General features: G+C 41.9%; 1 protein-coding gene across 1 annotated transcript; it reads left to right on the forward strand.

The window, feature by feature from the left end:
• Positions 1–10022: 10022 nt before the first annotated feature.
• Positions 10023–101440, forward strand: LOC112259145 (BTB/POZ domain-containing protein KCTD16-like). Its single transcript, XM_024433893.1, has 2 exons — positions 10023–10854; positions 100989–101440. Exons 1-2 carry the CDS (start codon positions 10023–10025, stop codon positions 101438–101440), a joined length of 1284 nt encoding a protein of 427 aa, XP_024289661.1.
• Positions 101441–144179: the final 42739 nt, after the last annotated feature.

Raw genomic sequence — 144179 nt, forward strand, 5'->3', positions numbered from 1 at the left:
GTAAACTTCCGACTTCAACTGTATATATATATATATATATATGAAATAGAACATTGCCATTCTTTGATCCATTATCTCCACATAGTTTTGCAAAAAGGCGTGCACACAGTTGATTTGGTTTGATGTAGTTTACAAAAACAATGTTGAGACCACACTAGTCGCACTTGATATTGCACACCCAGCAGAGAATCAGTGATTAGGGGCATCATCGGGCACACATCGAGATACTATAATAAGCAACTAATTCTCAAACCCTGAGCTATATGACATTTAATCGATTACAAATTACATGACCCTCCCCTGGACTAAATTTAAAAAATACTAAACCCTACTAAAAGCAATGACCATCCCCCATTTTCCTCTGGGTAATAATTGTGTAAATGTTGACCTCTCCCTTGCTCTCCTTAGTCAGCCACTCTCCAAAACATTTTTGAGTGTTAGTTAGTTTATGCATTTTACTAGTTATAAGGTCATAATTAAGGTTATAAGGTTATAATGGACCCTCTATTTTACAATGTGCCCCTGCAAATCAGAGAGGCCTCTGAAGATAACAAGTATTATTGACTCATCCAGTAGCCAGATGTAATGAATTGCATCTACAGTGCCTTCAGAAAGTATTCAGACTCCTTGAGTTTTTCCACATTTGGTTGTGTTACAAATTGGGGATGAGGGATGATTTAAATGTTTTTTTTTTTTTTTTTTTTTTTTTTTTTTTTGTCAACGATATACATAAAATACTCTAATGTCAAAGTGGAAGAAAAATTTTAACTTTTGTAAAAAAATAAATCATTATATACTGTATCTTCATTAGATGAGTATTCAACCCCCTGAGTCACCTGGAATCACTTCTGCCAGTGATTACAGCTGTGAGTTTTTCTGAGTAAGTTTTTAAAGCTTTCCACAACTGGATTGTGCAAAATTTGCCCATTACTATCTTCAAAATTCTTCAAGCTCTGTCAAATTGGTTGTTGACAATTGCTAGAGAACCATTTCCAAGCAGATTTCAAGCAGAGCAGATGCTCAGGGACAGTCACTGTCTTCTTGGTAAGCAACTACAGTGTAGATTTGGCCTTGTGTTTTAGGTTATTGTCCTGCTGAAAGGTGAATGAATCTCCCAGTGTCTGGTGGAAAGTAAACTGAACCAAGTATTCCTCGAGGATTTTACCTGTGCTTAGCTCCACTGTTTGTTTTTTATCCTGAAAAACTCCCATCCTTAACGATTACAAGAATACCCATAATAAGATGCAATTAACATAAATACGACATCCCCACCAACATCTGTCTGTTTATGCTCGAGATATCTTTTTTTTGTATGGGCTGTGTCTGTCTCAATCAACCGCATCCACTTATGTCAACCTTCTGCATCTGTGGTGAATTTGGCAGAGCTAGAGCACTGTTTGTCAGACCAGGAGACCCCCCCACACACACACACAACCGCTTAGACTTTTAGGGTTTAAATGAGTGTATTTACAGATGCACATATGAACCACTCTAATGATATATATTTAAGAAGATTACTTTTTATGACGTTTGAATCTAATGGTTGCCTGCTAATTGTTAACTGCTAGCTAGCTTTGTGCTAGGGGAGAGCTAGCCTTCTATTTTGTCCTATTTTTTGCTTCTGTTATTGTTAGCTGTCTATTGGTTTTTGTTACATTTAGTACACAGACCCAAAAGGCATCTTATATTATGAAAATGTGTGAATGTGTTTTCTTTTGTAATGAATGTAAACAGATAATTCTCTACTAAGAGATGATTTTGAAATAGGGCTGTCAGAGTTTAATCAGTTAACTCAAGTTCACTTTTTGTCATTTTATTTTATGTTAAAAATGTTCACGTGATTAATCACATTGTCTGAAAGCATTCCAAATACACTGAAAACATCCAAAATACATAATACAGTATATCACAAAAGTGAGTACACCCCTCACATTTTTGTAAATATTTGAGTATATCTTTTCATGTGACAACACTGAAGAAATGACATTTTGCTACAATGTAAAGTAGGGAGTGTACAGCTTGAATAACAGTGTCAATTTGCTGTCCCCTCAAAATAACTCAACACACATTAATGTCTAAACTGCCGGCAACAAAAGTGTGTACACCCCTAATTGAAAATGTCCAAATTGGGCCCAAAGTGTCAATATTTTCTGTGGCCACCATCATTTTCCAGCACTGCCTTAACCCTCTTGGGCATGGAGTTCACCAGAGCTTCACAGGTTGCTACTGGAGTCCTCTTCCACTCTTCCATGACGACATCACGGAGCTGGTGGATGTTAGAGACCTTGCACTCCTCCACCTTCCGTTTGAGGATGCCCCACAAATGCTCAATAAGGGTTTAGGTCTGGAGACATGCTTGGCCAGTCCATCACCTTTACCCTCAGCTTATTTAGCAAGGCAGTGGTCGTCTTGAAGGTGTGTTTGGGGCCATTATCATGTTGGAATACTGCCCTGCGGCCCAGTCTCCGAAGGGAGGGGATCATGCTCTGCTTCAGTATGTCACACAGTACATGTTGGTTCCCTCAATGAACTGTAGCTCCCCAGTGCCGGCAGGACTCATGCAGCCCCAGACCATGACACTCCCACCACCATGCTTGACTGTAGGCAAGACACACTTGTCTTTGTACTCCTCACCTGGTTGCCACCACACACGCTTGACACCATCTGAACCAAATACATTTATCTTGGACTCATCAGACCACAGGACATGGTTCCAGTAATCCATGTCCTTAGTCTGCTTGTCTTCAGCAAACTGTTTGCGGGCTATCTTGTGCATCATCTTTAGAAGAGGCTTCCTTCTGGGACGACAGCCATGCATACCAATTTGATGCAGTGTGCGGCGTATGGTCTGAGCACTGACAGGCTGACCCCCCACCCCTTCAACCTCTGCAGCAATGCTGGCAGCACTCATACGTCAATTTCCCAAAGACAACCTCTGGATATGACGCTGAGCATGTGCACTCAACTTCTTTGGTCGACCATGGCGAGGCCTGTTCTGAGTGGAACCTGTCCAGTTAAACCGCTGTATGGTCTTGGCCACCGTGCTGCAGCTCAGTTTCAGGGTCTTGGCAGTCTTCTTATAGCTCAGGCCATCTTTATGTAGAGCAACAATTCTTTTTTTCAGATCCTCAGAGAGTTCTTTGCCATGAAGTGCCATGTTGAACTTCCAGTGACCAGTCAGTATGAGGGAGTGTGAGAGCGATGACATCAAATGTAACACACCTGCTCCCCATTCACACCTGAGACCTTGTAACACTAACGAGTCACATGACACAGGGGAGGGAAAATGGCAAATTGGGCCCAATTTGGACATTTTCACTTAGGGGTGTACTCACTTTTGTTGCCAGCGGTTTAGACATTAATGGCTGTGTGTTGAGTTATTTTGAGGGGACAGAAAATGTACACTGTTATACAAGCTGTACACTCACTACTTTACATTGTAGCAAAGTGTCATTTCTTCAGTGTTGTCACATGAAAAGATATACTCAAATATTTACAAAAATGTGAGGGGTGTACACACTTTTGTGATATACTGTATATACAGCTAAGAAAACTATGCAATGTCAAAACATGTTGACATTGAGGTTAAAGAAAGTGTGCTTTATCAATTTACTTGATTTTGCTTACCGTTATTTTGGACAAAATCAAGACTTCAATATTCTTGGAAGCTTTTTATGTAAAAATCTTAAATAACAGCTCAATTTGATCAAATTCTTAATTTGTGATTAATTGTTATTAACCACAGCAAATCCTGGGATTCTCTTGATTACATTTTTAAATGTTTGACAGCCCTATTTTGTATTGAACAGTAAATATTCAGAGATTAAGAGAAATGTATAATAAATCAAATCAAAATCAAATCAAATCAAATTTATTTATATAGCCCTTCGTACATCAGCTGATATCTCAAAGTGCTGTACAGAAACCCAGCCTAAAACCCCAAACAGCAAGCAATGCAGGTGTAGAAGCACGGTGGCTAGGAAAAACTCCCTAGAAAGGCCAAAACCTAGGAAGAAACCTAGAGAGGAACCAGGCTATTTGGGGTGGCCAGTCCTCTTCTGGCTGTGCCGGGTGGAGATTATAACAGAACATGGCCAAGATGTTCAAATGTTCATAAATGACCAGCATGGTCGAATAATAATAATGCAGAACAGTTGAAACTGGAGCAGCAGCACAGTCAGGTGGAAGTTGAAACTGGAGCAGCAGCATGGCCAGGTGGACTGGGGACAGCAAGGAGTCATCATGTCAGGTAGTCCTGGGGCATGGTCCTAGGGCTCAGGTCAGTTGAAACTGGAACAGCAGCATGGCCAGGTGGACTGGGGACAGCAAGGAGTCATCATGTCAGGTAGTCCTGGGGCATGGTCCTAGGGCTCAGGTCCTCCGAGAGAGAGAAAGAAAGAGAGAAGGAGAGAATTAGAGAACGCACACTTAGATTCACACAGGACACCGAATAGGACAGGAGAAGTACTCCAGATATAACAAACTGACCCCAGCCCCCCGACACATAAACTACTGCAGCATAAATACTGGAGGCTGAGACAGGAGGGGTCAGGAGACACTGTGGCCCCATCCGAGGACACCCCCGGACAGGGCCAAACAGGAAGGATATAACCCCACCCACTTTGCCAAAGCACAGCCCCCACACCACTAGAGGGATATCTTCAACCACCAACTTACCATCCTACAAAATATTACAGGTAACTGCCAAAATAAAGCAAACACCAACATAAAGTGTCTTAACCTAGAGCTGCAATCCCGTTAATGGGATTGATATGACAACAGCCAGTGAAAGTGCAGAGCGCCAAATTCAAACAACAGAAATCTCATAAGTAAAATTCCTCAAACATACATGTATCCTATACCATTTTAAAGGTAATCTTGTTGTTAATCCCACCAAAGTGTCCAATTTCAAATAGGCTTTACAGCGAAAGCACCACAAACATTTATGTTAGGTCTGTACCTAGTCACAGAAAAACAGAGTCATTTTTCCAGCCAAAGAGAGGAGTCACAAAAAGCACAAATAGAGATAAAATGAATCACTAACCTTTTATGATCTTCATCAGATGACACTCATAGGACTTCATGTTACACAATACATGTATGTTTTGTTCGATAAAGTGCATATTTATATTAAAAAAACGTAGTATACATTGTCGTGTTATTTTCACTAGTTCCAAAAACATCCGGTGATATTGCAGAGAGCCATATCATTTTACAGAAATACTCATTATAAATGTCGATGAAAATACAATTGTTAAACATGGACATATAGATACACTTCTCCTTAATGCAACCGCTGTGTCATATTTCAAAAAAGTTTTACGGAAAAATCAAACCATGCAATAATCTGAGTACAGCTTTCAGACAACAAAGCAGCCAAAAAGATATCCGCCATATTGGGTAGTCAACATTAGTCATAAATAGCATTATAAAAATTAACTTATCTTCATCAGAATGCACTCACAGGAATCCCAGTTCCACATTAAATGTTTGATTTGTTCAATAATGTCTATCATTTTTGTCCAAAGAGCTACTTTTGTTAGCACGTTTGGTAAACAAGTCCAAAGTCATGAAGCGTGTTCCCTAGTTGCAGGCAAAATGTCAAAATGTTCCGTTACTGTCCGTAGAAACATGTCAAACGATATATGGAATCAATCTTTAGGATGTTTTTAACATAAAACTTCAACAATATTCCAATCTGAGAATTCCTTTGTCTTCAGGAAAAGCAAAGGAACGCAGCTACCTCTCATGTGAAATGCGGGTGACCAGCGCGTGACTGCTTGCAGACCTCTGACTCATTCCTCTCTCATTCGGTCCCACTTCACAGTAGAATCCTCAAACAAGTTTCTAAAGACGGTTGACATCTATTGGAAGCCTTAGGAAGTGCAACAACCAATATCCCACTGTGTATTCAATAGGGGCTGAATTGAAAATTGACCAACCTCAGATTTCCCGGTTCCTGTTTTGATTTCTTCTCAGGTTTTGGACTGCCATATGAGTTATGTTATACTCACAAACATCATTCAAACAGTTTTAGAAACTTCAGAGTGTTTTCTATCCCATACTACTAATAATATGCATATATTAGCAACTGGGACTGAGGAGCAGGCAGTTTACTCTGGGCACCTCTGGGCACCTCTTGGCACCTTTCATTCAAGCTACTCAATACTGCCCCTGCAGCCATAAGAAGTTAGTAGGGCGTTGGGCCACCACGAGCCAGAACAGCTTCAATGCACATTGGCATAGATTCTACAAGTGTCTGGAACTCTGTTGTAGGAATGCAACACCATTCTTACCAAAGCACAAATGTGAAACTTGGAATATCACATGTAAAATGTTGGGCACATGTGTCTGAGTCATGTGAGAAATCCATGTAAAACCTCACACATACAGTATGTCCGAAAACCATGTATCTGACTCATGAAAATAAAAAAAATGTTTTTCTTCACATTGGGATTTCTTCATATTTTTTTTTCTGAGGGTAATACCAACCTGACAACCAGCAGACTTATTGCACAGACACAATCCCCCCAATAACTCTTATCAGGTTCACTGATAACTGCTGAAAAAAGGGACATGCTGCCATCTATCTGCTTCTCAGCTCTATAGTCCGTTTTTCCTCCCAGGCGCCGGTTCATCTTCAATCTCCCTTATAAAAACCCATAAAATTAGCAGTTTCACATGTAAGAAAACTCTAACTGTGGAAATCTCACTTTCATATGTGGAATTTCAGATTCACATTTGGGATTGAAATAATGTTATGGTAGCAATGTTTCTACCGGTGGAATTAGGGTGACTACATTCAAAACGCCCAAATGCAGGAAATAAATGCGTTAAAAAAATGTCACATATGGGGAACATTTTTTTCAGGAGGGGAAATCACATGTGAAAAATGTACATGTGAAACTTCACTTGTCTGAATACTACGTGTCTGACCAAAAAACAAGAAAGTGATTTGTTCACAAATGTCCGAAAACCATGTTTTTTTCATGTGATTTATTTTATACTTTTTTGTAAGAGCTCTCCCACATGGTTCTGAGGTGCCCCAATCCCCTGCTTCAAGTGACTGAAGCAGTGCAAGGAAATGCAGAGCGGGATTCATCTGGGCATAAAGCACCCAAGTACACTCCCCAAAATCATGCTGAAGTGAATGAGTAAGTCATCGTACATCATAGGCTCTGTCTGTAGAGATGTGAGTGAGTAGGGGGCCTCTCTGATATACTTCCATTAAGCCCCCCCTATAGAGGGGTTGTGGTTTGAGAGGAAGCCAATGGTAAAGTAGATCTAGACCTGCTCCTCGGTGTCTGATGATGATAGATTATTCTGCTAAGTAAACTTACCTAAGTTCTTATTGAACAAACCCTTTCAGTTCTGCATGGAGAGACAAGACATGGAAATAAAAGAGCATAATGTTGATTTCCAATGTATCTCATTTGAAACTGCCATAGCCCTACTGCACCAACAGTATAACACCTTACAGATGGTCATATCACTTTAAATAGAAGCACATGACATTGTATTTATGATTACAGCCATGGCCTACTTCTGACGGAGTGCACAGAGGTCTCAGGAAGGCCCACTCTCTGAGGAGCAGCAGGTCTTCAGAAATACCACAGGACAACATTAAGTAGAAAAACAAACACTTAGAGTGGACTTTTTTTTTTAAAGAGGGCAATTGTATCATCTCTTCCATTTACTGTATAGGCCTTTTGAGGTAGCCGAGTATCATCCAGCGTAAACCACTGGAGCGTTTTTTAATCACTTGATGAAAGTTACAAAGTGGAGGAATCCATCAAATATTAAAATTGGTGGTAGGTTCTTCTGAAATGAAAGTGCTCAGAATGAGAGTATCTCTCCACTCAGGTTTAGTAGGCCTTTCCTGCGGTCAAATGACCTACTGGCCTCATGGGTGGATGTTATTAATATTTTTCATAATTTCATAAATAATCAATATTAGAAACACCACATTTTCTGTTTTTTTTTAAATTCTTTATATGTCAAACGGTTTTGTTATATTTCAGTCTTCTGTGATGTATATAAAGTGTAATATTGGGATGCAAGCACAACATTTTATACATTTCACTTCCTTATCTGACATGGTACAGGTGTCTTCTTTTTAAAGCCCATAACCATGTGTGTGAGGTGTATGCTTTTGTTTCAAAGTAGATTTGTTTTAAGACTACTAAGAAACACTCTGTGTGACCCTGATTTAGCCCACTGCAGTAAAATGTTCTTGTGGGATATTGGGCAATATGAACACCCATTAACAATGACTGCTGGGATGGCCAACCATGTCCAACCAAGTCCAAATCCAAAGAGTGAACTTATATCTAATAAAGTAGTAGCAGTATTACCTTTTGTTATGAAATGGATGCCTAGATAAAGGTATCTTGAACATATTGTGGAGTTATACCCAACATGAAGTGGTTGGGTACTTTGTGCAATCTTGGCTTATAAAACCAATAGCATTTAGCCCTGTCTGTGAAAAAGTAGGCCTAATTATTTGTTGTATCAATAATTGCCTTGTTCCCCTCAAACACTTATATCCAAGATAACTATTTCCACTATCGTATCAACAAATGTAGAGACATTAAGACAGTCTACAACACGTTGAGTTTCAACAAACAGAATGCTGAAATGTGCACGTGCCGCAAACTGGAGTTGCATGCAAGGTGCCTGTGAGCTGGTGAAGCTGTCCGTGGTCCTGAAATTATTTTTTATTTAAGAGCGTCGAACATAACTGCAAGAGGCGCTGTTGCATAATCAGAATGTTAACAGTTGAGGCAGTAGCTATTTGCCACACCAGACCAGTCAAGTACAATGCAAATTGATGGGCTACTGTTAAGTATTTATTTCTATCATAATGGCCTACTATGGTTGACAACACAATGGTCCATTCTTTTCGAGCCTGAAATCGCTTCCGTTTTAAATACTCACAAAAACCTATTATGGACTAAGATAACGGAGAAATGATTGCACTCGGATTGGGTGTTGGCTGTTGAAACGTAATCTTGTTGGATAATTTTCAGTTGGCACAAGTTTAACCTATACTGTAATTTTATCAGAGGTCGACATAAAAAAAAGGTGAAAGGTAGCTTTCAATATACGATATATATATATTTCAGTATATTCCTTTAAGATGATGTAATTATGTATTACCTATTATGGTTTATCCCTGCACCATTGAGGCAACATCAGCTGAGACGTTTTTTTTTTACGCTGCACCACCTTGCTTGGAGGGGACGGGGAGAATCGTTTCAGCTCCTCCGACAGCTCCCGCTATGCAGCCTCAGCGCGCCCACAACCATGACACAATTTGTTCCTCCGACCGCTAACAGCACAATCTGAGCACTACACACTACAGGACTCATCAGGGCGGAGTGGATGCAACCTCTGTGAAGTTACTCGTGTTCAAAGGAAGTTAGAGATAAAACGCCGGTGATAACGATATCTTTCCCTTTGGACTTTAGAAGTTGTTGTGAGGAGTTTTTCTATTGAATATGTTGTAGATATATTTGTGCATTTATGTAGAGTATTGGGCCATCTATAAGCTATTCATTTTGCTCTAGCAAACAGAAGCAAGGCAGCTCATGTTCCGTTTGACAGCGTTTCTATGTGATCTGGCCGCGGGGGTTCTCATGAACCTCAGTCATTTCCCTCGGCAATGTTTTTCTCCCATGGGCAATGGAGGCAGAGCAACTGATGCACGCTGTTGTGGTACACACCTTTGATGCGTCTGTATATATTTTTGTAGTCTCAAAACACTGTTTTTCTGTTATCTTTTGAGGTGGGTTTCGTGGACATCCACCATTATGCTATTTTTCTAAGACTGCAGCGACTGGTAGGTGAATGACTGACTTAATAAGAAACATTTGTCATAATTTATGTTCAGTGTGTTTAATTTTACATTTTAAACACAAATATACCTTGTTTTAGTACCAGTAAAATAGCAACTTTTGGACATCAATCTACCGTTTCCATCTAAAATTCGGTGGAGTTTTTAGTCAATCATGACGGAAACAATGGCATTGAGTGGAAACTGTAGGACTAACCCTACGTCCAAAGACCAAGGATCTGTTCAGAATAGTTTCCCAGATGTTGTAGAATTAAACGTTGGGGGACAGGTGTATTACACACGTCATGCAACGTTAGTAAGCACCCCGAATTCCTTGCTGGGAAAAATATTCTCACCCAAGAAAGATGCCACTAACGACTTGGCGCGGGACCCTAAGGGACGCTATTTTATCGACAGAGATGGATTTTTATTTCGATATGTTCTGGACTTCCTCAGAGACAAACAAGTTGTACTGCCCGACCATTTTCCAGAGAAGGGGAGGCTTAGGAAAGAGGCGGAGTACTTTCAGTTGTCAGACATGGTCAAACTATTGACCCCCGAAGATTTAAAACACAGTCCAGACGAATACTTCCACAGTGATTTTGAAGATGGTTCTCATGGCAGCGACCACAAGATGTGTCCGCCGTCATCACTGGTCCCGGCGGACAGAAAAAGTGGGTTCATTACAGTTGGTTACAGGGGCTCTTGCACAGTGGGCAGAGAGAGTCAAACTGACGCCAAATTCAGAAGGGTCCCGCGGATTTTGATTTGTGGGAGGGTCGCGTTAGCCAAGGAAGTTTTTGGCGAGACCTTGAATGAGAGTCGAGACCCAGACAGGACACCGGATCGATATACTTCCAGGTTTTACCTGAAGTTCAAACACCTTGAGAGATCATTTGACATCCTGTCAGAGTGTGGTTTCCAGATGGTTGCCTGTAACTCTTCAGTCACAGCGTCCTCCGTGAATCGACACACAGAGGACAAGATCTGGTCAAGTTACACTGAATACATCTTCTATCGTAAGTTGCTTTCGTTTTTACTTTCGTTTCTACCAGGTACCAATGTAACTCTACACACATCCCATGTGAAATAGTCCCAAGCCCTCCCAAGTCACCACTAGAAGGCACACTTGCTTTACAAGTTTTCCCCAAGCATCCTGCTTTTGAAGTAGCACTGAGAGTGGACACACACACACACACACACACACACACACACACACACACACATATATCATGCATGCACAGAGATAGTCACTCAGTCCCTGTCTGTGTATGAGAGTGTGAGTGCCAGTGATCAATGCTTGCCAAACGGTGTATCTTTTGTGGAAATGGTATGTTCCAATCCACTCCATGAAAAACACAACTGAAAATAGCCTACTACAAATTGAGCAACAGAATGTGTAGTTTGAATGCCGGGAAGCGTTGAGGACATGTCTGTCTGCCCACTCAAGAACTAATCTAGTTTGAGTTCACTCCTTTTAATTGCACTCTTACTGCTCTGTTGTATTCCCCCATGGGTCTAAACCCACTTGTTCCCAGACACTCCTACCTGGGAAGTGCTATTCATCTTCCATACTGAGTGCGCTGCGGCCTCTCTTCATTTCTCTCCAAGCCTTCATTTTGAGGCATTGTAAGATGTAAGATGATGGGTTTTATAAGGGCTCTCAAAATATTTTATGGTGCAACAAAATACCACATATACTCAGAGGTGACAGTATATGAGGTGTTCCTTGGCTGCATAGGCCCTGCCAAAAGGTAGAACGCAAAGCAAGCTCATACTGGGACTGCATTCCACTCTGAGCTCATAAAACATATTGAGCCAAGATTTTCTCAAGTACATGGGGTGGCAGGGTAGCCTAGTGGTTAGAGTGTTGGACTAGTAACCGGAAGGTTGCAAGTTCAAATCCCTGAACTGACAAGGTACAAATCTGTCGTTCTGCCCCTGAACAGGCAGTTAACCCACTATTCCTAGGCTGTCATTGAAAAATAAGAATTTGTTCTTAACTGACTTGCCTAGTACGTGTCATTTCCTTGAATAATTTGCAACCAATAAGCACTGTATGTTGGGAGCATATTAAGTTCCCTGATTAACAGGTGCAACAATTTAGAGATTATTCCTTCAGAAAAGGAGTAGATACAATTCCACGAAAGCTAAACCTGTGTCACGACTTATGCAGTACAGATGAGTAGCATGCACTTGACACTGTCTGGTCTCTGTACTACACAAACGCACATTCTAGCGATACCATGTATATTTGTAAGCTCCAAAGACCTCTCCTTGTTTACAGTGAAATAACATTGCTTTGTGGATCCCGTCAACCAATATTTAGCTGTGAGTGCACACAGGAAGTTTGTAAAGGTTGAAGGCACGCAGTGAAATCAATGAAGTCAGTGACAGCCTCTTGTTTGTCTGCTCACCCTCTCTGCCTCCCTAGCACTCTCCTGCTCCCCCGTCGCCCCTGGCAGAGCGCACCAGTTGCCTTTTATAGGCATCGCTGCTCCGTCTCGGTGTCTGCGTCGCCTGCTATCCACGGCAGTCACATTTATTTACCAATTTGTCGCATGGTTAGAGTGATTGATAATCAATCATTTTCAGTGACAGTCGGAGGACTCACTGCTGGGACCTGCATGCCCGAAGACATAGTAAATCATGCAATCATTTTTGGGGGCAAAATAATAATTTCTAAACCGTTTGTCTTGGTCCTTCCTCTTGACGTAAATAAATACAAAAAATTATTACGTTACAGAAAATGTGGTAATTGCGAATGCCGTTTCATATGGTGATGGTAAGTCATGTGTGACAAAGAACACTATTAGCTTAGTATACACAAATTAACAATTCTCCTGTAATGTGTAGCGGTAGGTGGGAAGACACATTCAAGGCCTTTGCACCTTTCCAGAGTGGCACCACACAAACACACCTGTACCGGTTTCAGCTTGAACAACTGCAAAAGTAATACATCAAGCGTTTCGCAGTAAAACTTTGGTGTGACATTTTGGGAAGGAGCACAATGCTGTTTGCCTGTTTAAACCGATTTGCTTAGCTGGAGATGGGGCGTGACAGCTCAAAGGCTGCGCTTCATAGGTGCAGCTGCTTCCCAGTCCAGTCTGTCTGGGGAGCTGCCACTGATCCCAAAGTCTGCATTATTCAGACAGAACCAGGGAGGGAGGGTTGAGGAGAGAGGAAGGATATCGGGGAAAGATGGACTGGATTATCTGGCTGATCCTTGACCTGCTCTCCAAACTGTTTAATGACTGCAATCCCAGGCCCCAAGGGGGTCCTAGGAACTCTGGAGCTGCTGTGCATTTGACTAAGAAAGACCTGTTGAGGGAGAGATTACATAGTCCATTTTCTGGATTGAAACGGCAGATGCTTCGGCTATTGTGAGTAAGTAAGTGCTCTGTGGTGCCGCAGATAATAGCACAAAGAGCTGCTGGAGTGACTCTTCACAAGCACACTGATGCTGCAATGCATAGCATAACACCGGGAATTAGGCTTGGGCAGGGTATGGAAAATAACGTAAGCATTTGTTTTAAAAAAAAGTCTAAATCATCTCAATGACAATTTCTGGGAAATTTGCATATATACAATTTTGGGGAGATTATGTTTGGCCTATTGCATTATTGAATGTCTGTTGAGGTTGGAGTAGGTTGCTAATCCGTAAAGAAAATGATGAAGTCGATAAATCTTATTTAGCAAGAAATGTCATCTTAAACCACGGTAGAACATGTCACCAACCTCTAGCCAGAGGCTACCCATAAGAATAACAAAGGGAACTTTTGAATGTGGATATATCCATGATGATGAGACTTTTCCTTATAATACTGACTGACCCCCATACCCATCACATTTAAAGCTGCAATATGTAACCTTTTGGGTGACCAAAAAATATTCACATGGAAATATGCATCTTTCGGTTTTGTACACCAGCTTCAAACGGTTGAAAAGGCAATATTTTTGTTATTTGGAAAATATATTTCACAGCGGTTTAGATGGAACAATGATTCTCTACACTATACTACTTGCTTGTTTTGTCACATAAACTGAAATTAGGCGAACTATTAGAATTTTAGCAACCAGGATATGGTGGAGCGATTTCTGCATAGTGAGGAGTTACTCTCGTTACTCTCGTCATAAATCTAGAGAAAAGAAGTGCAATGGGCCCACCAACGAAAAATGAGCCTCATTCAGAAAGAGATTATGCTCCACGCTCACTTAAACACATTTACTTAGATATGCAATTTTCTTTGCTTTGGTATGTTGAATAATTTCTGCCTACTATGCAACTGTGAGGGAGGTTCCTGAGATAGAAAAAATGTAACACTTGTGGGACCAATATACATGTTCTGAAACGCTGTATATGCTGTAGATACAGTGTCTTATTGTTCAATGGCTGGGGCAGGATAATATTGTTTATTTTTTAATATTTATTCAATAGAATCTCAATCTCGACACCTCGGTTGTTCTTCATTTGTGGCATAGCTTCACATCCATGTCTTACGTATATAACAAATGCAAATCATTCACTCTATACTACAGCTTGATGACCTGTGGGAATGTTGACATGGATTTTAGAAGTTGTAGTTCTTAAAATGGATCAAGATTCTAGTAAGAATACAGCCCTTAATCCTGAAACCTGAACTCCATATGTATCTGTGACCAGAGGCATCATGGCTGTATAGCACATGCTGAAATACATTTATTTCTTCTTTACTTCTTCAATTTTTATAATCCCATGGATGACAGATATTGTGGTTTGTAGTCTCACTGTGTGTGTTGGTCATAGTGAGCCACTGGTGACAGGTGACAGTTTTGATACTCATCTCTGCATCCTGGATCAAAAGGTTGGCTGGACTTCGCTATAGGTCCATATATCTCTACATGATTCCCTTTTTGTTTACAAGGCCCTACTTCATAAACTCCCATCTTATCTAGCATTGCTGTTGACATATAGACAGCTGAGTTGCCTAATTTGTTCACAGGATTGGCTAACTCTTGAGGTTCCTAAGGGTCTCCACCGAGCTACACTGTAGGTAAAGCTGCTTTGATTTTTAAAGTACCGTGTTGCCGGAACAAAAATCCGAATACATTTCACCGTAATGTTCTGCTGCCGCTAGGCCAGTTTAGAGTATTGATTGTGGACTTATTTGTGGAGGAATGTAACAGTTTATCGAGGTGATTTGTGATGTTTTACTTGTGCTTCACAGGACTGTAGTTTTGTGTTTTAATGTGTATTCTTTGTATATTTTGTGTATAATGTGTATATTTGTGTTGTATCGTGCAGGGCACATTTGGAAAAAGAGACCTAGGTCTCAATATGTTTTCCCTTTTAAAATAAAGGTAAACAAAATAATAATACAGTTTTTCTCAATTGCTAAAACACAATTTCTGAAACCTTGCTCCATTTCCTGAAAACATTAAACACAAAACCTCATCTTCAAGCACTATTTACATAACCTCTTACTCCTCTTGCAAAATGAAACATCAAACACTGCTCTCAAATCGTAAACAAAGTGATCAAAATTATATACACTCTTAAGCAGTCAGTAAACAATACACTGGAAAATAGAAAACACATTGTTCAAAACATACAATTCTCAGGGAGAAGTACATTTTTAATCTAAAACCATATTCATATTTTTCCGTCATTGTCTTTTGATGAACGAAAACATGTTCTATCATAGTAGCTCAAAATTGATCAGAAATTACTACTCTGCTTTGCTCTTTGCAATTTTGTTTTTTGTTCTTCCTCCTCTTTGTACCCCTATTTTTACAGTACTGTACCCTGCATCTCACAAACTTGTCTCTGTGATACTGTAATTCTTGTTCTTTGTTGATATGAACCTCCAACCAGTCAATCTATTGAGCAGTCAGTACTGTTAATAAATGGAAAGCACAATGTTCAGGGCCATACAATTTGTCCATTGTACAGTATACAGCCTACAATACACTGTACTACAGTATCCATTCTCAGACTTTCTCCTTCCCACCTTCAACAACCTGTTTGCTCTCTGAACTGGCTTATTTTGGTTGTCGCATCATTTGAAACAGGTTAAATCAATTTTGAGTGGTTGTGTTCAATCAATGACATATGTTCTCTATTTGTATTTGATTGTTGCCACTTGTGTTTACCAGTATGGATGACATGGGGCGGCAGGGTAGCCTAGTGGTTAGAGCGTTGGACTAGTAACCGGAAGGTTGTGAGTTCAAACCCCCGAGCTGACAAGGTACAAATCTGTTGTTCTACCCTTGAACAGGCAGTTAACCCACTGTTCCCAGGCCGTCATTGAAAATTAGAATGTGTTCTTAACTGACTTGCCTGGTTAAATAATGGTAACATTTTAAAAAATTAGAGTGTAGAATGTGTTATGAGATTGTGTTTAGAGTTTTGCTGAAAAGTCCAAGTGAGATCTGCAAATTGTGTTTTACCATGTGAAATGGTTTAAGGTATTGACAACAGACTGCATAGTTAGCTAAATGAGTCCAGGCAACTGAGAACTTTGTTCAGCCAATGGGTTTTAGTGTTTTAGCAATTGAGAAAAACTGTAATACATATGTGCCCGCCTTGAAGGTCCCCTTACATGCTTCAAAGAGCTAGATACTTGAGCCTTTAGATACAAATCCTATGTACTCTGGATTTCTCATCCCTTGTGTTACACTTAACAAACATATGGAATATTTCATGTGTTTGCATCAGGACTCAGGAGGCAATGATGTACTGGCTTTAGAACCTGTTATTTCAATACTATGAGACGTCAGCAGGGCCATGGTAAATTGTCTCACTGGGTAAATGTGAAGATGCCCCAGAGGTATGCCACTAATTGTGAGATCAGCATGTTCAGCTCTGTGTGTGTGTGAGAGAGTGAGAGAGTGAGAGAGAGGGAGAGAGAGAGAGAGAGAGAGAGAGAGAGAGAGAGAGAGAGAGAAACAGGCAAACAGAGCAGACAATTATCAAAATCCATCACCCCTGAATCTCATGTTAGGGAATTAGTGATGTTACAGGCTGACATTTCAGTGCAGAGCTACACTTTATTAATCATTACCCGTCTCGTGTAATAAACCTTGCATACGTACAACAGTTTTCAAGCAGAAGTTGGCACTTATAAAATGTGAACTTGAGAATGTGCTCACCTCCTGCAAACTTTAGACTATATGCATATGCTCATCTGCTAGTGGTGGAAATATTCTATTTCAAGCTGGCAAGTACAGTAAGTATTTTTGTTTTAATGGGAGATATGATGAAAAGCTTATTCATAAAAAAATAAAAACAGGAAAAACATATTAACAAGAATGCAACCATTTGGCATTAGTGAGAAGAGCGAAACATTTATGTGTTTTATGTTTCAAATCTTAAATAATTAGACATAGGAATCTTAGAATTAGACATATGAAACGTTTTTCCTATTTTATTTTCTCACCTTTTCTGTCTTTGATGGGTTCATATTCCCGAAGGGGCCATACTACAAATTACCATGCACATCTCTCATGTAATTGCATCTCATAAGTAGATAGGCTATATGTAGTTCAAGTTTTGCAATATCATAGTCAGAGCGGTTTATAATGACGGTATACATTCACATTTACATTGGAGTAGGCCTATGTATCAAGTTTCAAGTTTTTATTGTCATGTGCACAAGTAGCCTAGAGTGAAATGCCTTTCTTGCTTGCTCTTTCCCAACAATGCAGTAATCAATATCAGTAGTACAATAATATTTTTTAAATAAAAAGTCAAGTTGAACAAAAACACACTAGAAATGTAACTGTAACTACTGTGAGTACTGTAATGGACTTTTTTTTTGTAGCCTGCCCTACAATTTTTCAGAATTTGTGGGCAGTCCATCGTATTTAGGTTGGGGGAAAAGTCGATATAAACCATCGTTGAATTCAAATGGTCTGCTGACAGGTTCATAACAATTTGCCGTTGTTTTCTCATTCAGAAACGGAAAGTAGTTTATGTACAATATTTGTCACTATGAGTCGGCTACAGTATTGTTGTGTGATAAGAGCACGGCATCATTGCCTATTTAATCTCAGAGCCTTTACCAAGGCGGGACATTTAAACCCAATAATCTATTGATAAAATAAATATTGAACAACAATTTGTCTTTTTACATGCCGTGGCCTAATGCTAATATTTCCAAATTATACAGCAAATAAAGGCTGTCATTGTCACCATAAAAGGAGGCATTTTGTTTTTTAACCTTTATTTAACTAGGAAAGTAAGTTAAGAACAAATTCTTATTTTCAATGACAGCATAGGAACAGTGGGTTAACTGCCTGTTCAGGGGCAGAATGACAGATTTGTACCTTGTCAGCTCGGGGATTTGATCTTGCAACCTTCCGGTTACCAATCCAACGCTCTAACCACTAGGCTACCCTGCCGCACCTGCATAGTTTTACGACAGGTCTGATTTATAATGGGAATCATGCGGCAAGTTTATAAATCTCATGCCTGATTTTTCAGAAACTGCGCACGCAGATATTTTGTGTGAAATTTACGCAAAGGTTATAAATGAGGCCCCTGGACCCTCAGGAAATAGCCTGCAATACAGAAATGGTCAACACTGTTTAAGCTTTTAAAACGGTAAAACAGTGAGATAAGAACAGATACTTTTGTTTATTTATGTATGTGGACACCCCTTCAAAGGTTTCAGCCATTGTGAAGTGGAAACATCTAGGAGCAACAACGGCACAACCCGCGAAGTGGTAGGCAAACACGAGCACTAAGTGCTGAAGTGCGTACAGTGTCAAAATTGACTGTCCTGGGTTGCAACACTCACTACAGAGTTCCAAACTCTGTAGCAACGTCATCACCAGAACTGTTCGCCGGGAGCTTCGTGAAATGGGTTTCCATGGCCTGACCCCAGCCTAAGGTCACCATACGCAATGCCAAGCGTTGGTTGGAGTGGTGCAAATCTCTCCGCCATTGGACTCTGGAGCAGTGGAAACTTCTCTGGAGTGATGAATCACGCTTCACCATCTGGCTGTCCGACGGACTAATTTGGGTTTGGCGAATGTCAGAAGAACACTACCTGTCCGAATGCATAGTGCCAACTCAAAAGTTTGGTGGAGGAGGAATAAGGGTCTGGGGCTGGTTTTCATGGTCCGGGCTAGGTCCCTTAGTTTCCTTGAAGGGAAATTAAAACGCTACAGCATACAATGACATTCTAGACTATCCTGTGCTTCCAACTTTGTGGCACCAGTTTGGGGAAGGCCCTTTCCTGTTTCAGCATGACAATTCCCCTGTGCACAAAGTGAGGTCCATATAGAAATGGTTTGTTGAGATCGGTGTGGAAGAACTTGACTGGCCTGCACAGAGCCCTGACCTCAACCCCATCGAACACCTTTGGGATGAATTGGAATGCCGACTGCGCTCCAGGCCTAATCGCCCAACATCAGTGCCTGACCTCACTAACGCTCTTGTGGCTGAGAACCCGCAGAAATGTTCCAACATCTACTGGAAAGCCTTCTCAGAAGAGTGGAGGCTGTTATAGCAACAAAGGTGGGACCAACCCCATTTTAATATCCATGGTTTTGGAATGAGATGTTTGACTAGCCGGTGCCCACATACTTTTAGTCATGTAGTGTACGTGCTAAACCCATATAGTATAATGATCTGTCCTAATCTGTAGCATTGTCCTGATTTATATTGCACCAAGGCCAATTTAAGGAAACCTTTATCATTATGTTTCCAGCTTTCCCTTCTGTCTAAAACACAATATTGAGTAGCATTTTGTGCTCAGCTCCTCCCGATATCCTCCTCTCATGTCTGGTTTCCCTTGAACTCCTACAGAGGGTGAACTATTCCCTCGTGCTTGCAGAGACAGACATAATGCTAACAGCCACACAGCCTGCTGCATTAGTAGTTCCAGAATAGGTTTGTCTCATTTCCAGGCAGCATCATTCACTGTCTAACTAGACTAGGACCTACAAAAGAGATGCACTCTGCAATCAAGGGAGTTTAATGTCCACTCTATTTTTGGAGCGTTTGTGCTCTTTTTGCAGCATTTAGAGCATGAAAACACTGTGCAGATAGATAGCTCGGCCGAGTGCCCTCTCCAGTATTGGAGTATGCTGCATTTCCATAGATTTTTTACTTCACCTGAAGCATACAGAGCCAGGGTGCTGTTCTTTTACTCTCCTCTCAGTGCAATGCTTCATTACCTCGTTATTTTCCCCTTAGCAGTTACGGGTGCTGTTCTACTTCACACAGATACTCTTATGACTCTGCCATATTGCTAATGCTGCTCTATAATGCAAGCTTACCAAATAAATGTATGTAGTGAACCGTACATTTGCATATTGTTCAAGTTAATGAACACCAAAGACCAATGTTTCGAACCTTGCTTGCGCTAATGAATTTCTTTACTGTATCTTGGTTCCTTGTAATATGATGTTGGGTTTCATGAAGTCACTTCTGCAATGGGAAGGGGAAAAGGATCACAGTGTCCTCTGACCCAACTCGTTGTGTGCTGATGATTTGGGTCATGACAGAGCCAGGCAGGCAGAGGGATTGCCTGGTGTGTTTACTCAGAAGATATGCTGCCCTCCCTAGCCCTGACGCTAAAGGTCAACAACCAGATCAGAAAGAAAAACAGACATGTCCGCAGAATGAGAAAGGAGTGAGACATAATATTGTCATGGCTTTATAATATTATGTACAGTACCAGTCAAAAGTTTGGACACACCTACTCATTCAAGGGTTTTTCTCTGTTTTTATCAATTTCTACATTGTAGAATAATAGCAAATACATCAAAACTATGAAATAACACATATTGTATCATGTAGTAACCAAAAAATAGTATTTTTATATGTATATATTTTGTATTTTAGATTCTTCAAAGTAGCCACCCTTTGCCTTGATGGCAGCTTTGCAGACTCTTGGCATTCTCTCAACCAGCTTCACCTGGAATGCTTTTTCAACAGTCTTGAAGGAGTTCCCACATATGCTGAAGACTTGTTGGCTGCTTTTCCAGCACTCTGTGGTGCAACTCATCCCAAACCATCTCAATTGGGTTGAGGTCGGGTGATTGTGGAGGCCAGGTCATCTGATGCAGCACTCCATCACTCTCCTTCTTGGTCAAATAGTCCTTACACAGCCTGGAGGTGTGTTGTGTCATTTTCCTGTTGAAAAACAAATGATAGTCCCATTAAGGGCAAACCAGTTGGGATGGTGTGTTGCTGCAGAATACTGTGGTAGGCATGCTAGTTAAGTGTGCCTTGAATTCTAAATAAACCACTGACAATGTCACCAGAAAAGCACCCTCACACCATCAAACCTCCTCCATGCTTCACGGTGGGAACCATACATTCAGAGATCATCTGTTCACCTAGTCTGTGTCACAAAGACACGGCGGTTGGAACCAAAAATATAAAATTTGGACTCATCAGACCAAAGGACAGATTTCCACTGGTCTAATGTCCATTGCTCATGTTTCTTGGCCCAAGAAAGTCTCGTCTTATTATTGGTATCCTTTAGTAGGGGTTTCTCTGTAGCAATTCAACCATGAAGGCCTGATTCACACAGTCTCCTCTGAACCATTGATGTTTAGATGTGTCTGTTACTTGAACTCTGTGAAGCATTTATTTGGGCTGCAATTTCTGAGGCTGGTAACTCTAATGAACTTATTCTAGGCAGCAGAGGTAACTCTGGGTCTTCCTTTCCTGTGGCGGTCCTCATAAGAGGCAGTTTTATCATTGCGCTTGATGGTTTTTGTGACTGCACTTGAAGAAACTTTCAAAGTTCTTGACATTTTCCATATTGGCTGACTTTCATGTCTTAAAGTAATGATGGACTGTCTTTATCCTTGCTTATTTGAGCTGTTCTTGCCATAATATGGACTTTGTCTTTTACCAAATAGGGCTATCTTCTGTATACCCCCCTACCTTGTCACAACACAACTGATTGGCTCAAATGCCTTAAGAAGAAAATAAATTCCACAAATTAACAAGGCACACCTGTTAATTGAATTGCATTCCAGGTGACTACCTCATGCAGCTGGTTGAGAGAATGCCAAGAGTCTGAAAAGCTGTCATCAATGCAAAAGGTGACTACTTTGAAGAATCTCAAATATAAAATATATTTTGATTTGTTTAACACTTTTTTGGTTACTACATGATTCCATACGTGTTATTTCATAGTTTTGATATCTTCACGATTATTCTACAATGTAGAAAATAGTAAAAATAAAGAAAAACCCTTGAATAGGTAGGCATGTCCAGAGTTTTCACACGGTATTGTATATATATACTGTATATAGTTTCTGATCAAAAATATATACGCAACATGTAAAGTGTTTTATGAGCTGAAATAAAAGATCCCAGAAATTTTCCAGATGCACAAAAAGCTTATTTCTTGCAAATGATGTGCACAAATTTGTTTACATATCAAGAAGCTGATTAAACAGCATGATCATTCCACAGGTGTACCTTGTGCTGGGGACAATAAAAGGCCACTCTAAAAGGTGCAGTTTTGTCACACAACACAATGCAACAGTTGTGCATTTGGCATGCTGACTCCAGGAATGTCCACCAGAGTTGTTGCCAGAGAATTGAATGTTAATTTCTCTACCATAAGCCACCTCCAATGTCTCTTTAGAGAATTTTGCAGAATGTGCAACCGGCCTCACAACCCCAGACCACGTGTTATCACAGCAGCCCAGGACCTCCACATCCGGCTTCTTCACCTGTGTGATCGTCTGAGACGAGCCACCCGGACAGCTGATGAAACTGTGGGTTTGCACAACTGAAGAATTTCTGCACAAACTGTCAGAAACCTTCTCAGGGAAGCTCGTCTGCGTGCTCATTGTTCTCACCAGGGTCTTGAACTGACTACAGTTCAGCGTCGTAAACGACTTCAGTGGGCAAAGGCTCACCTTCGATGGTCACTGGCACGCTGGAGAAGTGTGCTCTTCACAGATTAATCCCGGTTTCAACTGTACCGGGCAGATGGCAGACACCGTGTATGACGTTGTGTGGGCGAGCGGTTTGCTAATGTCAACATTGTGAACAAAGTGCCCCATGGTGGTTATTGTATGGGCAGGCATAAGCTACGCACCACGAACACAATTGCATTTTATCAATGGCAATTTGAATGCACAGAAATACCGTGACGTGATCCTGAGGCCCATTGTTGTGCCATTCATACACCCTCATCACCTCATGTTTCAGCATGATAATGCACAGCCCCATGTCGCAAGATCTGTACACATTTCTGTACACATTTCCTGGAAGCTGAAAATGTCCCAGTTTTTCCATGGCCTGCATACTGACCAGACATGTCACCCATTGAGCAGTGGGACAACATTCCACAGGCCACAATCAACAGCCTGATCAGCCCTATGCGAAGGACATGTGTCGCGCTGCATACTATAAGATCGGAATATTTCTAAACATGAACTTATTCACTATGAATCTTCCCTTGTACACAAGCATTAGGTCGATCATAATGGTCACACGGTTTGGAAGAAGCAAGAAATCTCATCTAGCGTTATCAACTCATACTTCCTTTCAGTTCACTCGCTTTTGTGGTATCTTTAGAGTCCAATTGATCATCCGATAGTGGGCCCTCTGACAGGTTGGAAGACTGCTTGGCAAATTGCCTGAGCCTCCCATCCCTCTGGGGGACCTGATACAAGAAAACCAATTTGAAAGAAATTCAGTAAACAGTGAATACCACAGGGGGCAGATACATTCCTTCACGATCCTCCCTTAGCCTCTCCTTTGTCTTATGTTTATTTTCCCGTCTGCTCTCAGGACAAATCATGTATCGATCTGTTTTTAAGTTTATAGTCCTTAAAACACCATGTGAAACCTTCTAGTCATAACGGACTGACTGGCAGAATGGGTGCCAGCCTGCTAGGGAAATTACCTTTACAAAAAGGGTTGTGGCCACACCTAAACAGTGCTATAGAACGAGAGAGAGAGAACATCTAAGTGTGTTTTCACTTCAGTGATGTGGTTACAATAATAGCCTTGGTCTCAAGGAAATACTTCACTCAGGAGCCTTTGAGAAATATGACCTTGAGGTGTGATGGAGAATGACATCCAGTCTCCGTTAATCTCTGTTAACCCAGAAGTAAAATCTTGGGTAATCTGGTCAGCTGAGTGATTAACTTCTGTATTCATACATGTTAGAAATTGAGAGTTCTGGCAAAAACAGTATCCACCATCGCAAAAGGAATTCTCGGGGCCTAGCCCAAACCATAAAAAACAGCCCAAGACCGTTATTCCTCCTCTACCAAACATTACAGTCGGCACTATGCATTCCGGCAGGTAGCATTCTCCTGGCGTCTGCCAAACCCAGACTTGTCCATCGGACTGCCAGATGGTGAAGCGTGAATCATCACTCCAGAGAACACATTTCCACTGCTCCAGAGTCCAATGGCGGCGAGCTTTACACCACTCCAGCCGACACTTGGCATTGTGCATGGTGATCTTAGGCTTCTGTGTGTTTTCCCGGCCATGGAAAGCCATTTCATGAAGCTACAAACGAACAGTTCTTGTGATGACGTTGCTTCAGGAGCCAATTTGGAACTTGATAGTGACTGTTGCAACCGAGGACAGACAATTTTTACACGCTTCAGCATTCGGCTGTCCCGTTCTGTGAGCTTGTATGGCCTACTTTGCGGCTGAGCCGTTGCTACTAGACGTTTCCACTTCACAATAACAGCACTTACAGTTGACCGGGGCAGCTCTAGCAGGGCATACAATTTGATGAACTGACTTGTTGGAAAGGTGGCATCCTATGACGGTGCCACGTTGGAAGTCCCTAAGGTCTTCAGTAAGGCCATTCTACTGCCAATGTTTGTCTATGGAGATTGCTTTGCTGTGTGCTCGATTTTATACACCTGTCAGCAACGGGTGTGGCTGAAATAGCTGAATCCACTCATTTGAAGGGGTGTCCACATACTTTTGTATATATAGTGTAGGTTTGGTTTAAAACACATTATGACATTCTAAATTGTGATATCTCCGCTGATGGCTACACAAAATGTCTGCTCTTTTGTAGAATTATTGTGTTTGAGGTAAAATTACATTTTGTTGGTATGCAGTGGGAAAGATTTTTGGGCAGCATATTGAGCAGATGTGTTTTTTATTATAATTGTGTCGTGCTCAGCTTGCTGTTATGACCCACTTTGAAGTCTACTACAGTGTGAAGACTGGCTGTGATGCCCCTGTTCTCCTACACATCCCAAATGTCATCGTTTTCTATATAGTGCACTTCTTTTGACCAGGGCCCATAGGGCTCTGGCCAAAAGTAGTGCACTATGTAGGGAATCGGGTGCTATTTGGGACGTACCCCTAGCCCGTCGAGGAGCTATCATAAGGAATCGTTCTTCTCTCCCAGTGACGAGGCATGACAAACACGCTGGCACAGAACATGAAACTGCGGCTAGGAAACGGTAATTTAACAAACCGCAATTAAGAGCACTTGCATTAAATATGTCCAGGGCTTTTAATTCAGTTTGGCAATTTAATTAATTTCAGGAAATGACGCACTGCTCGTTTGAAACTTATCGACAGAGACCCTTGAGAGAGAGCTGCTCTGGTAGTTAGGGCTGGTATGTTTTGGTAAAGCATGTTTCCCTTTGGACTGTTCCTATTCTTCCATCGCACGGCAACTAGGCCATGATTGACATTCAGTTGTCTTTTGTAGGGCCTGTCACTCAGGCTTATATACCTCACTGTGACAAAGCCATAACCACCGTGTTGATTTGGAGTTAGGCGTTTTCCACGCACCATCAATAAATAAAAGTAGCCCATTCATTATATGACAAAAAAACACACGCAGCAAGGACAGGCATGCTTACCTATGCGACTCTCTCTTTGATGTTATGCAATGATAAATAAGTATTCAATCGCCCCTAGAAGCCTAAGAAGATATCTCACTGTACTGCTGTCACCATCAAAGTGCATTTTCTCACAGATCCTGGCTGCGAAATAGATAAACTTAAAGATAATGAAATCCTTTTCTTAATACAGTCTCATCAGTTGAAGACCTGAAATACACTATATATCCAAAAGTTTATGGACACCCCATTAAATTATTGGTTTCGGCTATTTCAGCCACACCCTTTGCTGATAGGTGAAATTGAGCACACCGCCATGCAATCTCCATAGACAAACATTGGCAGTAGAATGGCCTTACTGAAATGCTCAATGACTTTCAATGTGGCACCGTCATATGATGCCACCTTTCCAACAAGTCAGTTTGTCAAATGCCAGGAGAATGTTTGACGAGCCGGTGTCCACATACTTTTGGTCACTGTAGTGTATGTTTTCCATGCATGCACATTTAACAAGTTTTAACAAGTTAATTCATCAAGTTTCTGTTAAATTAAAACAGAAAGCCACATTTTCCTATAGACAGAACAAATATTATTATCGTGAAAGACTAGAAATATTTAATGTAATGTCTATGTGGCTGATGCTCAATCACGTTGGAGGCAATAGAACAAAATGTATAATTGCTTAAAAAACTTTTCAATCGAGACAATAGTGTAATCTTAGTGGAAGCAATTTTCCACTCTGACAGTATAAATGAATTAGAAACCTGTAAACATGAAAAAAGAACAATTTCCATTCTTTCTTCTAAGAAAAATGTCACTGAGTACCCTTGAGGTTTGCTGCGTCTTTTGTGCCACACAGAATATGGGTCTCTATTATTCCTCCAAAGTTTCCATTAACATCCATTCTACAAATGGGAGGTACAATAACTGTCATGATTAACGTTGGTTGAATATAATCATGTGTGTTTATTCCCTTGAAAATGGTTATGGACATTTCCATGTAGAAAGCCCCATGAGCACGGACATGTGACGTTCAGAGGAGCACATCACATTTGGTGTCAAATGAAAGCTAAGAGTCTATATCTTTTTTTTAAATGAAGGTGTGTGTACATCTTTCAACCATTTTCATCCTAAAAATGAGGAATAAGCAAAAAGGCTTTGATTTCTGGACAAACAGATGGAAAAGGGGTCTTCGAAAGCATAGAGCATAAAAAGTCTTAAAAGGTATTAGAAATACATCAAAACACAAGAACATTGAAGTAAAGACCTCTAACAACTAATATCAACGTTTATATTTAGTTTTGCAGAAATTATTTGCCTTCTTTAAGTTTAAGAAATATTGTCGGAAGAAACAGACCTAGACCTACTGGTTGACCTACCAATTAGTGATTAGAAAGTGTAATTCTGCAACCAAATTGGTAACAGAATGACCAGAAAATTGGTAACAGAATGACTGCAACTGAATTGACTACAATGGAAATTCATAATAGTCACAAACCACAATTGGGTCACTTTCTACTGTCCTCCCCTCCACTGGCATACTGTTATGTTCAGCTCATAACTGTTTTCATCCTCTTTCTGTCATGTGGTGGTCAAAGCAAGAGTGTAAAAACAGTCTGGACATCCTCTCTCTCTCTCTCTTTCTCTCCCCAGTTAATGTCACCTCTCTCTGCTCTTACTGACACCTACCCATGAGCCCCCTTTCCATTTACTGTAACCAGCCCTCTCACCCGCTGAGCACAGACCCGACACCAGATGTCCATGGATGTTGCAAAGTAGTTGAAATTTGGTCAGTCCAAATCAGAACCAATCATTGACGTTGATTGATTGCTTGATAAGTTTGGACAGCATAGTGCAGTACAGTAAAGAAAAGTAGAGTATAGGTATGTAGAATACAGTACAGTAGAGTTTAGTACAGTGCAGTGCAGTGCAGTACAGTAGTGCACACTAGACTAGAGTACAGTGTCATTTACTGTATTGTACTGTACTGTACTGAACTATACGCTACAGTACTGTACTGAACTATACCCTATGGTACTATACTGTACTGAACTCTACTCTACTCTGGTTTGCTGTACTGTGATGTCCAAACTTGTCAGACTTGGTCCAGTCCGGACCAACCAAATTTGATCTTGTTTGGGGGGCGGAGCTCATTTGAATAATACTCGGTGTGTAGAATAATACTGTAAAATGCATATGTTGTGGCCTTTTGAAGTGCCTTTTGTGGCCTCTTCCCAGTGCTAATCTAGCATACTATTTCTGTAATGCTAATATGTTAGAATACAGTAAGCTCTAGACTTGTGGAGATATCTGTCATTAGTGCAATGAAGATTTGTATTAGCATTCTGTTCGAAAACGTATCTGCTTACTGTTCTCTTTTATGCAAGTGTACATTGGAAGACAAATGTTTGCAAGATCATAGTCTTGGCTAATGAGCACACAATTCCCTCCACTGCATGAGAATGCCTGAGTCAACAATCGCCTGGACTCAACAACGCTCCTAACAATGAGCAGTGGTGTAGTAGCCTGGCTGATGTGACCCACATGGTACACAGCCAGGAAGAGCTGTGACTCACTGGTCTGGGCAGGAGGCTGTTTTAAATGCAATATTTGCTCAGAAATTGAGAGGACACATTGATTGGTTCTCTTAAATGTATTTTTCTCTGGGCGGTTTAAACCTCTTGTTGTTTGGATTTGAAAATCTAACAGTTGTATTGGAAAGGAGTGGTGCTCAGGGGCTGTGTGTGGCTGTACCTGTGGGTGTTTGAGTGAGAAAGACATGGAGGAGAACCAACCAGTAAAAGCACCTCCCCTCCCTTCATTATCAACGCATCGTGCAGACAACATCAAAACAGCCTTTCCAGACATTCTTATTGAATGTTAGTCAGGAGGACTTTGAGTTTGTTATCAGCCAGATTAGTGGAATAGTGCTTGCTAAGGACAATTATACACTCTCTGTCTCACTGAGTGCCATCCGTTTTGTTACTAAAGCACCTTATACTACCCACCACTGCGACCTGTATGCTCTAGTCGGCTGGCCCTCGCTACATATTCGTCACCAGACCCACTGGCTCCAGGTCATCTACAAGTCCATGCTAGGTAAAGCTCCGCCTTATCTCAGTTCACTGGTCACGATGGCAACACCCACCCATAGCACGCGCTCCAGCAGGTGTATCTCACTGATCATCCCTAAAGCCAACACCTCATTTGGCCGCCTTTCGTTCCAGTTCTCTGCTGCCTGTGACTGGAACGAATTGCAAAAATCGCTGAAGTTGGAGACTTATCTCCCTCACCAACTTCAAACATCTGCTATCTGAGCAGCTAACCGATCGCTGCAGCTGTACATAGTCTATCGGTAAATAGCCCACCCAATTTTACCTACCTCTTCACCATACTGTTTATATTTATTTACTTTTCTGCTCTTTTGCACACCAATATCTCTACCTGTACATGACCATCTGATCATTTATCACTCCAGTGTTAATCTGCAAAATTGTAATTATTCGCCTATCTCCTCATGCCTTTTGCACACAATGTATATAGACTCTTTTTTCTACTGTGTTATTGACTTGTTAATTGTTTACTCCATGTGTAACTCTGTGTTGTCTGTTCACACTGCTATGCTTTATCTTGGCCAGGTCGCAGTTGCAAATGAGAACTTGTTCTCAACTAGCCTACCTGGTTAAATAAAGGTGGAAAAAAAAAACGGAGAATCTAAGCTGTTGTGCTGGGCTGTGATGAAAATGTGTACAAGTGGACACGTGAAGAAGGCTGATCTGGGAATGTGGCCTATGGCCTTTATAGGCCTGGGTGGGATTGAAAATCAGTATCTACTGAATGAAGATGTCCGATCCAATGCTTCTAGTGTAAACAGTTCTAGAAGAGCTGGTAGGCCCAGAGGACTAGGTTTGAGTGGCAGGGATGTCAATTGTAAAGACCATTCCTCTATCATCTCTGCCTTCCTTACACAAGGAGCTGGAGCTAAGGAGGGAGGGGGCAGGAGCACTCATTTGAGGGAAAGATACAGCGGCTTCATTGGTTCACTGTACAAGCTGTATGAAGTACATTACAATAAGAAGTCAATTGGGTACTTTTGGAATCACAGTTTGGAATCACAGTTTTAGGGTTAACAACCATTGATATTGAACAGCCAGCGAACATCGAGATCTGAATGCTTTTATTAGGCAACTCGTGAGATCATTTCAGTATCTCTTCCTTTCCTCCACCCACACACACCATTAGGGAAGTTTGCATTCACTCTTCAAACGGATTCCAGCATGTCTTCCAGACATCAAAGCCCACTCAGGTTTCAGAGAGAGAGATAGAGACAGAGAGACAGAGAGAGAGAGAGAGAGAGAGAGAGAGAGAGATAGAGACAGAGAAAGAGAGAGAGAGAGAGAGACAGAGATAGATAGAGACAGAGAAAGAGAGAGAGAGAGACAGAGATAGATAGAGACAGAGAGATAGAGACAGAGAGAGAGAGATAGAGAGAGAGATAGATAGAGACAGAGATAGATAGAGACAGAGAGATAGAGACAGAGAGAGAGAGATAGAGACAGAGACAGAGACAGAGAGAGAGCGATAGAGACAGAGAGAGAGAGAATTAAAAACACATCAGCAGGACCTTATTCTGTGTTCACATGCACTCAGGCACGGACAGAGGAAATGCACTGCCCCTGTGCACCCTTCATAATGCAGCACTCACACATGGTAACTGAATTAGCTCTGCAGCAAATCTCCCACATCAGCAGCAGCAGTGGAGGGAGAAAGATGATCTCTCCGGTTCTTTGACTGCGTGCGCTTTAAGGAATGGTGGCTCTGAGAGCAAACGGCGCAAGTCGCCACCAATGACTCAAGGCCAACACAAGTTAATCCTCTCTGAGAAAAATAACCTTTTGTAGTCTGATGTGTCGTTCTTTTGCTTTATTTTTCTCTCTGTCAGACTCTCTCTTTATCTCTCAGTCCCTCATGATGCTCAAGTTCGCCTCATTGCAGCAACTACTGACGTCAAATAACTTTGACTGCACCACAGCCAGTATAATACTGGAACTACTGGAAGACAGATAGGATATGATTGCATGTGTTAGTGTTAAAGGGAAAATTCACAGCTAGAAATGATTTGGGATGTTTTTCAGTCTCCATACATAATTATGATTGATGAGAGATGTTTCAGACATAGCAGTATAGCGGTATTTAAACATGTTTGTTCCGGGAGAGTTCCAATGACATCATTGGTTGATTGAGCCTGCTGTCTGATCTTAAAATTAATGGAGTCATGTTTTGTAGCAATTATTGTAGTCATGCTAGCAGCGAGTAGATACAGTATGGCTGTCCTTGTCCAATAGAGCCATCCCAGCTATCACATTTGGTTCCTTGGAAATTGTGCGAACGTATGTTTTTGTTTTTTTGCAACCTAAAACTTTATGTTCCCAAAACGCGCAACTTCTTCACTTCCGTTCTCTGAATTTTTTTAAAAAGTTCTGTTTTACCGGTTTTGGTTTGACAATAAGGCTTTGTTCCCCGAACCAATGAGCTAGCACATAACATTCTGAAAACCCTGTTTCTTAAAGTTTGGTGAGAGCTTGGATGTCCTATGGTTATTTTGCATACAACATTTCCAAAACTTTCTAGGGATGGTTGGCTTCAGAACATTCTCAGCACATTTTAAAGAGCTAAACAAAAAAACATTCATTACTTTAACGCAGGGGTTTCAAACTCATTCCATGGAGGGCCTAGTGTCTGCTGGGTTTTGTTTTTCAATTAAGACCTAGACAACAAGGTGAGGGGAGATCCTTACTAATGAATTACTTTAATTCATCAATCAAGTGGGAGGAGCGAAAACCTGAAGACACTCGGCCCTCTGTGGAATGAGTTTTGAAACCGCTGCATGATTTAACAGAGAGTTTCCTAAAAGTTCAAATATGGATACTTTTAATTTTGGTAATGTTCTAGGAATGTTCTCCAACTATGTTCTCAAATAGTTCAGAGAATTTCAGTACTTCAGTCTAACATTTCCTGCAGGTTTCCTCATGGTTAAAGTCATACTCTCCAATTGTTTCAGAGAAAGAAACAATGTTTTTCTGTGGGAATTTCAGTACTTCAGTCTAACATTTCCTGCAGGTTTCCTCATGGTTAAAGTCATACTCTCCAATTGTTTCAGAGAAAGAAACAATGTTTTTCTGTGGGAATTTCAGTACTTCAGCATCATGTTTTCTGCAGGTTTCCTCGTGGTTCTATTTAAATTAATGTTCTCAAATTGTTCGGAGAATGTTAAGAAAACTTTCCTTTAAAAACCACAAGAAAACTTTAGTAATGTTCAAAGAACGTTCTAAGAATGTTATTTAAAAACAGTACATTCCGTTCTCAAAACGTGAAGAAAACTATTCATAAAAAAACACAAGAAAACTTGTTTAATGTTCAGAGAACATGCTAAGAACATTATTCAAAAAGATATACATTCCATTTTCAACATCAACAAAACTCTCTCTATCCTCTATCTTGCTAAGTGTGATCAGATCTGTTGGCCGCACCACTAATTGGCCACACCTGATCTTAATGAGTGCCTGTTTCCTTTGAAATGGTGTCTGTTTGAATAGACTAAAATGAACAGCTTTGTATGAGTTAGAAAACACGGTATGCTAGCTCCCTCCTTGAGGTGCAGTAGACTAATTCCATGGATAGAAAACAGAAGATCATAGGTTTGAATGTCACTGACGCCGTGCCACAATAAAAAATACATGTTTCCATGCTTAGTGACTAAGCACATGAATGTCCATGTGTCTTATCTGCGCTTGCAGTTCAAACAGTTAAGCTAGCTAGCAGTGTTAATAAAAGTCTTATTGAATGTTATGTTCTCAGAACGTTATTTCATTACCTTCAAATAACCTATAATTCCCATTCTCAGAACGTTAATAAAACCTCCCAGGAAAACTTTCAGGGACAGGGAACAAAAGTAAAATGTTCTCAGAACCTCCCTGCAACCTAAAAATGAAAGTTCCCAGATCAGACAAAATTTTCACATATGTTCTCAAAATACTGTTTGTATGTGGCTGCTATGAAAACATTTAAAAAATGTTCTGTTTACCTGGGTAGCTAATGTGTCTCTGTGAGATCAGTGGCGGACAGTGTCATTTAAGATGAGGGAGGATGATACTTTTTTTACGAGCATGGCCTTATTTCTATTTCAGCATATCCATTCACCCAGCTCAATGTAACATTGATAGGTTTATGTTACTACATGACACTCAAATGTTCCCTATACCCAATATGAGGTTGCTACAGCCTAGCCTATAAATGAAAGTTTACAACGTAGGTGTACAGGTTGAGAGGAACAAATTTGTAATCAAGGTGACAGACACATTCAATACCGCCTTGCACACTCTTGCCTGCTTCTAGCTGATCTAGGGTGTAATCATTATTGCAACAGTTGCAAACAACAGTTTCAATTGTACAAATTCAGGTATGTTTATACCCGTTTCGTTTAAGAAACGTTTTCAACAGAATCTGTGGAATGAATACACTTTTGATCACACGCAAACACAGGTCACTTTCATAGCAGCCACATACAAACAGCATGATCACTTTGCTCACTGTATTTTCCTTCACGCATCTAAGCACTCTACTCCTCTCACCTTTTCCCTTCGCTTGTGGACTTCCCTTTGCTTGTAGACTAGCGTGCTAGACAACTACACTCTTAGAAAAAAATGTGCTATCTAGAACCTAAAAGGGTTATTCGGCTGTCCCCATAGGATAACCTTTTTAAGAACCCTTTTTGGATTCTATGCAGAACCCTTTCCACAGAGGGTTCTACATGGAACCCAAAATTGTTCTACCTGGAACCAAAAAGGGTTCTAATATGGGGACAGCTGAAAACTTTTGGAACCATTTTCTAAGAGTGTAGGCTACTAGCTGCTAAAGCCATCCATAGCTAAATGTTTGATCATTCATATCTAGTGTCATCGGTAATCAGGGAATAGGTAGTGTATTTGGCACTATACAGAGAGTGTAGTACTTTATTAATCCCAAATTGGGAAATTGTTTCATCACTTAGCATCACCATAAAAATTACAAAAAGACAAGACCCGTGAAAACACATGACAAAAACCCCATAGTAACACAAATAAGATCGTTAAATAGCAATAAAAAGATAAGAGACCTGTAGCCCGGACTGTTAATGTGTGCATCCCCAGAAAGCTGTGCCCCAACACCATTTTCCTCCTGATCCAGGAACAATCTTGCCAAAATAGCGATCCTTCGTTCCCCATTCTCTGCATTTATGACTGGAAACAGGTAGGTATTCTGAATGTCATAGAAGTTGATCCTGCCAAACATATTCAGGTTCATTGTCTGAGCCTAGTCCTGCAGCTCTGTGTAAGTGCCTCCAGAAAACTGCACAGACGCAGACTTGCCATTTCCCGAATGTCAGGACTGGAGGCCCATGTCCCTGGAGGCCCATTCCCACTTCACTTTCATCATGGCCCAACATACAGATCCCTTGAGTTTTTCCACATTTTGTTATGTCACAGCCTTATTCTAAAATAGATTTTTTGTTTAACCCCTCAATCTACACACAATACCCCATAATGACAAACAAAAACAGGTTTTTATACATTTTTAAAAAGAAATAAAAATAGTGACATTTAATATTTACATAAGTATACAGACCCTTTACTCAGTACTTTGTTGAAACACCTTTGGCAGCTATTACAACATTGATTCTTCTTGGGTATGACTACAAGCTTGGCACACCTGTATTTGGGGAGTTTTTCTTCTCTGCATATCCTCTCAAGCGCTGTCAGGTTGGATGGGGAGCGTTGCTGCACAGCTATTTTCAGGTATCTCCAGAGATGTTCGATCGGGTTCAAGTCCGGGCTCTGGCTGGGCCACTTAAGGACATTCATAGACTTGTCCCGAAGCCACTCCTGCGTTGTTTTGCCTGTGTGCTTAGGGTCATTGTCCTATTGGAAGGTGAACCTTCATCTGAGGTCCTGAGTGCTCTGGAGCAGGTTTTCATCAAGGATCTCTCTATAATTTCCCCGTTCTATAATTTGCTCTGTGCTACCACTACCATGCTTCACTGTAGGGATGGTGCCAGGTTTCCTCCAGACGTGACGCTTGGCATTCAGGCCAAAGAGTTCAATCTTGTTTCATCAGACCAGATAATCTTGTTTCTCATGGTCTGAGTGTCCTTTAGGTGCCTTTTGACAAACTCCAAGTGGGCTGTCATGTGCCTTTTCCTGGGGAATGTCTTCCATCTGGCCACACTACCACAAAGCCCTGATAGGTGGAGTGCTGAAGAGATGGTCATCCTTCTGGAAGGTTCTCCCATCTCCACAGAGGAATCTCCCTGACCAAGGACCTTCTCCCCCGATTGCTCAGTTTGGCCAGGTGGCCAGCTCTAGGAAGAGTCTTGGTGTTCCAAACTTCTTCCTTTTAAGAATGATGGAGGCCACTGTGTTCTTGGGGATCTTCAATGCTGCTGAAATGTTTTGCTACCTTTCGCCAGATCTGTGCCTCGACATAATCCTGTCTCGGAGCTCTACGGACTCCAATCAAGTTATAGAAATAGCTCAAGGATGATCAATGGAAACAGGATGCATCTGAGCTCAATTTCGAGTCTCATGGCAAGGGTCTGAATACTTACTGGCTGAAAGCTTTCATTTAATGGTTCTACAGGATCTGTAGTAAAGCTGGTGTCAAGGTCATTGTATTTGTCAAGTACAGCACAGCAATACATGTCAAGATGATATACAGTAGCAAACCATGTATTTTTGCTAAAGGTTCTCCCACTTATTTTTCACCCATGCATTTGACAACTGCCCATCCAGCTCACACTCCTTCACGTAGATCCTGAAAAGATATAAGATGAAGTACAACATTAACCAAAACATGAGCAAAGTCGAGTTGTGTCAACTTACTGTAGCTAGACTGCCATATCCTTTATCAAATTGGAGTGCCAAGGTTAAACAGTAACTAGTGCAGCTTACCATAACAGGTAATGTGCCATGAAACTAGCTAAATAAATAACTAAGCTAACATTAAATATGAAGCTGATTTTCAACAGCAACTAGCTAAACTTACTGTTCAAAAAATTCTAACTTCTAGTCCTACTAAAGCACGTGGCTAGCTAAAGGCACGGCAGGCAGCAGGCTGAAAATCTGTTTTCAAAGATGTACGATTAAATAGTTGTGATCATTTTAAAGGAGAACAAAAACTTCTTATGTGAATGTTTAACCTTTATTTTGACAGGGAAGTCATACTGAGTCTGTTGCGTGTAGAATATCCATATCTCAGGAAATCGTTCGTGAGCTATTGATGTTTGATGGCCCGAATGTCTGGCGAATACTGAAATTCAAGCCAATGTTACCACTGTTTTTCAACAAGTTTTCACTTCAGACATTTTTATCTGCTCTACTACGCACCTGTCGGGCAAAGTTGAACGGCTCCTCTCCTACTAAGCCTCCGGGAAAAAGCTTCTCCCAGCGGGTGGGACACCTACTCCCGTAGCCTTCTGCACTGCTGCTTGGATCCCACCTGGCAATCTATTCCTCGTCTGCCGTGGCCTGTCTCCCCCTGTCTGGTACAGGTACCCCCGTCACACTCCCCCCTCTCTCCCGAGCTTTCACTCGCCTCCAGCACACACACACCACAGACTTCGGGACTGATCCGAATTTTATGTTGGCTAATTAACTTGTGAAGCTTATTATGTGAGCTTACTCAGAAACACTAACTAGTATAGGCCTACTATTTATTTATTTATTTTATCTCAGACTTTTATAGCCTACTGGAATCATAGAGAGCTTCTCTCTCAAGTTATCTTGTTGGGGTGAGTGACTCTTTGAACTTACAATGGCTAGCCCCAATTTAAACATTTTTTATATTGTTCTTTATACTATTTGCCACATGACTCCTGCATGCTTTGTTGACTATGAATTAGCTTATTTACCCGACCGTGGGACAGACTATGTTTGCTCTCATACTCGCAACTCTGACTCTATTAGTTACATGCTCTCTTGGCCTCCCATCCTGTTCTAACCACCTCTCACCCGCTTAATATTCATGTTACCTGATGAAATTAATGTACAATATGATTTTGTTACCATCTGATGTACATTCAAATGTCATAAAAATAATCAACATTGCAGAACTCTCCCTGTCCTCTGCCGTGCCCTGGTTGTATTACTGCTGATGATGTGCATGTACACCCTGGCCCATCTACTGTTGCTAGCCCCAATCCTGACTTGTGCTCTGATTTCTGCTACACTGATATCTGCTATCGTAAATGCCTGGGTTTTCTGCACGTTAATACTAGAAGCTTATTACCTTTTATTGATTAATTGAAAGTCTAGGTTCACAGCTCCAATCCAGATGTGTTGGTCATTACTGAGATGTGGTTAAGAAAGAGTGTTTTGAACAGTGATGTTAACCTTTCTGGTTATAGCGTTTTTCGGCAAAACAGGTCTTCCAAGGTGGTGGAGTTGCAATCTTTACCAAGGAACACCTTTGGTGCTTTATTGTCTCTACCAAGTCTGTCCCCAAACAATTTGATTTGCTGGTTTTAAGCATTAAGCTTTCAAATAGCTCTTTGTTCAGTGTTGTTTGGTGTTATCGTCCACCATCAGCACCGGCCTGTACCTTACCCGCCATAAGCTCTCTCCTGGCCCCTTACACTAAGTCTGAATTTGTCCTGCTAGGTGACCTAAACTGGGAAATGCTTAAACTACCTGACCAAGTCCTAAAGCAATGGGTCTCCCTAAATATTTATCAGATTATTACCAATTCCAAAATGTATGACTCCAAACACGCAGAAAAGGCTACCTCTCCTTGATGTTATAATAATCCTGATAGGTATCAGTCTGGTATTTTCTGTAATGACCTTAGTGATCACTGTTTTACAGCCTGTGTTTGTAATGGCTGCTCAGTTAAATTACCTGTTCTGATTTGTTATAGACGCTTGCTAAAAAATTTTTAATGAGCAAGCCTTCCTTCATGACCTGGCCTCAGTAAATTGATATCGAATCAGCTTGATCCCCTCTGTTGAAGACGCATGGACCTTCTTTTTTATATTTTCAGTGGTATGTTAACAAAACACACCCCATAAACAAAATGAGAATTAAAAACAGGTTCAGCCCCTGGTGTGACCATGATATGATAGTCAACAGACTGGCTTTCTTGATATCTATAATATTCTCCCTGGTATCCAATCTGGTTTCCGCTAGGGTTATGGATGTGTCACTGCAACCTTGAGGGTCCTGAATAAAATCCGAACAACTGCTGTGGATTACAGGAAAAGGAGGGCCGAACAGGCCCCCATTTATATCGAATGGGCTGAAGTAGAGCTGGTCGAGAGTTTCAAGTTCCTTGGTGTCCACATTACTAACAAACTATCATGGTCCAAACACACCAAGACAGCCGTGAAGAGGGCACGACAACACCTTTCCCCCCTCAGGAGACAGAAACAATTCTGCATGGGTTCCCAGATCCTCAAAAGGTTCTACAGCTGCACCATCGAGGGCATCCTGACTGGTTGCATCACTGTCTGGTATGGCAACTGCTTGGTATCTGACCGTAAGGTGCTACAGAGGGTAGTGTGTATGGCCCAATACATCACTGGGGCCAAGAAAAAAGTGTGCATTTTGTTTTGTTTGCATTTAGCATTAACCTTAGATCCAATAGTGATCTCTGCATTGCTTGAAAATCAGACTTCAAATGTGAAAAGGCTTGACAAACTGATGGAGCAATGGAATACAACACTGTATCATGTGCATACAATTTAATATATATTTTTTTACAGCATTACCAATGTTATTTATATAGATTGTAAACAGTAGTGGGCTGAGTATCAAACCTCAGGGCACCGCTTTTATGTAACTCAAGGAACTCAGATTTGACCCTGTCTACCTTGATGGCCTGAGTTCTGTAATCAAGATAATTATGAAACCATCGGCAAGCATCAGTACCCATCTCTATCGAGGACAGCTTATTCAACAAGATGACATGGTCTACAGTATCAAAAGCTTTTGACAAGTCTACAAACATGACAGCACAGTTCTATCTATCATCTAAGGCATTTGCAATATCATTTACAACAGGCATGTAGTGGTGCTATATTTAGGTCTGAACCGATATTGATTAACATGAACAATAACATTTACAGATAGAAAATAACAAATGTTTGTCACAAGTATTATTTATTTAACTAGGCAAGTCAGTTAAGAACAAATTCTTATTTTCAATGATGGCCTAGGAACAGTGGGTTAACTGCCTGTTCAGAGGCAGAATGCCAGATTTGTACCTGGTCAGCTCAGGATTTGTAACGCTCTAACCACTAGGCTACCCTGCTGCCCCTATAAGGGAGCCTTATAATGGGTCGATAATGATCAAGATCAATACTATCCCTGCCCTTATGGAGTGGTAGCACAAAAACTACTTTCCACATTTTTTGGAGTATTTCTTTATATGAAAGTTGAATAAAAGATGTATTTTACTGAGCCAGTAATGACGGGCACTGCATACTTAAGCAAAGACGGGTTCAAATTGTCAGCCCCTTAATGACTTCTTGGGTGTCAATAGCTAATAAGGCAACATGAACTTCTGTTTCTGTGAGTTGCCAAAAAGAAAGCCACTGACTACCGTTTCCCACGTCACGTGAGCTTGACTGATCATCCATTGAGGCAACTGGAGGCTGTATGTGGGAAGAATAGTCAACTGACTGGACAAGACCAGTATGACCACCATTTCTTTCAAATAGGAAACCAGCTCATATACTGTAAAATGCTGATTAAAAGCATCACAAATCTGAACTTTTTCAGTGATGATGCAGGAGTCTAAAACTACTTGCTTTAGGCAGGGAAGTTGAGGAATTACCCTGCTTCAGTGAATTTACGTTTTTCCAGAATTTAGAGGGATCACTAACAGAGTCTGTCATAGAGCTAAGGAAGTAGTTTGCTTTGGCCTGTTTAACCGAGGCAGTGCACCTACTGTATTGTAGTTCTCTATACTGTACTTCTCTATTGTCTAAATAGCTGCCAATCAGATAATGAGACAGTTTGTCTAGCCTTGGCTTGATTTCTTATCAAGAAGAGGTCTGAAAGTATAGGAGAGGACCATGGGTTAGTTTGGGTTTTGACTCTCAGTCACTTGAAAGGAGCTTGTTTATCAGACAGAGAGGTAAAAATGGATGCCAAAAATTCAAATCCCAACACAGGGTATGGTATGCAGGTAGTAGAAAAATATGTCTCTTCACAATTATACGAGGGTCAGCGTTTTTCAAATAGTATCTCTCATGCAAGCAATAGGGCAGTGGTTGCTGATATCTTTTGCAAAAACACCCTGAGCTAAATACTAATGGGGACGGTTAGACAGGATAATGTCAATCAATGAGGAGCTTGCTAGGTTTTTTACATTAACCCGAGTGGGTTTCATTTTCAGCTGAGCCAATTTGAACTCAATACGGACATTCTTAAACTGATCTGAGGCATGTGTAAGCCAATTAAGATTTAGATCTCCTAACACAACCTGTTCAGATACCAGAAAGAGTTTTAAATAATCAGAAATAATACCAACAGCCCCAGCAATAAATATATGCACATTTTGGCTTATGGACACTTTTATAACTAACATCTCATCTATTTTGGGAACAAATCAAATCCAAATTTTATTTGTCACATTCGCCGAATACAACAAGTGTAGACCTTACCGTGAAATGCTTACTCACAAGCCCTTAACCAACAATGCAGTTCTAAGAAAATAAGAGTTAAGAAAATATTTACTAAATAAACTAAAGTTAAAAAAAACAAAAACAATAACGAGGCTATATACAGGGGTTACCGGCGCCGAGTCATTGTGCAGGGGTACAGGTTAGTCGAGGTAACTGAGGTCATATGTACATGTAGGTAGGGGTAAAACGTACGTAGATAATAAACAGCGTGTAGCAACAGCGTAAAAAAAGGGCCATTTGATTAATTGTTCAGCAGTTTTATGGCTTGGGTAGAAGCTGTTATGTAGCCTTTTGGAACAAGACTTGGCACTCCAGTACCACTTGCCGTGCGGTAGCAGAGAGAACAATCTATGACTTGCTGTTGTGTTGTCGGCAAACTTAATGATGGTGTTGGAGTCGGGCTTGGCCATGCAGTTGTGGGTGAACAGGGAGTAAAGGAGGGGACTAAGCAGGCACCCCTGAGGGGCCCCCGTGTTGATTATCAGTGTAGCAGATGTGTTGTTGCCTACCCTGACCACCTGCGGGCAACCCATCAGGAAGTCCAAGATCCAGTTTCAGAGGTGTTTAGTCCCAGGGTCCTTAGCTTAGTGATGAGCTTTGAGGGCACTATGGTGTTGAACGCTGAGCTGTAGTCAATGAACAGCATTCTCACGTAGGTGTTCCGTTTGTCCAGGTAGAGAAGGGTAGTATGAAGTGCAATTGAGATTGCGTTTTTGTGGATCTGTTGGGGCAATATGCAAATTGGAGTGGGTCTAGGGTTTCCGGGACGATGGTGTTGATGTGAGCCATGACCAGCTTTTCAAAGCACTTCATAGCCACTGACGTGAGTGCTACCGGGGGAGGATAGTCATTTAGGGAGATTACCTTGGCGTTCCTTGGCACAGGGACTATGGTGGTCTGCTTGAAACATGTTGGTAATACAGACTCGGTAAGGGAGTCTGTCAGTTGGTTCGCGCATGCTCTGAGTGCAAATCCTGGTAATCTGTCTGGATTGTGAATGTTGAGAGCGTGATCACAAAGTGCTCTCATGCATGCTTCAGTGTTGCTTGCCTCGAAGCGAGCATAAAAGGCATTTAACCTGTCTGGTAGGCTTACGTCATTGGGCAGCTTGCGGCTGCATTTCCCTTTGTAAGCCGTAATAGTTTGTAAGCCCTGCCACATCCGAAAAGCGTCAGAGTTGGTGTCGTAGGATTCAATCTTAGTACTTTGTCACTTTGACTGATTGATGGTTCGTCTGAGGGTATAGAGGGATTTCTTATTAGCGTCCGGATTAGTGTCCCTGTCTTTGAAAGCGACAGCTCTAAAACTTTAGCTCAGTGCAAATGTTGCCTGTAATCCATGGCTTCTGGTTGGGATACAGTGCATTTGGGAAGTATTCAGAACCGTTGACTTTTTCCGCATTTTATTTTTTCCGCAAGTTATAGCCTAAATATAAAATGTATATAATTATGTTTACCCCATAATGAGAAAGCAAAAAGCAAATGTTTTCAAATATAAAAACAGATACCTTATTTGCGTAAGTATCCAGACTCTGCTATGAGACTCGAAATTGACCTCAGGTGCATCCTGTTTCCATTGATCATCCTTGAGATGTTTCTGCAACTTCATTGGAGTCCACCTGTGGTAAATTCAATTGATTGGACATGATTTGGAAAGGCAATCACCTATCTATATAAGGTCCCACAGTTGATAGTGCATTTCAAAGCAAAAACCAAGCCATGAGGTTGAAGGAATTGTCTCTAGAGCTCAGAGACAGGATTGTGTCGAGGCACAGATCTGGGGAAGGGTCACAAAATATGTCTGCAGCATTGAAGGTCCCCAAGAACACAGTAGCCTCCATCATTCTTATGTTGAAGAAGTGTGGAACCACCAAGACTATTCTTAGAGCTGGCTGCCAAGCCAAACTGAGCAATCGGGGGATAAGGGCCTTGGTCAGGGAGGTTCCTCCTGTGGAGATGGGAGAACCTTGTAGAAGGACAACCATCTCTGCAGCACTCCGCCAAATCAGGCCTTTATGGTAGAGTGGCCAGACGGAAGCCACTCCTCAGTAAAAGGCACATGACAGTGCACTTGGAGTTGGTCAAAAAACACCAAAAGGACTCTCAGACCATGAGAAATCATATTGAACTCTTTGGCCTGAATGCCAAGTGTCATGTCTGGAGGAAACCTGGTACCATCCCTACAGTGAAGCATGGTTGTGGTTGTTATCATGCTGTGGGAATGTTTTTCAGCAGCAGGGACTGGGAGACTAGTCAGGATTGAGGGAAAGATGAATGGAGCAAACTACAGAGAGTTTCTTGATGAAAACCTGCTCAGGAACTCAGACTGAGGTGAAGGTTCACCTTCCAACAGGACAATGACCCTAAGCATACAGCAAAGACAACGCAGGAGTGGCTTTAAACAAGTCTCTGAATGTCCTTGAGTGACCAAGCCAGAGCCCGGAACCCGATCGAACACCTCTGGAGTGACCTGAAAATAGCTGTGCAGCGATGCTCCCCATCCAACCTGACAGAACTTAATAGGATCTACAGAGAAGAATGGGAGAAACTCCACAAATACAAGTGTGCCAACCTTGTAGCGTCATACCCAAGAAGACTCAAGGCTGTAATCGCTGCCAAAGGTGCTTCAACAAAGTTCTGAATAATTACGTAAATGTGGTTATTACATTTTTTCTTTTTTATACATTTGCTAAAATAAAAATCAATCGTTTTTGCTTTGTCATTACGGGGCATTGTGTGTAGATTGATGAGGGAAAAACATTATTTAATCAATTTTAGAATAAGGCTGTAACGTAACAAAATGTGGAAAAAGTCAAGGGGTCAGAATGCTTTCCCGAATGCACTGTGTGTACAGTACCAGCAAAACGTTTTCACACACCTATTCATTCAAGGGTTTGTCTTTATTTTTATTAATCCTACATTGTAGAATATTAATGAAGATATACGGAATCATGTAGTAACCAAACAAGTGTTAAATCAAAAATTATTTTAGTTTCTTCAAAGTAGTCACCCGTTGCCTTGATGACAGCTTTACACACTCTAGGCATTTTCTAAACCAGCTTCAACTGGAATGCTTTTCCAACAGTCTTGAAGGAGTTCCCACATATACTGAGGACTTGTTGGCTGCTTTTCCTTCACTCTGGTAGGGTGATTGTGGAGGCCAGGTCATCCTGATGCATCACTCCACCATCATCCTTGGTCAAATAGGCCTTACACAGCCTGGAGGTGTGTTGGTCATTGTCCTGTTGAAAATGAAATGATGGTCCAACTAAGTGCAAACCAGATGGGATGGTGTATCGCTGCAGAATGCTCTGTTAGCCATGCTGATTAAGTGTGCCTAAATAAATCACAGACAGTGTCACCAGCAAAGCACCCCCACACCATCACACCTCCTCCTCCATACTTCACGTTGGGAACCACACATGCGGAGATAATCCATTCACCTACTCTACGTTTCACAAAAGACATGTCGGTTGGACCAAAGATCTCAAATTTTCCACCGGTCTAATGTCCATTGCTCATGTTTCTTGGTCCAAGCAAGTCTCTTCTTATTATTGTTGTCCTTTAGTAGTGGTTTCTGTGCAGCAATTCGACCATGAAGGCCTGATTCACGCATTCTCCTCTGAACAGTTGATGTTGAGATGTGTCTGTTACTTGAACTCTGTGAAGCATTTATTTGGGCTGCAATTTCTGAGCTTGTAACTCTAATGAACGTGTCCTCTGCAGCAGAGGTAACTCTGGGTCTTTCTTTCCTGTGTCGGTCCTATTGAGAGACAGTTTTATCATAGCGCTTGATGATTTTTGCGACTGCACCTTCATTGTCTTAAGCTTTCCATAAGTGAGTTCCAAATATCTCTAACAGTCACCCCAGCGTGAGTTGTTTTATGCACGCAATGTCAGAATGCAGTCACTGTTCAACAATATGATTATTACGCAACAGGATAGTTAATCCTGCTAATTATCTATAGGTTGTATTTTCAAGGTGCATTTTCAAGTTGTATTTTCTAACAATAGTTTGAATTGAGGTGTGTTCCGCGTCCTCATTAATTAACATAGAAGTAGCCCATTTCAGCGTTGCAGACAATTTATGTTTGAGGCTTTACTGAGCTGGACAAACTTCTCTCTTCAAGGAGAGCCCACACACTTCACTAATATTTGCGCAGATCAAATATGCAGATATTTGCGCAATCTTGTGCGAATTGGAACATTGTTTGGCTGACGCTCGCTTTGCCAGCCTTGTTGTTTTCCTTACAAATAATAACTTTGGACATGTGTGCATTCCTATCAAAGTAAGTTCCTTGTTTTCTCTATATTTCATGTTGTTGTTTCTACTGTAGGTGCATACAGTATGTATGTATGCATGGAGCATAACATATTTACAGTTTTATTCACATTTTCAAGTACTGGTGACAAATAATGCATTCCGATAATCGCATAGATTGTGATGGACACCTATGATGTGTGTAAAATACTTTTTTGAACGTTGAACTGATTATAATGAGCTAATGCTAAGCTATTTGTCAGCTATGTGTGGTGCCATGTTTGTTGACATTATACAATGCATTCTGGGTGTCACATAAATGTCTGTCAGACCAAAGATGTTATAATGAGGTGAAGGAATGGTTCACTCATCTTTTGGGTAAACTTCCGGAAGTGAATGAAGGGAAGTGAATGATCGTAGACGACACACCCCCTTCAACATGGATACTGTAACAGACCAAACTCATGGTCTCCTCTTATCTTTGGTTGATGCAAAAAAACAAGCATGCTGGCGTGCAAACTACCCATCGTCGGATTACTTTCGATTTCTAGAAAGTGTTTTACTCAATTATTTTGAGGAATGGTGAGCTCACCCGTGATGTGATTCATTAAAAATAGTCATTTCTATTAGCTAATTCATATTGTTGTTTCTGTCAGCCAAGAGTTATAAAATATGACCGTTTGACATAGCGCTAACTGAGGAAAGATTGGGTTAAGACAAATGTAGCCCACATTTTCCAGTTTGGATGATTTTGTTATGCTGTAGCTACTTCTGTGAATGTCTGAACATTGCATCCAAAAGTAAACTGGTCACATTCTGGACATTAACTTTGTAAGGACTGTGTGAAAAAACAGTGTGACCAGCTCAAAATGTTGTTTGTGGCATCAATCGAAACTGGACGTTCTAATCACACCGGTTTGAGCGTACGCTGCAGGGTTCACTGTAGAGTGATCACACCCGTTTGTTGGTAAAGTAAGGATGGACTGTCGTTTCTCTTTGCTTATTTGAGCTGTTCTTGTCATAATATGGACTTGGTCTATTACCAAATAGAGCTATCTTCTGTTTACCACCCCTTACCTTGTCACAACACAACAGATTGGCTTAAACTCATTAAGGAAATAAATTCCACAAATGAACTTTTAACAAGGCAAACCTGTTAATCGAAATGGATTCCAGGTGACTACCTCATGAAGCTGGTTGAGAGAATGCCAAGAGTGTGCAAAGCTGTCATCAAGGCAAAGGGTGGCTACTTTGAAGAATTTCAAATATAAATATACGTTGATTTGTTTAACACTTTTTTTGGTTACTACATGATTCCATATGTGTTATTTCATAGTTTTGATGTCTTCATTATTATTCACTAAATAGTAAAAATTAAGAAAAACCCTTGAATGAGTAGGCATGTCCAGACTTTTGACTGGTACTGTACGTATGTCACTGTGGGGACGATATTATCAATGTACTTATTGATGAAGCCGGTGACTGATGTGATATACTCCTCAATGCCATTGGATGAATCCCCGAACATATTCCAGTCTGTGCTAGCAAAACAGTCCTGTATTTTAGCATTCACATCATCTGAACACTTCTGTACTGAGTGAGTCACTGGTACTTCCTGCCTTAGTATTTAGCTTGTAAGCTGGAATCAGGACGATAGAATTATGATCAACTTTGCTAAATGGAGGTTGAGGGAGAGCTTTGTACGCGTCCCTTGTGTGTGGAGTAGAGTCTAGAGGTTTTTTCCCCTCTGGTTGCACATCTGACATACTGGTAGACATGAGGTACAATGGATTTAAGTTTCCCTGCACAAAAGTCCCCGGCCACTAGGAGCGCCACTTCTGGATTAACATTTTCTTGTTTGCTTATGTCTTTATACAGCATCGGTAGGTGGTGGTAATAGACAGAAAACTCTCTTGGTAGGTACTCTACCTCAGGCGAGCAAAACCTGGAGACTTGCTTAATATTAGACATTGCGCACCAGTTGTTATTGAGTAATAGGCACAGACCACCACACCTTGTCTTACCGGAGGTAGCTGTTCTGTCTTGCCAATGCATGGAAAACCAAGACAACTGTATATTATCCATGTTGTCGTTCAGCCACGACTCGGTAAAACACAAGATTTACAGCTATTAATGTCCCTTTGGTAGGATTGTCTTGACCGGAGCTTATCCAGTTTATTCTCCAGTGATTGCACGTTGGCCAATAGTACGGATGGTAGAGGTGGGTTGCCCACTTGCCAACAAATTCTCACATGGCACCCTGATCTGCAGCCTCTGTAGCTCAGGCTCCTCTTCTTGCAAATACATTTGACTATATTGCTGGGTTAAAACAACCCAGTGTTTTGGGTTGTGACATCAATTTCACTTGCATATTTTTGACTTCTCTACCTTCCCACCCCCTCCCACACACAATCAAGATACAATGTTGAATTTCAAATCATTTATTTCTAGTGCCTGCATTTCAGAACGATACTGTACATCACGTCAGAGAATGCACAGGAATATTTAACATTTAAGTAGCACATTGAAACAAAGCCCTATTGTTTAAAATGTATTATTTCACAAGATAAGATTTTATAAGACCGGATTCATTATCAGAATTGATTTGTATGATGTCATGAATCAAACAGTCCTAACATTCCAGACTAAAGCTTCAGTTGAAATTGATGTCCCAAACAAAGAATGCATGCATGCGACACGGTCAGTCTTAAGTGGTATTATTTACATTCACTGACACACTTCGGCTATCTCAGGTGACAGCACACATGCACACCATGCTGTTTTGCCATACAATGGTCTACATTTGGGTCCAGTTAAAACATTGTTACACAGAACAAGTGTAAAATATTATATTTGAAGTTCACTCTAATAAAAGACATGGTATGGGGCACGTTTCCATTACTTAAAAACTGTATTTCATTCATAAAGGACTTTTCACAACCCCCAAAATGTAACAGTTGTATTTAAAATCATTTGTTGTGATAGAAGGAAAGTGTACCAGAACGTGCTTCAGTAGTTGAACTAAAGGCAAACGAGCCACATACAGTACTGTAGGCAAAAAGCAGTCACAAGTGCATAATTTTAAAAAAAAGCTTATCAATTGAATAGAGCTATAAATAGTGCCTTAAGTGCATATTAGCATTGGAATGAGACACTCATGGCTCATCCATCCATTAATCTATTAATTCACACAAACATTATCCGGAAGGCCGTGCTTCCCCCTGTCGCTTCTACATACACGAGCAGATACATATCCACTATTGTTCAGTGGAAAAAAGACATGCTCGCAACAGTCTAACTGCAGGGGATTCTGTTCCTGGCAGCTGATACACCATGGTCTGTAGCAATTCCAAAGCTGGAGCACAGTGGGAAAGTTGATATCAAACACATAATAGGACTTGAATCACACATCCAGTGCCCCAAGCAGTGTCCGGGGTTCATAGGTTAATTTACACAACACTAACCACGTTTCCAGCCAACCATTTTATGCGGATGAAATACCTGACATGAAAAAAAAAATCACGACTGGGCTGATGGAAACATGAAATGCTGGTGAAATTTCATAAATGTCTATAGACAATTTGTTCGTTCAATATTGTTGGATCTTTTAGTGTTGTGAAAATTAATTAAGCGAGAAAGGGTGGTGGAAACTCCTTTATGCGCAAATATTGATATACAGTAATAACCATCATATCGAAGTAAACTTGGAGTCACATGATGGATGATATGTTGTGTGGTCCTCCCACTACAACTCGGGAAAAGCATGCAGTTTTAGGCTACAGATTAAATAAATTATGATAAACTTCACAGGGTGGTGAAAGTGCAAATCAAATCAAAGTTTGTCACAGGCTAACCAATAGTGCAAAAAAAAGGTATTAGGTGAACAATAGGTAGGTAAAGAAATAAAACACCAGTAAAAAAAAGACAGGCTATATACGATAGCGAGGCTATAAAAGTAGCGAGACTACATACAGACACCGGTTAGTCAGGCTGATTGGGGTAGTATGTACATGTAGATATGGTTAACGTGACTATGCATATATGATGAACAGAGAGTAGCGGTAGTGTAAAAGAGGGGTTGGCAGGTGGTGGGTGGGACACAATGCAGATAGCCCGGTTAGCCAATGTGCGGGAGCACTGGTTGGTCGGCCCAATTGAGGTAGTATGTAGATGAATGTATAGTTAAAGTGACTATGCATATATGATAAACAAAGAGTAGCAGCAGCGTAAAAAGAGGGGTTGGTGGGGGTGCAAATAGTCCAGATAGCCAATGTAAATAGTCCGCGTAGCCATTTGATTACCTGTTCAGGAGTCTTATGGCTTGGGCTAAAAACAGTTGAGAAGCCTTTTTGTCCTAGACTTGGCACTCCGGTACCGCTTGCCATGCGGTAGTAGAGAGAAGAGTCTATAACTGGGGTGGCTGGGGTCTTTGACAATTTTAAGGGCCTTCGTCTGACACTGCCTGGTGTAGAGGTCCTGGATGGACCACTATTGTGTTGTCTGCAAACTTAATGTGACAAGGTGATGAGCTTGATGCTCCTTTCCAATAAATATTGAGAGTCTAATTCTGGTGACATGATGATTGATGCTTGGCTGCCGTTTGACAAATACAAATATCACTCATCCACAATAATCTCATAATGTAGATAACCTACCCCCACTGACGTATTTGGCAATTTATCAATTCATTGGGACGATATTGTCCACTTTCTTTTATAAGAGACGTATGGGACTAGAAATGTTGATATGTGACAAAACAGATAATTCATCTGAAGGCTACGTGCATAGCACTTTTTTTAAAACAAATTCTTAATTTGTTCCATTGTTCTTACCCAGACTGGGTTCAGCACCTGTTAAACTGTGTAATATCCCTCAAAAAAACTGAATGACGATTCACAAGGGATAATTATTATCACCTGGGAGTTTGCCGAAAAACTGTAGGTTTTTAGGGCTAGGATAATAAACTTCCTGCCAAGTAAAAATTACTGATGGCAAATTCGGACGGGACTAAAGTTATGCATGTGGTGATTTGCACTTGTGTTCATAATTACATTACCTGAGCTCCCCCATTAAAACTTATCCTGTCCGAATAGGGCTTAAGCCTCTATAATACAGAGAAAACTACAGTACAACATTAACAATGTCTACGCTATATTTCTGATCAATTTGATGTTATTGTAATGGACAAATTTGCTTTTTCAAAAACAAGGACATTTCTAAGTGACCCAAAACTTTTGAACAGTAGTGTATATAAAAAAAACGCTGAAATTATTAACATAAGTTAATTAACATAAGCCTTGAGGCTTCTTGGGTATGATGCTACAAGTTTGGCACCTGTATTTGGGGATTTTCTCCCATTCTTCTCTGCTGATCCTCTCAAGCTCTGTCAGGTTCATGGGGATCGTCGCTGCACAGCTATTTTCAGGTCTTTCCAGAGATGTTCGATCGGGTTCAAGTCCAGACTCTGGCTGGGCCACTCAAGGACATTTAGAGACTTGTCCCGAAGCCACTCCTGCATTGTCTTGGCAGTGTGCTTAGGGTTGTTGTTCTGTTGTAAGGTGAACCTTCGCCCCAGTCTGAGGCCCTCAGCAGCAGGTTTTCATCAAGGATCTCTCTGTACTTTGCTCCGTTCATCCTTCCCTCGATCATGACTAGTCTTCCAGTCCCTGATGCTGAAAAACATCCCCACAGCATGATGCTACCACCACCACCAAAATGCTTTTCCGTAGGGATGGTGCCAGGTTTCCTCCAGATGTGACACTTGATATTCAGGCCTAAGAGTTCAATCTTGGTTTCATCAGACCAGAGAATCTTGTTTCTCAAGGTCTGGGAGTCTTTAGGTGCCTTTTGGCAAACTCGAAGCGGGTTGTTAAGTGCCTTTTACCGAGGAGTGGCTTCCGTCTGGCCACTCTACCTTAAAGGCCTGATCGGTGGAGTGAAGCAGAGATAGTTGTCCTTCTGGAAGGTTCTCATATCTCCACAGAGGAACTCTGGAGCTCTGTCAGAGTGACCATTGGGTTCTTGGTCACCTCCCCGACCAAGGCCCTTCTCCCCCGATTGCTCAGTTGGGCCGGGTGGACATCTCTAGGAAGAGTCTTGGTGGTTCCAAACTTCTTCCATTTAAGAATGATGGAGGCCACTGTGTTCTTGGGGACTTTCAATGCTGCATAATTTTTTTGGTGCCTTTCCCCAGATCTGACACAATCTTGGAGCTCTACGGACAATTCCTTCAACCTCATGGCTTGGTTTTTGCTCTAACTTGCACTGTGAACTGTGGGATCTTATCTAGACAGGTGTGTGCCTTTCCAAATCTAGTCCAATCAATTGAATTTACCACAGCTGGACTCCAATGACATTGTCGAAACATCAAAGATTATCAATGGAAACAGGATGAACCTGAGCTCAATTTCAAGTCTCATAGCAAAGGGTCTGATGTAAATAATTTATGTAAATAAGGCATTTCTGTTTCTTAATTTTTTATAAATTTGCAAAAATTTCAAAAAAATCTGTATTCGGTTTGTCATTATAGGGTATTGTGTAGATTGATGAGGAAAAAATATTTAATCAATTTTAGTAGCTGTAACGTAACACAATGTGGAAAAAGACAAGGGGTCTGAATGTTTATTCATGTACCACAACTCTTCCTTTATTGACAGTATGTAGCTGACTCTATATACAAATCACCAATAACTCTGTGGTTTGCAGTTAGTTTATCATTATATTCATGAAGCTATTCCTATAGGCTATTCCCATCCTACCATCTAATTCCACAATGCATTCACAACTATGCTGTCGCTCTTCTCATACAAGCTTTACAATACATTTTACATTGTTTGACGTGACTGTGTTAGCCAAAGTTGGCAAGCTAGCAACAAGGGATAAGAACCTTGCTAGCCATCATCGTAACGGAACATGTAGAACAAACGACTGAACAAAAATACTTAACGACTGGGTCTCGTCTCTGGCAACCGAACCGATAGAACGAACGACCAGCTGGCTTGGGCAGTAAAGCTATATATTTTTTGGGACTATGTATCTATATATGAAATAGTATGAATAAATAAATTCATCAAAATAATGTTTTAATGAAAATATGTAAATCATTATGTCACGTGTGCTCCCTCTCTGGCCTCTAGGTCACCAGGCTGCTCATTATGGTGCACACCTGTCACCATCGTTACGTGCACCTGCGTGTCGTCAGATTCACCTGGACTCCATCACTTCCCTGATTACCTTCCTTATATAAACTCAGCAAAAAAATAACGTCCTGGATTAGTGTGCCCCTGAACAAAGGGGGATCAAAATCAAAAGTAAAAGTAACAGTCAGTATCTGGTGTGGCCACCAGCTGCAATAAGTACTGAAGTGCATCTCCTCCTCATGGACTGCATCAGATTTGCCAGTTCTTGCTGTGAGAATTTACCCCACTCTTCCACCAAGGTACCTGCAAGTTCTCGGAAATTTCTGGGGGTAATGGCTCAATGGAATTGAGATCCGGGCTCTTCGCTGGCCATGGCAAAATACTGACATTCCTGACTCGCAAGAAATCATGCACAGAACGAGCAGTATGGCAGGTGGCATTGTCATGCTGGAGGGTCATGTCAGGATAAGCCTGCAGGAAGGGTACCACGTGAGGGAGGAGGATGTCTTCCCTGTAACACAGCCTTGAGATTGCCTGCAATGACAACAAGCTCAGTCCGATGATGCTGTGACACACTGCCCCAGATCATGACGGACCCTCCTCCTCCAAATCGATCCCGCTCCAGAGTACAGGCCTCGGTGTAACGCTCATTCCTTCAACGATAAAAGCCAATCCGACCATCACCCCAGGAGAGACAAAACCGAGACTCGTCAGTGAAGAGCACTTTTTGCCAGTCCTGTCTGGTCCAGCGATGGTGGGTTTGTGCCCACAGGTGACGTTGTTGCCGGTGATGTCTGGTGAGTACCTGCCTTACAACAGGCCTACAACCCCTCAGTCCAGCCACTCTCAGCCTATTGTGGACAGTCTGAGCACTGGAGGGATTGTGCGTTCCTGGTGTAACTCCGGCACTTGTTGTTGCCATCCTGTTTCTGTCCCGCAGGTGTGCTGTTCGGATGTACCGATCCTGTGCAGGTGTTACACGTGGTCTGCCACTACGAGGACGATCAGCTGTCCGTCTTGTCTCCCTGTAGTGCTGTCTTAGGTGTCTCAGAGTACGGACATTGGCCCTGGCCACATCTGCAGTCCTCATGCCTCCTTGCAGCATTCCTACGGCATGTTCACGCAGATGAGCAGGGACCCTTGGCATCTTTTTTTGGATGTTTTTCAGAGTCAGTAGAAACGCCTCTTTAGTGTCCTAAGTCTTCATAACTGTGACCTTAATTGCCTACCGTCTGTAAGCTGATAGTGTCTTAACGACCGTTCCACAGATGCATGTTCATTAATTGTTTATGGTTCACTGAACAAGCATGGGAAAACATGTTAAAACCCTTTACAATGAAGATCTGTGAAGTTATTTAGACTTTTACGAATTATCTTTGAAAGACAGGGTCGTGAAAAAGGGACGTTTCTTTTTTTGCTGGGTTTATGTCCCTCCCTTTGGTTCCTTCCCCAGGCGTCATTGTTTCTATTTCTGTTTCATGTCTGTGTGCTGTTCCAGTTTCTTGTTTTGTATTATGTTCCTTTTATTTATTAAAACACTCACTCCCTGAACTTGATTCCCGACTTTCAGCACACGTCGTTACACATTATTTGAATGTTGATAAAATTGATAATGCCCTCGAAGCCAGAGTTTGGAGGATATATTGGCACAGTTTTCCGGTCCTCGACTTCATCTAGGGCCAAACAACACCCGTGCAAATATATCCTCCAACCACTGGCTTCGAGGGCATTATCACTTAAGTAACTGAATTTGAACATCAGTTAACCTCTTAACATTATGATAAATAATGGAATAATCTCATCAGCATTTAATGCACTGGTTGCTTGAGCTCATAACCAACATTGTCAGGATCTTAAATTAGATCCAAAGAGTTTGAGTGGAAGTTTCAGTGCCAGTCTGCTTTGTGTTGTGTTGGCTTCGGGGTGTTTTGGCTAGCTTCTAATTCCTACACATTCAATATGAATGTGATTATATCTTCTCTGCAGTGGGCCTCTCAGACAGCTGCTGCTCTGAGCGATATATATATATATATATATATATGAGAGAGAGACACAGAGAGAGACACAGAGACACACAGAGAGAGAGAGACACACAGAGAGAGAGACACACACACAATGAGAGAGAGAGACACACAGAGAGAAACACAGAGAGAGAGAGAGACAGAGAGAGAGAGAGAGACACAGAGAGAATATAGAGCATCAGCTGTCTGGGTCTCTAACACTTAGCTATTATATTAGCTAAAAGCTGCTGGACCTACATTAGGCCAGTCACTGGGGACAGGCTATATATTTAATCTGGATCCGGGATCCACATTGAGTTGGCATATACTTGAAGCAGGCCTCTATGCCTGGTTAGCAGTGTCACAAGAACAATCAGTACGTTCTAAAAGTTTGAACACTTAAATGAGTCAGCATTCGGTTGCTTTGAATTATACGGCAAGCTGTTTGTAATATTGGATGACTGGAATTTGGAAGTGTTTTATTGGTAGGTCATACTCAAGATCAAATTATGAAGTCTGCTTAACATTGAAATATACTCAATATCTTGCTGATTGTTTTGATATATGTTTACTTTCTGGATAGTTTTCTGGATGGATTATTGCATTTCATCATTATTTGGTTAGATCCATATGCTAATCCTCATCAAAGAGCCTTAGTTTTGATGTAGTGCTATAATCCTCACAGACCCTTAAATTATACAGTCATTATATGTCAAAGCCAGTGTGCTCTAATGTTCAGAAGGCCAGCCCTGGTAGAAGCTATATGGACATGCCTGGTGCCCAAATTGATTACGTTTGTTGCACAAGCGAGAGTCGAGTGGAGATTCATGGATTCGGTTCAGTCAGTCGTCCTGATGAACCCTTCCCAACTAGCTAGTTTATGCTTGTGGCTAGAAACTTCCCTGAGAATTTGAAACTTGTCTGTCTAAGTTGGGACTTGGGAGTGTTCAGAATCCACATGCGCCCGAATTACAACAAGTGTAGACTTTACTGTGAAATGCTTACTTACAAGCCCATTTCCAACAATACGGAGTTAAAAAGTAAGACAAATATTTGCTAAGTAAAAAGGAATAGTAACACAATAAAATAACAATAACAAGGCTATATATAAGGAGTACCAATACAGAGTCCATGTGCAAGGGTACGAGGTAGTTGAGAGATAGTGGCCAAATCCAGATAGTGACCAATACCACAAGTTATTTTCCCCCTCGCCCATCAAAATAAACATCACTTTATTTTACAAGTTTCAACTAGCCATGCTGCTGTTGTTGAATCTAGCCAGGATAAACTAGCTGGGCCTGGGAAGGGGCTAATCAGGATGACTGCCTGAACCGAATCGCCTCCACACTCGACTCTCAGCTGCACGACATACATCATCAATTTGGGAACTAGGTGTGTCCGTATAGCCTCTTCCCCCAGTCCTAGCCTGCAGCTCAGCAAAATGATGGATTTGTTTTCCTCTGACCCATGAACCCACTCAGCCAGCCCTGAGCCAGCTCTCAGCCCTCTCTGTCAGGCTCCAATGCCCTCCCTGCCCTCCTGACCAGATACTATGCTGATACAAACAAACTCAACAACAAGGAGTGTTCCAGCTCTGATAGTAATAATAAGCGGTATTTTCATATATGTTGCTGATAGTCTCTGGCAGTTGTAAAAGGACAGTCCTCTTGATAGACTCGTGAGACCTAGGTCATATGGGGGCAGAGGAGGAAGGAATAGGAGCTGCATGTAACTGTCACAGTAGTAGGATAGGATATGCTGCTGGAAATGGTAAACAGCTTAGACCCTCAGCCATCACAGGATTGACTGACTGGCTGGCACACCATGCAGGGGCTCGTTGGCACATTGAGGTTGAGTCTCACCCATGGGCTCCAAGGCTGCGTGCCTCTGCATGACGAGCCCCAGCATCAGCTCCAGCCTCCTAGTTTTATCTGAACAGTCACTCTGAAAAGCACAAACAAAAGAGAACAAAAAAGGGGAACTGCAGGCTGTCTCTGTCTCCCTCCGGTCCCTCTGCATACAAAATACACACGTCAAAATGTCAGACACATACTCATGCAAGTTCCGCTGTTTCAGTGGGTCCCAGTGCATCTGGCTTGGTCAGTGGAACCTTGTCCAGGCTGTTTCTAATGAGGGAAGACTTGGCATTGATGCTATCTCCTGGTATTTCTCCAGGGAAAGTGATGTGCCCATTTTGACAGCAGGTAGAGGAGAAGTGGTTTACATGCTAATGCATCTTGAAGGATTCAGCATCTTTCTGTTCAGCGGGGAGAATCAGCAGGGGACACAGGGGTAGCAGGCTGCATGACATGGAGTTAGAGCTGAAGGTATTATGTTTCTTCTGTACACTGTCCAGTTCTGAATTTTGTCCTGTTTTCACTATTGGAAAACTGTTAGTTACTGAAATGCAATTTGATTTTAATTAAATAGATGCAAATTTCTAGGTGTGTGTTTTGTCTAGTCCGGTAGCCATTTGAATGGACCATCAGACAGAAAGCATTTAAGCAGGTCAAGTGCTTTGAAAGTAATCCTCTCCCCATTTGTTTTATTTAACTAGGAAAGTCAACCAAGAACAAATTCTTATTTTCAATGATGGCCTAGGAACAGTGAGTTAACTGCTTTGTTCAGGGGCAGAACGACAGATTTTTACCTTGACAGCTTGGGGATTCGATCTTGCAACCTTTCGGGTTACTAGTCCAAAGCTCTAACCACTAGGCTACCTGCCGCCCCATTAACCCAAATCCCCTGAATCTCCATGACAAGGAACCCAACTGAGGGTACACTTTCCTAATTCAACAGAGCAGGAAAGACTGCATCATTTACTGCCCACATACTAGCAGGTGTGTGATATCCACCACCACACACACCCAGCGACCCTAGCCCAGCCCAGTGATACCTCCCACAGGGCTTTCCACAGGGCCTGGCAGGATCAATCCCCGTTTAAGAGGCTTCCCTCACTTTTTGACTGCCTGCTGCTTTTTGACCGTAACACCGGTGTTACACTAGTATATACACCGTAATGTTATACTAGAGAAATTGTATTTCCATAGCTAGGGCTGACAGTGAGGACTTGTGAAGAGCAGAAGCGATAACCATAATCAAAACAGTTGCTTTGCGAGAAGGTATTAAAGTCCACAGTTAGCCATTGTTATGTAAATGCCATCTGAAAAGTACCAGTGGCCATCTTGGCCCCAAGTGAGAGCAGGTCCACCGGAGCCATGGCCCAGTAAGACACATGTGCCAGTTCGCGTAGACGGAAACAGAAAAGTCTAAGCCTTTTGGGTTAAAAAAACTGGGGTAAATCCTGCATGGAAATGCACCAAGATGGGTCTTAGGCCATGGTATTCCATGGCTGTAGTAGCTAGCAGAGCACTTGTTGAAAGGTAAGCAAAAGGATGGCGCTGGGGTAAGGGATCACAGTGTCAGGTTTTCTCAGGCTTAGACAGCCGATAACTTCATCCCGAGTGCTCACCCTCCCTCTCCTCCACCTCGGAAAATGGCACCATTACTAGTGGTAGTTATTTCACACAAAACAATTTTAGACAGGGATTGTTCATTACCGTTCATAAAATGTCGAGCACATTGATCGCAGCCCGAAGGAGTCACTGATGAATGGCTCTTGACTTTCTATAAGCCCTGTGCAACTACAAGGGTTGGTGGCACTGTTTGTTGTGTTTTTATCCACTTTATTGGATTGCAAATAAGGAGTATTATATAGGTTTACATTCAAATCGGTAAGTAATGAATCATTACAGTACTTGTCTTTCTATTGTCTGATCATTTCAATTCCGTACACTCATCACAGATGCCTGATGTGGAGCCCTTTGTTCATTAGAATATGAACACTAACTCAATGTGACCCTGGTGATTATCTGCAATTACCCTTTGTGAGGAACATAATAGCATGATTGATGTTGTTTTTTTTTATTGCACATTCATGGCTCCAAGGAATTTAAAAGGTAGATAAACAATGTTAGCATTTCCATTTCTCCATGAGATCAAAGTAAAAAATGGTGTACTCCTCCCTGCCTCCTTTCCAACCTGGGACATAATCATATCCATCCATTGCCTTTCAGGCCAATCCTAAGTGTAAATGATCCATATTTCACAGTGGCTTGTTAAGGCCTTCCTGTCTATAGTACTCACTATCGGTGGCTCTCAGACCGATGTGAATAAAAAAAAAATACCAACTAGCTGCAGGGCTCGTCTCTGCCGATGTGAACAAAACGCTATTTGCATTCCTAATGAAAGTGTTTTGAACAGCACTCTGCGATAATTGCGGAGGCGGAGGCAAAGCACAAACAAAAATGGGAATGGCCCACTCTTATTGGAGTTAATATGGGCCTGTCAAGATGGCCCCCATCCCTTCAGCTGACACGGTGCTCAGAAAGATAGAGGGGAACGACCGACGAGAGAATGTGCTCTGGAGGGGGAAAAAATCTGTGTTGAGAAGACGAGAAGAATGAGGGTGTGGGTAGTGTTTCATCTATTTCCATCACAATGTATAATTTCAAATTCAAAGCTATTTTGGGCCATTTCTAGCTGGTAGAGTGAAAGCTGCTTCATTTGAATACAAGAGTAATGATGGTAATGGGGGTGATTATACATTTAGCCGTGCCCTCGTTTGGCACCACCGACTTGCTGCTCTCTCCAATCTTTCTGTGTTTTTATTTTCTGCTCTGAAACTCTGCCATTGTCTTTCTCCGGCACTCTCTCTCTCCTTCTGTTTCTCCATCTGTAACCCGTTGGGGAGACAGGCGAAGAGTGGCTGTAATTTATCAGCTGCCTATCCATTTCCCTGCTGTTGGTGTGGGCGGTGGTGGAGGAGCTGATGTTACAGTAGAGATGTAGTGGGCGAAATCCCCAGGTCTGTGACACCCTTCAGATAGGAGCACGCTCGGGTCAGAAACCGTCTCCTAGGATGTCTCCAACATACAACCTCAGCTCAATGTCTCAGGTGATACAAGTTCACCACCGTGGTATTAGCTTGTAATAACGTTTACTAGACCTACTCCAATAATCTGCTTATAGCAAGTCAAAATTTGGCCATTTACACACGTCAATATAACAATGTGGTTGTGAGTAAACTGTTCTATGTTTAACGAGAATGTTGGGTTAGCAACTTTCTCATCATCCAGGTTTGTCAGAGGTGCAAATTAAATCAATACTGGACTTATTGTCAGTACGACGGACAATTCAAGCGAGGCCATGTTTCAACAGCCATCACACCCTGTATGATATGATTTATAGTTTCTTCTGAATGGGTGATCTTCCTCGGCAGAGTCATGAATACGTGAGGAGAGGGAGGAGGAGGAGGAGGAGCGGCTGCAATGGGGTGAGACCGAGGGGCTGGAGGGGGAGATGGTTGGGAAAAGAGGGAGGGGTGCGGTACGGTACAAGGGGCGGAGGGGGAGGCAGTGGTAGGGAGCTAGGGAGGGTGCAGTACAATACGGGGGTCCTATGCCTCATTAACTTCAGCAGGTCAGAGGACTCAAGGTCTCCATAGTGAATGAATGGGGCTGCTCCAGTGCCTGCCACCATAAATATGAGAACACTTCACACAGACAGAACCACAGAGGAAGTACACGTCTCACTTCAGAGCTGTGGTGGTTGACTCACGTCTCTTCTGTGGTTGCAGCGTTGGGCTTGGTAAAATAAATGAAAAGCCGAGAGGCATGTTGCTCAGTGCCCCTGTTTTGCATGGGAAGGTGTTAACCTTTCATTGTTTTTACAGTGGATGGAGACATGGAATAACACATTGAATATCACAATTTGGAGGCTGGGGAAATTTCTCTGAAGCACACAGCTTGGATAAGGATGTGCTCATCTACTCTTTGATGTCAAAGCCAAGCTCTCATCCTGTCACCCCAATGCACATTAAAGAGACACAGCCTCCTTGGCTCTCCATGCCTACCTGGCAGTCAAATCTGCCAGACAATCCAAGCCATCAATTCATATTGAAAGAGCCCCAGCAGAAAGGCGTGTGAGAGCCTGATTACAATGATTGTAGACACGGTCAATTTGTCCAGGGAGAATAAAATGACCATGCCATTCTGATTCTTACATTGAAGAGAGTTGGCAAATTGCGTCTTTCATAAGCCAAGTACATCAGTCAACTTTAAGCAGTCATTTAATTCCTGTTCACTAATCTTAAAAGATGTACTCCAGTGATTTAAAAAAAACTTTTGCTGTTGAAAAGCGATATCCCAAGTATTAATGCAGTGAAATAGTGTGTGTTTTTTTAGACACAATGGCACACTTCAAGGAGTAGGGCATTCAAGGAGTTGGTCTGATGGTGATTTGTGATGTTATCAGCCTCCCCACTTGCTTGAGGAACAATAGAGAACAGAAGAAGAAAGCCCCCCTACTTACCTGGACCACCTATTGACATGTGCCTTTCGTTAAAGGTCCAATATTTCTGTGTAACAATTAGGTACCTTAGTGTGATTGTTTTCAATTTTTAAAAAGTGTCATAAAGAAACATAAATAGCTTTTTAGCTTCTTTTTTTTAAGACTGTCTGGGAGTGGTCTGAGTTGGGAGGTGAAAACTGAAAATTATCTGTTATGTTTGGAATTCTCTTTCTTATTGGTCCATTAACTAAATTACCTCACGGTGATATCACCATGGAAGGCCAAAACTCCATCCCACCAAAACAGGCAGAAATGTATGCCGTTCTTTTCTAACCATTCTTACGCTAAAGGGCATTTTCACAATAATATTCCAACCTCATAGTGTGGAAATATATGCACTGCTCAAAAAAATAAAGGGAACACTAAAATAACACCGTCACGCCCTGGTCTAAGTATTTTGTGTTTTTCTTCATGTATTGGGTCAGGCCAGGGTGTGGCATGGGGTTTTTGTATTGTGGTGTGTTTTGTCTTGGGGTTTTGGTGTGTATGTATTGGGATTATAGCTAGTGGGGTTATCTAGCAAAGTCTATGTCTGGAGTGGTTCTCAATCAGAGGCAGGTGTTTATCGTTGTCTCTGATTGGGAACCATATTTAGGCCATATTCTTTGAGTTTGTCGTGGGTGATTGTCCTTAGTGTCGTTGTTCCTATCTCTTTATTTATTTACACAAGTATAGGCTGTTTCGGTTTTCGTTACGTTCTTTGTTTTGTTGTGTTTATTCGTGTTTCACGTTGTTCATTAAACATGGATCGCAATCTACACGCTGCATTTTGGTCTGACTATCCTTCACACCTAGAAAACCGTAACAAACACATCCTAGATCTGAATTAATGAAACATTATTATTAAATACTTTTTTCTTTACATAGTTGAATGTGCTGACAACAAAATCACACAAAAATGATCAATGGAAATCAAATTTATCAACCCATGGAGGTCTGGATTTGGAGTCACACTCAAAATTAAAGTGGAAAACCATACTACAGGCTGATCCAACTTTGATGTAATGTCCTTAAAACAAGTAAAAATGAGGCTCAGTAGTGTGTGTGGCCTCCACGTGCCTGTATGACCCCCCCTACAACGCCTGGGCATGCTCCTGATGAGGTGACGGATGGTCTCCTGAGGGATCTCCTCCCAGACCTGGACTAAAGCATCTGCCAACTCCTGGACAGTCTGTGGTGCAACGTGGCATTGGTGGATGGAGCGAGACATGATGTCCCAGATGTGCTCAAATGGTTTCAGGTTGGGGAACGGACAGGCCAGTCCATAGCATCAATGCCTTCCGCTTGCAGGAACTGCTGACACACTCCAGCCACATGAGGTCTAGCATTGTCTTGCATTAGGAGGAACCCAGGGCCAACCGCACCAGCATATGGTCTCACAAGGGGTCTGAGGATCTCATCTCGGTACCTAATGGCAGTCAAGCTACTTCTGGCGAGCACATGGAGGGCTGAGCGGCCCCCCAAAGAATTGCCACCCCACACGTCATGCTGGAGGATGTTGCAGGCAGCAGAACGTTCTCCACGGCGCCTCCAGACTGTCACGTCTGTCACATGTGTTCAGTGTGAACCTGCTTTCATCTGTGAAGAGCACAGGGTGCCAGTGGCGAATTTGCCAATCTTGGCGTTCTCTGGTAAATGCGAAACGTCCTGCATGGTGTTGGGCTGTAAGCACAACCCCCACCTGTGGACGTCGGGCCCTCATACCACCCTCATGGAGTCTGTCTCTGACCGTTTGAGCAGACACATGCACATTTGTGGCCTGCTGGAGGTCATTTTGCAGGGCTCTGGCAGTGCTCCTCCTGCTCCTCCTTGCACAAAGGCGGAGGTAGCGGTCCTGCTGCTGGGTTGTTGCCCTCCTACGGCCTCCTCCACGTCTCCTGATGTACTGGCCTGTCTCCTGGTAGCGCCTCCATGCTCTGGACACTACGCTGACAGACACAGCAAACCTTCTTGCCACAGCTCGCATTGATGTGCCATCCTGGATGAGCTGCACTACCTGAGCCACTTGTGTGGGTTGTAGACTCCGTCTCATGCTACCACTAGAGTGAAAGCACCGCCAGCATTCAAAAGTGACCAAAACATCAGCCAGGAAGCATAGGAACTGGGAAGTGGTCTGTGGTCACCACTTGCAGAACCACTCCGTTATTGGGGGTGTCTTGCTAATTGCCTATAATTTTCACCTGTTGTCTATTCCATTTGCACAACAGCATGTGAAATCTATTGTCAATCAGTGTTGCTTCCTAAGTGGACAGTTTGATTTCACAGAAGTGTGATTGACTTGGAGTTACATTGTGTTGTTTAAGTGTTCCCTTTATTTTTGTTGAGCAGTTTATATAAAACACATGAAAATCACGTTTTTGACTGCATTGGGCCTTTAAATAAAACAGGTGATAAATTAAGTGAAAATTTGACTTTAAATGAAAAGCTCCATACTAATTAGTTGTATCTTATATTGTGCAAGGAATTGTAAGGAATATCTTTGAGGAAATGTTACATCATGTCTTGCACAAAAACAGTACAGTGCTTTTAGCAGGGCTGCAGTTAGGGCAGGCAAGTACAACATGCATAAAGTTAATAATAATAATAATAATAATAATAATGCTGTACATGCAGTCTATTTTCAACAGGGGACTACTAATACTGTCAAACAACCTTGGTCTAACCAGCCATCTTGATAAGTGAATTCAAGTAAATTCAGTACCCAATGGTATAACTGACCTGTGACTCTCACATTATTTGTTTGGTACGCTTGAGGATGAAGGCAGTAGTTGCACTGCAGCATAGCTGCATTGAGCAACAAAGACAAATGGAAAGAATGCACTGAAGCATTTTATTAACATCTTCCCAAGCTACCCACACAATCTGACCCCAAACAAAACTCTAACTAAATGAACAGCCAGGGAAGAATAGGCTTTCATCATGCCCTCCAGGAGACAAGAGTGCTCACATCCATTTCATCTCTCCTTCAGATGCACAAAGGACTTCAGAGAGTCCCTGTGATAGTCTATTTTCCTTCTTTGTCTCAGCCCACGTCCCTCTCCCCAGACAGCCGACTGCATGGAGCCTTGAGGACTGCAGCAGTGTTACTTTCCTCTTTTCAAGCTAATTTCTATTCCATGCTGTCTGGTTAGGGAAGAAGATTCTCATTTATAGAACCAGGTCACACTCGGAATCAGGTCACCACAACAACAGCAGTGAAAGTAGAAACATCTTTGACTACCAAAAAATGAATAGGTGAATGTGTAAAAAGGGTAGGACATTTAAAATGACTATTCTTCTTTTCCATGGTACTACTAGAGACTTGTTTTAAAGTATACTAATTTGATCTTTATGTGTGTACTGGCCTTTCAGTGTTTCCTTCAGACTGAGCTGAGGTGTTTGATACAGGAGAAAGATGATATGACTCTGTGTGTGTGTGTGTGTGTGTGTGGGTGTGCGTGCTGCACAGACACATGCTTGTGAGTTTGTGTGTGTGTGTGTGTGAGTGAGTGAGAGAGAGAGAGATTAGGAGGCAATATCTACCTGTCCATCAATGTCATCATAGTGCCTGCTTGACTGTCCTGCTGTAAGCTATTCCATCTATCTGTCTGGAAGGACCGGCAAGCAACCGATGCCCGCCAACTGCTCCTAGACTGACTTAAACCCTGTTGATTCACAACCCCTCTTCTTTCAGGTCAGCTCTCAATTCCATTTTTGTTATTCTAACATTGGCATCATGAAGAACATGAAGAGAATCATTTAAAAGTGTTAAGTTTATCATTATGTTTGGGTTGATCCAAGTGTGAATAACACTCTAATGCCAAATAATTGTCTCTGTGCTTCACATGCTAATGAATTCTGCTGTGAGAAGTTTGGTGGAAAGTCGAGCAATATAATACCTATGAGGGCCTTGGAGGCCACCCCACTGACTAGACACTAATTGGTGGATTCGATACAATATTTTTAGGACTATTCATAGTTTAGTTGAGCTGAACATAAAGACCACCAAAATTCAGGGTGTCTTGGAGATGTTCTTTCGCGAATAGGATGCTCTCATTTTCCATTCTGTACTTTCAGTTTATTACTTTTTAGTTAATGCTGTTTGTATGTGTGTGCTTGGGTTCATTCAACATTTTACTGTTATTGAAATGGTTTGTGCAGACTTACACATTTGAGGTATTATATTTTTACAGGTGAATAGGCAGTAATACTATCAATCAGTATTTTTTCTCTCTCCATGAGGCCTGTTTGTCAACATATGTGACAGAAGTGTTATGAAGGGCTTAGCAGTGTCACTTTCATTTCCTGATAGTGGCTGGCTCAATATCTTGTTTTGTAAATAAGGTTGGGAAAAAACGATATTTTCATTTCACAGGGAAACCTTTTGTCCCTCAATTTATTTTCATGTCATTTTTGACATTTAGTGGATCCTGCACTTTTGGGCTTTTAATGGAAAAAGGTTGTAAATGTCAGAAGGCAAAACCACAACATAACGTCAGCATCACAGATCTATGTTGAGGTTTACAGTGAAGAACTAGACAACATCCATCATCTTCATCATAGCTATATTGGCTTCGTAGCTTAAAAAAAAATACCGGTATATAGTGATGATCTTGGCAATGTGTACTGGGCTGATGACATTTACTCATGGTCAAACAATTTACTTAGGACATTAAAACAGATCTATAATGACCTTCTGTCAAGTGATGTTTTAATGACAATATATTCATTATGTGTGGGCTGTTTCTAATACACTGAATGTACAAAACATTAGGAACACCAGCACTTTCCGTGACATCGACTGACCAGTTGAAAGCTATGATCCCTTGTTGCTGTCACTTGTTAAATCCACTTCATTCAGTGTAGATGAAGGATAGGAGCCCGATTAAATAAGGATTTTTAAGCATTGAGACTTGAATAGACAAGACAAAATATTTAAGTGCCTTTGAATGGGGTATGGTGCCAGCCGCACCGGTTTGTGTTAAGAACTGCACCAATACTGGGGTTTTCACGCTCAATAGTTTCCCCTGTGTATCACGAATGGTCCACCACCCAAGGGACATCCAGCCTACCTGACAACTGTGGGAAGCATTGAAGTCAACATGGACCAGCATCCCTGTGGAACACTTTCAACACCGTGTAGAGTCCATACCCTGACGAATTGAGGCTGTTCTGAGGGCAAACGGGGGTGAATCTCAATATTATGAAGGTGTTCCTAATGTTTGTACATTCAGTGTATATACCATCTAAGCATTTACAAGACTCAATGATCCAAAAAGATGTGCGTTCCGAGTCTACTGCTATTTCAACTGAGCAATACCATTCACATTATGGCGATCATATGCAATTGTGCATCGATCAAAAATAATTTTGATAAATGTTGGATCGATTTTTCTCAGAAGAATTATAGGCATTCTCAGAGTGGATTGGTAGCTATATTTCATGAACTTCTCGAATTCTCATTAGTGAACCACAATGATGAAAACTTACTGTATTCGTTCCTGAACCCAGTCATATTTGGGAAAGGATGCCTCTGCACTGCACATTAGGGAGGCCTTGAAATAGAAATAAAATGTCTGTGGTTGTTAAATTATTAACGTTGCCTTTTTCATTTTGCTAAATGGGCACTGTCTGTCTTTTCGGCTCAACATGATTTTCCCTCCATTTACATCATATATCATCACATATCCATTAAAAAAATATATTTTTTAAATGTCATTGAATGAAAGGAAAATTGATCATTTGAAAGTGATATTGATGGAACGCTATTGGATTGATCATTGCTGTGTTGGTAGATTATGGAAGGAATTGGAAATATCCACGTCCACGTCTGAGAAATTCTATGTATTCAATGTATTAAACGATGACAAAATGAAACAGTGCTGTATTTGATTGCTCCCCTAAAAAGGATGACTCCTTTCATTGTTTTCCAGAGTGGCAGAACGGAGCATTACACACCATTTAGCATTTGCCTGCCTCTTTTGATTCCCTGGCCCATCATTCAGGTAATGCCATTGACTATTTGCCAATTAAGAGATTAAAGATTTGGCCCTCCAGGCTGGATACACAGGGGACCTGCCTGGACAGAGAGAGAGAGCGAGAGAGAGAGAGAGCAGAGTGAGAGAGAGAGAGAGAGAGCAGAGTGAGAGAGAGAGCAGAGTGAGAGAGAGAGAGAGCAGAGTGATGGCTGACCAAGGCCCAGAATGCTGAATAGGAGTCAACATATGGCTGAATAAAGAGCGGGGCTCCACTCCAGTCCCTGTAAAGACCCATTGTTTTCTAAACACCACTAAAGGGGCATCTGCTCTTAGCCATTTGTCTCGGGCTGCCAGTCATACCGTGTATTTATGACAGAGGTGCGTCTGCCTTGAAAATCATAAACTGAACCGGAGGGCTAGTCAATCATGCACCAATAAATTCACTATGGAGGTAGTCAACAAAACATTTTTTTACAGGAGGTTTTTACCAGGCTTTCTGCCAGCTGTGCAATTTCAAAACGAGCCTTCACAGAAACACAAAGCAGCAATTAGGTTAATGACTGCCTTGTTTTGCACCTGGCACATGTGAGCTGCCATATATTCGCAATTTACATGTCTTCTTTCGTGGTAGAGTGAATTTGGCATTGACAGTCCTACTGGGCCAGGATAGTATAGTGTTTCTATGGTTTAGAGGCCTCTATGGTTTAGAGGCCAGGAAAGCAGGCAGATGCATCTAAGCACATTGCAGGAGCCACTAAACTCTCTACTGTGTTTGCTCCAGCTGTAGGGGGCAGATAGGTACACTACCCTAAATATTTATTTGGACAGTGAAGGTAAATTGTTTTTTGGGGCCTCTATACTCCAGCATTTTGAATTTGAGATTTTAAAAAATGTACATGAGGCGACAGTACACAATGTCATCTTTTATCCGAGGGTGTTTTCATACACATCTGTTTTACTGTTTAGATATGAAAGCACTTTATGTATATAGTCACCCCCATTTGAAGTAGGCATAAGAATTTGGACAAATTCACTTATAGTGTTTCAAAGTTTAGAATTTGGTCCCATATTTCAACCCTGGTATTACATGTGGATTCAATGGTAGTTGCACTGATTTTGGTTCAAGTTATTAACATGGTAATTCACAGGTGAGCTTCAAATGTGTAATTACAAAATAGTTACATAGTGGAACAAGAAAATGGGCATGAACATCAGTAATTACATGTGGAGTTAAGTGGATATGTAATTACACATTCCTTGTTCCAATTGTGTAATAACTGATAGCGCTACAACCTTATTACCATGTAATTAACCAGTAGCACCTATGCAACTACTATGTTGTTACTACAGTTGTTATTGTGTAGTTACATAGTGGATTATGATGTCGATTTCTTATAATCCACATTTCCTGTTGCTGCAGGATTTTTGTCCTGCTGTAGCCGACTGGCTCAAATTAAGATCCTACACATGTACATCAAGCTTGTGACTCTACAAACTCTTTGGATGCATTTGCAGTTAGTTGTGGTTGTGTTTTGGATGATGTTTTGCCCAATAGCAACTGAATGGTGAATGATGACTGGTGTAATTTATTTCTAAATGAGTAGATTATATGTTTTTGAATACTTCTAAATCAATCCTGTTAACACCATGATTAAGAAAATCATGAATGAATCATGAATAATGATGAGTGAGATGCCGATCAGAGGCTACAACAAAACATGCTAACCTCTCACCATTAACAATAACAGGGGAGGTTAGCATGTGTTGGGGGGAGGGTATGATCTATAGTCATGATTTTGGGGGTTATTATTAATGATTCATTCACAATTATCCGTAATCATGGTAGCATCCACAAGTGTTCAGAAACATATTATATTCTCATTTACAATAAATTAGACTCCAAAATGACACAATACATAATTCACCATTCAGTAACTATTGAGCAAAACATAATCTGAAACACAACCAAAACTGCAAATGTAGACCAACAAGTTTGTAGAGCCAAAAGCTTGATGTAGTCATTGTGTGCTATGAATATGGTACCAAATACTAAACTTTTGACTACTTTAATACACCATATGCAAATGTGTCCAAATATTTATGACTTATTGAAATTGTATTTTTATTTAACCCTTATTTTATAGGTGTACTGCATGCTTTCATTTCCAAACGGTAAAACAGATATGCATGAAAATACCCTCAAATAAAAGATGGCATTGTGTGTCGCCTCATGAAACATTTGATCTCATATACAAAATGCTGGAGTTCAGAGACAAATTTTAAATGTTAGCTTCTCTGTCCAAATACATATGGAGGGGAGTGTATATGCTTTGCCGTAACCATGACTACATATTTATGTTGGTGTTTGTGTCTGTCATGGGGGCTGACCTTTGAACCCCTCAGAATCCCTACAAAAATGTAAGTGTTTTTCATTTAGGGTCTATTTTATCAAGATATTTATCTGTTATTAGGCATAAACCTTCCAGATCAAGAATCTTCCCTGATGTTGTGAGAAACATGTTCCTTCCCTTATATGTAGTATTTATTGGCTTTGATATGACTAATATGTGTAGGAGTAGGCCTCATGTAGTGTGCTGTATGGAGCTAAATGCAGTGTGTCAGAGCCACAGCCCCACTCCTAGAGCCCTGACACACAGCAGATGTGTGAAAAGTCTGGGGAGTCAGAAAGTCACAACGAGCCAAAGCTGTCGTTCATAATGACCCACCACACGCAGGACTCAGAGCTGTAAGCCAAGCTGACTCACAAATCAAATGTAATGCCATTTAGTTCGCCAAGAACACATGGCTGTGTAAAAAGTGAGAATTAAATTAACTACTGTAGCGTACCCCCTCTGAATGAAATCACACTGACGTCGCCGAGCTCATTGAAGCTCTCGCTCTCCTTAAGTTGTGGTGAGCTAGCATATGCACAAACGTCTCTAAGTCACATTTGATATGCTGGCAAACACATGGCTTAATTGCAACTAAAATTTAGCATAGTTCTGGCATATTTGGAAGCCTGCTCCGGCGTTTGTGTCCCATATCCTCAAAGCCATTTCTTTTCCCCAGCCATAATGAAACCCCTGGGAACGGCTCCATTGATTCCCAGACTGTTTCTACCTGCCTTTGAATTTCAAGGCCTGCGTTTGGCCTGCGGGGTGAGAATAGACTGGCATCACATTAAGACACGTTATCATATTTATCCACAGGCAAGCTTTATATGCAGTGAGGTCCAAAAGTATTGGGACAGTAACATGTATTATTGTTTTGCTCTGTACTCCAGCACTTTGGATTTTAAATTATACAATGACTATTTTTTATTTTACGTTTATTTAACTAGGCAAGTCAGTTAAGAACAAATTCTTATTTTCAATGACAGCCTAGGAACAGTGGGTTAACTGCCTGTTCAGGGGCAGAACAGATTTGTACCTTGTCAGCTCGGGGGTTTGAACTTGCAACCTTCTGGTTACTAGTCCAACGCTCTAACCACTAGGCTACCCTGAGGTTAAAGTGCAGACTGTTAGCTTTATTTTTATGCTATTTTTGTATGTACTTCCCCCATTTTAGGGGACCAAAAGTAATTTGCTTTAATACACAGAGGTGAATTTGTCCAATCAAAAGTTTAGTATTTGGTCGCATATTCCTAGCACGCAATGACTACATCAAGCTTGTGACTCTATAAATTTGTTGGAGGCATTTGCAGTTTATTTTGATTGGTGTTTTTGATTATTTTGTGCCCAAATAGAAATGAAGAACAAATAATGTATTGTGTTATTTTGAGGTCACTTTTATTGTCAATAAGAATTGAATATGTTTCTAAACACTCCCAACATGAATGTGGATGCTACCATGATTATGGATAATCATGAATATATTGTGAATAATGATGAATGAGAAAGTTACAGAGGCATAAATATCAACAAGCTTGATGTAATCATTGCGTGCTAGGAATGTATGACCAAATACTAAACTTTTGGCTAATTTAATACACAAGTGAATTTGTCCAAATACTTTTGGTTCCCTACAATGGAGGGACTATGTACAAAAAAATTGTCATTTCTAAACAGTTCTCCCGATATGAATGAAAATACCTTCAAATTAAAGCTGCCAGTCTGCACTTTAACTCCATAGTCATTGTATTGTCTAAAGTACAGAGCCAAATCATCTAAATGTGTCACTGTCTAAATACTTCTGGACCTCACTTTATGTCACCTTGTGTATGCACTGGAATCATACCTGGCTACGTATTGTCAGGATGGGACATTTTAGTCTCAGCGAGCTGGCATGACCAGATGCAAAATCCATACTTCATTTATTTTATAAGCAACTTCGAGGAAGAAACAGCAGCATTGGTATAAACAAAGGTGATGAATCCATAGAGGCAGTCAAAGAAAAATGTAACCCATTTTAAAAGTGTCAGGAAGTGTGCAACAAAAACTTCTAGCCTACAGCACTGTAGCAATGCAATGTGTGGTTACTAGGTTACTCTCCAGGATGCTCTACTGAAAACTGCCAAATATGAGGCTGTTTTGCAACCCAGAGCCTGGTCAGACAATCTACAGTAGACAGAAGGTTGATTGAGAGACACATAAGTTGAGTGAAATAGGGACCACACACACACACAACCTGTCAATGCGAATAAGCAGTTAGTTTAAAGAGTGTAGTGCCAAGTCTTAGAATCCACTAGGCCTCTCAGAGCTTAGAGCCAGTGTTGGGAACAGATCCATCAGCAGCCAGAGAGAGATGCCTCCTCTCCCTGAAGGGGTGTGAGTGATGCTGCTGGACACACATTTCCCCTGTTCCCTCCTTCACATACCCTTTAAGATAAGCATCTCCAAGCATAGATCTGAGCGGCAGGCAGGGCCACCGGTGACAGGATAAGGGGATTTACGTCTGATACAGCATATTAATCTGACTCCCATCAATCTGCTATCTCTTTAAAAAGGACCTGAGCCTTTCTTACTTTTACATCAACTGTCACAAAAGACGTTGGTTTCTGTTTGGGAAATGTTGGCCATGCATTAGGCGGTCATTTGTTTGCTGAGGGAGAGAGGAAGGAGTGCTAATTTTGCTCATTATTTGTGTCCTGGAGCTCAGCAGCCCCACCGGTCACATCCTTTATCTGGCGTCTACATCTATCAGCCGCCTGGACCACTTTGCCTTGAATGCAGCATCAACACTTTGCTCCTGCAGCAAGACAGTTAATGAAGTCAGCATGGCCATGCCAATATGTTTGCTCTCTGTAAGCATCTCTGGTGGACAGCGGGAGAGGAACACAAATGAGGGTGGGGTGGAGGGAAAGGGAAATGGAGAGAGAGAGGGAGTGTCCAGAAAGGACTCAGTTGGGGCATGATAATGGTAATGCTATTGTTAGCAGAATATGGGATGTTTGCATAGAGATCATTGGTTAATAATTCATCTGAGTTCAGTGTGTTGGAGCGTGTTTGTCTACAAACAGTAACAGTATTTGGTCTACAGCTGCAGTATGTGATACTAACAATCATATAACAGCCAATAAAACTTGAAGATTTGGAATTGACATGTAAAACACCCATTGGATACTGTAGTTTAGGTATTTACAGATTCATACTAGTAGTGGTCATTGAAGTATTGATTCAATTTGTAGTACACTGTGAAAACATGTGACAATTAACCCACAAATCCTGCCTGCTCTTTTAATATAAAACGTTTTGATTTCACAGGACGGTAACACTTTATTTGGATAGTCCATCTGTAGATGTTCTATCTACAGATTATTAGTAACATTTCAACTGACTATCTACTAACCCTAGCCCTAACCTTAACCCTTATCCTAACCCTAAACTTATTGCAACCCTTAACCTAACTAACCATTATTCTAAACCTAACCCTAATTGTAACCTTAGCAAGCAGTTACTTAGCAACAAGTAGTATGAACATCTGTACAGCATCTACAGATGGAAAATTAGGATTATCCAAATAAAGTGTGCCCACAGGACTGCCATTGATTTAGGTGTCATTTCAAAGACTAACAGACTGTCTTCAGTGGCCGAGAGCTGTATTTAGCTCAGACCTGCAACTGAACAAGAAAAAGATCAGAATTGTTATGACACATTCTCATACTTAAAAAAATATATGTAAATATATTATTTCATCTTTATTTAACCAGGTAGGCCAGTTAAGAACAATTTCTCATTTACAACTGCGACATGGCCAACATAAAGCAAAGCAGTGCGACAAAAACAGAGTTAAACAAACGTACATTCAATAACACAATAGAAAAATATATGTACAGTGTGTGCAAATTTAGAAGAGTAGGGAGGTATAAGGCAATAAATAGGCCATGAGGTGCAATTGCAATTAAGCATTAACACTGGAGTGATAGATGTGCAGATGATGATGTGCAAGTAGAGATACTGGGGTGCAAAAGAGCAAGAGCATAAATTGCAATATGGGGATGAGGTAGTTGGGTGTGCTATTTACAGATTGGCTGTGTACAGGTACAATGATTGGTAAGCTGTTCTGACAGCTGATGCTTAAAGTTAGAGAGGGAGATATAAGACTCCAGCTTCAGTTATTTTTGTAATTCGTTACAGTCTGTTACGAATCCCTTTTGGCCCGACAGTCTAGGGGGGATGGTAATGAGACCCGTAACATAACTCATGCAAATTATAATTGTGACAAAGTAAAAGTGTGAACGAAATAACCACGATAACTGAAATTATACCGTCAAACTCAGGGTTTATTGTAAAACACACGGTAATGGGGGGGGGGAGCAGGAAAAGGGGCCCAGCTGGACCCAAGGAAAGAAACAATAAGCATCCAAAACACCCCTAAGCTAGACTAGCCTAATTTAACAGCTAACTAACCAAAAATACAGTGGGTGGTCCGCCCAGTTCTAACTAGTGTTTTTAACAAAGTCTACCTACGGGTAGTGTATGCCTATGGGCGACTTGTCTTGGTTTCCCCTTTTCCCACCAGCAATCAAACACAAACACCAAAAACAATACTCACAGGAGATGACAAAGTGATTTGGAGGTGCTCAAACAAAAGAGAGGTTAAGACACAAAGAGAGAGTGAAACACAGAGATCTACATACATGGCATTTACAGAGAGATTGAGCTCTAGAGCAAACAACTGATGGGGTTTTTAAACCAAGGGAAAGGAACTGTGATAGGGTAGGAAACAGGAGGAGGTGTGTCTTCTGATTGATGATTGATTGTTGTCTGATTGGGGAGTGATGATTTTCACCTGTGAGGGGAGAAGGAGAGAAAAGAACACACAGGATACACACACAGGATACTTGTATCCGTAACACAGTCATTGGCAGCAGAGAACTGGAAGCAAAGGCGGCTCAAGGAAGTGTTGGCTTTGGGGATGACCAGTGAAATATACCTGCTGGAGCACATGCTATGGGTGGGTGTTGCTATGGTGACCAGTGAGCTGAGATAAGGTGGGGCTTTAACTAGTAAAGACTTGTAGATGACCTGGAGCCAGTGGGTTTGGTGACGAATATGTAGTGAGGGCCAGCCAACGAAGGCATACAGGTCGCAGTGGTGGGTAGTATATGGGACTTTGGTGACAAAACAGATGGCACTGTGATAGACTACATCCAGTTTTTTGAGTAGAGTGTTGGAAGCTATTTTGTAAATGACATCGACGAAGTCAAGAATCGGTAGGATAGTCAGTTTTACGAGGGTATGTACGGCAGCATGAGTGAAGGAGGCTTTGTTGCGAAATAAGAAGCCAATTCTAGATTTAATTTGGGATTGGAGATGCTTAATGTAAGTCTGGAAGGAGAGTTTACAGTCTAACCAGACACCTAGGTATTTGTAGTTGTCCACATATTCTAAGTTAGAACCGTCCAGAGTAGTGATGGTAGTCGGGCAGGCGGTTGCGGGCAACAATCAGTTGAAGAGCATGCATTTAGTTTTACTCGCATTTAAAAGCAGTTGGAGGCCACAGAATGAGTGTTGTATGGCGTTGAAGATCGTTTGGAGGTTTGTTAACACAGTCCAAATAAGGGCCTGATGTATACAGAATGGTGTCGTCTGGGTAGAGGTGGATCAAAGAATCACCAGCAGCAAGAGCGACATCATTGATGTATACAGAGAAAAGAGTCGGCCCGAGAATTGAACCCTGTGGCACCCCCATAGAGACTGCCAGAGGTCCGGACAACAGGCCCTCCGATTTGACACACTGAACTCTATCAGAGAAGTAGTTGGTGAACCAGGCAAGCCAGTCATTTGAGAAACCAAGGCTGTTGAGTCTGCCGATAAGAATGTGGTGATTGACAGAGTCGAAAGCCTTGGCCAGGTCGATGAAGACTGCTGCACAGTACTGTCTGTTGGCGGTTATGAAATCGTTTAGGACCTTGAGCGTGGCTGAGGTGCACCCATGAACAGCTCGGAAACCATATTGCATAGTGGAGAAGGTACGGTGGGATTCGAAATGGTCTCTGATCTGTTTGTTAACTTGGCTTTCGAAGATTTTAGAAAGGCAGGGCAGGATGGATTTAGGTTTATAACAGTTTGATTTAGAGTGTTTCCCCTCTTGAAGAGGGGGATGACCACGACAGCGTTCCAATCTTTGGGGATCTCAGACATTACCAGGCTAGTAATAGGGGTTGCAACAATTTCGCGGATAATTTTAGAAAGAGAGGGGCCAGATTGTTTAGCCCCAATTTGTAGAGATCCAGATTTTGCAGCTCTTTCAGCATCATCTGGCTGGATTTGGATGAAGGAGAAGCGGGGGGGGGGGGGGCTTGGGCAAGTTGCTGCAGGGGCTGCTGAGCTGTTGGCCGGGGTAGGGGTAGCCAGGTGGAAAGCATGGCCAACAGTAGAAAAGTGCTTGTTGATATTATTGATTATTGTAGATTTTTCGGTGGTGACACTGTTTCCTAGCCTCAGTGCAGTGGGCAGCTGGGAGGAGCTGCTCTTATTCTCCATGGACTTTAGTGTCCCAAAACGTTTTGGATTTAGTGCTACAGGATGCAAATGTCTGTTTGAAAAAGCTAGCCTTAGCTTTCCTAACTGACTGAGTATATTGGTTCCTGACTTCCCTGAAAAGTTGCAAATTGCAGGGGCTATTTGATGCTAATGCAGAACGCCACAGGATGTTTTTGTGCTGGTCAAGGGCAGTCAAGTCTGGGGTGAACCAAGGGCTATATCTGTTTTCAGTTCTACATTTTTTGAATGGGGCATGTTTATTTAAGATGGCGAGGAAAACACTTTTAAAGAGCAACCAGGCATCCTCTACTGACAAGATGAGGTCAATATCCTTCCAGGATACCCGGGCCAGGTTGATTAGAAAGGCCTGCTCGCTGAAGTGTTTTAGAGAGCGTTTGACAGTGATGAGGGGTTTTCTTTGACCGCGGACCCATCACGCACGCAAGCAATGAGGCAGTGATCGCTGAGATCCTGGTTGAAGACAGCAGAGATGTATTTAGAGGGCAAGTTGTTCAGGGTGATATATAAGAGGGTGCCCATGGTTACGGATTTAGGGTTGTACCTGGTAGGTTCCTTAATAATTTGTGTGAGATTGAGGGCATCTAACTTAGATTGTAGGATGGCCAGGGTGTTAAGCATATCCCAGTTTAGGTCACCTAACAGTACGAACTCTGAAGATAGATGGAGGCAATCAATTCACATATGGTGTCCATGGCACAGCTGGGTGCTGAAGGGGGTCTAATTGTTTGGGCACAGACCTGGATAGTATGACAGAACTCTGCAGGCTATCTCTGCAGTAGATGGCAACTCCGCCCCCTTTGGCAGTTCTATCTTGTCGGAAGATGTTCTAGTTAGGGATGGAAATTTCAGGATTTTTGGTGGCCTTCATAAGCAATGATTCAGACACGGCTAGGACCTCAGGGTTGGCGGAGTGTGCTAAAGCAGTGAATATAACAAACTTAGGGAGGAGGCTTCTGATGTTAACATGCATGGCTTTTACGGTTACAGAAGTCAACAAATGAGAGCGCCTGGGGAATGGGAGTGGTGCTGGGGGCTGGGTTAACCTCTACATCACCAGAGGAATGGAGGAGTAGGATAAGGGTACGACTAAAGGCTATAAGAACTGGCCGTCTATTGCGTTCGGAACAGAGAGTAAAAGGGGCAGATTTCTCAGCGCAGAAGAATAGATTCAAGGCATAATGTACAGACAAGGTATGGTAGGATGAGAGTACAGTGGCGGTAAACCTAGGCATTGAGTGACGATGAGAGAGGTTTTGTCTCTAGAGGCACCAGTTAAGCCAGGTGAGGTCACTGCATTTGTGGGGGGTGGAAGAAAAGGGCTATCTAAGGCATACTGGGCAGGGCTAGGGGCTCTACAGTGAAATAAGACAATAATCACTAACCAAAACAGCAATAGACAAGGCATATTAACATTAGGGAGAGTACTAGATGAGTCACAGAGCCAATTCCGTAGTCGCTGCTAACCTACGTGAGCTGGAGACACGGCAATTCAGGCAGCTAGCGGGCCAGGGCTAGCAGATGGGCATCCGGCGACGTCGCAATGGAAGAGCCTGTTGAAACCACCTCGGACGGTTAAGTCGGCAGACAATTCGTGATGGATCGGCGGGGCTCCGTGTCGGCAGTATAGGGCCCAGGCCAATTGGAAAAAGAGGTATTGTAGCTCAAGAATTGGCTGGTGGATTTCTTTGGCTAGCCGGGAGATGGGCCTAGCTCCAGGCTAGCTCCAGGCTAACTGGTGCTTGCTTCGGGACAGAGTAGCCTCTCGGATAGCAGATAGCTAGCTGCGAAGATCTGGTGTAAAGGTACAGAGCTTGCGGTAGGAAACTGGAGATGTGGTCGAGAAAAAGCGGTCCGATATTCTCTGGGTTGATATCGCTCTGTGCAGACTGGCAGTAATTGACCGGTTTGAGGCTGGCTGATGTCCGAGTTAACGGTGAGGACCGCTAGCAGTGGCTAACTGACTACTAGCTAGTAGCTAGTTAGCTGGCTAGCTTATGAAGGGGGATCTAAAGTATAAAAATAGCAGATCCGTACCACATTGGGTGAGGTGGGTTGCAGGAAAGTATATTCAGTCCATAGTTGTAAATTGAGATTAAAATATAAATGAAAACGATATATACAGGACGGGACAAGACAAAAACACACGTCTGACTGCTATACCATCTTGGATCTACTGAAGTCGTGTGTTGTCTGCAGAGCCTTATAGTGGGACATTTCAGTTCTACATACTCTTAAAATAGCATTGCAAAATAGTGTTGCACGGTATACCGGTACCACGGTAATATCACGGTACCAAATCAAATTCAAATAACATTTGTCACAGGCGCCGAATACAACAGGTGTAGACCTTAACGTGAAATGCTAACTTACAAGCCCTTAACCAACAAGGCAGTTCAAGAAATAGTTAAGAAAATATTTACTTAATAAACTAAAGACATTTTTTAAATAAAAAGTAAGACAATAAAATAACAATAATGAGGATATATACAGGGGGCACCGGTACCGAGTCAATGTGCAGGGGTACAGGTTAGTCAAGGTAATTTGACATTTAGGCAGGGGTGAAGTGACTATGCATAGATAATAAACAGCGAGTAACAGCAGCAGTTTAGAAAACAAATGGGAGGGTCCATTAATACATCATGATAGTTATGATACCAACATTTTAGATTACCGTAGTACTGTTGATCTAAAGAATCTGCTGGCGACTTATATATAAAAAAATATAAATTCAGTTCAATTTAAGGAACAGCCACTGATCTCTTGAATGCACAGGTCCAATAATATCCACTTCACTTTCATGCTCATATCACGTGTGGCAGCTGTAATCAACCAGCTGCATCCTCTACCAGCCCTCACTCACCTGCTTCTCCCAGAATCCCTTACCAGCCCTCACTTACCTGCTTCTCTCCGCATCCTCTACCAGCCCTCACTCACCTGCTTCTCTCAGTCTGCACATCTATTTCTCCCATCAGTTTTTTAAATATAATTTACCCATGATGGTGAGCGGGGATGCAGACCCTGATGAGTCTTCTGTTGTTAGATTTGTACATTTGTTACATTGGAGCAGAGCGAGCAAAGTTGATACATTGTATAATTTCATCGCCTGTCATAACCAAGAGTAGACGCCAGTCTGAGTAGACTTTGCAAGGCCACTGTCATGCAGCCGCTGGGTGTCAGAGAGGGAAAATGGAGCAGGAGCACGACATGCATGCTTGCAGCTTTGCAGCAAAGTAAAAGGCTTCTCTCTAGCCTAAAAGGTAAAAAACAAAACATATGACACATATCGGCAAACAGAGTTTGTGAGCAGAGCTGAGCTGGAGTGGAGTGAAGAGAAGAGAAGAGAGTGCCTAATTTGACTGAGGCATAGAGCGAGTTTCCCAACGCCTGGAGCCTCGATCTTTTCACCTGCTCCAATTTCACTCCAGTACTGCTCCAGTAGTGCTCACTTCAGGAGCTCAGGGCATGCCGGGCCCAGCATGCATTTGTAGGCTACTTGTGTGCTGCTATAGCCCCTTGCTTTAGCTAATGTCATGGAGTTTGCGAAATATTTTCAGAAAGAAACTGATGACACATAGATGAGGAGCACCAAGAGCAAGAGAGGGACTGTGGTGATGTACTGTCCACAACTAAATCATCATTGTGGAATCTCAAAAGACATGAATCCCGAATGCATGATGGGGTACTACGTGCACATGCTAACAGAAAGGAATGAGGTGGGTAGAGTGTCATTGTAGCAAAGTATTTATAAACAAAAAAATCAGATCTCTTAAAATTTTTGTTCATTTTCGTTCTATTATCTATACAGTAGACTATCATTGATTTTGGCCCAATAAGCCTGACATATTACCTCTTTCAAGGAACTTTTTGTTTTGATAGGGTTATTTTGCATAATAAACCTTTAGGCCTACCTATAGAACAATTAGAAAACAACTCTGCATCTGCCAAGTCTGGCAAGAGTGGCCTCGAAGGTTGTTTAGCATCCCCAGTGACTCTGAAAGCACGGAGAGGGTATTGCCCACTGCTGACCTGCTCTCTAAGAATCATCGCATGAAGCCACAAACTGGCCAAACTCGTGTTTCTAAAAGTGAATTCAAGGGCACTATAGCCTAATAATGCATTTTTTGTTTCATTTAAAAATAATCTGAATAAATTACAGCCTACATGCCCAATTTATAGACTATAATGATTTAATACAACGGAATTTTGTTTAAGTGCTGAGAAATTATGTTCCCGCCAGCCTAGTGTGTCGCACTCGCAAATGCTTCACAATGTATTTCTTTGTAGGCTATAGCCTTGAAATGATAGGCTAATAATATAGCCTAAATAATTCATTTTCGTTCCTTCTGCTGACCTATTTAGTGTTTATATGCGTTTTAATACGACATGTAGTCTATTTGAAATGATGAGCGTTTCTTAAGTCACCTATTCATGTTGTTTACTAAAATACTTTAATTCAAATCATATGGTTTGGTTTCAATACTTCAAAACCAAATGGTAGGTCCAGGCAGTCACAAAAATAGATTGTTGGTTAAATGGTGATTTTAATGAATGGAGCTAATTTGGAGCAGCAGTTCATTTTCCTGTGAGTGGGGAGCGGTTTTTAGTGGGATTTCCAACCTCCCAACTCCTCTCACTTAACCTGTTTTCTTTTTTAAAATTTCTATCAGGATTCAGGTGCATTTTATAAACTTTCACAAAACATGTTGAGGGCCATTTTAAATCAATTCCTGGTTTGATTTGGTTTGATAACAAACAACGTTGTTCAGTCATGCTACCTAGCTAGCTAGCAAACTGTCAACTTGACAGTACAGTAGGTGTAGGCAAATGTGATTGGCACAGGAAGAAAGGAAAAGGGTCTGCTACTAATTAGATGTGCTTCAAAGATGGGATTCATGTAGGCCCAATGCAAGCCTAAACTATATCAAAAATCAATTTATTTCTGGAGCTCCTTAAATTCTGTTTGGTGCCTAACGTTTTAACTTGGGAGCAGTGTGTGTACATGCGTGTTTGTGGGAGAGAGAGAGTGGGGTTGTGTGCTTATGAGAGAGAGGGAGTCAGAGAGATTGTGTTAGGAAGGGAGGGGAAGTGTGTGTCTGGGTTAACTGAAGATTAAAAGAAAGGTTTTATGCAGTGTTTTCCTCTTACGGCCACATTGACATGCAGATCATTATGCATGTATAGTCCTTCCTCCCATTCCTAAAGTCAAATCACTGGAAGGCCTTTGCAAATATGAGCAAATAAGCCATGCTATGCAGTGTTCTATTATACACTGAACAGTGTGAAGTTAAATTTAATGTGTTGTATTGAATAGAAGTGTGAATTTCAGTGACAGGTTTTTGCATAGCACATGCACAGAACATTTAGAAAACGAGGACAAGTGTCTGGGGAAAGCGGCGAACAGGATACTTGTGATACTTTCTTGTGATACTTGGCCGGGTATCGTATCATTAGTAAAATGTTGGTATTGTGACAACCAGAGCACGTGAGTGGAGTTGAGCGGTTGGAAATCCTTGCACACCACTCTAGTGCTCCATATCCTTTCCAACTGCTCTGTTAAAAATCATCTCAAAGGAGTAACAACTGCAGCTCCAGATTCGCTCCATTCATTAAAATTACAATTTGACCAACACCCATCTAGTGTTGTGCCTACCTGGACCTACCAATTGGTTTGTAAGTATTGAAACCAAACCATATGGATTTGGATGAAAATAATTTGAATAGACATGAAAATGTGAATGTAAGAAGTGAAAATCCTTTCAAATAGGCTACATGTCATATTAAACAGCATATAAACACTCTAAATAGGTCAGGAGCCAGAGCCATGCTAAACACACTTTTCAGCTACTTTTGCTAGTCTGGGCAGAGATTCAGAGTTGTTTCTTTTATATATATATATATATACACACACATATATATATATATACACACACACACACACACATATATGTGCAGTACCAGTCAAAAGTTTGGACACAACTTCTCATTCGAGGGTTTTTCTTAATTTATACTATTTTCTATATTGTCAAAAAATAGTGAAGACATCAAAATTATGAAATAACACATATGGAATGATGTAGTAACCAAAAAAAGTGTTAAACAAATCTAAATATATTTTATATTTGAGATTCTTCAAAGTAGCCACCATTTGCCTTGATGACAGCTTTGAATACTCTTGGCATTCTCTCAAACAGCTTCATGAGATAGTCACCTGGAATGCATTTCAATTAACAGGTGTGCCTTGTTAAAAGTTCATTCGTGAATTTCTTTCCTTCTTCATGTGTTTGAACCAATCAGTTGTGTTGTGACAAGGTAGGAGTGGTATACAGAAGATAGCCCTATTTGGTAAAAGACAAAGTCCATATTATGGCAAGAACAGCTCAACTAAGCAAAGAGAAACGACAGTCCATCATTACTTTAAGACATATGAAGGTCAGTCAATTAGGAACATTTCAAGAACTTTGAAAGGTTCTTCAAGTGCAGTCGCAAAAACCATCAAGCGCTATGATGAAACTTGCTCTCATGAGGACCACTACAGCCGTGTCCTCAGAGCATGCGCAGACCAGCTGGCTGGTGACATATTCAATCAATCCTTATCCCAGTCTGCCGTTCCCACATGCTTCAAGAGGGTCACCATTGTTCCTGTTTTCCTCATTGAAAGCCAATGAAACTAAGCTAAATGACTATTGCCCAATAGCACTCTGTCACGACTCCGACCGAAGGACACTCCCCTTCCCGTTCGGGTGGCGCTCGGCGGTCGTTGTCGCCGGCCTACTAGCTGCCACTGATTATTTCCTCCCCCTCCTTATGTGTTTATTGAGTGCACCTGTTTTGAGTTAGGTAGTTAGTAGTAAGGCTTTATTAGTCAACCGGCCCGCATGGTTCCTTGTGCGGGATAAATTATTGTGACCGTCTGTTTGGTGTACTTGTGTGCACGTCTATGGGTTTTGTGTTTTCCCATTTTGTGGGTTTTTTCTGGACAGTTTAAGTCCCCCTGTTTGTGGCATTTGTTTGTTCATTACGCCCTGTGTTTTCGTGAGGGTTGGCTTATGTTTGCCGTTTCTCTGTGCATTAAAATAGCACTCCCCTGAACTCTCTGCGCCTGACTCCTCACCCACTACACTCAGACCGTTACAGAATCCCGCACCCCCGTGAGGAATGGATTCAGCAGGAGCAACAGCCACTCCCCTCCCATCGATGGAAGAGAGGGTTCTACATCACACCACCGTTCTCCATCGGATCGGAACGGCGATGGATCTGGTGATGGAGAGAATGGACCGATGGGAGAGAAGCAGTCTCCTCTCTCCACCTTCGGCCCCCCCTCCTCAGGACCCCCCATCTCCCGACTCCAGCACCCTCCGTCTTACGCTCCCGAGGGTCTATGATGGAGCGGCAGCAGGGTGCCAGGGGTTCTTACTCCAGCTAGAACTGTACCTGGCCACCGTCAGACCCACTCCCTCGGGAGCGGAGAGGGTGAATGTCCGCATCTCCTGCCTCACGGGTCGTGCTCTGGAGTGGGCAAACGCAGTTTGGAATGGCTCAGACTCAGCTGAGGAGCACTACCCCGAGTTTTCTCTTTGCTTCCGCGCCGTGTTTGACCATCCTCCAGATGGCAGAGCGGCGGGAGAACGACTATTCCATCTCCGGCAGGAGAAGAGGAGCGCCCAGGATTACGCGTTGGAGATCTGTACCTTGGCAGCAGGATCCAGGTGGAACGACAGGGCCCTTATCGACCACTACCGGTGTAGTCTCCGGGAGGACGTCCGCAGGGAGCTAATTGACATGTCCATCCGACTGGACAATCTGCTGGCTGCCCGCGGGCGTTCGGAGAGGGTCCTGTGTGTTCCACCACCCAGCACCTCCACTCCTGTTCCGATGGAGTTGGGAGGGGCTTTGCCGAGGGGTACCGGAGGAGGAGGCTCCCTCTGCACCAACTGTGGTCGGAGAGGACACACGGCCGATCGGTGCTGGGGGGGTCCGTCTGGGAGTCGAGATGGCAGGCGGAACATTTCTCGATCACCCCAGGTGAGTCGGCACCAAACTCACCCAGGACCCCCTGTTGGTCACATGTTTGTCTTGATTTTTTTTCTTAAATTTTTCCCCTCTCCCCAGCATAGGGCGCTAGTCGATTCAGGCGCAGCTGGGAACTTTATGGATCGCGGACTCGCTATTAAATTAGGTGTTCCGCTTGTGCCGATAGATTCTCCTTTTCCCGTGCACTCCTTAGATAGCCGGCCATTAGGGTCAGGGGTGGTCAGGGAGACCACGATCCCACTGGACATGGTAATGCAGGGGAATCATAGGGAGCGTATCAGTCTCTATATTATTGATTCACCTGCGTTTCCAGTGGTGTTAGGGATTCCCTGGCTGGCCCGGCACAATCCTAAAATTTTGTGGAGACAGGGGGTTCTCCAGGGGTGGTCAGAGGAGTGTTCTGGAAGGTGTCTGGGAGTTTCCGTCGGTGCCACCTCGGTGGAAAGTCCAGACCAGGGTCCCACAGTGTGCATTCCCCCGAGTATGCCGATTTGGCAATCGCTTTTAGTAAAAAGAAGGCGACTAAATTACCACCACATCGACCGGGAAGGGATTGTGTGATAGATCTCCAGGTAAACGCTGCGCTTCCCAAGAGTCACGTGTACCCATTGTCCCAAGAGGAGACGTTGGCTATGGAGACATATATCACGGATTCTCTGGGACAGGGGTACATTCGGTCCTCCATTTCACCCGTCTCCTCGAGTTTCTTTTTTGTGAAGAAAAAGGAGGGAGGATTGCGTCCGTGTATTGATTATAGAGGTCTAAATGCCATCACAGTGGGGTTCAGCTACCCACTACCTCTCATTGCTACGGCAGTGGAATCCTTTCAGGGAGCGCAGTTCTTCACAAAATTGGATCTCAGGAGCGCGTATAGCCTGGTGCGTATTCGGAAGGGAGACGAGTGGAAAACCGCATTTAGTACCACATCGGGCCACTATGAGTACTGTGTCATGCCGTATGGGTTAAAAAATGCTCCAGCCATTTTTCAATCCTTTGTAGACGATATTCTCAGGGACTTGCATGGGCAGGGAGTGGTTGTTTATATATCGATGACATTCTGATCTACTCAGCCACTCACGCTGCGCATGTGTCTCTGGTACGCAAGGTGCTTGGTAGACTGCTGGAGCATGACCTATACGTCAAGGCTGAGAAGTGTGTGTTCTCCAAACGAGCCGTCTCCTTTCTGGGTTATCGCATTTCCACCTCGGGGGTGGAGATGGAGGGTGACTGCAGTCTGGCCATGCGTAATTGGCCGACTCCGACCATGGTGAAAGAGGTGCAGCGGTTTTTGGGTTTTACCAACTACTACCGGAGGTTTATCCGGGGTTTTGGCCAGGTAGCGGCTCCAATTACCTCACTGCTGAAGGGGGGCCCGGTGTGGTTGCGGTGGTCAGCAGAGGCGGACACCCGTGTTGGCGCATCCGGACCCCTCTCTAGCATTCATAGTGGAGGTGGACGCGTCCGAGGCTGGGGTGGGTGCCGTGCTATCACAGCGCTCGTGTACGCCACCAAAACTCCGCCCCTGCGCTTTCTTCTCGAGTAAGCTCAGCCCAGCGGAGCGTAACTATGATGTGGGGGACCGGGAGTTGTTAGCGGTGGTCAGGGCTCTGAAGGTGTGGAGACACTGGCTTGAGGGGGCTAAGCACCCCTTTCTCATCTGGACCGACCACCAAAATCTGGAGTATATTCGGGCAGCTAAGAGACTGAACCCGCGGCAGGCAAGGTGGGCCATGTTTTTCACTCGATTCCGGTTCACTTTATCATATAGACCGTTACACACTCACTTCTGTCATCATGAAGTGCTTTGAGAGACTAGTCAAGGACCTTATCACCTCCACCCTACCTGACACCCTAGACCAACTCCAATTTGCTTACCACCCCGATAGGTCCACAGACGACGCAATCACACTGCAATAACCCATCTGGACAAGAAGAATACCTATGTTAGAATGCTGTTCATCGCCTACAGCTCAGCATTTAACACCATAGTACCCTCCAAACTCTTCATTAAACTCGAGACCCTGGGTCTCGACCCCGCCCTGTGCAACAATGGTATGGTGGCTGCTGCCAACATACCGACTCATCTCTAGCCACTTTAATAATGAAAAATGTATGTAATAAATGTATCACTAGCCACTTTAAACAATGGCACTTTAAATAATGTTTACATACCCTACATTACTCATCTCATATGTATATACTGTACTCTATACCATCTACTGCATCTTGCCTATGTCGTTCGGCCATCGCTCATTCATATATTTTTATGTACATATTCTTATTAATTCCTTGACACTTGTGTGTATAAGGTAGTTGTTGTGGAATTGTTAGGTTAGATTACTTGTTAGATATTACTGCATGGTCGGAACTAGAAGCACAAGCATTTCTCTACACTCGCATTAACATCTGCTAACCATGTTTATGTGACAAATAAAATTTGATTTGATTTGGAAAGAAAGACCCAGAGTTACCTCTGCTGCAGAGGATAAGTTCATTAGAGTTACCAGCCTCAGAAATTGCAGCCCAAATAAATACTTCAGAGTTCAAGTAACAGACACATCTCAACATCAACTGTTCAGAGGAGACTGCGTGAATCAGGCCTTCATGGTTGAATTGCTGCAAAGAAACCACTATTAAAGGACACCAATAAGAAGAAGAGACTTTCTTGTTCCAAAAAACATGAGTAGACTGGCGGAAATCTGACCTTTGGTCTGATGAGTCCAAATTTGAGATTTTTGGTGTCTTTGTGAAATGCAGAGTAGGTGAACGGATGATCTCTGCATGTGTGGTTTCCACTGTGAAGCATGAGTGAGGAGGTGTGATGGTGTGGGTGTCCTTTGCTGGTGACTCTGTCAGTGATTTATTTAGAGTTCAAGGCACACCTAACCAGCTTAGCTAGTACACCGTCCCATCTGGTTTGCACTTAGTGGTACTATCATTTGTTTTTCAACGGGACAATGACCCAACACACCTCCAGGATGTGTAACAGCTATTTGACAAAGAAGGAGAGTGATGGAGTTCTGCATCAGATGACCTGGCCTCCACAATCACCCAACCTCAACCCAATTGTTATGATTTGGGATGAGTTGGACCGCAGAGTGAGGGAAATGCAGCCAGCAAGTGTGGGAACTCCTTCAAGACTGTTGGAAAAGCATTCCAGGTGAAGCTGGTTGAGAGAATGCCAAGATTGTGCAAAGCTGCCATCAAGGCAAAAGGGTAGCTACTTTGAAGAATCTCAAATATAAAATATATTTTGATTTGTTTAATACTTTTTTGTTACTACATGATTTCATTTGTGTTATTTCATAGTTGTGACTCCTTCACTATTATTCTACAATGTAGAATATAGTAAAAAATAAAGAAAAACACTTGAGTGAGTAGGTGTGTCCAAACCTTTGACTGGTACTGTAGGTAGGCTTAAAGGTTTTTAGGCAAAATAACCCAATCAAAATGGAAAGTGCACGAAGTAAGTACACCATCATGCTTTTGGGATACGCCGATTCCACAATGATTCTTTAGTTGTGGACACTACATCACCACACTCCCCCTCTTGCTCTTGGTCCTCATCTTTGTTAGTCACCTTGATTTAGCACCTGTGTGTTTTATCAGTTTCTTCATGAAAATATTTAGCCAACTCCATGACAATAGCTAATGTAAGTGGCTATAGCAGCACACAAGTAGACTACAAATGCATGCTGGGGGAGCATGCCCTGAGCTGGTTAAGTGAGCACTACTGGAGTGAAATTGGAGCAGTCAAATAGGGAACACGCCGCTCCTCTAAAGGTACGCTATGGTGATATACTATACTGGTGATAATTTCAAAAAGACTATTGCAAAAAGACTGCTAATATGGTAAATGTGTGTAAAATGTAGTAGTGGAGCATTCAAAATACATAAATATGGTATTATTATTATTACTTTTTTTTGTTTGAATTTTACCCCTTTTTTCTCCCCAATTTCATGGTATCCAATTGTTTTAGTAGCTACTATCTTGTCTCATCGCTACAACTCCTGTACGGGCTTGGGAGAGACGAAGGTTGAAAGTCATGCGTCCTTCAATACACAACACAACTAAGCCGCACTGCTTCTTAACACAGTGCCATCCAACCCGGAAGCCAGCCGCACCAATGTGTCGGAGGAAACACCTTGCAACCTTGGTTAGCGCGCTCTGCACCCGGCCTGCCACAGGAGTCGCTGGTGCACGATGAGACAAGGATATCCCTACCGGCCAAACTCTCCCTAATCTGGACGATGCTAGGCCAATTGTGCGTCGCCCCACAGACATCCCGGTCGCGGCCGGTTACGACAGAGCCTGGCCGCGAACCCAGAGTCTCTGACCTTCAATGCTGTAGAAATGTTTTGGTATCCTGCCCCAGATCTGTGCCTTGACACAATCCTGTCTCTTTCGACCGGTTTTTGCTCTGACATGCGTTGTCAACTGTGGGACCTTATATAGACAGGTGCGTGCCTTTCCAAATAATGTCCAATCAATTTAATTGATCACAGCTGGACTCCAAGCAAGTTGTAGAAACATCAAGGATGATCAATGGAAACAGGATGCACCTGAGCTCAATTTCGAGTCTCATAGCAAAGGATCTGAATACATATTTAAAACTTGTTAGGGAGGATGTTCCTGTGGCGGGATCAAATCAGGGGATATTTTAGAGCACCGCCGAAAGTTTTCGATAAAACTCAAACTTTCATTAAAACACACATACAAGGTACTGAATTAAAGCTACACTCGTTGTGAATCTAGCCACCAAGTCAGATTTGTAAAATGCTTTTCGGCGAAAGCATGAGAAGCTAATATCTGATAGCATACACCCCCCAGATACCAGACCGTCAACAAAACAACAGATTTTGCGGTAGCCGGCGCTACCCAAAACGCAGAAATAAAATATAAAACATTCATTACCTTTGACGAGCTTCTTTCTTGGCACTCCTATATGTCACATAAACATCACAATTGGGTCTTTTTCCCGATTAAATCCGTCATTGTATACCCAAAATGTGATTTGCTGAAGACCGGTCTGATCCAGAAAAATGCCCCTTTACAAGACGCAACGTCACTTTTTAAAATTACAAAAGTTGCCTATATACTTTTACAAATCACTTCAAATTACTTTTCTAAACCAACTTTAGGTATTAATAAACGTTAATAATCTATTAAATTGATCACGGGGCGATCTGTATTCGATAGCAGCAAGTCTTGAAATCATCGTCCATGTTTTCACATTCAAAACATCCTGTGGTGAGCCCAAAGAAAGGAAATGCGTCACGTTGCCAAACCAAGGATAAAGCCGCCCCTAAATGACAGCATTGGCGACATCGTGTGGAAGCTGTAGGCGTTTACAGGGGATTGCCATGTATTTTCTTCAGCCTTAGACAATACATTGACTGGCGGATGGATATTATTTTTGTGTTTTTGGTGACAAGTTTTCCAAAGGATTTTGACTCCTAAACACGTTCTGTTATAGCCACAGACACGATTTAACCAGTTTTAGAGACTTCAGAGTGTTTTCTATATACACACACTTATCATATGCATATACTATATTCCTGGCATGAGTAGCAGGACGCTGAAATGTTGCGCGATTTTTAACAAAAAGCTGCGAAAATTCGCAGCCTCCTGAAGAGTTAATACATTTGCAAAAATAAAACTTATTTTTGTTTTGTCATTATGGGATATTGTGCATAAATTAGTGAGTAAAAACATATTTAATCAATTTTAGAATAAGGCTGTAACTGAACCAAATGTTGAAAAAGTCAAGGGGTCTGAATACCTTCCGAATGCACCGTATATCCCTTTTGAAGCCTGTACCCGAAGACTTGATTACTTAGAGTTGAGCATGCCAGTACTTAAAGTTAGTGAGTGCCCATGAAGTGACTAAGGATGCTCCATATGGGAGGAAATGATCAACACACTATCTGATTCTGCTCCCAGGAGTTTGACCTGATCACCCCAGAACACATAAAACTGTGTTTAAAACACTTCGTAGCTCAGTAGTATGTCAGACACTAATTAGTCCTGTTCATTTATCTAGACTTGGTCACTGGAAACAAGGTTAGGAGTCTGAAAGCTACATTTTAAAATGCCTTTTTCAATGACCTGGAAATACTAGCTGTACCTAATAAAGAGCTTAGTGATGAGGAGAGCACAGCAGGCAGAGGTCCTGCATATGGGGCTGCTACACACACTGCTGCAGACTGCTGCTGCACAAATGGGATGTGAAAGGTGTCTTGCTGAGACTTGTCACCAAGTAGTGTCACTTTGATCCGAGATACTGTATAACGCCCTGCTAAATGAAAAGAAAATATTTTCACAAGAGAGTACAGGGACACAAACACACACACACACACACTCTCGCACAGACAGCTATAAAAGGATTGCAGTTTGAAGACCCCATGCAGTCGAAGACGTACATTTAAACTGTTTCACAGTGAAGAAGTAATGGTGCTGCTTTGGATAGCAGCTGTTTTACGGGTTCCTGACCAATTTTGCGCTGATCTTAACTTTTTTTGGTGCATAATGTTTCCGCCATTGTTTCCTATGCCCGAAAGAACAGCGATCACTAACCTTGACGGAGGTGCATGACATACATACCCAGGCCAGGCCCTAATCCCAGAGACACGGAAAAGATAAAGGCGGCGTAAGAGAGGCCAACGTGCGGGCACCTACGTCGGTGAGTACATGCCTCTACCCTCCGTTCTATTGGCAAACGTAAAATCACTGGAGAATAAACTGAACGAGCTCTGTTCGAGACTATCCTATCAATGGGACCTGAGAGCAGTAATATCCTGAACAAGGACATGGATAATACACACTACCGTTCAAAAGTTTGGGGTCACTTAGACATTTCCTTGTTTTTGAAAGAAAAGCAAAAAAATGTGTCCATTATAATAACTTCAAATTGATCAGAAATACAAGGTAGACATTGTTAATGTTGTAAATGATTATTGTAGCTGGAAACGGCAGATTTTTTTATGGAATATCTATATAGGCGTACAGAGGCCCATTATCAGCAACCATCACTCCTGTGTTCCAATGGCACATTGTGTTAGCTAATCCAAGTTTATTATTTTAAAAGGCTAATTGATCATTAGAAAACCCTTTTGCAATTATGTTAGCACAGCTGAAAACTGGTGTTCTGATTAAAGAAGCAATAAAACTGGCCTTCTTTAGACTAGTTGAGTATCTGGAGCATCAGCATTTGTGGGTTCGATTAGAGGCTCAAAATGGCCTTTCTTCTGAAACTCGTCAGTCTATTCTTGTTCTGAGAAATGAAGGCTATTCCATGCGAGAAATTGCCAAGAAACTGAAGATCTCATACAACGCTGTGTACTACTCCCTTCACAGAACAGCGCAAACTGTCTCTAACCAGAATATAAAGAGGAGTGTGAGGCCCCGGTGCACAACAGAGCAAGAGGACAAGTACATTAGTGTGTCTAGTTTGAGAAACAGATGCCTCACAAGTCCTCAACCGGCAGCTTCATTAAATAGTACCCGCAAAACACCACTCTCAACGTCAACATTGAAGAGGCGACTCCGGGATGCTGGCCTTTTAGGCAGAATTGCTAAGAAAATATTAAGATGGGCAAAAGAACTCAGACACTGGACGGAGGAACTCTTCTTTAATCAGCACAACCGTTTTCAGCTGTGCAAGTGTCTTTACTGACATTTTCAACCTCTCCCTGACCTAGTCTGTAATACCTACATGTTTCAACCAAACCACCATAGTCCCTGTACCCAAGAACGCCAAAGTAACCTGTATAAATGACAATAGCCCCGTAGCACTCACACCTGTAGCCATGAAATGCTTTGAAAGGCTGGTCATGGCTCAGATCAACACCATCATCCCAAACACCCTGGACCCACTCCAATTCGTGTACCACCCCAACAGATCCACAAATGATGCAACCTCTATTGCACTACACACTGCCCTTTCCCACCTGGACAAGTGGAGCACCTAAGTCAAAATGTTGTTCATTGACTACAGCTCAGCGTTTAACACCATTAGTGCCCTCCAACAGTGCCCTCCCCCTGAACAGGCAGTTAACCCACTGTTCCTAGGCCGTCATTGAAAATAAGAATTTGTTCTTAACTGACTTGCCTAGTAAAATAAAGGTAAAATAAATAAAAAATAAATAAAAAAAACTCATCACTAAGCTAAGGACCCTGGGACTGAACACCTCCCTCTGCAACTGGATCCTGGACTTCCTGAGAGGCTGCCCCCAGGTGGTAAGGGTAGTCAGCAAAAAAATCTGTCACACTGACCCTCAACACGAGGGCCCCTCCGGGGTGAATGCCTAGTCCCCTCCTGTACTGCCTGCTCAAACACGACTGCATGGCACGACTAATTAAGTTTGCTGACGACACAAAGGTGGTAGACTTGACCACCAAACATGATGAGACAGCATATAGGGAGGAGGTCAGAGACCAGGCAGTGTGGTGCTAGAACACCAACCTCTCCCTCAACGTCAGCAAGGCAAAGGATCTGATCATGGGCCAAGCATGCCCCACATCTATGGTGCTGTAGTGAGTGGGTTGAGACCTTCAAGTTTATCAGTGTCCACATCACTAAGGATCTATCATGGTCCTCAAACACCAAGATAATCTTGATGAGGGCACGACAATGCCTCTTCACCCTCAGGAAGCTGAAAAGATTTGTCATGAGCCCTCAGATCCTCAAAAAGTTATACAGCAGCACCATTGAGAGCATCTTGACTGGCTGCATCACCGTTTGGTATGGCAACTGCTTGGCATCTGACCGCAAGGCTCTGCAGAGGGTAGCGCGTACATCATTGGGGCTAAATGCCGGGCCATCCAGGACCTCTATACCTGGCAATATCAGATGAAGGCCCTAAATCCATCCACCCAAGTCATAGACTGTTCTCTCTGCTACCCCACGACAAGCGGTACCGATGCAAGTCTGGAACCAACATGACCCTGAACAGCTTCTACCCACAAGCCATAAGTCTGCTAAACAGTTGGCTATATATTTAGCCAAATAGCTATCCGGACTATTTGCATTGACCCTTTTTGAACCAACTATTTTGACTCATCACATACGCTGCTGCTACTGTTTATCATTTGTTCCTAGTTATATGTACATACTGTACCTACCTCAATTACCGCATACCCCTGCACAACGACTCGGTACTGTGGTACCCTGTGAATATAGCCATGTTGCCGTTACTCATTGTGTATTTATTATTCGTTTTTTATTACGTGGTTTGCTTTTCATTTATTTCTCTATTTCCTTTCACTCTGTATTGTTGGGAAGGGCCAGTAAGTAAATGTTTCACTGTTACACTGAACCCAAACCTCTGCGCGAGTGCGCCATCATGTATAAATGCATTTTGTCCCCCCACACCAAACGCGATCAAGACAGAATGGTTAAAATATCAAAACAAACTCTGAACCAATTATATAAATTTGGGGACAGGTCAAAAAGAACATAAACATTTATGGCAATGTGGCTAGCTAGCTTGAACTTGCTAGCTAATTTGTCCTATTTAGCTAGCTTGCTGTTGCTAGCTAATTTGTTCTGGGATATAAACATTGAGTTATTTTACCTGAAAAACACACAAGGTCCTCTACGCCGCCAAGGAATCCACACATAAAACAGTCAACTGAATTGTTTCTGGTCATTTCTCCTCCTTCCAGGATTTTTCTTCTCTTGACTTTATTTTTTCATTTTTTATTTCACCTTTATTTAACCAGGTAGGCTAGTTGAGAACAAGTTCTCATTTACAACTGCGACCTGGCCAAGATAAAGCAAAAGCAAAGCAGGATGCGCGCTGTGTTAAGAAGCAGTGCGGCTTGATTGGGTTGTGTATCGGAGGACGCTGTGACTTTCAACCTTCGTCTCTCCCGAGCCCGTAAGGGAGGTGTAGCAATGAGACAAGATCGTAGCTACTAAACAAATGGATACCACGAAATTGGGGAGAAAAAGGGGTAAAATTCAAACAAAAAAAGTAATAATAATAATAATACAGTAGAAAAAGACTATATACAGTGTGTGGAAATGAGGTAGGATAAGGGAGGTAAGGCAATAAATAGGCCATAGTGGAGAAGTAATTACAATATAGCAATTAAACCATGGAGTGATACAGGTGCAGAAGATGAATAGTGGGGTGCAAAGGAGCAAAAATAAATAAATACAGTATGGGGATGAGGTAGTTGGATGGGCTATTAACAGATGCGGTATGTACAGGTGCAGTGATCTGTGAGCTGCTCTGACACCTGGTGCTTAAAGTTAGTGAGGGAGATATGAGTCTCCAGCTTCAGTGATTTTTGAAATTCGTTCCAGTCATTGGCAGCAGAGAACTGTAAGGAAAGGCGGCCAAAAGAGGAATTGGCTTTGGGGGTGACCAGTGAAATATACCTGCTGGAGCGCGTGCTACGGGTGGGTGCTGCTATGGTGACCAGTGAGCTGAGATAAGGTGGGGTTTGTGGGGCCAGTGGGTTTGGCGACGAGTATGAAGAGAGGGCCAGCCAACGAGAGTGGTGGGTAGGATATGGGGCTTTGGTGACAAAACGGATGACACTGTGATAGACTGCATCCAATTTGTTGAGTAGAGTGTTGTAGGCTATATTGTAAATGACATCGCCGAAGTCGTGGATGGGTAGGATAGTCAGTTTTACGAGGCTATGTACGGCAGCATGAGTGAAGGATGCTTTGTTGTGAAATAGGAAGCAGAAGTCTAGAATTAATTTTTTGATTAATGTGAGTCTGGAATGTGAGTCTGGAAGGAGAGTTTACAGTCTAACCAGACACCTAGGTATTTGTAGTTGTCCACGTATTCTAAGTCAGAACAGTCCAGAGTAGTGATGTTGGACAGGCGGGCAGGTGCAGGCAGTGATCGGTTGAAGAGCACGCATTTCGTTTTACTTGCATTTAAGAGCAGTTGGAGGCCACGGAAGGAGAGTTGTATGGCATTGAAGCTTGTCTGGGGGTTAGTTAACACAGTGTCAAAAGAATGGCCAGAAGTATACAGAATGGTGTCGTCTGCGTAGAGGTGGATCAGAGAATCACCAGCAGCAAGAGCAACATCATTGATGTATACAGAGAAAAGATTTGGCCCGAGAATTGAACCCTGTGGCACCCCCATAGAGACTGCCAGAGGTCCAGGCCCTCCTATTTGACACACTGAACTCTATCAGAGAAGTAGTTGGTGAACCAGGCGAGGCAGTCATTTCAGAAACCAAGGCTGTTGAGTCTGCCGATAAGAATGTGGTGATTGACAGAGTCGAAAGCCTTGGCCAGGTCGATGAAGACCGCTGCACAGTATTGTCTCTTATCGATGGCGGTTATGATATCATTTAGGACCTTGAGCATGGCTGAGGTGCACTCATAACCAGCTCAGAAACCAGATTGCATAGCGGAGAAGGTACGGTGGGGTTCGAAATGGTTGGTAATCTGTTTGTTAACTTGACTTTCAAAGACCTTAGAAAGGCAGGGTAGGATAGATATAGGTCTGTAGCAGTTTGGGTCTAGAGTGTCTCGGGGATGACCGCGGAAGCTTTCCAATCTTTGGGAATCCAAGACGATACGAAAGAGAGGTTGAACAGGCTAGTAATAGGGGTTGCAACAATTTCTGCAGATCATTTTAGAAAGAGAGGGCCGTCTACCAGCCCGTCTACCCCGTCTGATTTGTAGGGATCCAGATTTTGCAACTCTTTCAGAACATCAGCTATCTGGATTTGGGTGAAGGAGAAATGGGAGGCTTGGGCAAGTTGCTGTGGGGGGTGCAGGGCTGTTGACCGGGGTAGGGGTAGGCAGGTGGAAAGCATGGCCAGCCATAGAAAAATGCTTATTGAAATTCTCAATTATCGTTGATTTATCGGTGGTGACAGTGTTTCCTAGCCTCAGTGCAATGGGCAGCTGGGAGGAGGTGCTCTTATTCTCCATGGACTTTACAGTGTCCCAGAACTTTTTTGAGTTTGTGCTACAGGATGCACATTTCTGTTTGAAAAAGCTAGCCTTAGGAAAGCTAACTGCCTGTGTATATTGGTTCCTACCTTCCCTGAAAAGTTGCATATCACCAGAGCTATTTGATGCTAATGCAGTATGCCACAGGATGTTTTTGTGCTGGTCAAGGGTAGTCAGGTCAGGAGTGAACCAAGGGCTATATCTGTTCCTGGTTCTAAATTTTACATGGGGCGTGCTTATCTAAGGTGGTGAGGAAGGCACTTTTAAAGCATAACCAGGCATCCTCTACTGACGGGAGGAGGTCAATAGGATACCCGGGCCAGGTCGATTAGAAAGGCCTGCTCGCTGAAGTGTTTTAGGGAGCATTTGACAGTGATGAGGGGTGGTCGTTTGACCGCAGACCCATTACGGATGCAGGCAATGAGGCAGTGATCGCTGTGATCTTAGTTGAAGACAGCAGAGGTGTATTTAGAGGGAAAATTGGTTAGGATGATATCTATGAGGGTGCCTGTGTTTACGGATTTGGGGTTGTACTTGTTAGGTTCATTGATAATTTGTGTGAGATTGAGGGCATCAAGTTTAGATTGTAGGATGGCCGGGGTGTTAAGCATGTCCCAGTTTAGGTCACCTAGCAGCACGAGCTCTGAAGATAGATGGGGGGCAATCAATTCACATATGGTGTCCATGGCACAGCTGGGGGGCAGAGGGTGGTCTATAGCAAATGGCAATGGTGGGAGACTTGTTTCTGGAAAGGTGGATTTTTAGAAGTAGAAGCTTGAATTGTTTGGGTATCTACCTGGATAGTATGACAGAACTCTGCAGGCTATCTCTGCAGTAGATTGCAACTCCGCCCCCCTTGGCAGTTCTATCTTGTCGGAAAATGTTATAGTTAGCAATGGAAATTTCAGGGTTTTTGGTGGTCTTCCTTAGCAAGATTTCAGACACGGCTAGGACATCCGGGATGGCTGAGTGTGCTAAAGCAGTGAATAAAACAAACTTAGGTAGGAGGCTTCTGATGTTAACATGCATGAAACCAATGCTTTTACGGTTACAGAAGTCAACAAATGAGAGCACCTGGGGAATAGGAGTGGGTCTAGGCACTGCAGGGCCTGGATTAACCTCTACAACACAAGAGGAACAGAGGAGAAGTAGGATAAGGGTACGGCTAAAGGCTGTAAGAACTGGTCGTCTAGTACGTTCGGAACAGAGAGGAAAAGGAGCAGGTTTCTGAAAGCGATAGAAAGGATTGAAGGCATAATGTACAGACAAAGGTATGTTCGGATGTGAATACAGTGGAGGTAAACCTAGGCATTGAGGGATGATGAGAGATATATTGTTTCTAGAAACCTCATTTAAACCAGGTGATGTCACCGCATGTGTGGGGGGTGGAACTAACGGGTTAGCTGAGGCATATTGAGCAGGGCTAAAGGCTCTACAGTGAAATAAGACAATCACTAACCAGAACAGCAAGGGACAATGCAAATTGACATTAGGGAGAGGCATGAATAGTCAAGTGATCATAGGGGTCCAGTGAGTAGTTAGGCTGGCTGGAGACACAGCGATTCAGACAGCTAGCGGGCCAATAGAAGAAAGGCCTTAGAAGGAAGTCGTGACGGAAGAAGTCTGTTGTAGCCTCCTCGTGCAGAGCCTCCTCGTGCGGTTACGTTGGCAGACCAGTCGTGATGAATTAGTAGGGTTCCATGTAGTAAAAGGGTCCAGGTCAATTGGCAAAATAGGTATAGTGGCCCAAGTAATTGGGCGATGGACCTATTCAGCTAACTGTCCGATATGCTCGAGACAGCTAGCGGGACACGGTTAGCATGTAGGGGACATCGCGACGTAGGAGCCAGTTGAAGAAACCCCTCGGAAAGATTACGTTAGTAGTCTAGTCGTGAAGGATTGGCGGGGCTCCGTACCCGCAGTTAAAGGGGTCCAGGCCAATTGGAAAAATAGGTATTGTAGCCCAAGGAGTGGCTGATGGACCTCTTCAGCTAGCCGAGAGATGGGCCTAGCATTGGCTAGCTCCAGGCTAATTGGTGCTTGCTTCAGGACAGAGACGTTAGCCAGGAGTAGCCACTCGGATTGCAGCTAGCTAGCTGCGATGATCCAGGTGAAAAGGTTCAGAGCTTGCCGTAGGAATCCGGGGATATGGAGAGAAAATAAGTCCGGTATGCTCTGGTTTGAATTGCGTTGTGCAAACGGTCGAGAGTTTTCCGATCTAAAGGTTAGCTGATGACCGCTAGCAGCTACTACCTAGTAGCTAGTTAGCTGGCTAGTTTCTGTTGGGGTTCCGGTTCAAAAGTAAAGAAAAATACTTTTAGAAAAAAACAGATCCAAGCACATTGGGTGAGGCGGGTTGCAGGCGAGTATTTTGAAGTTGAGGTTTAGAAAAATATATAGAAGATATGCGAAGAAAAATATATAAAAAGATATATACATGGGACACGACAAGACGAGGACATCTGACTGCTACGCCATCTTGGATTTAAATTGTGATTGGCAACATTCATAAATTAGGTGCATTACCACCACTTACCTCGTTCTTCTTTCTGTCACCCACGTGGGTATAACCAATGATGAGATGACCCGTGTGTACCTGCATATATAAACCAATGAGGAGATGGGAGGGACGCTATTTTGCAACGCTCGGGTCGCATGGTGTCAGTCTACACCTCTACAGCCTGTTAGTCTACACCTGTTGTTTACGAAGCATGTGATTAATACAATTTTATTTTATTTGAATTAGGTTGCAGACAGAAAGGAATATAATATAGGATGCCTCATCCACCATTTCAGTTCTGCCGATTATGCAATTGTCCCTCACACCAATCTTTTCTTGAAAATATACCATTTGAATATTAATTTGTCAGCAAAAATGTTCATTCTAACATCTCTTTCAAATTGCAGATGAGTATTGCGTACTGGTACTGTTGAAACTTTCAAAGGTATTTGTCTTGTGTTCTACAATATATACCCATTGTACTCAATTATTAAAGTGCACACCTTGAGGCTTAGTAGCTTGTACTTGGCAAATCCAGCCTCAGCCACTGTTTCCAGCATTAAATTCATTGTCATAGCCTATTAACAATATGCATGTCAGTTGCTTTGATGTGCCAAACCTTAACAAACGACAAAAAAGGGGTTATTTGCTTCCCTGAATACCCTCTACACAATCAGAGCTTTATGACAGAAATCAATCAGGGGGCAATCGTTCACACACCTCCACCGAATCGCTGATGTGTTGATACGGTTGGAAAGCGGCCTGAAGATGGATGGGTGGATGGGGAGACAGAGGGGAGACAGATGTGTGGCGTGCAGAGCAGCACGGGTAGGCGAGGTGATGGTGGATTGGATTGATCGAGACGCTTAGTGCCAAGAAAGGAGGAGAGCTGTGTGACGGTGGGGGAAGAGGAGGGTGGCTGTCTGAAAAGGGGAGGCAGCTCCCTTTGTGGGTTCTGATAACTGAGGCTGTGGAGGTCCCCTCCGAGATCTGAGATTAATGGCTCCGGGCTTAAGGAGTCTAGCGGGGAGGAGAGGAAGGGAACGTGTGGACTGGGGAAGGACAAACACAGTCTCAGAGCAAGTGCCAGTGACAAGATAGGAGATCACATATACCAGCTCCTACCACAGCCTCCATCCCCACAGTCTCACAGCCCTGGACCCAGCATGGGTCTGAACATAGAATTATGGAGGGGGGTGTGGTATTGACACAGAGAGAGACTCTGGCCCACAAGCCTTCCTCCCACCCCCAGGTCATACAGTATAGGCTAGGCACAGCCAATCTGTAGGTCCTCTCCTGCTATGTATTTGTGCAGATTGAAGTCCTGGTTCGTGAGTGATTTGTCCACTGTGGATCTGACTACAGCACAGTATCACGTGTTGCCTACTAAATCAAGTTGGTAAGTTTATACAGTACATCAGTGTGTCGAGGACACCCTTGTTGACTGTAGAGATATTAAACAGTGACTGATTAAGAAGGAGAGTGGGAAAATATGCTATGTACAGAAATGGATGTCAAGTTCAAATTATTTCCCCCACAATTAGCCGTGGATAATGGATTGCAGGTTGTTTTGTCAGATATAATAATAACGCCACACTACATCTTATTGTAGCCCTCAGGGGAAGCTATAACAAATAATTAAATGATCAGTTCCAGTGGTTTCTGAATTGAATAGAGCAGTCAGAGTCCGAGTCACTAATCTGCTTTCAACTAAACTCCTGGGACTGGAAGTGAATGGTGCAACGAGCGGAAACATCTGGGAATGTTACGATTCTGTCTTTACCTTTAAGTGTAGATTCAGTACAGATCATTATCACAGAAAATACTACTATTTCTCAGGTTGTCACTAATTACCATTGTAAACACTCATCATAGACATACATGTGATAATTACAGATGTGAATGTGGAGTATGTAGAACCATGCGATGTGTCTTAAATTTAAGGTGTAGAAGGTATTTGTCAACATCAGGGTATTTACCTGGCAGATAGGAGAGAAATAATAGCAGTACAGATCTAAACTACTGTCCCCACAACCAAGTCTAATACGCACCATCACCACTGCTTTGGAGTATCCTGCTCATTTTATTTGGACCAAAAAAATTGCCTCGTGACAGATTTAGCCGTCTATACAGTCAGGGCCCAGTTTTCAGAACACCAATTATTTTATGAGGCACCAGCTCATCAATCAAATGTCCCTTTTCATGCTGAGTGACACAAATGAATTCTGTTTCCTTCCCTGGTACATAAACACAAAAGATGGACCCCGTCCCCCATGTCAGTTGTCGGCCCAGTATTCACAGTCCTCCACTGAGTAGGGAAAGTTGTATTGGGATGGTAGTGGTAATTAGAGGCTGTGTCCCAAATGACACCTATTCCCTTTAGAGTGCACTATTGGGAGGCAGCCATATATTTCCTGGGTAGCTGGTGGAGTGGCTGTGACTGAGTTTGCTCCATTTATGTCACAATCTTTGATGGCAGGCTGATTTCACAGCGGTAGTACTTGACTGTGTGCCGCACTGTGTGCAGCATAGATGACACTGATAGATGACACCGAGTGTTGGAAAACGACATCAGAGCTTCACTGAAATCTGACTGTTAATGCAAATAATATTATATTTGTATGACTATTTACTGTATATTGTAGATTTGTACCCTACTCTGCATGATTCATGGTGGGTCTTGTCTAAAGTCAAGGGTACAGAGAGAATACAGGGAGGATAAATAGATTTTTGCAATGCCAATAAGTAAATCAATTTAGCCCACTGTAGAGTTATAGATTGTTTTAATCTAAATTGGATATTTTGTAAGTACATACTATTTATTGATGTAAAATGTTGTGCTTTACATACAAGGAAACTGTGGCATTGAACTTCATGAAAAGAAAATGTATGCAAAGCAAACGTGTTTCAAGAGGCAATGCCTTCTTGCTAAATGGGAAATAAATTCATAGGCAATAGATCCCTCTTTATTAAATTATTTAACAAGTAACCATGAAAAATAAATAAGCCTAGGTTTACAGCTTTATGAGATGTGATTTCTCAATGCATTCTTGTCCTTGGCCCTAAACGCTACAGCTGAGAATGCTGTTCTTCTGCAACCAGCCTATGCATAGCAATTTGTTACATAACATAATTTTCCTTGAGAGAAAGAAACATTTTACTGTTTAAGCACACACAAAGTTGCATGTTAACAATAGCCAAATGTCAAAGGAAGATTACAAAGCACTATCCAGTCTGGGGTAGGTGAATGCGCTGTTTGGTTCAAACACATCAGAGGATTCAAGCAACACAGTTCATAGACCTTCCAACCCATCTATTGTGACTGCAACTTCACTCTATTGTGTCAGAGAGTACTTTACTTGTTTTGTGGTGTGTATTTGTTTAAACATGGGGAAATGCCAAACTGACCGTGTTATTGTGTTGTTAGACCCTGTCTGACTGTCTATTCCCTCTGTTCCAGGTGGCACCTCTCGGTGGTCTTCCCCGCCCTGCGACTGCTGCTGCAAGAACCACAAGGGAGAGGGCGAGAGCGGCACCTCCTTCAACGAGCTCTCCACCTCAAGCTCCGAGAGCCAGTCAGAGGCCAGCTCACCCCACGGCACCGTTATCTGTGGGCCGGTGAGCCAGCAGTCCCACGTCCATGTCCAGACCCTGGACCGGCCGCTGAAGAAGGGCCCGGTGCAGATGCTGCAGCAGTCAGAGCAGCGCAGGAAGAGTGATCTCCTCCGAACACTCACTGCCAGCTCCCGAGATACCAGCACCTGCAAGAAGAGGCCGGCCAAGGAGAAGATGACCATTGAGGAGGAGCTGGAGAAGTGCATCCAGGACTTCCGCAAGATCAAGATCCCCGAGCGCTTCCCGGAGAGGAAGTACATGTGGCAGGCAGATCTACTGAGGAAGTACCGTCTCTGAGAGGGATCCAGTTAAAACACTTAGGCATCACAGAGACAGCAAAAAAACAAGCATAAAACCATGACTGTTTAGCTAACTGTATGTGTGTATATATGTATTGGCACCCTTCCAATTTACTTGAATAATTCCCTATTTCTCCACACCTTGTTATTGGGTTTTCAACATTGCAGAACTTAAGTTAATTAACTTACAATTTAAATGTACATTTATTGGCACCCTTGAGCTACTACTTCGTTGCACACCCTTTGGCCAAGATAGCTGCCAACAAATGCTTCTTGTAGCCATCAATGGGCTTGCTGCACCTTTCTACTTCAAAATTTTTGGACACTGGGTTGAACTTTGTACTCCATCTGCTGATTTCACAATGTCTTGCATACATTCAAGGTCCCCAGAGGCAGCAAAGTAACCCACAGCATTATCGAACCTGCCCCATGATTGATCGTAAGGAGGGTGTTCATTTCTTTAAATGCTTCATTTAGTCATTGGTAAACATAGGAAGACCCCACTGCTGAAGGAGACACAAAAAAGCCTGTTGAACTTCTCAAAATAACTACCGAAACAAGCCTAAATCCTGGGGAAAATGTTCTTTAGCAAAATAGCAAGCGCTGTGTTTACTGATGACAAAATGAAAAATTCAATGAAAGACCCTCCCCTACAATCAAATATGGGGGAAGTTTGATAATGCTGTGGGGTTCCTTTCCTGCCTCTAATACTGGAGTCCTTGTTATGCGCAAGGCATCAATAAATCTTCAGATGATCAGGGGATTTGGAGTCCAATGTTCAACCCAGTGTCCAAACTGGGTCCCCATTGAAGGTTGTGGATCTTCCTGCAGGACAATGACCCCAAACACACATGAAAAATCACCCAGGAATGGCTCAAGAAGAGATTATGGACTGTTCTGGAGTAGCCAGCGAAGAGTCCAAATCTAAGTCACATTGAAGACCTATGGTGAGATCCGAAAACAGCAATTGGTGGAGGCCACCCCTCAAAAATGTAAGAACTACAGCAGTTTGTTTCTGAAAAGTGGGCCAAATTGCCAGGAGAAAGTTGCAGCAAGCTCAATGACGGTACAGGAAGTGTTTGTCTGCAGCTTTCTTGATCAAAGACTTTGCAACCAAGTACTAGCTCCAGGGTGCCAATCATTTTGTCCATGCCATTTGTCTTTATTTTCACAATTAAAATTGTAAACATAAGTTTACAAAAAAAAAAATTGGTTCTGTTTGTGTTGAAAATCCAACAACTTATTTTAGAATTATTTAAGAAAGGTCCACGGGTGCCAATATATTTGGCCGCAACTGTATGTATGTATGTATGTATGTATGTATGTATGTATGTATGTATGTATGTATGTATGTATGTATTGATGCTCATCGCCACTGCCTCAGTGTCTACTGTATGTCTTATGCTTTAGGTTCTGGATGACTGATCTCAATGGAATAATGGCAATGGACAAAAGACATCTTTCTTCACCAACTGCTTCCTGTACGCTCAAAGGGTATATCTTACTGCAGTTTTATCCACAATCTTTTGAAAGCACTAAAGAGCACAATTGGTGTGTGAGAGATTGTTCTACACACACTGCTGATTTTTGCATGCAGATTGCACAGAAATCGAAGATACGTGTGTATCAGAATGATAAATGATTCATGCTGTCCCGATAATGCACTTTCTAAAAATACCTGCTGCCAGAGCAGGGGGGATGAATAGCTTCTTTGATTTCAACACTTTCAGGAACGCAGGCAACTCCAGAGGAAGTATGGGCTTTTTTTCAGTTGGGGAATTTGAAAAACACCAAAAGATACTGTATATCAAAACAGCTTTCAGATGGAAATGGGAAGGGATACAGATGAAGGTGTTCCTTAAGGGGTGATGAAGGATGGGTTTGTTTTAATGAGATTGAAGTCAAACACAAAGAAACACCAATGACTGAAAAGAGGGAGTAGTCCTGTGCAAGTGCTTTCCCCAAAAGGTTAACTACAGTTACAGCAGGTGTTCACACACACACACAGATAGATCAGGGGCTTATTTCAACAATGAATGTGTGACATGAGTGCACAGGAGAACAGACAGGATAGCATTGCTGAACATCCCATGACAGATTGATGTTTTCTATCGTAGTTGTTGCCATTGTGGTCAATAGGTAACGATTATTAGGTGCTGGGGTACATGGACAAGGGTAATAGACATGGTTGATGACATCCCTGCAGATATTGATGAGACTTGTAGGTTATTGATGAATATACGCAGCTCTTGTTTTCACTGAATACCACATCTAAATATTGTTTGTTTTCTGTATCCTTACATGCCTTGGTGAGGATCAAAGTACATGGGGGGGTGTTGGTATCAAGTTCATTATGTAACAAAGCAGTAAGCACAGACATGCGCTAATAATTTCCAGAATAATGTAATTATTTTGGGAATATTACATTTAAGATTATGACTGATGACACAGGATGACAGTGAGTCCAATTCCTCCTGTTACACAACTAACACACTTGGCAAATCTTATTTTCTGATCATGAGATGTACATTTGCGGCAGGGTAGCCTTGTGTTTAGAGCGTTGGGCTAGTTACCGAAAGGTTGCAAGTTTGAATCCCCGAGCTGACAAGGTACAAATCTGTCGTTCTGCCCCTGAACAAGGCAGTTAATCCACTGTTACTAGGCCATCATTAAAAATAAGAATTTGTTCTTAACTGAATTGCCTAGTTAAATAAAGGTTTAAAAAATATATATATATATGGACTGCAATGTATATTTAATTGCTAATGTAGTACACTTCAGTTCCATACAGCTAGTGTAACAGTATAACTTTAGACCGTCCCCTCGCCCATACCCGGGAGCGAACCAGGGACCCTCTGCACACATCAACAACAGTCACCCTCGAAGCATCGTTACCCATCGCTCCACAAAAGCAGAGCAAGGGGAACTACTACTTCAAGGTCTCAGAGCAAGTGACGTCACTGATTGAAACACTATTTAGCGCGCACCGCTAACTAAGCTAGCCGTTTCACATCCGTTACACTAGCTGCTAAAACGTTCAATGCTAACTGAAAAATAGTTCTATGGTCTCGCTTGCAACGAACCAGCCGAACTTAAAGGGTAGGCAGCATTAATGTAAACACATGTAACATATGGATTTGCATTAATATGCACATCAATAGCTCACGTTTAAATTTTTCGAGGTATTATATAAAACCGATCAGAATTCTGAAGCATGCCAATGCCATGTTGGAAAATGTTTTCCAGGGTGTGATGTAATATGGTGGACCCGGCAAGACAGCCTAGTTCCTATAACTCCAACAGAAATAACGTCAAATGTAAAACTTAAACTGAAACCAAATCGTTTGCACTCATGACTACTGGTTTCAATTATATTTTCACCAAACTTACAAGCAAATACTTTATGAATTTATTGATACAAATCAACTTGCTAGGTTGCTAGCCAACTAGCCAGCTAATGTTAGCCCTACCAGCCTGCTAACATTACGTTAGCACTGAATGAGTCAGTCAGTTGCTATCAACACCCAGTTTACAGCTACATTAAAGTAAACCAAAGTTTTGGAAATACATAATGCCATCTAACAAAATATAAAAGATTGTTAGGTATATGCAGTTATCTTAGCCAGCAAGATATACAGCCAGCTAACATTAGCTATTTAGCCAATTATGTTAGCTATTAGCCTAGCCAGCCTAGCTAACCAGCACAGTTATGGTCAGTAAGCTAGAGCTCAACTACCGGAGACCAGTTAGAACACAACTAACACAACACAACTAAAACCGCCGATCAAAAGAGCAGAGACTTACTGATTGATGGCTGGGGCCCATCCGATGGTAAGAGTCAGGAAAAATCCAATAACTATAGCAAGGAAAATAAAAAATAGATTGATTCCAGATGTCAGATGTCAGAGCACTAGTACAAGGTGAAAAAAGTTACAAAACTCCAGTTGTCTACTTCACAGAGAACATGCCGAAAAAGAAATGAAAATAGATGAGGTACTATAGTTACACAATTAGAGAAAGCAGGTATAATTTTACATTTTTTGGTTTTGAGCCCACGGCAAGAAGGCACCAGAGCCTGCAGTGCTAACAGGTTCCCTCTAGATAACACAGCCACAAAATCAGTGAAGCCATGAGGTGTGGCTAACATTAGCCAGCATAAGCTAGCTAATGAACTAGCATACAAACTCAGCAAGACAGAGTCAATTCTCCATATGACGTTGAGAAATAGTGCATTGTGGGTAGTTTAGAAGATATCCGGAAATAAGTTAATAAATACGTTATAACCCAAACACATAACTATGTTTGTATTTATAGGTAACCAGATCGTGACTACAAGTAAGTATTTGATCACACTGTGTTTTTACATTGGTGAGTAATGCTTCCTACCCTTTAACGCACTCCTGCAGATTACCACTGGATTTCTTAAAACGCTACGAACGGGAGATGACATGCACCTGCGGGCTAAACTAAACTTGATTGCAATGAAAAAAAAGGAGAAACCAGAAGTTCAGTTGATCTCTCGTTGTTACCGTGATTAAGATACCAGACAGCTGGTCCAGATTCTGTTCTTGCAAATGATTAGGAGCATCGGAAACCGTAATAGGCTGACCACATCGCTCGCGTCCCGTCAACGAGCGTCTGCGTTGCCAAGGGATAAAATTGAACTCCTTTACATTTCTGACGCAGATCGCGCTGCAAGTCCTGCCTCTCCCATCTCCTCATTGGATTATAGAAGCAGGTACCCACGTGCCATCTCCTCATTGGTTATACCCACACGGGTGATTGAAAGACGAACTGTGTTGCCGGAATCACCATATAAGTTCAAAGATGAAAAAGACTGGAAGGAGGAGAGATGACTAGCAACGATTCGGTTGACCGTTTTATGTGTGGATTAATTGTCGGAGTAGAGGACCTTGTGCATTTCAGGTAAAATAACAACTCAATGTTTGTATCCCAGGACAATTTAGCTAGCAAAAGCAAGCTAGCTAAATAGGACAAATTTGCTAGCAAGTGCAAGCTTGCATGCTTTTTGACCTGTTCCCAAATTAATGTAATTGGTTCAGAGTTTGTTTTGATATTTTGACCTGCGTGTCATGACTGCGTTTGGTGTAGGGGGACAAAATAAATGTATGCACTGTGGCGCACGATGGCGCACACGTGCAGCCGGTTTGGGTTCCGTGTAAGGCTGATGAATGTAAAAATACTTATTTGAGTATAAGAATATAGAAGTAGTAGGCCTATATTTCATTCAAACATTTCAACTGAAATGGCAAAATAGTGTAATATATGCCATTTGAAATATCTTTATAGACGACATTTTCATTTGATAAATAAACATTGATTATATAACTCAATCACGATTTACTTAAATACTTTTCAGGGATATTTTTTCCCCCGTTTTTGAAATTACCATATCAGACAATTTTATTTTAAAGATGGTCGTTTTCAATGGATTACATCAGTTGGAAACAAATAAAATAATAAGAGTAGGCTATACCATCAACATTATTTTTCCATTCATACAGCATGTCGAGTACATTTCCACAGTAGATTTGCCGTGGTAAACAAGGAAATACTTTATTTCAGTTTTATGAAATGATTGTCAAATAGATACATCAGCCTTAGTCTGCTCATAAAATAGAACTACATTTTTCCGACGATAATACCAACCAGAGGGCGAAAATGTTGATTAAAGATAATATTGACATCAACGTTAGGGAGCAGTAAATCGCTGGCCAATGTTGGTTCCAATTGAGGTCAGCTGTGCGGATGACTTTAGCACATATTGATGTTTTAACGAGAGTTCAGATGGTGATAATCTGGCACTTTTTGATGGTTGCAATAGGCACATGATGTGCATCAGCAAGCTATACAAGATGATGTTGAGCTGATGAGCACTTGCTGTAAATCAGATGTGGTACACTCACTTCAGCACCCTTATTGAATGACAACTCTATTAGATATTCTTCCACTCTAGCCCTGGCTTCAAAGGTCAAACCTCTGGTGATGATGCTCTTGTTTCTTAAACCTGAAAAAATATATATATATTTAAACAGCATGTCAACAGTTGAGCATACTTTAATGTCCACTAGTTATAAAGTCCACACTTTATACTTGACTTTGTCTGTTTGTATAATGCACTATGATGTGAAAGGAATTTGATCTTTCAAATCTAATTTTAAATTGGCAGTTAAAAATCTCACAAAATGGTTGTCCCCGTTTATTTATTCAGTCATTCATATATGATTTATTTTACCTACATACTGTATTTCATAATATTTATTTTTCATTCCAAAGTATTTTATCTTGTCAATTACATCTGTATAAAAGGATAGCTACATACAACTTATCATACAAAGATATTAAATTCTAAGTAACCCAAAAATGTATTATATTTTATGCAGGTGTGCATTTATTGTCAAGAATCTTTCCCCGGAGGCAGCTCTGGGGAGTGGTCGCTAGCTGACATGGCCACAAAGTCATGAAATCTGATTTTGAACCTAATCATAACCCTAAATTGAGCCACACTGCTAACTGTAATGCCTAATCCTAGACCTTAAATTAAGACCAAAAGCTCATGTTTGTTTTCATGAATTTTTATGATATAGCCAATTTTGACTTTGCAGCAGGCCCTTATTGCGGAAACCATTCAGTTCTGCCTCCAGGGCAAGATTCATGACAACAAACGTCAACCTGCATATTGCATATGTAAATAATGACATCCATCAACAAGGTGTAAATGCATTCTCATCCCTGTGAGAAATGATTGATAGTCTAAGTAGTACAGTAGACTGATGTTAATGTCGTTATTTTCATTATACCTATAGAATCATAGTGGGAGGTGTCTCAAATTGGCCTGTGCATAGCTAAATATAACCGATGATGCAGTGAACAAAAACCTCACAGTAAAGCAGTGAACAAAGCCAGCATGTATGAAACATGAACACACATGGTTTGCTCACATCAGTAGCCCTGTTAAAGGAAAGCCTGCAGTGTAGTTTTGTATTACATCCACAACAGCAGAGCCTATAAAGAGGATTACTCAGCATGTTAAACACTGAACAAAGATGGTTGTATGATGGAGATGCAATAGCAAATACTGCCCATTTTTCAGATGTGTAAATATGGAATCATTTTCATTGTGTGTTCATAGTACTGAATACTGTACATATTGGTTACAACTGGAGTCACTGAACTGATAGTGTGGATTTGAGTGCAGTTTTAGTTCTTTTTTTTTTAAACACCATTATCCATAATCTCATATGGTTTACTATCACCTTACTAACACCCAGTACAAAAAAGTCAGTCTTAAGTAAATACTTGTTTACAAGTTCTGAAAAAGAGCATCGTAGAATAAAAGACACACGGTGGCCTTCAAATGTAGATTGGAGCTTTTTTGCACAATGTTGGGTGAATTATATTGTACATAACAAGAAGATATTTGTAAAAGATAAAGCTGTACATATTCACCAAACGCACAGACACTATATAGCCACATGGATAAATCATAGATCATACATCAGAGATCATTTTATTTGAATATAGTTGAATAATTCATTAATGATCAGATACAGAGCCTTGTCAGTCCACCCCCAAAAATAAAAATAATATTCAGAACTTGACAACTGTATAACTTCTATGCTACAGTCTGATGAATCAATGTTGATATGAATGCAAATAAGTATGAATCTGTTTTACATTAAAAATATATGTATTCCAAGAAAGAGAGGGAGATTAAAGTGTGTGATTTACTATTTCAGTTAGAGCATTCTGTCTGACTCCTTTGTTTTCTAGATAGTTATACCCAGTTACAGAGCCCTTGTAAGTGAATGCAAGTCCTGTAATTTTGTTCTTATTACAAGTCCTTTTCAATGTGTGATCCATGAAGAAAACCACAATAGAAGGAAGCAGCCACGATAGTCCAGGACATACAGTTGAAGTCTGAAGTTTACATACATTTAGGTTGGAGTCAATAAAACTTGTTTCTTGTTAACAAACTATAGTTTTGGCAAGTTGGTTAGGACATCTACTTTGTGCATGACACAAGTAGTTTTTCCAACAATTGTTTACAGACAGATTATTTCAAGTATAATTCACTGTATCGCAATTCCAGTGTGTCAGAAGTTTACATACACTAAGTTGACTGTGCCTATAAACAGCTTGGAAAATTCCAGAAAATCAGTCATGGCTTTAGAAGCTTCTGACAGGTTAATTGACATAATTTGAGTCAATTGGAGGTGTACCTGTGGATGTATTTCAAGGCCTACCTTCAAACTCAGTGCCTCTTTGCTTGACATCATGGGAAAATTCAAATAAATCAGCCAAGACCTCAGAAAAACAATTGTAGACCTCCACAAGTCTGGTTCATCCTTGTGAGCAATTTCCAAACGCCTGAAGGCACCATGTTCATCTGTATAAACAATAATACGCAAGTATAGGCACCATGGGACCACACAGCCGTCATACCGCTCAGGAAGGAGACACATACTGTCTCCTAGAGATGAACGTACTATGGTGCGAAAAGTGCAAATCAATCCCAGAACAACAGCAAAGGACCTTGTGAAGATGCTGGAGGAAACAGGTACAAAATTATCTATATCCACAGTAAAACAAGTCCTATATCGACATAACCTGAATGGCAGCTCAGCAAGGAAGAAGCCACTGCTCCAAAACCACCATAAAAAAGCCAGACTACGGTTTGCAACTGTACATGGGGACAAAGATTGTACTTTTTGGAGAAATGTCCTCTGGTCTGATGAAACAAAAAAAGAACTGTTTGGCCATAATGACCACCGTTATGTTTGGAGGAAAAAGGCGGAGGCTTGCAAGCCGAAGAACACCATCCCAACCATGAAACACGGGGTGGCAGCATCATGTTGTGGGGGTGCTTTCTGCAGTAGGGACTGGTGTACTTCACAAAATAGATGGCATCATGAGGCAGGAAATATTATGTGGATATATTGAAGCAACATCTCAAGACATCAGACAGGAAGTTAAAGCTTAGTTGCAAATGGGTCAATGGGCAATGACCCTAAGCATACTTCCAAAGTTGTGGTAAAATGGCTTAAGGACAACAAAGTCAAGGTATTGGAGTGGCCATCACAAAGCCATCAAATCAAATCACGTGTTAAATGACCTCAATCCTATTGAGAAAGGAGGCCGACAAACCTGACTCAGTTACACCAGCTCTGTCAGGAGGAATGGGCCAAAATCCCCCTACTTATTGCGGAAGGCTACCCGAAACGTTTGACCCAAATTTAACAATTTAAAGACGATACTACCAAATACTAATTGAGTGTATGTAAACTTCTGACCCACTGGGAATGTGTCTATTTTAAGAATGTGAAATAAATAAGAGCTGAAATAAGTCACTCTCTGCTATTTTTCTGACATTTCACATTCTTAAAATAGAGTGGTGACCCTAACTGATCTAAAACAGGACATTTTTATTTGGATTAAATGTCAGGAATTGTAAAAACTGAGTTTAAATGTATTTGGCTAAGGTGTATGCAAACCTCCGACTTCAACTGTATAAACAAAGATTGTTGTTTTGATTAAAAAAAAGGTCCAGAACGTGTGCATGTTGCTATATGAATTATTGCAGATAATTTAATCTGTTATTGTGAAAATGTCAAAACTGAAATAATTACCCAAAAAAGATTTGCAAAAAAAGATAAGCACAAAAGTGTGGATTGTGTTGTGATAATTCTCCACTGGTGTATGATTTTATGAATAAAACTTCATTTAACACGTCTTTGTCACGTTCTGACCTTAGTTCCTTTGTTATGTCTTTGTTTTAGTTTGGTCAGGGTGTGAATTGGGGTGGGTGTTTTTTTAAATCTATGTTGTGGTTATGTGTTTGGCCTGGTATGGTTCTCAATCAGAGGCAGATGTTGTTCGTTGTCTCTGATTGAGAATCATACTTAGGTAACCTTTTACCACCTGTGTTTTGTGGGTGATTATTTTCTGTTTTGTGTCTTCACCAGACAGGACTGTTTCGTTGTCGTTTTCATTCTTTCACTTTGTTGTTTTGTTATTCAGTGTTCAGTTGATTTATTAAATATTAACATGGACACATACCACTCTGCGGATTGGTCCGATCTTGACTACTCTTTGTCAGAAGAGGACGAATTACGTTACAGTCTTTGGATACAAGAAAAGGAATTTTGGAAATGTACAATTACATCGAATAAAAAAATGCATTCTGTACAATGACCTGTTGGTTGGATTTCTTCTTGAGTTGTGAGGAGATTTTTATCAAATATTCAGAATGAGATTAACTAAATTGAAGACTTATCACAACATGATGCAGATATGGGATGCAGATAGTTTGTTAAACTAGGCAAGTCAGTTAATTACAAATTCTTATTTACAATGACAGCCTAGGAACAGATTTTTACCTTGTCAGCTCTAACCACTAGGCTACCTGCCGCCCCTATAGTACAGTTCTCAGATAATTTATTAATAACACAGGGCAGACAAAGGACAGGTCGAGGACGGTCATAAGTTCGTGATCAAATCAGAGTCAGGCAGGTACAGGACGGCAGGCAGGCTCGGGGTCAGGGCAGGCAGAATTATCAGAACCGGGAAAAACTAGGAAACAGAACTTGACAAACAGGAAGATCGGAAAGCACGCTGGTAAGACCTGACAACATATGTGGCAACCTCAGGAGGCTGAAGAAATTTAGCTTGTCACCTAAAACCCTGACAAACCTTTACAGATGCACAATGAGAGCATCCTGTCGGGCTGTATCACCACCTGGTACAGCAACTGCACCACCCTCAACCGCAAGGCTACCCAGAGGGTGGTGCGCTCTGCAAAACACATCACCGGGGGCAACTTACAGCGCACAATGTCACAGGAAGGCCAAGAAGATCATCAAGGACAACAACCACCCGACCCACTGCCTGTTCACCCCGCTACCATCCAGAAGTCGAGGTCAGTACAGGTGCATCAAAGCTGGGACCGAGAGACTGGAAAACAGCTTCTGTCTCAAGACCAGCAGACTGCTAAACAGTAATCACTAACTCAGAGAGGCTGCTGCCTACATAGAAACTCAAATCACTGGCCACTTTAATAAATGGATCACTAGTCACTTTAACACAATGCCACTTTAAAAATGTTAATATATATATGTTAATATATAATGTTAATATATATATATACTGTACCTTATACCATCTAGTGCACCTTGCCTATTGCTCATCCATATATTTATATGTACATATTCTTAATTCATCCCTTTAGATTTGTGTGTATTAGGTAGTTGTTGGGGAACTGTTAGATTAATTTTAGATATTACTGCACTGCCGGAACTAGAAGCACAAGCATTTCGCTCCTCTTGTATTAATATCTGCTGACCATGTGTATGTGACCAATAACATTTGATTTGATTTGACAAGACGAGACAAACTGGCAACAGACAAACAGAGAACAGGTATAAATACACAGGGGATAATGGGGCGGATGGGTGACACCTGGAGGGGGTGGAGACAAGCACAAAGACAGGTGTAACAGATCAGGGTGTGACAGACTATGGAGTGGGTTTAGTATTCAGTGAAGTGTTGAAAGTTGGAGGGTTTAAAAAAAATAGGATTGCAGTAGTTTGGCGTATGAGGGAATGGGTGCACACTGTGTTCCAAAATGGAACACCATGTTCCAAATTTCGGTTTGGTCAAAATATGTACAGTATTTTGCTCCTTAGGGCCACCCCATACAGCAGGGGTCGGCAACAGGCGATTGTGGTTTCTTTTCATTTAGAAAATACAGTATGTTCCCAAGTATTCCCACAAATAAAAAGGGAGACATATGCGATTGTGTCTCCATGTAATCAAGGTATGACATGATTATGTTATTTTCAAATGCGATCTCTTTTTGGGCTTACTCGTGGTCAATTTGTGGTGTACAAATTATTATGATTATTTTCCGGTCCCCCGACCAGCCGCTCTGACAAAACCAAACCGCAGCAAAATCCAGGTACCTACCATACAGTTAAAGTAAATGGGATTGATCTCAACCCAAGTCGATCACAAAAACTCAACATTACATTTCAGTGTGTAAAGAGAATATGATTGATAAAAGACAGGAGTTCTCAGGTGTGTGGGATGGTAGGTGAGCTTTAAATATTTTCATCTTGTGAAGAGGAGCTCTCCCTGTAACACTCCACATCACACCACAACCTCGCCAAAACACAATTAAAACAAGTCTTTGTTTTCTGGCAGCATATGAACAGGAATCTGCTATTTTTGTGAGATGTTGATCCCCTCGATCTGCAGATAATTAACTGATTTCAAAAGTGAATAGCCGGCGAGCGACTGTGAAACGTCTCTTCATGTCCCTCTCAGCTGTTGTGTTGAACATAACAATTCTTCAGTGCAGAGGAATGTGCTTTGTGTGTTGCTTGTGTCTCAAAGGGATGGGCCCGGAGACCGTGGGACTGTCAGCACCATCTCCCAAACAAGGATGCAACATGATCTATTTTTCAGCAGAACAGAAGAAAGCAGTCATTCTTGTGCAGCAATCAGATGATCGGTTTTGATCATCAACACTGTTGAATGGCTGTCACTGCCAACCATTCTCAATATACTACAACCTTTAGTATCCACTAAGATGACCAGGACAAATATTTAGAAAGTACTTTCCTCAGTGACACTGTGCCTCTGTCACTCCAGTCTTAAAAAGCCACACGTTCAGTAACTGTAGCATGCTTGGTATTGTGTAAGGATCCCAAAAAACTTATTTAACAGTCAAGATTCTGAATGATTGGCATGTTTTAGAGCACGTCTGAATGGAACCAGGACTAGGCTACAGTCCTGTCTTAGTGCCTGCTGAATATGTGTCTCCTGGTTATTGTCTAGGAGGGTAGGGAAGCATATGTATGCTATCTGCACATGGCTGAGGAGAGAAGGGGTAAGCGAGAGAGACCTTTCTTTATTATTATACACAGACCGAGCAGAGGGGAACTTGATAAAGCTTTGCATTCTGGGCGAATAAATTATTCAGAGCATTGTAGTGTGTTCTCTGAAGTCTTGGTAGCCAATTTCTACTTACCAAGGCATCACACACAAAACCAGTTGTGGCATCTGCAAAAGCAACGATTTTCACAACGTTCTTGAAATATATGGGTTTTGGAGCCTCAGGGTTATATAGTGTTATTCAGCTTTTTCGCATGTTCCATCCAGCCATCCTTTGTTCTCAATATAATGACAATGAAAAGCAATATTTAGAAAAGCTTAGTAAATCAAAGAAAAAAAAGCTACTGATTTGCATAAATTATGTGTGTACTTTATTTGCATAAAGTATGTGTGTACAGTTGTAGTTGATTTGTTTTCAGTTGTACTTTGTCTTTGCAGCTCTGCATTTGGAGGCTCAAGTCAATGTTCCCTTTTGTAGCGTTGACAAAACAGCTCAATCCCCAGGTAGACATGACTTCTAGCTCGTGAGAGACGTTCAATAAATATACTGAAGGCATTTGACAATAATTCCACATTGTATCATGCTCTCACATTATTCCAAACCCAGACATTGGCCATTTCACTTTAATGGACAGGATACCATAATGGACTTCTACTCTATAATGACTTCCTAGCAGCTCAATGTATTAGCCTGGGTCAGTAAGTAGCAAACTCAATATCTTCCACAGGTTCCCACAATTCTGTCTAAACCACCCAAATAGCAGAGGAAATGTAGACATAGTGTGTCTCTCCAGAGCCATTTGGCAATGTAATAGCAATTGATTCATGCCTTGAGCATCCTGTTAGTCCAAGGAAGAAAAGCTGAATGGATTTCTGGGAGAAGTCCTATAATGAATAACAAGTGACAATATTAGTGAATCATGGTTGAATATTTACAGTGTTGAATAACCCCTCCCCCCCCTAGGTGTGAACAAATTTTCCATAAGAAAGCGATGAGAACATAGAACTGACGCCATGCACGGCTGCTGTGTAAACGCATGAGAAATGTGCCTGTTGCTTCATGTGTTTGTGCTTTATGTACATTCTGACCTGTCCATCTAAGTGGGGTTGTTAGGGTGTGATATGTTTGGGCAACACTTTATTTGTATAGTCCATCTGTAGATGCTCTACAGACTATCAGTAACATTTCATCTATCTATCTATCTATCTATCTATCTATCTATCTATCTATCTATCTATCTATCTATCTATCTATCTATCTATCTATCTATCTATCTATCTATCTATCTATCTATCTATCTATCTATCTATCTATCTATCTATCTATCTATCTATCTATCTATCTATCTATCTATCTATCTATCTATCTATCTATCTATCTATCTATCTATCTCTTTAACCTAACCTCAAATCTTACCCTAACTCCAACCTCAACCCTTACCCTAACTCCAACCTCAACCCTTACCCTAACTCCAACCTCAACCCTTACCCTAACTCTTATTCTAAAATGTACCCTAACCGTAACTTCAGAATCTACAGATGGACTATCCAAATACTGTGTGACCAATGTTCGTATAACGTTCCATCTGGTTAATGGTGGATTCTCATTAACATGTGTCATGACGTTGTATTAGTTAATGTGACGACTGTTGCTCATCGAATGATTACAAGTTTCTAATTGCGTGATTAACTGAATCAAGCTCATTAACCTGGGGCACCATGGGAAAACTAGTTTTTATTGAGTTTCTATTTCCCAAATTAAGAATATCAGAATATCGATTTTACAACAGCCGCTAATTAACCAGTTACCTCTACAATCTCGTTCTGAACGTCGTATAGTCCGTGAATCTGCATGGACCCGGGTCTCACCAATGAGTTCGTACCACACCAATCTTAGTTGAATATTTATTTACTAAAAAGCTAAAAGGATGATTAAAGATACACATAGACAAAACACATTATAGGCTATTGATTAGAACTTAGTATAACGGGCCAACACACTATGGCGCGTGTTACTCAAAATGATGATTTCAAAGACAGAAAAAAGAGAAAGTACACGAGAGAAATATACATTTGGGTGAATTTGTCAGCTATGCTTATTCTAACCCTAGCCTTGCCCCAAACTGCCGCTCTTGTGGGTCAGAATATAATGATGTAATTACGTGGGGAGGACCTCTGAGGATTCTCTGCGTGAACCGTTCAGGCTGCTCGAAGACGCACTTCTCCAGCGCACCTCTCTGATCGTCCTCCCGATGTCAGTGTCCTTTTGGCTTAGGAGTCTGTTCCCTCACCCTTGCTCTGGAAGGGGTCTTCTGAGGACAGACAGCTCTGTAGCTCAGAGCTCACAGTGTTGGAATGAAACAGTGTAGATACCACGATTCGATGGGAGATGGAGGCTATGTGGTTCGACTTGAATTCACCCGCTTAGACACAGCTACTCATCCGTAGCATGGGTAGAAAAAATATTTCTTTGTCTTCAAACTTGACTTTTTAGACCTTGGCTGCAGCTTGGGTCACGTAGTCTTGTCTGTAAATTCATTACTCACAGGTTTTATACCCTTGGGTCAGAAGTGGGCGTAACCGCCTTTAGGGCAATTCTCTGGGTGTACCCAGTTAAGAACAAGGTCTAGGTTTTTCTCAAATCTGATTTTAGGCAACTTAACATTTCATCTTTACCAAAATATTCCCTTTGATTTGGACATTTTCCACACAACGTACAATGTATAAACATCAAACATATACTAGGAAAACTCTTCACGTTACAATGTTTCGTAATAACGTCATCTATTAACCTTTAATAACACAACAAAAATGACATACATTTTCATATTCCATCTATCGTCATGACCACCATTGTGGCTGACGAAAACCATTGTTCCAAAGTCCCTTTAGTTCATGTTTAATGTTCTGAGGCTGGTTCTCCATAGTAACAGGACAAAGGAATTTGTCTGTGGCCTGAGATTTACCAGGGGTGTGAGGGGTCATAAAACCCCCACATCTTCAGACCCCCAGATCTCTCCTCCTCTGTTGGGGTTGAGAGATAATCTGTAGGATTGCGGTCTCCTGTAACCTGACCTGATCAGGACAGTCATGACACATGACACACGAGGAAGTGGATATGCAAAGGATTTCTGTCGTTATTTAGTGTTCAAAATGTATGTGCCATGCAATGAGAGCACACTTAGAATACATTTTAGATTTTTAAGAAAAAAAATGTGAGGAGGAAAAAAAGACAGTTACATAGTAGCTGGTACCCGCACTTAATGAAATCATTGGAGTATCAGAATAAAAAATGAAGAAGATAATCTAAAAGTTGAGTAGTGAGTTATGGATGTAAGAAACAGAGAAAGGAGTAAAGCCCATGCACAAAAACAACCCTTGGGGCCATCAAACCCCATAGAACATCCTTAACGGTCCACAGCATACTAGACATATATACCTGGCGTGCCCTTAGGGGTAGAGAATAGAAGGATGGAAAAAGGACCATCTTTAAATGCACTACTCTGGGGAAGGAGGAAGAATAGACTGAGCAATTTGTCTCCACGTGGGCATGACAATAAAGAGAGCCAGCATTGCAGCCTATAGCACTGATTACAGAGAGGAGCGTGGAAGCCCTTACAGAGCGCCACAGCTCAGAGCAGAGGTGTCTGCCAGGTGAGAGAGGTTAGAGCAGGAAAGATTAAATGAACATCCATTCTTCAAGCTGCAGACCAGGGTCACTGGCCAAGGGCACTCTCTTATTAGGAAAAGACATAATTTACTTTTCAACGGTCTACCTCGTTATCTAACCAAATCACCGAGGGTCTAGTTCCATGGTTGGCACAAAAACGGACCTACCCGAATGGTTAAAAGATGCATGTCTAGGAATCTGTTATAGTCTGAGAAAATATGCTTGTAATCTAAAACTTATTTTATGGTCCAAGCGTTTATTTTGTTCAATAAATAATTGCTTTTTTTTTATTCACTGTATTAGTTTGTCACAAGGGATATGTTAACAGAGGCAGCCCAATTCTGATGTGAAAAGATCTGATGTAATTGGTCAAAACACTAATTAATTTTAAAAAACGCTCAGAATTGAGGTGCCTGTGTAAATGCAGACAAGATGTTGCACATATATCATTGCCCCGTAATAAAAGACCTTGAATTGATTCCAACCTCTTTAAATGGTGTGGGATTTATCTGTGTTTATTCAGATGTAAGGGCTTCCACCTAGACAAGGAAATTTAAGAGACAGTTTTGGAACCAAAACTGATAATGTGAAGCAACTAGATCCATCTTTTGGTCTTTGAAAACAAATCACATATGAGAATAGAAAAAGAGGCCATCTTCCTTTATGGAAGTATTATTTTTTATCACAATAAATAAAAGAATGATTCCATAAAGGTAAGATGGCCTCCTCTTTCTACATTCTCATATGTGATTTGTTTTCAAAGACCAAAAGATGGATCTCATTGCTTCACATGATCAAAACTCCCACACTGCTACAGTCTCTATAAATAGCTCAATTGAACCTCTCCACGAATTCAAGAATCTCTTTTAAAGCTTCATCCAGGAATTGAATTATGGTTTGGATAGCATAATATATTTGTGGAGTTTCTCCCATTCTTCTCTGTAGATCCTCTCAAGCTCTGTCAGGTTCGATGGGGAGCATCACTGCAAAGCTATTTTCAGGTCTCTCCAGAGATGCTCAATCGGGTTCAAGTCCGGTCTCTGACTGGGCCACTCAAGGACAATCAGAGACTTGTCCCGAAGTCACTCCTGCATTGTCTTGGCTGTGTGCTTAGGGTTGTTGTACTTTTGGAAGGTGAACATTTGCTCCAGTCTGAGGTCCTGAGCACTCTGGAGCAGGTTTTCATCAAGGTTCTCTCTGTACTTTGCTCCGTTCATCTTTCCCTCGATTCTGACTTGTCTCCCAGTCCCTGACGCTGAAAAACATCCCCACAGCATGATACTGCCACCACCATGCTTCACCGTAGGGATGGTGCCAGGTTTCCTCCAAATGTGACACTTGGCATTCAAGCCAAAGAGTTCAATCGTGATTTCATCAGACCAGAGAATATTTTTTCTCATGGCCTGAAGTCTTCTTCTTTTGGCAAACTCCAAGCCGGTTGTCATGTTGCTTTTCCTGAGGAGTGGCTTCTGTCTGGCCACTCTACCATAAAGGCCTGATTAGTTGAGTGCTGCAGAGATGGTTGTTCTTCTGGAAGGTTCTCCCATCTCCACTGAGGAACTCTAGAGCTCTTTCAGAGTGACCATCGGGTTCTTGGGCCCTTCTCCCCGATTGCTCAGTTTTGCCAGGCAGCCAGCTCTAGGAAGAGTCTTGGTGGTTCCAAACTTCTTCCATTGAAGAATGATGGAGTCCACTGTATTCTTGGGGACCTTCAATGCTGCATAAATATTTTGGTATCCTTCCCCAGATTTGTTTCTTGACACAATCCTGTCTCGGAGCTCTAAGGACAATTCCTTCAACCTCATGTCTTGGTTTTTGCTCTGACATGCACTGTCAACTGTGAGACCTTAGACAGGTGTGTGGTTTTCCAAATCATGTCCAATAAATTTAATTTACCACAGGTGAACTTCAATCAAGTTGTAGAAACAAGATACAAGAGGTCTGAATACTTATTTAAATACGGAATTTCAGTTTAAAATTGTAATACATTTGCAAACTAATTCTAAAAACCAGTTATGCCTTTGTCATTATTTGTTATTGTGTGTACATTGCTTGGGAACATTTTTTATTTCATCATTTTTAGAATAAGGCTGTAATGTAACAAAATGTGGAAAAAGTCAAGGGGTCTGAATTCTTTCCGAAGGCAATATACATTGTGTATGTTTATTCATACAGTATACCCCAAATCCAGAGGTTGTGAGTTCTAATCCCAGGTGAGATCATATTTAAAAGTCTGTACTAATTGATCATGTCAAATGTAATCATATTGTCATTGATTAAAGATTTTTACAGTATTTTAGCTGAACAGAGTACCACTTACCTTAAAACCCTGATATCATTATGTTACTTTACTTATAATGGTTTTGGACAACTGGGACAATCAGGGGAGCTTCAGGGGACCATGACACAACCTCCCTAGAACGTCCTAAAAACTTCCTTGTGGATGTCCCCTGGGCAAACTGGGAACTAGACAATACCTCCAAGGGACCATGACACAACGTCCCAAGAACATCCTAAAAACATCTTTGGGGAGAAACCGGGAACTAGAAGAACGTTCCCCAAAGAACATTCAATTGGGACCATCATGCAACGTCCTTCCAGTAAATGTGTTTTTGTGAAATGTTCTGTGTAAATTGTTCAACGTAGTCCTTGTGTTGTATGATTTGTTAGACTTTGAAATCAATGGTTTTTGTTTGGCATACATTTTAAAGCAAAAAATCAGAGTCAAAGTGTAAATCCGTTACCGTGGAACTGCCCAGTCTCTAGTTTTATCTTATCTTGATTATTGCCCAGTCATGTGGTCAGGTGCTGCAAAGGACCTAGTAAGAAGGACCTGTAGCTGACCCAGAACAGAGTGGCACCTGTTTCTCTTCACTTTAATCAGAGGGTGAATATCAAAACTATGCATGGCAGTCTCTCTTGGCTAAAAATAGAGTAGAGACTGACTGCATCACTTAATGTTTTTATAAGAAACATTAATGTGTTGAAAACTCCAAATTGTTTACATAGTCAATTTACACACCGTACTGACACACACACTTACCCTACCAGACGGTCACCAGGGGCCTTTTCACAGTCCCAAAATCCAGAATGTATTCAAGGAAATGTACAGTATTATATAATGGGTGGGTCTAATCCTGAATACTGATTAGTTAAAAGCACATTTAAGCCAATGTCTATTCCTCAAATTACCACCGACTATGTTCTATCTGATATAAATCATGCTGTCTGTCTCTCCGACATTTGCAACATTGTTTCAATATTCAAATTTGATCTCCAACTGTCCCATAGTAATGAACGTGTAAGGGTCGGGAGTCGGAATGAGAGAGAGAGAGGCAGCTGACATCATTTTTATGGATACATACAAAGAAATGTCAATTGGAAAAAGGTAAAACGAAACAGTGCAGCTAGTTTGCAGTCTTTCCAGCTTCAGTTTGAAGTTTCGTTGTACCTTTTTCCAATGGACATTTCTTTGTGTTGTTGGCTAGCTCCTCTGACCAACAATGTCCTAACGAGAGACCACATTTTCTATGCCAGACGGAATCGTGCCTCATTAGCTCATTGTATGGATGTATCCAAATAAATGTCACTAGAAAACAACTTAAACAAAGGCAGCTACTGTCGTTATTCTTTCTGTACTGTTTGACGTGACCGTAAATTACACGTAGTTGGCTACCGGATAAGGACGTTGCCAGCCAGTACGGCATTGGAACATTTAGAATGAATGACTGGATCGCGTCCATAGATACAGAACAAAAAGACTGAACGACTCGGTCGCATTTCTGGCAAACGAACCAATAGAACGACCGACCAACCGGCTTGGGTAGCAACCTTGGATTTGTTTCTGGACTATATCTTGTGGAAGATAAAGTAACACCTCACATCACAATGTCGCTCCACTATTTGACCTAAATATTTGGTGTGTATGTATTGATATGTACTGATACTCTATGTGTACTGATAGCCTAGATGCTGCTGAATGTAAATGTAATATATATGAAAACATAAATGATACATGTAGGCCTAGAATAATAGGTCTTTCTATGGGTTTTTTTCTTAGCATTGAATAAGTACAGAACCTTTTAGTTACATTTTTTTGTTTTAAATGTACATTTGAAGTCGGAGGTTTACATACATTAAAACTTGTTTTTCAACCACTCCACAAATTTCTTGTTAACAAACTATAGTTTTGGCAACTTGGTTAGGACATCTACTTTGTGCATGACACAAGTAATTTTTCTAACAATGGTTTACATTCTGATTATTTCATTTATAATTCACTCTATCACAATTCCAGTGGGTCAGAAGTTTTCATACACTAAGTTGACTGTGCCTTTAAACAGCTTGGAAAATTCCAGAAAATTATGTCATGGCTTTAGAAGCTTCTGATAGGCTAATTAAATTGGAGGTGTACCTGTGGATGTAATTCAAGGCCTACCTTCAAACTCAGTGCCTCTTTGCTTGACATTATGGGAAAATGAAAATAAATCAGCCAAAACCTCAGAAAACAATTGTAGACCTCCACATGTCTGGTTCATCCTTGGGAGCAATTTCCAAATGCCTGAAGGTACCACGTTCATCTGTTCTGTCTGTTCTGTCTCCTAGAGATGAATGTACTTAGGTGTGAATAGTGCAAATCCATCCCAGAACAACAGCAAAGGACCTTGTGAAGATGCTGGAGGAAACAGGTATAAATATATCTATAGTAAAACTACAGTAAAACGAGTCTTATATCGACATAACCCGAAAGGCCGCTCGGCAAGGAAGAAGCCACTGCTCCAAAACCACCATAAAAAAGCCAGACTACGGTTTGCAACTGTACATGGGGACAAAGATTGTACTTTTTGGAGAAATGGCCTCTGGTCTCATGAAACAAAACTATTTGAACATAATGACCATCGTTATGTTTGGAGGGAAAAGGGGGATGCTTGCAAGTCGAAGAACACCATCCCAACTGTGAAGCATGGAGGTGGCAGCATCATGTTGTGGGGGTGCTTTGCTGCAGAAGGGACTGGTGCACTTCACAAAATAGATGGCATCATGAGGTAGGAAAATTATCTGGATATATTGAAGCAACAGCTCAAGACATCAGTCAGGAAGTTAAAGCTTGCTCGCAAATTGGTCTTCCAAATGGACAATGACCCTAAGCATACTTCCAAAGTTGTGGCAAAATGGCTTAAGGACAACAAAGTCAAGGTATTGGAGTGGCCATCACAAAGCCATCAAATCAAATCACGTGTTAAATGACCTCAATCCTATTGAGAAAGGAGGCCGACAAACCTGACTCAGTTACACCAGCTCTGTCAGGAGGAATGGCCATCACACTGCCCTGACCTCCATCCTATAGAAAATATGTGGGCAGAACTGAAAACGCATGTGCGAGCAAGGAGGCCTACAAATCTGACGCAGTTACACCAGCTCTGTCAGGAAGAATGGGTCAAAATTCACCCAGCTTATTGTGGGAACCTTGTGGAAGGCTACCCAAAACATTTGACCCAAATGAAACAATTTAAAGGCAATGCTACCAAATACTAATTGAGTGTATGTAAATGTAATGTCAAATTCTGACCCACTGGGAATGTGATGAAAGAAAGAAATGCTGAAATAAATCATTCTCTCTACTATTATTTTGCAATTTCACATTCATAAAATAAAGTGGTGATCCTACCTGACATAAGACAAGGGGATTTTTATTAGGGTTAAATGTCAGGAATTGTGAAAAATTGAGTTTAAATGTATTTGGCAAAGGTGTGTGTAAACTTCCGACTTCAACTGTATATAGTCATGTCCTTGAGCTGTTCTTCTCTATAAATGTGTTATGTCATGTTTCTCACCAACACCCAGTCAGTCAACTACCTGTGATCTCTTTCTTTCTACCAAAGTTCCAGCAATCTGATTGTATAAATTCCATATTTTATGATGTCAAACATCACTGTGACAGCAAACGCCAACAAACCTGGTTTCTATTACCATGTGTATAGAATGTACAGTGATGTACCATTTGATCTATTCCACAACTTCCGTGTGACCTCATGCCTAGTTTATACATGATGGCCAGCAGTTTGCAATCATGTCAACCATATGGCATTTCAGCAGGACAATCACAAAGTTATACAATCGTAATGATGATTACAATTATGACCTAAAGATAAAATTACCAACAACACGTTTTGATTCAATATCTATATAACGTTAATATTTATACACGTTAATGCAACTCATTTACCATTTGGGGTTTTGTATATTTTAAATTGTATTTATTCTTTATTTAACCAGTGGAGTCACATTGAGATTTACATCTCTTTTTCAAGTGAGCCCTGGCCAAGAGTGCAGCATACATATAGTTACACATACATGAGCCTCAACACATCACAACATATAAGATAGCAATTCATGGAAGCTAAAGCAGTGCAAAGAGCATAGAAACATGTTTCATAGCGGTGAATAGCTAAAGGTGCATTTTACTCAAAAACCATCCTCAATTGGCACCCTACCCATCAGTCCACAGCCGGTAAATCCCCAAAAAACACAGGACCCACCAGCAACCCAGCCCCAAGACGATGCATTCATCATGACACCAATCACTCTCTGAGAGCACCACTCCCTGAAAACCAGGTCACAGACATGGACACCCCTCCTGTCACGCCCTGATCTGTTTCACCTGTTCCTATGATTTTCTCCACCCCCTGCAGGTGTCGCTTATTTTCCCCAGTGTATTTATCCCTGTGTTTCCTGTCTCTCTGTGCCAGTTCGTCTTGTATGTTAGTCAAGTCAACCAGTATGTTTTTCCCCGTACTCCTTTTGCTATTATCTTTTTGCTAGTCCTCCCGGTTTTGACCACTGCCTGACTCTGGACTACTTTCCCGCCTGCCTGATCATCCTGCCTGCCCTGACCTTGATTCCGCCTGCCCTTCGGAACCTTTTGGACTCTAAACTGGTTTTGACCCTTTTGCCCGTCCACGACCATTACCTTGCCCCCCCCTATTGGATGAATAAATATTGTACGACTCCAACCATCTGCCTCCTGTGTCTGCATCTGGGTCTCGCCTTGTGTCACGATACCTCCAGAGCCACTCCAATGAAGAAAATACCCAAAGACAATGTCCAAGCAAAATGCTCATTAAAAACATGTGCAATCTGTGGTCAACATCCATCCAATCTGTGATTTAAAATGATCAAATCAGAATAAAATGATCTCCTTTCAAGTCCTTTTGCAAAATGTTTCAAGTGAGAGTGGTAGAACATCCTTCTGTGTCAAACCTGGCAAGACAGATGGAGGTACAATAATGGAGTGCTTTTGTCCTCGCTGATGATTTCACCACAGAGACAAATCCCATTTTAACAGATGAAAAACCCAGTTTGCCAGACATTTATTTGTGCCTCTATCCCATATAGGGAGAGCTGTAAAAAAAAAACACACTGACATGTGAGCCTTTTCTCTTACTCCATGTGACTGTTCATAAGAGCTGAATATAGCTCCACTTCTCTCACCGCCGAACAATGTTTCATTGGAAAATACCTCCAGCTACGGAATAAAATGGGACGACGAGTGTAATTTCCTTTCATAGATATGTTCATATTTGGAGGTTATTTCTGCAAAGTCCCACTGTTGTTTTATGATGCAATCCTCTTTTTACCCACCTTAGGCAGTACATTGTAAATGTTCCTTTTTTTGCTAGATATCAGATATTCAGTTTTCTCAGTATATTTTGAAATGTCCTTTGATACTGTAGCATGGGTTTTTATGCGAATGGATTTTTCCATGACTCATCATATATGTTTAATGTAAATGTTTCAGCCATCCACATTATCTTACTAGTACCCTTCACCTTTAAACTTCCTATACAGTACAAGCAGTCTTTGAGAACCGTTTTTAAAGGCATCACATACTGTGGGTTGCTCAAACTACAGTTTGCAAGTTTGTTCTCTGTTTTGAAGTCAGAGCAGAGCTCTGGAACAAGGAACCGTGGGAGTGGAGGTGTGCAAGTATCTATTTTTGTCACCGGCCTTGGATAGAGGTATCAGCACAAAGTCTAATGATACAGTGGACCATCTGGCCCTCTATGGAAAAGTATATTTTGGCTACAACAAAGACGCAGACACGTACAGTATTTATCGCTCATGAATGAATACTGGTAAGGTAGCTTATTTTAGAAAATATGGCATTCTTATGGATAGTTTAAAGCCGTATAATTTAAAGCACAGTCAACTCCAGCTGCAATAAAGAACCCTACTACATAACTCCCTGACTAATTCATTGAGGGTAAAACCATATGAATTCAATCACTTTTTGACAGCCTCTCTTTTGATTTAAACAAAACTTTCCAAACATGTTTGCTCATGGAATAAGTGGTCAGAAAGGATTTTTTGGACCTGAATGCCAAAACATTCAGGACATAAGAGGTGATCAAATTATTATTATTATTTTTAATTTTTTTTATTTTAATGTTACCCCTTTTTCTCCCCAATTTCGTGGTATCCAATTGTTTAGTAGCTACTATCTTGTCTCATCGCTACAACTCCCGTACGGGCTCGGGAGAGACGAAGGTTGAAAGTCATGCGTCCTCCGATACACAACCCAACCAAGCCGCACTGCTTTGATGTTTGAACACTTTCTTCTTGGCCATGGGCAACGACAGCCATTGCCTTGTTTTTGGTTGCCTTGTCGAACAGACTGCTCAAATGTGCCTGTGGTCGACCAATTACTTTGCTGGCTGTGTTTACTATTCTAGTCAGTTTGCTTTTGCTCCTCACGCTCAGATTACCATACCAGACTGTCAGATTGAACGTGAGGATGCTCTCCGTCAACCTGCTGTACACCCTCTCCAGAACATCCTGGCTGACCCCAAACCCCTTCAATTTCCTGATTAAAAACAGGCGCTGGCTTGCTTTTTAAGAAATATAGTCTGCATTCTCTGTAAAACTCAGCTTGTTATTCGTGTCCCTAGGTATTTGAAATGTCCGATAGAGTGGTTGGGACATTGGCAAGTTGTTGCCATTGATGATCAGCGCCTTTGTCTTTTCCGCATTGATGTGGAGGGAACTTGAGCAGCACCATTCCTGAAGGTTGTTGGTCTGTTTAAAATAGCTGTCCGCATCTTTAAAAAAAGAGTCCCACCAGAGCCATGTCATCTGCGTACTTGAAACGGCTCACATTGTTTCCTTGGGTCTTCATCTCATTAGTGTAGATAGAGAACAACAACGGTGAAAGGACACACCCCTGGGACAGCCCTGTGTTCAGGGTCAGTTCATCAGAGAGAGCCCCATTCATGAGGACCCTCTGTGGGCGGACAGTTAAAAAAATCCTAGATCCAACCTGCGAGGCCTCCATTGACATTCAGGTCCAGTAATTGGTTAAGCAGTGTGTTTATTTGCATTGTATTTGAAGCTGAACTAAAATCAATAAATAAAATGTGTGCATATGATTTTGCATGTTGAAGGTGACTAGCCACCATGTTCACCAAGGTCAGGGTAGCATCCTCAGTCCAGTTGATCTTGCATTTAGTCAGAGGGGGCGTGAGTGCCACAGGTCGAAAGTTATTTTGTGATTTGGCCCCTGACTTCTTAGGTACTGGTACAATGGTTGACACGTTCCAGGAGTTTGGCACTGTTCGGGTGCTCAGCAGGAGCTGAAACAGTCGTGTGAAGACTCCCTTGAGCTGGTCGGCGCAGACCTTCAGTACTTTGCCACGTAGTCCGTCTGGGCCTGGTGCTTTGTTAATAATATGTGACAAGCATGAGGCCACCTCGTTCTCTGTTATCTGGACAGGAGAGGATTTGGGGATGCTCTCATATTTGTTTAAATAAGTCTTTAAAATTGACAGTGTCAAATCTTCCATAAAACAGTTAAGGTCATTTACAAAGGATAAACAGTCTGCAATTTGATTGTTTTATCTTTTCCTTTCTCTTCCCATTGCATTAAGCCATTTCCATACTTGGCAATCCACTTTATCCTTTAAGTCATTTAGCGTTCCACATTTTTGACCTGAATTCATTTTCTTTCTCCTATACAGCATCAGTATCTCCTTTCAGGAAGGCAAACATCCATTCATTGAGGCACATTTTTAAGTCCTTAGACACCCAGGGCTTGTTGTTGGGAAATACTCTTACAGTTAGTTTGTTAATGACAGTATACTCACAGAACTGAATGTATGATGTGATGCTGTCTGTGAACTCGTGGGGATTCCTTCACGAGTCAAAGTACACCTCCCAGTCTGTGACGTCGAAGCAGTCCTTAAGCTCCTCCCTGCTCTCCTCTGTCCATACTTGAATGGTTATCTCCACAGGGTTTTCTTGTTTCACCTGCTGCCTGTATCTCGGCAGGAGATGGATAACGTTATGGTCTGATTTCCCAATGGGTGCTCTGCACACTGCCTTGTATGCGTCATCTACGTTGCCATAACACTGGTCCAGGATGCGAGTTGAGCGAGTTGGACAGGTGACATACTGTTGCAGAGTGAAGAGGTGCGCAGAGAGGGAGAGCATTTTAAAATCCTCAGGCACAAATACTGTCTGGTCAGCTGATCCTGAAAGCGTAGCATTGAAACCTGTCAGCAGCTTCCTTATTGTTAGATCCAGGCACATAGACCAGAATAATTGTAATCTGTCCAAACTCACGTGGTAGACAGACCGGCCTGAATGACACAACGAGGATCTCATTGTCTTTGGTGCACACTTATTGAATCACATTACACTGCTTGGCCCAAGTATTATCTACAAAGACACATAGCCCCCCGGCCTATTCATTTATGTGATGTTGTTTTGTCTCAATCTGCTCTAATAACATTGTATCTGTCACGCCCTGACCTTTAGAGAGCCTTTTTATGTCTCTATTTGGTTTGGTCAGGGTGTGATTTGGGTGGGCATTCTATGTTCTGTTTTCTATGTTTTTGTATTTCTATGTTTTGGCCGGGTATGGTTCTCAATCAGGGACAGCTGTCTATCGTTGTCTCTGATTGGGAATCATACTTAGGCAGCCTTTTTCCCTTTTGTCATTGTGGGAAGTTGTCTTTGTTAGGGGCACTATAGCCTTTGTAAGCTTCACGGTCGTTTTTGTTATGGCTTGTTTTGTTGGCGACATTTTTACAAATAAAAGAACATGTACACTCACAACACTGTACCTCATTCCGACGACGGCCGTGGCAGTATCCATCGATTTTCGCATCAATATTGTCCTGCTTGAGCCATGTTTCTGTAAAGCATATTAAATGACTTCTCCTAAATTCCTCTTCAAATGTAGCCCTTGCCGTTAACTCATCCTGTTTATTTTTTAGTGACCGCACATTTGAGAGGGTGATCACCAGGAGCAGGTGACGGCTTCCCCGCCTCCATAGTCTGTTCCTAACATCACCTCTTGAGCCTCTTTCTTCTTACTTTCTCTTTTTGACTTTGTAGAACATCCATCAGGCAAGACCATTTAGACTACTGAAATTTAGCTGGTGCACCATTGACATTTAAATTGAATTTCCATTTTTACTTCTAGTTACTGCCACAAAGTTGGCCGCCAGTCCACCCATTGTCAAATGTCAACTTAAAATGGTCATGGCTATTCTATTATCTATATTTCTCGGGCTCCCGAGTGGCGCAGCGGTCTAAGACACTGCATCTCAGTGCCAGAGGCATCACTACAGACCCTGATTTGATTCCAGGCTGTATCACAACCGGCCGTGATTGGGAGTTCCATAGGGCGGTGTACAATTGGCCCAGCGTCGTCCGGGTTACGGTTTGGCCGGGGTAATCCGTCATTGTAAATAAGAAATTGTTCTTATCTGACTTGCCTAGTTAAATAAAGGTTAATAAATAAATACATTTCAATAGGTTTCCTATGGAAGACTGACAGTAGAATTTAAAACAACATATTCCAATTCAAGGTAACATTCACTGATGTGTGGATCTCTAACCATCTCTGTGGTACTATCGGGGTGTCAGATCATGTAAAATAGGGTCTAAGCTATAACATATGTGAATATGTTTTTAAGGTTTAAACAAATTGCTATTTTAATAAAAAAATTTGGGGGAAGAAATTGTAAAACAGTTTGATAATTATATCATTCTGTCTCATGGTATGGGGGTATGTAAAATAGGTCAACTTTGAGCACCATTATCTCTTGAATGTTTTGACATTCTGGTCCAAAAAGTCCATTTCTGAGCACTTCTGTCACACTCTGACCATAGTTTGCGTTGTTTTTTTCTATGTTTCGGTGGTCAGGGTGTGATATGAGTGGGCATTCTAAGTTGTATGTCTAGTTTGTCTGTTTCGATGTGTTTGGCCTGATATGGTTGTCAATCAGAGGCAGGTGTTAGTTGTTGTCTCTGATTGGGAACCATATTTAGGTAGCCTGTTTGTATTGTGGGGTGTGGGTCATTGTTCCTGTTTCCAGTGTTCCTGTGTTTACGTTACGTGACTGTTTTGTCTTCGTTCATTTTGTTGGTTTATTGTTTTTGTTCGTTGTTATAGTATTCTATTAAAATGGATAATCATCACGCTGCATTTTGGTCCTCCTCGCTTTCGCCCAACGAAGAACGTTACAACTTCTACAATGGCCAAATATGTATGGAAGGTTTCGATCAAATCATTCAAGATTTGATTCAATTCAAATTGATTTACCCTTGAACTGTTAAAGGCATACTTCCCATCTGAAACAGTTCGGAAGAGTTCGTCCATATATTATGACAATATTTTGTGACGTTTTTGTTTGTAACCCAAACCGGCTGAGCACGTGCACCATCGTGCGCCATCGTGCATAAATGTATTTTGTCCACCCACAAACGCGATCACGACACACAGGTTAAAATATCAAAACAAACTCTGAATCAATTACGTTAATTTGGGGACAGATCGAAAAGCATTAAACATTTATGGAAATTTAGCTAGCTAGCTAGCTTGCACTTGCTAGCTAATTTGTCCTGGGATATAAACATTGAGTTGTTATTTTACCTGAAATGCACAAGGTCCTCTACTCCGACAATTAATCCACACATAAAACAGTCAACCGAATCGTTTCTAGTCATCTCTCCTCCTTCCAGTCTTTTTCTTCTCTTGACTTAATATTGTGATTGGCAAGTTTCATAAATTAGGTGCATTACCACCGATGACCTCATTCATCTTTCAGTCACCCACATGGGTATAACCAATGAGGAGTGGCACGGGGGTACCTGCTTCTATAAAACCAATGAGGAGATGGGAGAGGCGGGACTTGCAGCGCAATCTGCGTCACAAATAGAACTGACTTCTATTTTAGCCCTTGGCAACGGAGACGCTCATTGACGCGCGCGAGCAGTGTGGGTGCAGTAATTGAATAATATAGATTTCTAGATTTATTTTGCAACGCTCGCGCACGCGACTCGAGCGGTGTAGTCAGCCTGTTAGACTTCAGTGAGGGTTTTTTCATCTGTCGGGGACACAACATTTTGTCTGGAGGCAAGCCAAAGTCGGTAGACAAAGTCTACACCACTTCGTCTGTGATTGTGCCAGTAGTGATTCTACAATAAAGTCTTTGTTGTCATTCAACGAGAGACAACTCAATTTCATGGACATTTTTTAATTGAGAAATACTGCACCAAACATGATAGTTAGATGTGAAATTGCAAGACTAAGATCTCTTCTGCGAAAAGGTAAAAATGAATTATAGATTTCTTGAGTTATCTTAGATTCATTCAACAAAATTTGAGGAAGTGTATGCTGGCTATGGTGTCTCAAAATGAAGAAACAGTACTATTGACATGTTTTTCTCATTTTTCAAGCGAAGGTCTTTTAAGTGAGTATGGCAGCACACTCGTTTGGTTCGCCTAGCTGACTTCGGCTAGCCGCCAGCCAAACTGAAGCATGCTGATGCCTTGAAGCTGTAATAGACTTATATTACATTGGTAATACAACATTGGTAATATATTTTTTGGGGGAAAGCAATATCCAACCCATTTATTATGTCTTATTAGCTCTCCATTTAGACATTTCAAATAAAATAAAATCAAAGTGTATTTGTCACATGCGCTGAATACAACAGGTAGACCTTACAGTGAAATGCTTACTTACAGGCTCTAACCAATAGTGCAAAAAAGGTATTAGGTGAACAATAGGTAGGTAAAGACATAAAACAACAGTAAAAAGATGGGCTACATACAGTAGAGAGGCTATAGAAGTAGCGAAGCTACATACAGACACTGTTTTGTCAGGCTGATGGAGGTAGTATGTACATGTAGATATGGTTAAAGTGACTATGCATATATGATGAACAGAGAGTAGCGGTAGTGTAAAAGAGGGGTTGGCAGGTGGTGGGTGGGACACAATGCAGATAGCCCGGTTAGCCAATGTGCGGGAGCACTGGTTGGTCGGCCCAATTGAGGTAGTATGTACATGAATGTATAGTTAAAGTGTGACGCTTGTCGTTGGAATGAGGTGAGGACCAAAGCGCAGCGTGGTAAGTGTTCATCATATATTTATTAAACCGAGAACACTAAACAAAATAACCAAGGAGAAATGAAATGAAACAGTTCTGAAAGGTGACATACACATAACAGAAAATAATCACCCACGAAACACAGGTGGGAAAAGGCTACCTAAGTATGATTCTCAATCAGAGACAACTAACGACACTTGCCTCTGATTGAGAACCATACCAGGCCAAACACAGAAATACCAAATCATAGAAAACGCACATAGACTGCCCACCCCAACTCACGCCCTGACCCTAACCCTAACAAAGACAAAACAAAGGAACTAAGGTCAGAATGTGACATAAAGTGACTATGCATATATGATAAACAGAGAGTAGCAGCAGCATAAATCACCTTAACTACACGTGTAGCCTACTAACATGTTTCAAACAGACTAAGGTAACCTGTCTAAATGATTATCGTCCTGTAGCACTCACATCTGTAGCCATGAAAGGCTTTGAAAGGCATGGCTCACATCATCCCACACACCCTGGACCCAGTCTATTTGCATACCACCCCAACAGATCCACAGATAATCTCTTGTGTACTCCACACTCTTTTCCACCTGGACAAAAGGAACACCTAATTGAGAATGCTGTTCATTGACTACAGCTCAGTGTTCAACACCATAGTGCCCTCCAAGTTCATCACTAAGCTAAGGACCCTGTGACCGAACACCTCCCTCTGCAACTGGATCCTGGACTTCCTGACGTCCTGATGGTGAGGGTAGGCACATCTGCCACGCTGACCCTCAACACTAGGTCCCCTTAGGTAGGGGTGCGAGCTTAGTCTCCTCCTGTACTCCCTGTTCACCTATGACTGTGTGGCCTCACACAACTCCAACACAATCATTAAGTTTGCCGAAGACACAACAGTGGTTTGCCAATGATCACCAACAACAATGAGACAGCCTCAGTGGCGATTTTAGCATGTACATCTTGGTGGGACAAACTTCCACCCCCCAAAATATCTGCTTGCAAGCAATGCCACAACACAACACTAAACAATACAGTAATTGCACTATAACGGTGGCAAACTGTTAGAGCCTACATAAAGCCGTCCCAACGGCTTGTCTGGCAGTGAAACAGTTAATTCAGCCTCATATACTGCCTTTTCAAAAAACACAGCTGATATGGCTGACTTGCTTAAACAAATGTGGTTTCTACTGACAATTGAGGTGTACAAACTATGGCGTAAGGGGATGATGAGCGGATAAGAGGCAATCCTAAATTTCGATTAAGACATTAATGAGCGAGCTAGGACAGACGTATTCAATAGAACTATTTGTTCAGCACCTTTGGTGCTGTACAGCGACAGAATTCAGAACATGGGCCGTTCTTACAGTATTCTCCTTGTACACCAAGTCAGAACCGTAGAATAAATAAAGGGGGCATATAAACAGACAATGAAAGCTCTTACAATATTCTATGATTACAGTTCTCTAAAACAGGCTACATGTGCACCACCAAGTCAGAACAGTAGGCAAAATTAGGAGGGGAGACGGGTCCAAATTGTTAGGGTGAAGCACATGGGCCCCTAACAGCTTACTACACAACATACAATTAGTATTACTTTCTTAGCTACAGTATACATATCTCCTGGCATATTACATAATTTATGCCGCAGCATACAATACATTTTTGGACTCACGTTGTTGTGCTGTGCTCACTTGAACAGGAAGGTGGTGCGGTGGTCCTTCTTGGGCAAGTTTGGTCATCAAACTTTGTCATCAAAGTCTGGTATTTTCTGGATTTATGGTTCTTTCAAGACAACTGGGAACTCTGGAAAAAAACAACCTTGAATCATGATGACATCAACACTAACTCAAAAAGTTCTGGGACACTGTAAAGTCCATGGAGAATAAGAACACCTCCTCCCAGCTGCCCACTGCACTGAAGATAGGAAACACTGTCACCACTGATAAATCCACTATAATTGAGAATTTCAATAAGCATTTTTCTACGGCTGGCCATGCTTTCCACCTGGCTACTCCTACCCCGGTCAACAGCACAGCACCCCCCCACAGCAATTCGCCCAAACCTTCCCCATTTCTCCTTCTCCCAAATCCAGTCAGCTGATGTTCTGAAAGAGCTGCAAAATCTGGACCCCTACAAATCAGCCGGGCTAGACAATCTGGACTCTTTCTTTCTTTCGTGTCGTCTGAGATTCCCAAAGATTGGAAAGCAGCTGCGGGCATCCCCCTCTTCAAAGGGAGGGACACTCTTGACCCAAACTGCTAGAGACCTATATCTATCCTACCCTGCCTTTCTAAGGTCTTCGAAAGCCAAGTCAACAAACAGATTACCAACCATTTCGAATCTCACCATACGTTCTCTGATATGCAATCTGGTTTCAGAGCTGGTCATGGGTGCACCTCAGCCACGCTCAAGGTCCTAAACGATATCTTAACCGCCATCGATAAGAAACATTACTGTGCAGCCGTATTCATTGATCTGGCCAAGGCTTTCGACTCTGTCAATCACCACATCCTCATCGACAGCCTTGGTTTCTCAAATGATTGCCTCGCCTGGTTCATTAACTACTTCTCTGATAGAGTTCAGTGTGTCAAATCGGAGGGTCTGCTGGCCGGACCTCTGGCAGTCTCTATGGGGGTGCCACAGGGTTCAATTCTTGGACCGACTCTCTTCTCTGTATACATCAATGATGTCGCTCTTGCTGCTGGTGAGTCTCTGATCCACCTCTTCGCAGACGACACCATTCTGTATACTTCTGGCCCTTCTTTGGACACTGTGTTAACAACCCTCCAGGCAAGCTTCAATGCCATACAACTCTTCTTCCGTGGCCTCCAATTGCTCTTAAATACAAGTAAAACTAAATGCATGCTCTTCAACCGATCGCTGCCTGCACCTGCCCACCTGTCCAACATCACTACTCTGGACGGCTCTGACTTAGAATACGTGGACAACTACAAATACCTAGGTGTCTGGTTAGACTGTAAACTCTCCTTTCAGACCCACATCAAACATCTCCAATCCAAAGTTAAATCTAGAATTGGCTTCCTATTTCGCAACAAAGCATCCTTCACTCATGCTGCCAAACATACCCTTGTAAAACTGACCATCCTACCAATCCTCGACTTCGGCGATGTCATTTACAAAAATAGCCTCCAATACCCTACTCAACAAATTGGATGCAGTCTATAACAGTGCAATCCGTTTTGTCACCAAAGCCCCATATACTACCCACCATTGCGACCTGTACACTCTCGTTGGCTGGCCCTCGCTTCATACTCGTCGCCAAACCCACTGGTTCCATGTCATCTACAAGACCCTGCTAGGTAAAGTCCCCCCTTATCTCAGCTCGCTGGTCACCATAGCATCACCCACCTGTAGCACGCGCTCCAGCAGGTATATCTCTCTGGTCACCCCCAAAACCAATTCTTTCTTTGGCCGCCTCTCCTTCCAGTTCTCTGCTGCCAATGACTGGAACGAACTACAAAAATCTCTGAAACTGGAAACACTTATCTCCCTCACTAGCTTTAAGCACCAACTGTCAGAGCAGCTCACAGATTACTGCACCTGTATATAGCCCACCTATAATTTAGCCCAAACAACTACCTCTTTCCCTACTGTATTTTATTTATTTATTTATTTATTTATTTTGCTCCTTTGCACCCCATTATCTGTATTTCTACTTTGCACATTCTTCCACTGCAAATCTACCATTCCAGTGTTTTACTTGCTGTATTGTATTTACTTTACCACCATGGCCTTTTTTTGCCTTTACCTCCCTTATCTCACATCATTTGCTCACATCGTATATAGACTTGTTTATACTGTATTATTGACTGTATGTTTGTTTTACTCCATGTGTAACTCTGTGTCGTTGTATGTGTCGAACTGCTTTGCTTTATCTTGGCCAGGTCGCAATTGTAAATGAGAACTTGTTCTCAACTTGCCTACCTGGTTAAATAAAGGTGAAATAAATAAACACCCACTCCACTGAATAGCAGGCTAGTGATTGCTTGCAGTTAGCCACTGATTCCTTCCAAACCACTCTTTGTTGAATTTGCAATTTCCAACTTGTTGTGTAATGTTTATGTCCAATGGCAGATTAGCACCGATATGTTTTATCTATAATTTCTCTTCATATGACAGGGATTGAAAAGGATTTGCCAGTAGGTTGTCGACTTGATTCATGATGATGACTGCTAGCTACAGTGGCTTGCGAAAGTATTCATCCCCCATTTTTACTATTTTGTTGCCTTACATCCTGGAATTAAAATAGATTTTGGGGGGGGTTGTATCATTTGATTTACACAACATGCCTAGCACTAAGAAGATGCAAAATATTTTCTATTGTGAAACAAACAAGACAAAAAAACAGAAAATGTGAGCGTGCATAACTATTTTACCCCCCCAAAGTCAATACTTTGTAGAGCTACCTTTTGCAGCAATTACAGCTGCAAGTCTCTTGGGGTATGTCTCTATACGCTTGGCACATCTAGCGATTGGGATTTTTGCCCATTCTTCAAGGCAAAACTGCTCCAGCTCCTTCAAGATGGATGGGTTCCGCTGGTGTACAGCGATATTTAAGTCATACCACAGATTCTCAATTGGATTGAGGTCTGGGCTATGACTAGGCCATTCCAAGACATTTAAATTTTCCCCCTTAAACCACTCGAGTGTTGCTTTAGCAGTATGCTTAGTGTCATTGTTCTGCTGGAAGGTGAACCTCTGTCCCAGTCTCAAATCTCTGGAAAACTGAAACAGGTTCCCTCAAGAATTTCCCTGTATTTAGCACCATCCATCATTCCTTCAATTCTGACCAGTTTCCCAGTCCTGACCTGTTTGGGGAGCTCATTGGTCTTCATGGTGCCGTTTGCTTGGTGGTGCCCCTTGCTTAGTGGTGTTGCAGACACTGGGGCCTTACAGAACAGGTACTGAGATCACATGACAGATCATGTGACACTTAAATTGCACGTGGACTTTATTTAACTAATTATGTTTCTTCTGAAGGTAATTGGTTGTAACAGATCGTATTTAGGGGCTTCATAGCAAAGGGGGTGAATACACATGCACGCACCAACTTTGCAGTTTCCATTCGTGTTCTGTTAGGTCAGAAGAATTGTATATATGTTTAAAATATATGTCAATACATGATGTTTCAGTGTCCATAAAATGTACCAATAATTTATTTATTTTGTATCACCATCCTCTAACCTACTATTAAAGATACTCAGCACTGTAAAACCTTTGTAAACTGCCTATCAATAGGTTACTGTCGCCATCTACTGGCAGGTTTTGCATTGCAATTGTGCAGTAATGCAACAACACCAATGAATAACCGATTACTCAATTGTTGAGTGTTCTCAGCTGAAAGACGGAGCTAACAGATTATTATTTTGCTTTGTTCCAGATACTGTGTGAGGACCTGGTGTCTCATAGAGGTGGACCCATTGAAAACAGGGTGTTGGCCTCCCTGTGGCTGATGGCCAACCAGGAAAGTTTCAGGGGAGTGGCAGACCGCATTGATCAGGCAAAGGAACGTTGCATCAGCACTTAATTCAAGTTGTCACAGCCCTCAACCAGCTGGTACCTGACTATGTGAAGTGGTCTTCTGTAGAGGAGCTGCAAGTGGTAAAGGCTGCATTCAAGAGAAAGACGAGGTTCCCTGGGGTGATTAGGTTGATAGATGGCACCCATATGACCAGCAGGGGACCCTCCAACAACAGGGATGTCGACATAAACAGAAACTGCCATGCCAGCTTCCAACTCCAGGCAGTGTGCGACAGCCGGCTCATGTTTACAAACATCTAAAAAGGAATGCTGGTTCTGGCACGATTCCAGAGTGTAAAGGAACAGTGACCTCAAGGCCCACCTGGAGACCTACCCAATACCTGAGCAATACCATCTGCTGGGGGATTCTGTGTTACCCCTGACAGAAACAACAGCCAATCCTTTGCATGAACTGCCAACATTATACGCATATTAATTGTTAATGAAGGATATTAAGAGCCACAGGATTTTTTTAAATACAGTTGAAGTCAGAAGTTTACATACACCTTAGCCAAATACATTTAAACTCCGTTTTCACAATTCCTGGCATTTAATTCTTGTAAAAATTCCTTATCTTTGGTCAGTTAGGATCACAACTTTATTTTAAAAATAAGAAATGTCAGAATGCTAGAAGAGAGAATGATTTATTTCAGCTTTTATTTCGTACGATTTTTGGGGGACTACAAACTCACCATCAACAGGGCCTCTAAGCTGGATGCTTACCCGTCATCATGGGTGGAGGAACTGTTCGCCACGCTTGCTGGAGGCAAGATGTTTCAAAGCTTGACATGAGTCACGCCTACCAACAGCTCCTCCTGGATGAGGACTTAAAAGAGTATGTCACAGTCAACACGCAGAAAGGCTCGTTAAGGTACAACCGCTTGGTTTTCGGAGTGGCATCCAGTCCAGCCATTTTCCAGAGGACAATGGACTATCTGCTGAAGGGGATCCCACATGTAGCAGTGTACCTGGACAATATCCTGGTTACAGGGGAGATGGAGGAGGAGCACCTCCACCATTTGGATCAAGTGTTAGAGAGATTCTCCAAGTCAGGGCTGCGCCTGAAGCGTAGTGCACATTCCAAGCACAGAGTGTGACATACCTAGGTCACAAGAGCACAGCGCAGGGTCTGTGTCCTGTGGAGGACAAAGTCAGGGCAATCAAGGATGCTCCAAATCCCAAGAACGTGTCCGAGCTCAGGTTGTTCCTGGACATGGTCAACTACTAATGTAAGTTCCTCACTGATCTGTCAACAGTGTTGGCTCCACTATATCAGTTGCTCCACAAAGAGTGTAAATGAGGTAGGGGCCAGCTCAAGAGAAAGCTTTCAAGGAAGTGAAAGCACTACTACAATCAGCACAACTGCTGGTTCATTTTGACCATGACAAAGAGATAATTCTGTCATGTGACGCCTCGCCCTATGGCGTCGGGGCAGTACTCTCTCATCAGATGGAGGATGGGTCAGAGAAACCCATTGGATTCGCATCATGCACGCTGACGATTGCTGAGAATGGTTATTCACAGTTAGACAAGAAGATCTGGCCATAGTTTTTGCTGTGAAACGGTTTCATCAGTACATCTACGGTCGTCATTTCACCATATGCACTGACCACAAACCACTGATGAGCCTTTCAGTGAATTTCCTCCCATGGCTTCAGCAAGAATACAGCACTGGGCTCTCACACTGTCAGCTTAACAGTATACTATAGTTTACAGAGCGGGGAAGGACAATGCAAACGCAGACGCGCTCAGCCGTCTCCCGCTACCAGAGATTCTCTTCACAACTGTGGTCCCTCCCGAGACAATTTTTCTAATGGAGAGATTGTCAAACTCACCTATGAATGCCAAACAGATCAAACAGTGGACAGACCTGGATCCTATACTGGCCCAAGTGAAAATATTCCTTATGCAGGGTTGGCCTCCCATCATAGAGGATGAGGGGCTGAGACCTGAGCTGAGCGTACAGAATGGCTGCATACTCTGGGGGTCCAGAGTGGTTGTTCCGCCCCTGGCCATGCACAAGTCATGGATGAGGTCCATGAGGCTCACCTGAGTGCCTCCCGGATGAAAAGTTTAGCGAGATCTTACATCTGGTAGCCTAACATGGATCAGGACGTAGAAAACAAAGTGAAATCATGTTCTGAGTGCCAGATCAACCAGAAGATGGCGCCGCCCGCGCCACTACATTTGTGGAAGTGGCCTGACCGTCCTGTCGTGGAAATTTCCTCTATTTACCAAATCATGGGAGCAAACCACACACACAAGTCAGAGTTAGTTATCAAAGTCCATCTTTAATTATATGAGCTCTATCACAATCCGGTGACTCTCAGGTAATTCAGTGTCTCTCAGTGAATTCTCTGAGAGCCCCTTCCACATTGCAATAGCCTTTTGACTTTCAACAGTTCAGTATCTCTAATGAAAAGTTGAGAGTCCCCACACAACGGCAAAATGGGATCCTTTATAGCAAAGATACACAGGATAAGACAGCATCGGCATAATTCATTGTTCAGCTTTGTCTCCTTACCCAAACCCCAGAACCATAAACCAACCCTCCATATCAACAGGCATATATCAAATTGTCATTTAGATACAACCAATTCTAAATACAACCAATCCTGGACAAACTCACGGAGACACACTGACTGGCACACAGACATTGTGGAGTCAAGAGATATGTTTACACATGATGATACTTTGACCTCTCCCCTCTCTCCGGCCCCTGCAACTTAGTCTTGACATAGAACAGAAAACTGCAACCTCGCCACAGTATTGTACAAAAATACCATTCTAATGAGAAATAACTTACACACATTTGATGAATATAAAACATCTTACATATGTTACCAACAAATTCTGAATCTTCCACGACAGTCCATGGCCTAGGCTGCACATAGACTTTGCAGGCCCTTTCGTGGGTCACGTGTTCCTTGCCATGGTGGATGCGCACTCCAAGTGGCTGGAGGCTCACATCATGAGCAACATCACAGCGACCACAACCATCAAAAAGCTTCGGCAGGTGTTTGCAACCCATGGTTTGCCTGACTCTCTTGTGTCCGTCAATGCAATAACCTTTACCTGTGATTTATTCCAAGAATTCATGCGGAGAAATGAATCTGTTTCACCCGGCCTCGAGCGGCTTAGCGGAGCGGGCTGTGCAGACACTGAAAGAGGGGCTCAAAATGATGACCTGGCATATAGAAATCCAATATTGATGGTATTAAGAGATACATGGGAGGAGTTGAATGGAGATGAAGGTTGGGATTAATAACAACAAATAATAACAAGATAACTAATGTAAAACATACTGTGTCCGTAAAAGATATATGTGGTAAGAACTTTTGTGAAAGACCACAGTTTGAAAGATATGGCAAATATAAATCAAACCGGACGGACATCAGCAATAGATGGGAGAGGTTGAGGGTAGAGGAAGGACAGGTGTAAAAACAAACAAAGTAGAACTATTGTAAAATAGACCGTGTCCATAAAATGTATGTAGTATGAAAAAGCTGGAAATTAGAGGCCAAAGTTTTGTTGTTCACTAGTTGACTCCAATTAGGGGATGGGTGGCAGGGTTAGGAAAATATATATATTTTTAAAGATATGTATGTATATGCATTTATATGTATGTATGTATGTATGTATACTCCCTTTTTCAGGACCCTGTCTTTCAAAGATAATTCATACAAATCCAAATAACTTCACAGATCTTCATTGTAAAGGGTTTAAACACTGTTTCCCATGCTTGTTCAATGAACCATAAACAATTAATAAACATGCACCTGTGGAACGGTCGTCAAGACACTAACAGCTTACAGACGGTAGGCAATTAAGGTCACAGTTATGAAAAATTAGGACACTAAAGAGGCCTTTCTACTGACTCTGAAAAACACCAAAAGAAAGATGCCCAGGGTCTCTGCTCATCTGCGTGAACGTGCCTTAGGCATGCTGCAAGGAGGCATGAGGATTGCAGATGGTGCCAGGGCAATAAATTGCAATGTCCGTACTGTGAGACTCCTAAGACAGAGCTACAGGGAGACAGGATGGACAGCTGATCATCCTATCAGTGGCAGACCACATGTAAAAACACCTGCACAGGATCGGTACATCCGAACATCACACCTGCGGGACAGGTACAGGATGGCAACAACAAGTGCCGGAGTTACACCAGGAACGCATAATCCCTCCATCAGTGCTCAGACTGTATGCAATAGACTGAGAGAGGTTAGACTGAGGACTGTTGTAAGGCAGATGTGCCTATGGGCACAAACCCACCGTCGCTGGACCAGACAGGACTGGCAAAAAGTGCTCTTCATTGACGAGTCGCGTTTTTGTCTCACCTGGGGTGATGGTCGGATTTGCGTTTATCATCGAAGCCTGTACTCTGTACTCTGGAGCGTGATCGATTTGGAGGCAGAGGGTCTGTCATGATCTGGGGTGGTGTGTCACAGCATCATCGGACTGAGCTTGTTGTCATTGCAGGCAATCTCAATGCTGTGCGTTACAGGGAAGACATCCTCCTCCCTCATGTGGTACCCTTCCTGCACGCTCATCCTGCGGCAGGGTAGCCTAGTGGTTAGAGCGTTGGACTAGTAACCGGAAGGTTGCAAGTTCAAACCCCCGAGCTGACAAGGTACAAATCTGTCGTTCTGCCCACTGTTCCTAGGCCGTCATTGAAAATAAGAATTTGTTCTTAACTGATCTTGCCTAGTAAAATAAAATGTAAAAAAATTAAAATCCTGACATGACCCTCCAGCATGACAATGCCACCAGCCATACAGTGTTCTGCCATGGCCAGCGAAGAGCCCGGATCGCAATCCAATTAAGCACGTCTGGGACCTGTTGGATCGGAGGGTGAGGGCTAGGGCCATTCCCCCCAGAAATCTGGGAACTTGCAGGTGCCTTGGTCGAAGAGTGGAGTAACATCTCACAGCAAGAACTGTCAAATCTGGTGCAGTCCATGAGGAGGAGCTGCACTGCAGTACGTAATGCAGCTGGTGGCCACACCAGAAACTGACGGTTACTTTTGATTTTGACCCCCCCTTTGTTCAGGGACACATTATTCCTTTTCTGTTAGTCACATGTCTGTGGAACTTGTTCAGTTCATGTCTCAGATGTTAAATCTTGTTATGTTCATACAAATATTTGCACATTTTGAGTTTGCAGAAAATAAATGCAGTTGACAGATAGAGGACGTTTCGTTTTTGATGAGTTTATATATATTTACCAAAAATATATGGGGTATTGGAAATTGTGCAGAAAATTACATTGATGGAAGATACAATCTGTCTGCAATATTAAATCTGATCTACCTCCTAAAAAAGAGAAAAGAAATAACAGCCACCTTGAAGATGAACAATAGCATTTCAACCAGGTCCACAGTTCAACACGTGGACACACTGAGAGGACATTTGGGCGACTCAAGTGGAGGAGACTGCAGCCCTTGGAATATGTTCCTTCTAATCAAAGTACCCAATGTGATTGCCAGTGCATGTGTTCTCCAAAACTTGGTTCTAAGCCATGAAGGGATCACAGAGGAAATACAAATGGGGGCCTCCATTCACACCGTCCCTGACCCTGCCCCAGACCCCCAAAGGGCAGCTGTTCGACAGGCAGAAATACCGAAGAGGGCCAACCTGATGAGGCTGCTCTAAACTACAATACACATCTGAAATCAGACACACACATAAATATGCAAACACATACACCCACCTGCCAAAATGAATGTAGAACATAACCACGTTTAATCAAAAAAAGTATTTAACAAGTTATGTACCTTTCCATTTGAATAAAGCATGTTCCAAAACAATTAGTTATTAACGATTTCAGTTAAACATACAATCAATTAAAATCTCAGGATAATTACTTGTTAGTGTACAATTAACCAATCACAATAGCCATGGCAGTTAGTTATAACAGTATTCAGTTTTTTTTATTTTATATATTTTTATTTGACCTTTACTTAACTAGGCAAGTCAGTTAATTCTTATTTTCAATGACGGCCTTGGAACAATGGGCAGATTTTGGTTAAAAATAGAATCAAGGAAAATCTCAGGATAATTTTTTTATTAGTGTACAATTAAACAATAAATACATAAATAGATTCAGGCTATTGTTCTCTGAAATTCAGGATCGGACACTTGTTTTCAATTTTCGCCTAAAATTACATACCCAATCTCAGAATATCGTTCATCTTACCCTGT

The sequence above is a fragment of the Oncorhynchus tshawytscha genome, linkage group LG09 (genome assembly GCF_018296145.1).
Source record: "Oncorhynchus tshawytscha isolate Ot180627B linkage group LG09, Otsh_v2.0, whole genome shotgun sequence".
NCBI lineage: Eukaryota > Metazoa > Chordata > Actinopteri > Salmoniformes > Salmonidae > Oncorhynchus > Oncorhynchus tshawytscha.

Bases quoted from the DNA above. Each gene is read 5' to 3' on its own strand.
- LOC112259145 (XM_024433893.1), top strand. From the start codon at position 10,023: ATGGCATTGAGTGGAAACTGTAGGACTAACCCTACGTCCAAAGACCAA. The intron at 10,855-100,988 runs GTAAGTTGCTTT...CCTCTGTTCCAG, and splicing joins CACTGAATACATCTTCTATC to GTGGCACCTCTCGGTGGTCT.